Source organism: Melanostigma gelatinosum (assembly GCF_949748355.1).
Source record: "Melanostigma gelatinosum genome assembly, chromosome: 10".
NCBI lineage: Eukaryota > Metazoa > Chordata > Actinopteri > Perciformes > Zoarcidae > Melanostigma > Melanostigma gelatinosum.
Window position 1 is genome coordinate 14,588,680 of NC_136643.1, and position 133,025 is coordinate 14,721,704.

The following is a 133,025-nucleotide window of genomic DNA, read 5'->3' on the forward strand; positions in this document are numbered from 1 at the left end:
ATGTTGCCAGAAATCCTTGATGTGATAACTAAGACAATATCTGACACAAAACAAAGGCTCCGTCAAAAAAGACCCCACAGAATAGACACCTGCACTAGACAGTGTTTGAATCATCCAATTACACTTTTAAACACGTACAATTTCCCTTATTCAGTATGCAGATTCATCACAGTACTGATCACAGTTCTGTATAAAAATGTATCCACACATGGACCAGTCACTTTCCTGATGAATCCCTTGATATATCTCAAGAGTTCTCTCAGCTGTAGAGGTCAGATATCTCGCTCAACTGACCCATCAAATACATCGTTCTTAAGGCAGCTTGTCTGAGCTCTGTATCTCCTATAGGCCTACCGCTGTTTGTTCCCCTCGAGCTAAAACACTCGCTTCCAGTGGTCACGTCACATGATTACTGCCACAGAATTTCTATCTCCTTTAAACACATTCAAATCGGTGTGTGTCATTCTCATTCCTCTCGCTTCCTGTGTCTGTGTCAGACCCGATCACAGTTATCATGCGAGCTTAAACGCCCCACCTTGTTGTTGTAGTGCTAAAATCATCGAATGTAACACCGTGAATTATTCCTGCATGTACTCATATGCTGTGAGTACATGAGGACGTTGCTGCTGAAAGGGGGGCGTTTAGGTTGCCAGACTCACAGCTGGTGAGCTACTGAGCTACTGAGCTAGCCAGGGTGACTCTTGCAGCTGAAAGGTTGCATGCACATGTCACATTGAATCACACTACACTGCATCTCCTCCGCCGGTGCACTCGGGACACATCTGCCGAGCTCGTCAGAATACACAGAATGTAGTCCAGCAAGCCAAAGAGGCATTTGTTCTTGGAATTATAGGATGCCGATGTGTTAATAACCCTGTAACCTTCCTCACGTCCATATATAGTTGCTGAGCTTAATGCCGTGTCATTTTTTTTTTCTTCTTTTTTTTTTTCGCAAGAACTAGCTCTTGAAATGTTCTGAAATAAGAAATTTGTGTTGATAATTTAGACATGATGCGGTGCATTTATTTCAGGAGTTACATGGGTAGAGAAAAGCTTTGAGACAACATTTACAGAGATGAAAGGGAAATATTACAATTTTGATGTTTATGAATATTCAAAAATGTCTTCGGTAGATGGGGATTTGGAGTCATGACCTCTGTCTGTCTAAAAATCCAGGCTTAATGCCTGCCTGTTCCTCTATTTCAGTGCAGTTTGTTTGTGTTTTCAAGACTTTGAAGTCTTTAAGACGCTGACTGCTGATTGTTTGTGTCTGTGATTGTGATGGGGATATCTGTTGAAATGTTTTCCGTGGAGAACTTCAATTATTTTGTCTGCCTTCTCTTTATTTCGTTTTCTATCTGATTCTATCTTTTTCCATCACTTTACTTAAAGAATCTGCTTCATCTGCTTCTGCTTCAGCTAGGGAGTATGTTCATCAGGTTTCACATGATAACCCACAAGGCCTTTTGGCTTCCACCTTTGCTATGTAATTCTTAGGACTGATAAGATGAATGGAATGAACACCAAACCCCTACTTAGTAGAGAATGCACCTGGAATGCACCACTAACTAAAGGTTAGGAGAATACACAACAGATCAGAACTCTTTGTCTCTCCTTGCATGCGCTTTGGTGATCAGGCTTTTTCCTCGAGATTCATATTAAAACCTGCACACAGATACATATTAGTGTGTCCCTGTTAAAGTGATCGGTTTGTTAGCCAGATATATGGATAATCTCCCGTCTGCCGCAGATCTCGATCACGTTTCTGGGAGTTTCTTTGTCACACATAGCAACCATTATGGTGTGTCACTGGATTGGCCAGCGCAGACCCTCAGCTTTTGTGTCTACCTATCACACAATGGCAGCACTGCTTTTTCCCACCGTGGGTATGATAATGAGGACAAAGATGAATTGTCCTTTTCTTGCTTCACTCTGAATCAGGAACATAAAGACGCTGAACCTCCCTTTACAGATGAATGGACATTTTTGTCCCAGCTTCAGGTTAATCGTGAGAATTGAGTAAACCTTTCTCATATAAATCACTCTGCATCTGTAGTATGACTGACAGTATATTTGTGACAGTATTAGTTTACCGTCGATAACATTCCACAATGTTCCTCTTCCTAAATTTTTGATTATTCTGTTGTTATTATTCTGTTCTGTTATTCTATGTCAGTGACAAAACTAGACACAGTCATTTGGTACCGAGGATTTGTTATAAATAGACATTTTACTTATTTATACCGTGTCTTCTCTCTCTATGTACTGAAACGTAACAAAAAACCCCAGCACAAATCTTTGCACAGTGAGAAACCAAACCAGCAGAAAATAGTTTACTGGGGAGTTGAGTTTCACTTGTTTTACTTCACACAGCAGCTATTTGTTACGGGCTAGCCTACAACCCTTTACGCCTTTTAAATGATAGCACGCCGATAAAACCATGCGTGGTGTTGGATTCCGTTTAACTTATGTGTAAAGAAATAGAAGAACAAAATGTTTTTACCAAACGATTTCTTAGTATAATGGAGGAACCTTAATGATCATGTGATGTGACAAAGGTGAACCACATATATACAGTAAAACCACCACACTGTGTCAAGAGAGAATTTTTGAAATCATTACTACTGTACTTGCACCAATCTAGTGATCCTATTCATCTAATTGCCTGCTTCATTGAATTGATCTCGTGCTCTGATGATGTGAACATGTTTGGGAAGCTGAAATCTCCTGTCTGCTACCATGGAAACACCGCGCAAGAAGTATTGCCCGGGTTTTAATCTGAACGTGAGGAAGCAGCAGAGATGAGTTTGACCGCGCTGCTGCTGCAGCAGCTGTGAGATCCTGTCACATCCTCCTGCATGTAAACACCACAACCGGTGGGAACAAGCATTGTCTTTGCCCTCGTAGCATTTCCTATAAACACCCCCCCCCCCCCCCCCCAAAAAAAAAGATGTCAGGGGATTTGCTGCTATCATCAACAGGGGTTGTATTGGTTTAAAAAAATTAGACACTGATTGGTTGTCAATCTATTTGCATCAGTAAAGCAGAATCTCATGTTACATTTCAAAATGGTCTTGTTCATCCCTCCTTCTCACACTGTGACTCATTGCTACACTGTACTTCAACACGGACCACAACATTCATCACATCCAGTGCAAACCGTGTGATCTGAAACATCGCTACAGTCAGTTCATGGTCCATCCTCCATGACACAGCATAGATCAGTTAAGCTACCGTAATCAGGAGACACAAGTCAGATGAATAAAAGACAATTGTTTATTATTGACGGATGATATGTGATGATAAAGTCTTGACAGGCGCTTGGACTCTACAGGGAGATGTGTAATCCCCTGTGGAGTCCAGACACTGGTGGTGGCTGATGAGGCTGATAGAATGATGAGTTGATGAGTTGATGAAGCTGATGAATCTGTGAAGAATTTGCAAAGATGGAGAGGCGTTGCGCGTAACAGCAACATGAACGTACTGAAGGTAGAGAGACAACCATATTTAAAAGCAGACGGCAGCGAGATGATACGCTAACAATGTAATTGTGTCGCTGTGCTATTGGATAGAAGAGACCAGCTGATCAGAACAGCTGATATCATGATTAACAGCCCCAAACAATGACAGCAAGGAAAATGTGAGTGAGCATGCGAGAGAGGACTGAACTAGAGCTTTATTTCTAAGCCACTTAGGCGGAGTAACACTATCGTATGGTTGATGGGATTAAGTATGCAGTGTACTGTAAGCCGTATAGATACCCAGTGTGGTTTCATTCATAAAGCACATTACGTATCGGCAGTCTAAGAGGCAGCTGTGTTGTTCGTAGTGAGCTGCAGTCAGTCCGCGCCACAGCTGGTCCAGAGCGTGCCCGTCACAACACTGGCAGATGGCCTCTTGGTGCCTCCAGCCAAGTTCACCACAATCAGCCCTCAGTGTCATTTGCATCCCTTTTCACAGACAGTTATCAGGTCTCGACTGGGGCTGATCCACACGAGGAGCAGCAGCAGCAGCAGCAAAAACAGGGTAACTCAGTACTATGGTACAGTAAAGATTTTGATCGTTCCAACATGTCGTCTCTCAAAGTGTCCATGAGCATAATGCTGCATCCATGTAGCAAGGTTGTCAGGAGAAAATATGTCTGCTGCTATACACGTACATCACTTATGTTAAACAAAGTGCGGAGAGAGCGTAACAGGAGAAGGCAGTGTCTCGTAATGTGTAATATTGGCGACTGTTTTTCCCAAAACACACATTGTTATAAGACACTGAGGAGCTGTTGTGTGGCAAAACTGCACATAAGGATGGGAGAGGACTTAAGGGGGGGGGGGGGGGGCTGGCATCACAGATGTGGTTATAAATGTGGCCTTTTGGTGCTCCTTAAAAGGGCTCTGGAAAAATAAACCAACATGTCCGTTTTTCTAAAAAGGATCTTCGATTAAATGCAGCCTCATGGAGACGAGGATGAATGTGAACTTGTTCCAATCCCTCAGCAGAGCCCATTGTTATTGTCTATAGACAGTTACGTAATCCCTCTCCCCACATGAAATACGATCATCTCGGTGCTGCAGAACGAGGTAGGATTCTCCTTGTGTATATTGGTCTTTTGTCTTCTTCTTGGGGACAGCTTCGTCAGTGCTGTGGTTTCCACGTTCAATGAGGTCACAAAGGCCATCATTTACTCAAACTATACTGCAGTATAGAATGACCAAAGGCCGGAGTTGGCAAATTTGTTTTATTAAATGTCAACCGTTGTGCAAGGATTCATGTTCCCTCTTTACATCAGTAGTTCCTGTAAATCACTGATTCTTTATCCATACAAGGAATTGGGGAAGATGTCATGACTGTGCATCCAGGGTTAGTGTTCAGAGCATATGGGCGCATTTAGTGTCGGAACAAAATAAAGCTCATTTGGGGAGTAAAAACAGTTTGAGAGTCCACACTAACTCATTGTAGGTGCAGCACCAGACTTATCGAACAGCTCTCATTCAAATATTAAAGAAGTTTCCGAGGGCATTGAAACAATTTGTTGTACAAGCATCCTGGTGTGAGAAGGTTATGATATTTACGCCATTACAAAACCTTTGCTGCGAGAGCATAGTTTGAAAATGGAGCAAAGCATGCTTTTGCAGGTTAGAGTCAGTGCTTTTTAGGTCAGGTGTTAACTTCACGGTGCTAAAGACAGACTCAATGCCGACAAAGTGCTGCCAAAGCAGCTCGTTGAGAGGAAAGCTAAATTCATGGCCAGACGGTTACTCAAAAGTGGTTCTTAGAGCTCAAGGTGGCTGGTATGAAAATCTGTCAGTGTAAAACCACAAGGACACAAAGTCATTATATATTTTTTTATTTGCATATTTAACAAGCTTGTGCATGCCAGATGTTCTTACAAAACACAGCGCTTGCTATGCAAGCAGTCACAAGCAGCCAGAAGTGTTACAAATCATAGGGAAGTGTAGGTCCCCCAGTTGTTTCATGACACAGCCACGCCAAACAGCACACTTAAAAAGAGATGCAGCCACAGGAACAGATGACCAGGAACCCATGGTGACGACAAGCCACACTCCCTTACGGTACAAAGCAACATTAGCCGAATTAGTGGAATGGTGGCTTAACAGCAATGTTTTTTTTTGTTTTTAGGTACCTCAATAGGAATACACATCGTAACAGAAAAGTAGTAAGGCTTGTGGAATGTACAATGCACTGCGCTCCATTATGTAGTCTTCTCCTGCTCGATGGCTGCAAGAAAAGAGAAGTTATTAGAGCAAAGGTTTAACACAACAAATACATGTTCTGGATAAAAAAAAAAAAGTCAGCATGTACGTCACATACTTTCTTTGGTTGGCAGGGTGTTCTTCTCCTCGGTATCAGTCTTCTTTAGCTTGGTCTTGTCGAAGCTTTCGACTCCGGAGACGTCGGGTTTGTCAGACATTTCTGCAGAGGTTCTAAAAACAGACATGGAAACTCAAATTAGTGGTGCGTCAATTGAGTTCAATCAGAAAACACCTGGGCAGCTGATCAGAATTAACAAGAGCTCGAAGGGACATTTACATAATCTGATTTTGGCAAAAAAAAAAAAAAAGCAACTAATTCTGAGAAAGACTGACGTTTTTGTGGAAACACGCCGCGTATGAGTTTATCAGCACCCGATTTAAGAAACTCTTTTGTCAGTTAGTGAACGTGTGCAGCTGAAGGGACACCGCCCTTCAATGCAATCTAGACGTGCAGACTGCCTTCACAAGAGAACCCCCCCCCCCCCTCAGAACAATGAACGCAGAGCATGTACAGTCCTACGGAATTTAACGAGGCGAGCCAAATACATTATCCAACTTACTGACAAAGCGTGCGACATTTGTTTTAGTTTCATAAATTAAACAAAGACACGTTAGGCCCTTCTGTTGTATTTCTTTGAACATCAGGCATTTTCTGATTAATTCCAGCGGCTTCTAACACTACATGAGCTGAGGTAAGACATTGTGGGAGGACCAGGAGAAACAATACGCACTCACTAGTCCCTGAATCAATCATCAGTAAATATGAAATAAAATCAGACTCAATTCAAACTCGCACATGATGTCAGAAACAATGAAACACTCACCTGGGTCTGAATCGTATAAATGACTGGATGCACGTCTGTCGTTGGCGGAGGAGCGGAGTGATGGCTGTAGCGTCAGTCGCAGTATAAATAGTGCGCAGTATGCAAATAGCCAGCTGACGTCACGTCCACTGTCTCCAAAGCCTGCTTTTTTTACGTATGTTTTTGAGTATGTTTTTGCTTTAAGATGACTAAAGTTATACAACGCTGGGTATAGCGCAGCCATATTTTTTTTTATTTTGAATTGTGAATTCATGTGAGGGAAAATAACTGCAACTTATAGCTGAGTGAAATCACGCCATCACTCTCCATTAATAGAATTTACCATCACAGCGGTTTCGTTATTCGTGCCACAACGCGAGGAAAAAATGTAGGCTGCAGGGTGATTTAAGAGTGAGATAAAGAGTTGACTGGTTTGGGTTTAACCTGCACAAAACGAGCCATTACAACGTGTATCAGAGGGCGACACCTTGCGGACAAACAAAGGTATAACCAGGAAGTGTCGGTAGAGAGGCATTTCATTGGAACTGCAGATTGGACAGAGTTTTTTTTAGTTGTGCAAAGCTCGACATGTTTTCGTTTGAGTCTCTCATAGTTGAGTCTTGACAAATTAGAAATAGGCCTGAGGGATAATGCAGCACATTTTATTCTTGCAACAAATTGTGTTGGTTGAATTTGTTACCTTAAATATTTTGTCGAGGCTAGATGGAGACCAGATAACATCCAAAAAAGGGCACCGATTTTAAATGAGTTGATTTATTTGATACTATTTTCCACACAAGACATTCTGTATCATTGTAAAACATAAAACATAATCAATATCTTTATTTGTCTTTAATTAACCCCAGACAGAGTGATACAAGTTGTGAAGGACCACATCAGAGTTGACATAGAACAATCAATTTAAAAAGGCACCAGATATAGCATTTTAAAGTTAGGCCTAAATCATTCCCAGACAGTTGTCATTGGTTCACTTGACGGTGAAGTACTTTTTATAAGTCTTGTTGCATATCACCTGGTTGTCCACTCTGACCACATTCCTCAAGATTTGCCAAAACCAGGGCTCTGCGGCAGCTGTTCTTGGCCACTCCAACACACTTTTCCCACACATCCGCCTCCTCAGGCGCAGGAAGTGAGAATGCTGCAGGACGGGTTCCAGCATCAGCAGCACGATCACGTCCACGTTCTCATCAAGCAGTCTTTGGTGGGCCAGACACATCGCCAGCTTGAAAACCCCGGTCTTAACATAAGCCTCGGTTAAGACGAACAGCGTCTTACGACTGTACCGGATGCTCTGAGCAAGGTTCTCTACCAGTGGGGCTCCGGCGGCCCAATCCCTCTCCTCCAGACACAGAGGAAGATGCTTATCTCCTTCCTCCTCCAGTTTCACTCGCAGGTTCCTCATCACCCACTCGGAGACGTGTGGATCTCTGGTATCGTACGTCACAAAGACATCATAAACACAGTCTGGTGAGTTCAAGGATCTGTATCCTTTCAGCTTAGCTTTCATATAGTGAAACACGTAGGAAGCATCCCAGTAGAACAAGTGAGCAACTGTTGCCACAAACATGAAAACAATAATCAAGGAATTTGTCAGAATGTAGATCAAGAACGCCTGACTGTCATTTACACACTGGTTAATGTGAAAGTAGATCAGAGCTTGACCGTGCTGGTTCGCCGGTGTGTCGCATGTCACCTCGGTGGTCAGCCCAGGGATCTTTACACCACTGTTTTCAATCCACACAATGAAGTCTAATGAATCACAGGTACACTGGAACGGGTTTCTCTGCATGTACAGAGTCTGGATCTGAGATTCAGGTCTGGATTGGAAGGTGGATTGATTGATTATAGTCAGTTTGTTGTTGCTAAGGCTAAGAGTCGTGAGGCTTTTTGCACCCTTTAGAAACCCAGTGTCCAAGTGGATAATGTGATTATGACTCAGGTCAAGGAAAGTCAAAGAGACATTTGCGTTTATAACTGTCACATTAGTTATATAATTGAAGCTCAGGTCTAAAATTTGAAGTTGATGGAAACACGTGAGTTTGTCCCATGTAAAATCAGTAAGATGATTGTGATTTATGCGTAGTGTGGTGAGGTTAGACGGCAAATATTCATAAACATTGTCTGGAATCTTTGCAATGCTGTTGTAGGATATATCTAAAATTCTCAAATTAGTAAGATTAGTAAAAAGCATCTCATATGAGACGTCGCTTTCTTTCCAAAGAGTCCCGAGAAAATTATTTGTGAACTGAAGTTCTGTCAATGATTTGCTGTGCAACATTTTTGTTGTCAACGTGGAAATGGAATTATGACTCATATTCAGCACCCTCAGAGCAGGCAGATTTTTTGTAAAATTTAAATTATGCGTTATCCCAAATGCTTTAAAGTAGTGATCATTGTTACTGAGGTCTAGCACTTGTAGTTTATTTAGTTCTTTGAAGGCGTTGTCATAGGCCAGATCAATCCTGTTGAATGAAAGGTCTAGGTATGTCAGATTAGGCAGCATGGAGAACTCTGTTCCGTTGAGTGCTGCTGAAAATCCATTACTGGAGAGGTTGAGACATGCAATATTCCCATAGCCGTCAAATTGCTTTGGAGAAATGAAGAAGAGATTATTTGAGCTGAGGATTAGCACTCGTCCAGAGTCAAAGCACTCTTCTTTGATAAGGCCGTGGGATAGTTCATAAACATAATCTTTCGGATGGGGTTTTACGAGCAGTGAAATAGAGAGGTCAGACCCCTGATTGTCTCCGTCACTTGGACTTCTCGCTGGGATGGGATACAGCCTGTTTTCTGCGAGGTATATCATTTTCAGGTGGATAAATTTGCTGAATATGGTGGAATCAGAGTGAATAATGAAGTTAGTCCCCAAGTTCAGTGCGGACAGGTTTTGGAGCTCGTACAGAGGTCTGAGCGTGTCCAGGCCAAGATTCTGGAAGACCAAACCCTCCAAATGCAAAGTTCTGAGAGACACGAGATTTGAAAACTCCTTTGAGAGATTTAATGTCGTGGGGTATAATTTGAGGGCAAAGTTGAAAGAGAGATCAATTACTTCTAACTTTGGGAGATATTTTAGAAATGTTGCCTCCTCAGTAATTGCTTTTAATAAGAAGTTGAACGACAGGAACAATTGCTTAAGCTTGTTCAGCTTCTTAAACCAGGAGGGATTCAGGTAGTCCAGGGAGTTTCCTCCCAGGTTCAGTGTTAGGAGCTGTGTTAGATTCTTAAATGCATTAGGATGGATACCAAGAGACACGTTTTTACAAGGAACACAAGGAAATGGAGCATTTTGACATCTTGGACAGTTTCCTTCAATTTTTAGGACTTTTAAATTCGGTAGCCACAAGAAATCATCTTTAGATATGTCCTGGATTCTGTTAGAACCCAGTATTAACGTGCTTAATGATTGGGGTAATCCTTTGGGAACTTCTGTTAAGTTGTTAGAAGACAAGTCCAGAACCTGCAGCTTGTTCATAACTGCAAAACTGCCTTTCATAATTGTAACAGATTTCCCACAAGGGTTCCAGATGTAGCAGTTTCTGGATAACCTTAAATGAGTCACGTTTGGTAAGCCAGCAAGGCTCCTGTTATCCAACAAAAAAATCTTGTTATTGTTCAGGTCGAGGATTTCCACGCTGAGAGGGAGATTGCCGGGAATTTCTTTCAGATAGTTGCCAGTCAGTCTCAGTTCTCGCAGTTTTGTCAGATTTTTGAAAGCATTCGCAGCAATGAGCACTGCTTTCTCCTTGTTTGCCCTGCTGAGATTGAGTTGAGTCAGATTCAGCAGGCTGGAAAACAAATCAGCCGAAATATTCCGAATGTAGTTTTCTGATAAGTTAAGTTCAGTAGCGTTAGTGGTTATCCCATAAGGTACCATTGTCAGATGACGCTCTTTGCAGTCAAATCGGACCGTAGAGGTATTGTACGCTGTGACATCACAAGGGAACTGCGACCTCATCCACGCAGGTTTGCATGCAGCAGGCTGGATCTCATAATGGCAACACAGACCGAACAGCAGCAAGTGCATCCAACGTGTGACGGTCTGTAGGTGAACAATAGAATTGGTGAAATGCAGTATTTCATAAACATGTATATAAACAGACATGTATATCATACAGTATATCATGCATTTTGTGTTATATTAAAGGATGGGTTTCGCAATGTCTCTAAACAATAGTTAGAAGGTATGATTACAGCAAGCACAACCTGTTTCAATGTTCATGTGGGCACCCGACTCATGATGGAGGACAGACCTGACAAATTATGAACCTGTCCTAAAAGTGTTGAAAATGACTTTTCCGAATAGTACCACTTTTAACCAGCAGATGTCAGCTCTAGTTTAAATATCACTCAACTGGAATAACTGCTCTTGGCAGTTTGAATTATGAATTATGTTAAACCATCAGCCAGACGATGTAACTAAGTAAATCATTTCTTCCTCCGAAAGCTACACATTCTCACTTTAACATCTGCTTTTCCTTTTATTCCCCATAAGCTGCTGTAGGTTGTTGAGAGTGTTGCACAGTGAGAGACGGTAGATATATATTCTGTGCATGTGCCTCGATACAGCTCTTTACTGAGGCTGTGGTCTTTACAGTGAGTGAGATATGGATGCACCTTCCATCGAATGGAAATAATCTTGTCAATCATTTTAGCCATTTAGCCATTTCATGGTATCTTTGTAAACGAGAATTTAAAATAAGGTTGTGTGGGTTTGAACAATGTCTGGCTGTGCGGCATGAGTTAGTAATCACAAGTCCACTGACAGACTGCTCCTTAACTGTTACTTTCGGAACAATGGGAAAAGGATACTGATAGAATAAAGATGATAGGATATAGTTTGTTTTCCACACAGATGTGAGTGAAGTTTAATGTGTTATATACTGTAGATCACACCATAATCAGAAATGCCACTAAACAGTTTTCAATGAGTCAAAGTATACACAGTTAAGCCAAGTATTATCTAGGGCCATAAAGTTAATCACAGAAGCACAAAGTCATGACAGATTACATTACACATCCAATTAAAAATTACAAGCAGGTAACCAGGAAATCCCTAACACACCCCGACAAAGAAGAAGTCTGAGTAAAACGTTTGGTATACTTTCAGTAGATATATCTATTCTATGCTATACAACGAGCAAATATTACAAATAAAGTTCAGGGAAACGTATCAATAAAACTCACCATTGTGCATGCACTGTGATTCCTTCAGACAAAACTTGAAAAACCTTGACCCTGGCACGCTTTCATGTACAATTGAAAATGAACTATTTGTTAAAAAACTATGTCTAGACTGGGTTCTTCATTTTTGACATGTAAAGCATTTAAAATATATATATATATATTAAAAAAAACCTTGTTGCTGAAGTCAATCAAAAGCAACGAACTGTCTGGTGCTCACAACAAGGCTGTGGGGAAGAAGTAGCATGTGAATTAAAGAAGTGAATCTGTTCCACTTCCCCTTTTCATTTGTTTGCAGGTTTGTTGCTCCGTCAAAGTGAAAATGATTATTCTCTGTGGAGATGGCAAAGAGACTCTATTGTGTAACGTGACCCCAATACAGTACAGTTGTATTTAAAATGATCATTTTAAAAAGCACAATGTAAAACAGGACCAGAAAGCCGTGATATGAAGTCATTAGAAAGCAATTGATTGACAACATTGAAATGATCCTGTGAGATATGACAAAAAGTGAACCTCTGCGGACTGCAGGGACCCGGTCCCTGGGAGCACGGGGGTTAAAGAGTGACTTGTTGTTCACACATTGTAATTCATATACAGAAGTACATTCAGAGCAATCTTAAATTAAAGCAGGAACTAAGTGTCACAGTATATTGTTTTTTTTTTACAGTGTCTCTTTGAATAGACTGTTGTATTGTTTGTGACTTTCAGTTACTAAAACACTTCTCAGGCTGAACCAGAAGTACAGCTGGGCTTGAGGGTTTGTTGGCCACTCCAGCACAGACCGCCGATACAGTCTCTTCCTTAATCTCAGGTACTTTGAATTGCAAGGTACTTTCTCCAAGAAGATCAGTACAATCACGTCGTTTCTTTCATCCATCAGCCTCTGGTTGGCCATGTAAAAAGCTGTCTTGAAGTTGCCGCTCTTGAGGTATTTGCTGGTGAGGATGAACACTGTCCTCTTGCTGTTGTGGATGCTCTGGGACAGGTTGTCGATCAGGGGGCATCCAGGGATCCAGTCCCGTTCCTCCAGACACAGCGTCAGGCGTCGGTCTCCGCGTTCCTCCAGATGAGCGCACATTTCCTTCATCACCCACTCTGTCACCGCCGAGTCCTCCTTGTCATATATCACAAAGGCATCATAGGCAGAGCTTTGGGAGTACAGGCGGCTGTAACCTTTGAGCTTTGCCCTGCAGAAGTGATAGATGTACCAGACGTCCCACAGGAAGAGGTGGCTGGAGACTGACAGTGTGAGGAAGCCGAGGACGAGGGAAGTCATCAGGGTGTAGAGGACGATTGACAGGTAGCTGTGCTGGCAGGCCAGCAGGTCCACTGAGATCACAGGATGACCCCTCTGTGCCCCTGGGCTAGAGCATGTAACGTCCGTGGCCAGTCGGGGGATGGTCACTGTGGTCCTGTTGAGCCATGTGACAAACCAAGTGGCATTGCACGTGCACAGGAATCTGTTATTGTGCAGAAGCAGCTTGTCCATCTTATCAACGACGTCATCTGGAAAGCTGGATTTCTCAATGTGCTGTATGTGATTATAACTAAGATCCAGGTATTTTAAGTTGTAGGCATCCTTAAGGAAATCTGGCGTAATCTTTACGATTTGGTTTTTATGTAAAAGGAGCTTCTTTAGGGATTTGGTACAGATTGACAGCATGGGTGGAACAGTAGTCAAACTGTTTCCACTGAGATCTAAGACTTGCAAAGATTTTAGAAGCTGTAGTTTCTCCCAATTAAAGGATTCATCTTTTAGCTTGTTGTTTTTGATGTAGAGCTCAGATAGTTTGTCTGGCAAACCGCTGAACACTTCCGGTGGAATGAAATTGAGGTTGTTTTGAGAGATGTCGAGGACAGTCAGATTGAGTAAATTCTTGAAATAATTGAAGTATCTAGTGTACCCGTCTCTCCACAACACGTCTAACCGGTTATCTCTGAACTCTAACCTCTCCAGAGATTCACTCTCCAGCTCTGCGTTGGTGGAAGTAGAGATCTGGTTGTGGTTCATGAGCAATATCTTGAGATTTTTCAAATTCCTCGTAAAATTGAGCATGTGAGTCAAGCCCTCTGACTCAAAGTAATGGTTGTTGTAGCTGATATCTAAGATGACCAGACTTTTCAGCTCTTGAAAGGCAGTGGAGTAGAGCAGATCCAGGCGATTATTGGAGAAGTCTAGATATTGTAAATTACTCAGATATGTGAATTCAGAGCCGTTCAGACTTTGGCTCATTGCATTGCCGGACAGATTGAGGCATCGCAGCTCTCCGAGATTTAAAAATCTTGAATGCAAGAAGAATATGTTGTTTCTGCTCACATCCAGGGTTTTGCCGAACTGACTGCAATTCTTGTTGACAAAGGACGTAACTGTTCCAAGTTCTTTATCTTTGTATTTGCAGCTGCGTGCATACTCATCATATCTGAAGTAATGAATCTCTCTCACTTCCTTACTTTGGTACTGCGCTGCAGCCGACATGGGAGACCAGTTCAAGGGCTCTCCCCCGGAAAAACCGACACCATCCAGGCCGTCGGAGGGGGAAGAGATCTTGTTGTCAGACAGACTGATTATTTTAAAGCTTTTGAGTTCCATCAGAATACTTAGGTTTGTCATTTTAATGAAGTTTGTACCTAGATCTACAACCTCCAAGTTTGTGAGGGGTTTTAAAGGAGCAATGCTCTCTGGCAGTAGCTGCTGAAACACAAAGCCCTTCAGTCTGAGGATTCGAAGGGATTTGAGGGAGGAGAAACTGCAGCTCAGCCTCAGTGTTTGAGGGTACTTCTGAAGCTCATAGTTAAATGAAAGGTCCAATTCTTCCAGTTTGCCCAGGAATCGTGGGAAGTCCGTGACTCCTATCGCTTGTGCTAAAAAGTTTGACGAGAGGTCGAGCTCTCTCAGCTCTGTTGTGTTGGCAAACCACTCGGACTGCACACATGTCAGCGAGTTACTGTGCAGGCGCAGCGTCTTTAGCTTCGTCAACATTTTAAAAGCCGTCTTGCTGATATTGAGTGGGGAATTATTTGGGCACGGGTTGCATGGGAAAGGAGCGTTGTAGCATCGTGGACAGTTTCCGCTGATATCCAGAATCTCAAGGTTCGTTAAGTTTTTGAAATCCTCATCAGTGACTACTTCTATGTTGTTGTTGTAGAGGTACAACTCCTTCAGACTTGTGGGGAGTTGATGTGGAATAAAGGACAAGTTATTTGACTTAAGACACAGCAATGTTAAATTGTCTAGCTGTAAAAATGCACCATCCTCTATGGCGTAGGAAGTATTACACGGGTTACGGTAATAACAGTTTTGACTGAGGTACAGCATCTCAATATTTCTAATCTCAGAGAGGTTTACTTTAGAAATATTATAAATGTGATTCACTTCCAAACTCAGCAGGATCAGGTTTTGAGGGAGGCCTTTGGGTATAGAGTAGAGCTGATTGCCATCTAGATACAGTGCTCGCAGGTTCGTCAAGCTGGTAAAGGTGTTTTCCTCTATTATCACACTCTCAGTGCACATGTGGTCCTTGGGCCCGATTTTGATTGGCACACAGTTGCACCGCATGTCAATTTCCTTCAGGTTGTCCAGACCGCTAAAGGAGGTGGAGTTTAATTTAGGAATATGGTTGATGGTGAGCGTCAGGTTGGTTGTGTCTCTCGGGATGCCTCGGGGGACATCTTTGAGGCTTCTCTCAGTGCAGTCAACCGTCACCACGCTGCCGTTGTTGTCCTCGACAACATCGCATGGCAGAGTTTTTGGGTATGAGACGCGAGCTGTTGACATGGAGAGGCAACACCACAGGCCCAGCAGTGCCACACACATCTGTATAGAAGCACAGGGAGTTCACTGAGAATTACATGCAGGTGGAAAGCTGATAATACGGTTACATAACCAAGAAAACACACACAATGTACATATGAAGCATGCTAAAATCAACATTTTGAGTTAGCAAATATGCTACTAGCACAACTAGTACAAGCTAGCGTCTCATTTTCCACCTCTCCATGAAGTTTACAGCCCTTCTAAACAAAGCCAACCTGCCACTTCACTACTTATAAATGCAACGACAATACAATACAGTATATCAACAAAGATAAGTGGTACTCACTAGATGGAAGAACATTGTTCAGGAGAGATTCACAAGAGGTCCTGCCACGAGTTCTGTTCTCAAGTTTGATGGAGTACTGAAAGAAGTTTAACATTGATGATCAGCTCTAAGGTGATGGGATGAAAGTAACAGGTGGCTGGGTTAGCCCATTGTGTGTATAATTAGCCAGCGCCACTTCCCTATTTCCACAAATCACGCACATCAAAATCTTCCATCTTTTACAATATGTGTTTGATCACAGTTGACTGATCTTGTATGTTACATAAAAGTGCAAACAAGATTCAGGCAAAGATTACGATGAAGAGGTTTCCTTTTAGAGAGGATGATAGTATCTTGCTCTTAGTGCAGTATAACAGCTGGATGAGCTGTGGGTTATTCAGTGGTAGAAAGAGCTGTTTCATTTCTGGTTCTTCGGCAGGAGAAAGTGAAACCCAAGCTCGGGTTTAGGTTTAGCAGCTTGCATGGTAAACATGCTATTCTGGCAGCAGGCAGAATCTTTTTCCTTTACCTTTGGCTACTTTGTGGCTACGGCTGAATAGCATTCACTCTCATGCGTGATCTGTCCAGACAGAATGTGTGTGTGTTTGGCCCTTTATTTGAGAAACCCAATTTTATGAATAGATACCATTTTAGAAAAAGCATCCCCCTGATCAATGTCTTTCAGCAAAAAGGCATGATGACAAGGTGGCTTTTTAGTCTTGCTAGCTGCAATGATATATAATGTCCGTCTGTCTGTCGGTCCACATCTTTGGTCCAGACTAAAATTTCTAAACAGCTGCACTGCAAACGTGTACAGACACTTGTGGTCCCCAGAGAATGAATCATAATAATTTTGATGATCATCTAACTTTTCATCGAGTTCAAAATTTGAATTTGTCCAATACTTTGGTTTATGAACAAATACCTGCTAAACTAAATCATATTTGCATCATCCTCATCTGTGCTTATGTTTTGTGCTCATTAGCAAATGTTAGCACGCTAATAAGATGAACTAAGATGGTGAACATGCATATCTTGCTTCACAACAGCACGTTAGCATTTAGCTCAAAGTACAGCCTCACACAGCTGCTAGCATAGACTCATCAATGCAGTAGCAATATGTGCTACTCTCACACATAACAGTGAAATGGGCCAGCGTCATCATTAATACAAAAAGCATTGCCACCACTCAGGCTTGAGTATGTGGTAAAATCATTAATTATTAAATGTAGTTATAAAACTTAACACGTGTCAAGTAACTTTTCTGTATGAATAATGCAATTTTAGGAGCAAACTTGTATAATCTAGAAAAGTAGGTCTTTTATTGTTTGCTTTGATGCTTCAGAGATAAACTGAAAAAGTGTGTTAATGATCAGAACATCACTGCAAAATTAGATAAAAAAATATGGTACTGTATGAGAGGTTGGTAATTAACACAACCATTATTGTGTTTGTACGCACAAACAGACAAAAAATAATTAGAGAAGACTTTTTAAAAGTTTTAATCTTTTTAATGACGTTGACAAAAAAGAACAGGAAAGGACTCAGTGCTCATGTGTATAGTAATCATTCAATAAATGTGAATCCAGCAAAAAAAGTCGTATGCATTACTTGATTAAACACGTCTTGTCCTGTGCAATGATTTGTCTAGAGCTGTATATAGTTTATGCATTTCTCCAACATATATATTCTTACAATGTATAAACAAGGTATCAATAGGGTTGTAATAATCTACATGTTAAGCCCCTAATATAACCAATGAATCATTAAAAACAATCCCTATTATATAATATACTTGAGAGGAGGGTCATATTCTTCAGAGGCCTTAATATAATCTTTTTAAAACTTTTAATGATTCATATCAATTCATTTGTCTCACTTTCCATAATAAAATATTGTATATACAAGGCAAGTTTTTTTTCCTTTTTCACAGCAGTTCACATTGGTTGTTAAACCCATGTCTCTTATGTATGGCTTTAAAATCAATAATTAGGACAGAACAGTTTATTTGTAGAGCAGTGTTTTCAGTGAGTGAGTCAGTGCGTTTATAATAGCAGACATGGTGGCAGAGTGATGTGTCAATGCATTGACACTTTGGTCACTGGGGGAGCCTCCCGAAGCCGCCTCAGCAGCTTCCAGCAGACACACGTAGTTCATGACGACCGCGTCCACCTTGGCTACCACCTCACGCCGCTCGCTCTCGGTGCTCAGGCCTTCCACGAGTGACATGCAGGCTTGCGTCAGGCAGCAGAGTGTGTGGAAGCTGTGCGTCAGAGTGAGCAGTAACTCCTCTGGACTGCTGTACTCCACGCCCATCTGACTGCAGGCACTGCTCAGCACTTTGGCCTGCATGAACAGCAGCTGGGAGAACGTGTCCCTGTCAGCCTCGTTGACCTCGCGTTTCTCACCTCTGGACGAGCGTCCGAGGCTGGAACGCAACACGCCGACCATCTCTAAGGCATCCTTACGTGCAAGCGCGAACCCTGTCTGAAGGCTGTAGGTTTTTCCCTTCATTGAATTTACACGATCTAGCCTCGCTTTGAGGCTCACGTCAGTCGCGGCTGAGACCGTGTTACTCTGCTCAGCTTTACAGTCAGCTTTCATGACTGTGTCTTCCTCGTGATTGAAAGAAAGCGAGTTGGCAGAGAACAGAGCATGTGATGGCATCTTTCTGTCTTCATCATCACCATCCGTGTTTTTCTTTCTCCGCAGGAAGCAGTGACCGAAGGGCACACGGCGCCTCCACGCAGGCCTACATGCATCCAGCCTGGGAGCTGTTGACTCTGGCAGCGACAGGGAGGCTCTTCTGAGCAGCATTTTACTAGATGAATTAGAGGCGACTGAACCGTGGGACAAGCTCTTAGGCAAGGTTTTGGCAGAGAATATCCTCTGTATATTTGGGGGATCTTGAGACTGATTCTGACCTCCATTTTTCCTTGTAAGTGTGGCTCTGGTCTTTTGTAACAGCGCTTCTAAGCTCTTGGAGCCCGGCATTATGGTACCCCAACTTCTCCTGAGCATCAAATCCCTGCGTGGCTTCCTGAGGCTGCTTGATTTAGGGTCACATGAAGAGCCGCTTGAGGGGGAAGCCAGGGCTTGTGGGTCAGGCTCTGGGCTGGCCTGTGTTAGCTCACTGGGCTCTGTGCTACTTCTTAATGAAGATGGTGACGTGGTTGTGGTGGTGGTACTCGTCTCATTACAGAGAGCTAAAGATGAGTCTTCCCCAACCTTCTTCAGCTGTGTGCAAGCTACACTAGGGGTAGTAGGGAAACAGAGAGAACCGTTAAGCATCTCACACGTGTTAATAATAACAAATATACTTTACGTGTACTGTGAATACAGAGATGACGATTTGAATGTTTTCCAGAATTTGCATACTTGTTAAAAACACATATTGATTCCTAAAGGGGTAAATAGATGGAAAGTGACACTTTAAGAAAACAAATGAGGGCAGGAATATATTTTAAAGTAGTGGTGCCCAAGTTTTTTGTCTTGTGACCCCTTAAAACATCAATGTCTACTTGCAACCCCAGTACAAGTAGTCCCAGTACATCCTGACAGCAATCACTGCTTCAAATGCTTTGGCAAAAAAAAGAAGAAGAAAAAGGCAGTCACAGGACTGGCAACACTGGGCAGGGTTTTGCAGTAAGTCTAGCTTACTCTTGCTAGTTTTCTCAAGATGATCAACCCTAGCTTGCATCAGCATGTTAGCATTTAAAATATACACCTGCCTGTATCTGACTTCAATGACTTTAGTAAATGTCTCTTTTGTTCCAGTCATGCACATACATGTGTGTCTGTGTCACAGACACATACAGTATAAGAGAGAGACCCTCCTGTTTAGTTGTACCTGTGGTTTCTTTAATCTTGGGCATACGGTGACTGCCGTCCCGTGAAATCCCGAACCCAGGCTCAGCACTGGTCGCTGCATGGATCTTCCTCAGCAGGGTGGGGTCCATGGAATGGCCGGCCCTCCCCTGACCTGGGGGCCCAAAAGCTTTCTCCTCAGCCGTTGCATAACTCAACCCCTTGAGTGAGGACTCTGAGAGTACATGCATATTGTCTGTGGCACAAAGAGGAGAATCCATGGGAGTGACGCAGCTGCTGCTGCCGGTGCTGCAACCAGCGTCTATAGAGGAACATTGTGAGCTCTGGAGAGAATGGACTCCTTCACTCTGTATCGATGACATGCGCTTGCTCACGTGGTACTCGTATGACTGTGTGACGTCATGCTCCGACGGTGGAATCTTAATTTGCTGCTGCTCATTGTCCTGTGAAGTGACGCCTCCTTCTGCAAGGACAGGCCCTTTGGACGGAGAGTGGAGATGCTCGTTTAACTGTTGGCTTCTTTCACTTGAGTCCCGTTTCTCTCCCTTTACCGTCAGCCTGTCTGCGTGGGAAGCCTGTGAGTCACTCATACATTCTGGAGAGAGATTTCCTGCCATTTTGTTTCCGGGCGCTCTCTGCTGCCATTTTTCATGCCTGTCTTGAAAGTGAGTTCGCCCAAGATCAAGTTGATTCATGTAGTAGGAATCTCTGACGGTGAAAGCGTTATACTTCCCAACAAGATGAGGGGGCTCTTCTCTTGGTAAGTCGTGAGAAGTCATGTGAGATCTGTCAGAGGCTTCACAGGTGTCTCTGTGGATTCTGCCATCTGCCTCCCTCTGTTTTCCTCTCTGCCTGCTCATTACTGAGCCAAGGTGCATCTTAGTGAAGTATTCACTGACTGACTTTATTTCCATTGTCTCTGGCTCCATTTCACCGCCATCCGAGTGACAAATCTGGGAGGAGGCGACGGCAGAAGATTTTGCCCCGTCATCCTGATGCTCCTGGGGGTTGTACTGCATCGCTGCCGCACCACCATCGCTAGGTGCAGCGGCCTCTGCCTTTTCCTCGTTCGCGGCGTGGTATCCTTCAGTCATGGCTGCATGCATCCTCAGGTGGTTTTCTGAGTGTCTTTGAGCAGTGGCCAGCTCGGAGCTCTCTGTCATCTCAGAGGAGTTTGTCTCGTTGCCAGAATCTGAGGACTCAGGACTAAATGCTCGGGATATTTCTACACCTGTGTACCAAAGAAAGACAAAAAAACGGCATTAACAACTTCATTTAGACACACGAGAAACATCACAGATTAAGAAATGAGTAAAGTAGATGTAATGGTAGCGACATGTAATTCAGCATGTAGGGGAAAAAGGTGTGAATGACAACTTCAATTAATATAAATAAATATAATATGAATAATAAATATCAATCAAAAAATCGCATAAAATTACAATCAAATTACAAAATCCTAAAATGTTGCTAAAGAACATTCCAGATTTAAAAATTTGTATTCCATGGATTGCTATTTAAAATGATTTGTTTACATTTTTTTAATATTAAAAACACATTTTTGACATTGTGCAACATGCAAATCGAGAAAACAAATAAAACGATCAACAAAACAACAACAAATCCTGCCCAAATGAATGATACTGTAGTGAACACAACTGTTTGTATGATGAAATGAATGAAGAAATACTCACACAAATGGAAACATAGAACAAAATGGGCTTTATTGAAAAAACAACAACAAATCAAAAGTGAATGGCTGGATCATGTGTGGTGTTAATGGATGAATGTTACAATGGTGTAAGGAGAACCTGTGCTACTCTCTGACTGTGCCGGACTCTGATCCTCAGATGCAGCGAGGGCCTCGAGTGCCTGTAAGGTCGACACCACAGCATCGTTTAGAGGCTCCCCGTGGACCTCTGCTCCGAGGTTGGGTACTGAATCTATGAGAGACACTGGGATGTCATTGCAGGCCCCCTGTGCCCGAGTCCCGGCCCCCTGCTGCTCCTCCTCGTCAGAGCTGTCCCTGAAGCCGGGAGGAGGAGCAGCGATGGCCAGGTTAAGAGAGTGCAGGAGCACGTCATTGTCCTCCTCGTCGTTCCCCTCCGGTGGGGGAGGCAGGGAAGTCAAGTCTATGATGTCATCGCTGGACCCTGAGAGCGAGAGTAACATAGGCTTGTCAATGTCACTCATCATCATGTCCTCCTCACAGCTGATGTCATCCTCATCCTCTGCTTCATCTGTTGTCTCTGCGTAACAGATGTCGTGCAGCAGCGGCTCCTCGATGCATTCAGTAGGACCAAAGATTTTGGTGGAGTACTGATAACCGTCTTCTATGGCATCCATCATCTTATAGTCCTCCTCAAGATGCCTGTACATGTGGCTGTGATTGTCTAGAATCTCTGGGCTCTCATCCATCAGTCTCTGGTAGCCCAGGTTTTGGGGGTTTACACTGTCTAAGGGAGGATCTCCAAATATGAAGGAGACCTTTGCACTCCTGGAGGGGTCTTGGGGTTTGGGCCTGGGGACATTGAGGTAAGTTTGGGTGCAAGGGATTCTGCAGCACTCTGCTCTCTCTGCCATGTGAATTGAGTGCTGGGCCTGGTGGATCTCAGTTATGTAAACTGGTTGGCCTTCAAATTTCCCGTGGTCAAGGTATTCACACTCCTGGTCAGAATAGCCTTGGCTGCATCTCTGGTTGTTTCTGTCTTCAAATCCTTTATGGGGTGTGCTGTAAGTACACTCAATGGCCTGGTAGGTCTGCTTTACTCTTCCTGCAAGGCCTGCAAAGAGGAACCAAAACATTTAACATGTACATTTAAACGCAGCAAGTTCTGATGAGTCGTCTTGTGATCATTTCAGACATACTTGTTTCTGTGTTTTTGGCCACATTGAAGATGGAGCGCCGAGAGTCCACCAGTAATCTGTAGTAGCCAGCAGTCAAACAGGCCAGATTCATTGCATCGACAGACTCCATTATGAGAGTGATGGGCTGTGAACGAGGAAGATAAGCAGATGACAATGAGCGCAAAATAAATGGGATGGTGGGACTGTAGAATGATGCTATAATTACTGCTAAACAGACTTGGTGCTGTTAGGGGGAAAGAAGAGGGTTTGCTAACCTTTACGTCCAGAACATGTAGCTCCACTCGAACCCTGTTCTCATCTTCTGTGTACATCTCAATGCGGTTGACGTGACTGAAATCAGCCAGGAGAGCCACCAGGTTTGTTTTGGTGTTAATCACATGGCTGATGCCATACTTGGGCCCCACCAGCAACGTCACTTCTGTGTGCTTCTCGCCTTGCTGTGAAAGGAAACGGAGTGTCAGCACACGTATCACTTCCTGCATGCAAATCAAAAGCGTGTGACCTGGTATGTTTTTGTGTCACGCGTCATGTGATTTCACTCACAACTAGCGTGGATCGAAATACCCGTCCTCCATACAGCCTCAAATCGCTGAGATACTTCAGATAATGGACCTTTGCCTGCAAGGCAGTCAGCTGGAATATGGGAGGAAACATAACACACAGGATTAAATACAAGCTGAATTTATTTAAATGAGGTGTTAACGGCATAATGTAATGTTAAAAAAAAAAAAAAAGGTGCAACATTATATGTTCAAGCCACCAACCACTGAAAGACTCCACTAGGTGGTAGTAAAGAGTCTCTTCAGATGTAGTGAAAGAGAACGATGAAGAGACAGGAAGAGATAATGAGGGAAGAGGTAACACTCCACCTTTTTACCAGGCGGCACCAGGTTCTGGTTGGTTTTGAGGATGTGAGTGAGGGCTTTTTTGATGTTCTTCTCTTTCATGCTAGACAGCACTGCTGGAGGCAGGAACAACGCCAGACCCCACTCCTTCCTGCAGACCCGCCATTCATTACAATTAGCCACTATGACAAACAGTCAAGTCAGCACTCTCGACCGCTGATAGAGTCACTTCACCCTGAGGTGGTACATTGATCAACTGACAGGGTGCGATCACAATCATTAACTAAGCAGGGATGTATCTTCTGGCATTGCAGTTGCACAACACTGGTGAGATGATTATTGTTAGCATTCTGGACTAAGTACCCAAACAACAAAATGACTCTCTGGCTATATATGCATGGTGCCGTGTGAAAGACAATCTACTCACTCAATATACTTTAAGGAAACTTTCTGGGAGTGCTTGGTATTGATGGTTAGAATATACATTTGCAGGGCAGCCAGATGGAGGGCCGTGTCGTATTTCAGCTCTGACCCAAATCTCTCCAACACCACATCATTACAGCTCTGGAGGAGCCGGAGAGGGAGAGGACAGAAACAGTTTACAGCAATCATGTCTTTGTTATAAGGCAGTAATTATAGACGAAAGTCTCAATAAGTTTCGAGTTCTGAGGCGTTTTTTTCTAGATTACCATACTTTGATTCTTTTAAAACTTTCACCATGAACCGCACCGTGTGTTTACGTGTTGTCTGAATCTGGTGACATTCACCTGAACATAGAGGTACTCAAATGCTACTGCGTCTCTCCTCAGCAGGTCCACGGGATCCTTCGGGACAAAAGTGATGCGAAAAAAGCACTTCATCTTGTTTGACCCTGGCCTCTGTGTCACCTAGAGCACAAGTCAGAAGATAAGGCATTACATGCAACATTTGACATTAGGCCTATCCTGTCGTCTGTCAGAATTCACAGTGATGCATGAATAGTTTGACACTGTGGGAAATGAGCTCATCGCTTTCTTGCCGAGAAGATCTATGCCACTCCCATATCTGTCCGATTAATATGTAGCTGGAGGCAGGAGACGCTTAAAGACTGGAAAGAGCGGGGAACAGCTATCCTTGCTCTTCCTCTTTTCTTTTTTTGTTTTGTTTTTTGTTCAGAGGAAGTGGTCTTGAAGGGACTACAACAAATATGTGTTAACGCTGCAATAAAGTGAAGTGACCATATTTCCCACAATGTTTAACTGTAACATTTTCATGTAAAAGCAGTCAAACTGACAATGACTCTGCAGTTCTTCCCCTTTTGTCCTACAGCATGAGTACAACAACACTTTATACCGAGCACAAGGGTGGTATCCTCCCTCTGTTTTTGTCAAGTCTATCATTTCACTGCCTCGCTCTTGTTCAGTAGCACAGAGGAGAGCTGACTCACCTGAGTTAGCATCTCCTGCTCATGCAGGAGCATGAGTTTGCTGGCAGACCCCTCAGCTCTTTGCTCCAGCATCAGAGAGAAGTGCTCGATGCTCTTAATGGATAGCTTTTCTTGCAGGGTCAAGATGACATCCTTTCGCAAAGGCAAAACCAGAGTTAATATAATACGAGGACCGTGCAGATGCAGCAGCCTGCCTGTGCTCAGCTCAATGCTAAAACCATGAATCATTTTCACGGCTGGACACGTGCAAAGACATTAACGGACCATATCGGCAGAATTTCTCCTGCAATATTTAAAAAAAGGAAGGAAATGTAAATTGCTGACTCAAGTTCTCCTTGACCCACATTAATTCAGTTCAAAATGCTTTTTGGTTGCATCATGTTTTATGTGCAGGTTCTGAAGGCTGCAGTGAAGGTTGGTGGTCGCACTTCATAATGTGCAGTAACTGTGAATAACATTCAATATTTAAACTGAATACCACTTTAGAGCGCGCAACTAGATTTCATAGTGAAGCAAGGTTCTCCGCGACACCTACCTTAATGGATGTGCTGCTGTCAAATTTAAATGATTTAGTCTGCCCGTTCTCCAGGTACACCTTCAGAACATTTGGCATAAAGAGAAGGGAGTTGTCCTTCATCGTTTCCTGAGGATAAGAATCATTTGATTAGTAAATCTCACTTGTTTTCTAATTGATAGCTGGGGTAAGCAACAATTCCATAACAAGCTTTCAGCATATTGTGATTCAAGTATTACCCCAGGGCAAAAACAACCCGTGAGAATTTGGAAATACAGCCCTCATCCTTTCGCTCTCCCCTCTCGGTCCTAAGCCCCCTTCAACCAGACGGGCACAGGCATATGCCCACGTTTCACACAGTAACCTGTGCGAGTACAAGTCCTTCAAATCAAACGTTATCCTGATCCTAATGATGTTAAATAGCAGCAATTACATGAGAATAACCATCCTGTTTTGTTCCCTTTGAGAAGACATATTGTGATTTTCTTGCTACAATATCTGCCAAGTGTTACAGAAATGGAGAGAAAAAGTTGCAAGTTGATGGTTTGGCCTTCTGCTAACTAGGACTATGCTCATGTAGAAGGCTAAACTATTAGAGAGATGGAGAGAAAATGTTAAATATGTAGCTTTCTGCTAACCATAGCCGTCAGCTGCCATGAGCTGCAGTCGGCTATGGTTAGTAGAAGGCTGAGCTATTGGCAACATTTTCTCTCCATCTCTGAAAAGCCTCGCGCACTATTGGTCTGTCTTCTATTTTTGGGTTGCCAATGCAGGAATAGTAACTTTTTCTGCAGGATTTTCCACCACTGAATGACGCTTTCGCCATTTAAAAAGGGACGTGCATCTGCATTTGTAGAAAAGCCAATAGGAACACCTTCTCTCTGAAATGACCTTTGATTAGCTAAAGCATGCCGTCACAAGCTAGATTGTTTTTATCCTGAAAACAGAGCCAAGAGGAGGTGCAGAGGTTTTGTCTCAGACAACTTGAATTACAATATGCTGAAAGGTGATTATGGAAGTTTTGCCCAATTATGCCAAAAAGAAACTGCCTAGCCCAGCTTTAAAGTGCATTAGAGCAAAAATGCTGCAATTAGAAGACCCTTAGGAGAAAATGATTGCCCATTCAAGAACATATTAAAGTTTGAGGATTAAAGGAAAATGAAAGGAGTTCCACATTTTGCTTTCTTGCTGAAATGAGAGGATTGATACACTCTATATCTGTATGGTATTTATGACGCTACAACCAGGAAATGGTTAGCTTAAGAGTTAGCATAACAACTTTTAGAAGGGGGAAACAGCTACTCTGGCTCTGTAGGCAACAAAATCGGCCTAATTAGCACGTCATATTTCACAGTGACAATAAGCCTCCAGGGAAGTTACTGCGCCCAGTCAAGAAATTAAAAACACAACCTGTCCTTTTTTACAAGTTTTTGTACGGATTGAACCAATATATACAACATAGTTAGTGAGCTTTAAATGGTGCTGGTTGGCAGATTTGTGTATTACCGTTGGACAGATCCAGGGGAACTGTTTCCCCCTTCTTCCAGTTTGTAATGCTAAGCCAAGCTCTCCTGACTGTAGCTTCATATTAGATACTGTATAAGAGTGATATTGATTTTCTCATCCATCTCTCAGCAAGAAAGCAAATTAGAATATGTCAAACAATTTCTTAAAATGTATGTTTCCACATTTTTCATGTGGCTAAAATTGAAATGAAAGTAATACAAAGTAACCCATTGACGCGTCTTCTTTAATAATCACTTCCTGGTATTATGTACGATGCTGTCCTTTTTGCTCGGAGGATATGACTGATATTCTTCTTACTTAGTGGTTGCTCTCTAAAAAACCTCTTCTCTGTGTGACACATCTGATGAATCAGGGAAGCTGTGAGAGAGTCCCTCTTTTTCTGTCAATCATACCCACACGCTCTCTATTTCATTCCAGAGATGCAAGTAAATGAGAAGTGCATTTCTGGCTCATCTGTGTCTTCATTTTACCTTTCGGGATATCTGATATTTTCACTCTGCTCTACGCACACTTTTAGAGTTGAAGTCTGCCGCTGTTCAAACCTTGATGTGTACCGAATGAATCAATGTACAGTGTGACTTACGGGGACCTGGCCATTGATGATAACCTCTTCTGCGAAGCGGACTTTAACAGGATTAGTCTTTAACTTGGCCTTTTTGGCTGCGCTGATGAATGCCGATTTGGGTGACTTTTGGAGGGAAAAAAGAAGAAGAAAAAAACAAAACAGATTTAAATGACAATTAGGTCTTTTATCGATTAGTAATGCATTTTTTTCAGCTCACACAATTCAAGGATTTGTTCCCTTCTTGAAATATGACAACCTCCCATTTCTCCTCTCAGTGCTGATGCAATTAGGGAGGCTCTGTGTAAGGGCATAAGAGGAGGACTTCCTCACTGCCGGTGTGTCATTGAGGCTGCAAAGAAACGCCTGGTAAACGGAAGCAATTACAGGCTGGATTATAAGAGCTGCTTTGGAATATACACCCAGTTTTTTCTGCAAATGAAATCCTTTTTCAGGTTTAGCCATACGCTCATCGTGATGAGCCTCTAAACACTGAACAAAGTGATTCATTTAAATGCACAATGATGTCATGTCATTTCAGTTTAATTTCAGTTCAATGGAAATGTTGCACAGTGTAAAACACCAACATTACTGTCATGGTGTACAGAGAATTATCAGAACCACTTAAGAAACAACATTTCTGTTGTTTTCTATGAGCATGCTCTTCTGATTTGATCTATTTTTGGAGGGAATACAAGCATAATTCACATTTCTACTGACTTATTTTGTGAACTGTAAACAAAGGCCGAATATATGCTGCTGGCGCTGTTTGTTCACAACCATCTGGTGCTCCGTGACTCCAGTAAATATTGTTGTGGCAGGTTCATCTGAGGTCTTGCGAGGATCTGACGCCACAACACGAGAAGACTTGAAATGACTGCAGCAATTGAACCCTTTCAGTGAGCGGGGCTGCAACACTCAGCTAAGGCATTACTGATACAGTGCCAACTAAAGCACATTATGGCATGAGCGATGACCTGCTTTCATGGAGTCAACAAAATGAACAGTTTCAAACACACAAACGGCCTGTTGGAATGCACTCTATTTCACTCATGGATGGAGAAACTTACTGGGTATGGCTGAACAACGCTCAACAATATGGACTCCTTGCAACTCCTGCAAAAACAACCAGAAACAAAAAAAATGATATGGTTAATAAGGGAAATCTGGAAATATTTCAGTTTTCTTCTAGTTATTGTTATGCTTAGGACATCATGGTGGATGGTAGCACCAGGAATATTGTGTCCCAGTGATGCTCCTGGCAGCTCTGCATTGCCTCCGAAGTGCAGCATTTTACTGCAGAGGTCAACCCCATTCAAGGCCAAAGCAGCTGTGAAGGAGCGGCCACACTAATGGCGCACAGGTCACACCAAACCCTCACAATCAGCCACTCAGCTGTATTAGTGTTATATCTTTAATGAGACACCTAAAAAAACATCAACCGTGAGAAAAAAAACATGAAATCTACTTTTTACACTGTTGTAAGACGATAAATTATGAAAACCAGAACAAAGTTTTTTTTAATGGGCACCATACAATTATCAACAACAGGTTCAACAGCAGGCAAGACATCTCACCTGAATGTGTTGTCATACCTGACAAGGTCAATGACCCTCTCCCTGGCTGCTGAACTGACTGGCTCATCATTAATCATCATGATCTCGTCTCCTGGGATCAGCCTGCCTTCTGACGGACCCCCTGTCAACACAAACCAAACAAGAGTTAAGTGGTACAAGCTGTGCACAGTCATGCCATCTTTCTTTATTTTCTAGGTTTCTTGGCTCAGGTCTCGAATGAATGCTTACTCGTTGATCTTTGTTAAAACCAATGAATCATCCACGTAAATTACAGCCAGAGAGGGTTATCCTCTGTCCTTTCTTGCTCATTTTTAGAGGGATCCCATCTGCTTCTGGTAATGTGTTAATAATGGCCATGGATCGGATGAGTCACTGTTGTATTAGAGCTCACTGTGCAGCTGGGGCACTTTACCTGGTGTAACTGAGCGGACCACCACAGGTTTCTCACTGCCTGCCACAAATCCAAAGCCAAGCACTGGGTCTCGTCTCATCTCCACCATCCGGGGCGCTGGTGGCACGAACCTGTCCCCGTCCAGACGAACCTCATCCAGAGAGCTGCTCTGGGAGAGGTGGCTGTGGGAAGAATAAAAAGCATGTTTCCCTTCATCCCTGCTGGTTGTTTTTGTTACATTTTAAAGCAATGCTTTTTAATGGCCAGTGTTGTGTAGCCACTGTTGGTGTATCAAGGAGAACAGAAATGTCAAATTTCACACTTTTGTAAACTTAAGTATCACAATAATTTAAAAATCACCCAAAACTCTGGGAACTTGTGATAGGTATTTATGACAATTGTCTGAAATTGTATAGAACAAATGATTCATCAATTAACTGAGACAATAATGTGCATATTTTCTGATCAGGACAATACTAATAATGTTAGTTGCAGCTCTAAAATAGGAATCCTGAAAGAATATAACAAATAAAAAGAGTTTATATTCAAGAGACAATGACAACTGCAGCTCAGCATGGACACATCTGTTAAAAGATGTAAAGCAATAGATGTAACCACTAACTGCACATGGTTGTTTACCTAAATCCCCAAAATGTTTAAAGACAAGATGCAAGACGTTGTTTTAAAATGAGGAACTAGTGCAATGCTGCAAAAATAGAACATGTGGGCGATGGTAATCAGGAGCCGATGTTTGTATTATCACATTGCAGATGTCTACTGTGTGCTTAGTTGCAATTGTCTGTGGTATTCATACTGGTATGTGTTATAGAATAGGCTTTTGCTTTGCCACACTAATGATGCAGGACAGGTATGGTGTGTGGTGTGCAGTTGAACATCTCCTGCCTGAGTTTGAGATTTGCTATCTCGATCACTGTAAGACTCCTGCCATAGCTGCAAACCAAGACTGCATGGTTTATACCTTATTGAACTGTTTCAGTTAACCTGATCAATGCATTTTCCTCTGTCCTTTCAACACAGTTATTATTCTCTTCTTGACCTCAAGAGACGATGCAGACCCTGTATGTGCTTTCACATCTTCTGTGATCAGCGTTCTTCAGTGTTTCTCCACTTTCTCTGGCTGCAAAGGCAGTAGCAGCTCCATATGGTGCCAACAATGTTGGTTCATTAAAGCCGTGGGCAGACAGTGTGTAATTCACAGTTATTCTTGACACATGTACGCTTCACCACTAAATACTAACAATTCATCTTCTATGGCACAAAGACACAGAGAGATCTGTCAATCGCAATCCCGATATTACAAAAAAAAAATAATAATAAAATGTTCCACAATATGGTCAAAGCTAAGTGATTGTCAACTGAGATTTCGGAGGAGGATTCAATAATTCTCTCCCAGAGCTATAAACCACAAAAAAATGTAATACCGTAATCCCCAACAACCAAATGGATAACGAACGATGACAAGCTTTTTTTGTGCTCGTATCAGTTCTGAACTAGAAGTGAACCTGATCTCTTTGATGGTCTCACTTTCACCTTTTACAGCGAACTAAGACTTACTATATAGATATCGATAGACATTACCACCAGTCTGTCAACATTGACTTTGCCAGCTGATTCTAGTAAAATGGGGCCGTCATTGTTTGGAGTGTGGCTAAGAGGTCTACAGCACATCGCTACAGTGGGGAACAGACTTGAAATGAATCACCTAATTCTTATTCGACAATAAATGTCAAACAAAGATGCTCTAAATTAACCAAATAGTTTCATCTTTTCGTTCCAGACAAAACATAAGCCACTTTGTATTCAAGCTGAACAAAAGCCTGATGTAGACCGATATATGAGGAGCAACAATGATCTATAGAAGGTAATATCATCTCTGAAGATACATGTTGATGATTGGCATTCTCTTGAATTTGAAGAGCTTTTACTGTACCACCTATTGAAGGATTCTCGGAATGAAAACATTTTACATAAATCTGATCGATGTTTTTATCTCCCCCCATTCCGTCATTATAAAAATAAGAAAACGTGTTTGTGACAAATAAGTTCAAATAGGTGTGGTTTCTTTTGGCGGCTTGTTTAACAAATACCCATGTTTAAAAATAAAATGTAGTCCTGAAATTATATTTATCTGACATGAAAGTGGCAGGATATGTGTTATCTTACAGGACTGCAGACAAATGTGAGGGTCGGAAATGCTATACAGACTCATACAGACACAATAAATGCATAAAACCGAACCACAAGTTTACCAACTTCATTATTTCAGACCCTGTACACAGAAATGTACCCATATTACTGTCTTTGAATATAAAATATGATGTTTTTCTCATATCATGTCAGTATAATACTATAGGTATCCAGAGGCTTTAGATAATACTGGAGTAGCCAAATATTCAGAACACACCCACTTCAGTATTTCCACACCCAGTCCGGCGTGGCATTGGCCGTTAGTGCCAGTTGACGCGAGAGGCCCAGAACATTAAATGTGTTTTAATTGGTGCATTTATTAACCATTTTTACAAATGGCTTTTTAATTGTATCACTAAACACAACAGGCATTTGAATGTATCAAAGAGTTTTCTAAATGTATCTGGTAAATATCAAAGTTTATGATAAAGATTCAAGTCCAGAATTTGTTCAGTGGCACACTCAAGCCTCCATACAAAAGAGACAGACAGCCCCCCCCCTTTACTTATAGATATTATATCGTTAATTCGAATGCATCTTACAATTACATTTTGTCCTCACCCTTATCACCCCAACAAGACATCTGTTTCGGCATGTTGAAAACTGTTTAAGCGTCGACTCATTACCACACAGTGAACGCTATCACTTTACATTTCTGACGGTCTTTCTAAGACACATTTAGTTTGGATTTATGTGTCAGTTTTATCCCTCAAATGACAAACTCAGCAGATTGTGCACAAATCAAAACCATATGGGCCTGTGCATTCAGGGAGAGTACTGTCCCCTCCTCTACATGGCCACCTGCTAAACATGGCTGGATTCCCATTGTGCAGACAGCCATGCATCTAATGCTCCCTAATCATGCTCATTAGCTGCTAGTGTAGCTGCACAGCACTCTATACAGCAATCAGAAGCCGCACTGTGAGCTATACAATTAACAAGATGAACAAAAAGGAGTCGCAAGAAATGCTGGCATGACTGTCACTGTACAAACGAAAACGACTATTTTCACTGTTGTTTCCTAAAAGCATATTTTGGACAAAGTGGAGTAAGCTCATGACCAAAAGCAATATCCCGTTCCTCTCGTTCTGAAATGCTCTGACACAGCTCACAACTTGTTGGTGCTGAGGCGGTTATTTGTCCTGTGTGGAACGCAATTAGTTTTTTAAAATAATGCAATCACAGCCAGTTCATGTTGGCATACGCTTTTGCTGTGTCACTTCTCCTTTTAGAGGACTGGCTGCTGTGAATTTTCTAAACCTACCAAACAGATATGTGGTTTTATTCTTGTACATTTGGCTTAATGGAGTCAATTTAATGGAACCACTGTTCATTTCACTTTGACATCTTTGTGTATTTTGTGAAAAGAAATTGCCATCCTGCCTTCTGAACTCAGTCACGACGAAGAGGAAGTCTCTGTTGAATCTGTGATTTTTCCAATAGTGATCTACTCTGTTGAACAATCTCTCTAAATCTCGAAACTAAAACACAGTTAAATGCCTTGTGTCACAGTGTAAATATTAAATAGCTACTGCGTTATTCATGTGCTCCTGAGAAATACAACAATTATCAGCACCCTGGAGCCTCGACAGACTCAGATGAAACACTTGATTAATCATAATCTTCCTCAAATTTAGAAAGCTACGGAGCCAAAACAGCCTCCACGATCTGTCTCATCCAGACACACTCACTGCATCCAGCACTTCCACCGCTCCTTACTTCTTATATAACTCCTCTGACATCACGCTTCTCGTGCTCTAACCCATGTGTGACAAGTACTCACCTCCTATTCCGTATACAATGCAAGTACACAGATTTTTTTTTCACATTAGAGAGCTGCATCTATGACACATAAATACCGTGCACTTTGTTGCATTACAATGAATGTTAAATGAGAATAAGTGACAATCTCGCGAGCAAATGAAAGGCGCAAACCTATAGCAAAACAGTCAGAATCTAGTATGCACAGGGGTTCATGAACGCAACAATATTTTCAGTTCTAGTATGAATGCATATTACACATCTCGATAAAATGAAAGGAAAGCCCAGCTGAATCAACAGGACAGATACAATTAGCAAAAACACTCCATTAGAATATGTGCACACAACCATATAGACAACCAGTGCAGAGTTTCCTTTTACCTGCCTGTACGGTTATCCAGAAGTGCCAATTGCAAAGAATCAATTACGCTGATGACACACTATAACCCAGCATCCTCTGGGGGACGTGCAGACTCTCAGATCAAAACAAGTCCCTGCACTGGTGACTATCTTCCTCGGCGGCAGCGGGCACACACTCTCAAAAGCCCTCTTCTGCATTTGGGAGACTGCATGAGGAGTGTTGTGGGTGTGTGAGAGAGAGAGAGAGAGCGAGAGTAGGCAGGGGCAAAGTGAGCGCAGCAGTGGAGGGAACAGAGAATCAGTATTCTGAACGCACAGATGGAGAAAGTGTGGAGGCAGTGACGTGGCTGGAATAATCACAGGCTGGTAACGCGTCTGAAACATCTGGGACAGAGAAAGCTCCCCTCCTGTTTGTTTTTTTAAACACAGGGCACTTACTTGATGTAGAAGTCACGCCCCTCTCTATTGGTACCCATGTCCCATCCATTGGGGGGTCCCTGTGATGCACTCCAGGTCCCTGAAGGGGGCGGCCAGCCTGAGGATTTGGTCCTGTGGCTGCAGAGGAAGAAAGGGATGAGAAATGAAGCATTGATCAACTTTATATCATAGCGTGCGGTTTCATTCAAAACCATGCGTAACACCTACAATATCAAGGTCAGAGTTTATATGATAAATCCCACTCTAAAATAATACAAAATGAATATTTTTGTCATAGAGTTATTTTAATCATAATAGAAATGAATTAGTCGTGGGCTGATATGAAGCAATTCAAGTGATAAGAGGATGTCTGATTCCAGCGTGATGAACAATGTTCCATAGCCACAGTTCACTCGGTGAATACAAACCAAATTAATTACGTAAGCTCGACACAAAGGCGGAGTTGTCGTGCCTCAATCTTGTGCTTTGAGAGGCATGAAAACGGTTTTATTTCTAGATGTCAGCATATTATTTATAAAAGAAGCCCTGAGGAATTTTCTTATGAAGTGGTCATTTGATTTGCTTAATACCAAGACGATCTGATGAGGTTCATCGGAGAAAAGAACCAGCTATAACAATCGTAACTCTATTGTATGAAAGACCATGGTTTTCTTAATAAAAAAAGATTTTCTGATTCTCACAAAACACAATTCTCCGTAGCCTTTGGTGCTACAAGTTGGCAGAGTGCAGGTATTTAGAAGAACTGTAACTGGCTAAATGTTTTCTGTGTCTTTTTGTCTGCTCCCCCCTTTCTTGTCTTTCTTTTAACTTTGTCTTTCTGTTCGCACACTGGTGGTGCTAGCGGTGGCACTAAGTTATGTCACTTCAAAGGCGTGTCTGCCGTGTAACAGGGCTCTTCGCATTCATTATTCAAAGCTCCTCTTTCTTTCCCTCTAAACATTTCCCCAGTTACTGTACCGATGATAATACATTGTGTGCAGGGCGCTTGTATCTGCATGAGACTGTGTGTTAGTGTGTGTGTGTGTGCCCATTTCACGAGGTATTAATAAAATATTATAATAAATAGAATATATTGCCAACTCGTCAACACAATGTATGAGCTGAGAGAAAGGTTACAAACTATTCTAAAGCTATTCAGTGCAAGAGTGAGGCATTTGGTTACAAAATAATGCAACCTAAGCTGATTTGTATTCTGGGTTCAACAAAACACTACTGGACGCATTAAATCACAACAAATTCATTAAAAAAAGGCATATGCTGTTGCTGAAAATTGTGTTTTTCTTTTGAGAACTACATTTAAAGTCGAAAGGGCTCTGAACACAGGAAGTCATCTTTCTTTCTCTCCCAGCACAATGTTTGGTGGACATTAGTGTGTCCACATGGATATGGATTTATTTGACCTACAGTACATTAGCTGGCAGCAGGCCTCGGTGGTGTATATTTAGAACACATTTCCTGCAGCTCAAAAAGATGTGTGTGGACACAGCTGGATACTGTCTGACATGTTTGGAGCCATGTTCACCTCATTGATGGGTCCTATTGTGTCTCCATTTCAGCTTACAGCCGTGTTAACATGAGCAGTGTTTGATGTCGCAGATTTAGACATTTTAGTAGCGTTTCATGTATGAAAGGTCATAGAATCTTAGCATATTAATATTATTCTATAATGAGAGTGTTTCTGCAGGGTTACATCTTTGGCGATGACGTTTCTCCAAAGGTCTACAATGTAGTCGTGCATATTGTACTTACAGTTTTAGATGCTGTGCCTTCAAAATATCTTTCTGAACTGAAAATTTCCACAAATTCCATTTCCTGTCACACGGCAACAATGTGTCTGTATTAATGGCGCAGTCATCGGTACTGTGATCTTTGATTTCTTTCGTCTGCAGGCGGGAGGTGCATTATGCCATTGAGTCGCAGCACTCCGACTTACAGAGAGGCTGAAAAGGTTCGCAGTGGTGGACAGTGAAACTGATCCTCAGCCAGCATTAATAAATGATGCCTGCACAGTCGCAGCGGACTAAGTAATCGAGCGTCAAGTTGGCAAGCTATGCTACACAATTCATTACCCAAGAGTCAGAGGGAGGACAATTAGAACGCAAAGTTGGAATCAAATGTAATTTCTTTCAGGATACATTGCACTAAAACTACAAAATGAATAGTGACTTCTTTATATTTATAAATATAAATGTTTGAATTTTGCTTACTGTACTATTCCGTAGCAACCTGAAGCTAATACCAACTAAATATAATCTTTAACAGTCAGTAACAACAAAAAGAAAAGTAAAAATGAATCATAGTTGCAAGTGCAAATATGTAAGTATAAGCCTTTGTTACCACAGCAACTAGCATCAAGGTTGCATCATCTATATTTGGAAGACACACGATTTTATTGAAAGACCTTTTGTGCAGCACAGTGGTAGAGTCTGTCATCTAACTTTATCAGTAATGAGGAAGATATAAGTTTAATTGTACTGTCTGCAAGATGGGGAAAAGATCACTTTTCAGTCCTTCATAAAACTTGCATGAACAATGTGATCCTTGGTTTATCACAGGAGTTCACTTTCTGAATGCACGCTAGTTACAGAGAAGCATTCCGGCGTGTTATGAAGGCTGAACTCCCGTTAAAGTAGGGAGTAACTGTCCATTATAGACAAGCGCAGCTATGAAGAGCACATTGCAACACAGACACTAGGTTGAATAATTTACATTGACAATCTCCATGCGGGTTGGCTGTATGAAACCACACTCTGGTGCCACATGCCTGCCGTTACGCATATTGAGAATTAAACAAGTGTCATTTTTCAAGAGGTGTTCAGAAAGTGATCTTCCTTGAGAAGAGACTCAATGACGGTATAGCAACATTTCTACCTACATTTACGTGCTCCTCGACAAAGTACCAGGCTCAGCATTTCCTTCCCAGAATGCACTTGGCGAGAGACAGAGAAACATCCCAGACAGGTTCAGAGAGCCATCATAATTTCAATTGTCCAAACTAAATAAATGGTTGCCTGAGACCTCGTCCACCAGCCAGCTGCCTCCCATTTCTGACCCTGAGCCATTTCTGATCCACTCTTCCCTGAGAGTCTCTGATTTGAACAGCTAAGAATGTCAGATCTGCTGGTCTTTTTGAACTCTGATGAACATTTAGGCTGCAATACCGTTCTTATGAATCAAACATCACATTGTTTCTCGCCCGGTGCAGACAGTTTGTCATGTGTGTGATTGAATATCGAGATTGTGTTAACAGGCTATTTTCACATGTTTAACATTCAGCACTGTTTCTTCTGCATGAATACAAACACAGACAAACACTAAATACAATCACATTGCCACAACACACATATTTAAAGAAAGAACAATTCAAATCTTTGTGAATTTCTTGATTCCACTGCATGTTGTGGATGTGAAATCAGTAATAAATTTTGCGCCCGCCAGCCCACTGTTTATGTTATTACCAATCACTGAACACACACCCGACTCGTCACCAAGTTGAACACAAATAAAGCGTATTTCTCCCACTCTCCTTGTGTGACAGGGAGTGAAGGGTTTCAAGTGTGACTTTAAATACACGCCGCGCGGTGCTCTTGAGTGAAACAGAGACATTCGTGCAGCGATAAACCGCTAATGTGATTCTGTTTGGATATGAAACCTGTGGAGACCAGACACGCCGATGAGATGACCATCTCCAGGGAGGAGGCCGGGGAGTGAGCAGAGCAGAGGAGTGCTCAGACACAGAGGAACCTCTCTGATTAAAGGCTTTATTCATCCACTCCGTTTTACACCGCCTCCATCCTGTTAATGGAAGAAAAAAAAAGCGCACTGCCTTTTGTTTCAGAACACATCTGCCCTCCGCTTGACTTCTTCAACTACCACCTCGGCTCTGATGCTTTGGTCATCAGGCGGCACAGTAGAACACGATCCAATCCGGCAATTATTTTGTGCTCAGTGAGTTCAGAAATATCACTGACCATGTACACTAAATTGCTCAATTTCATGCTACCGTTCTTGCCCATCGTGTGTCAGTTTTTTGTCCACTTTACATTGTGTTTCTTTGACATCAGAGAAGGAAACACTGTGTTTTCCTGATATTTTACTGGTATTTTCCTGATATGCAAGAAAACACTTTCCCTATCGAACCAGCCTGGGTGATTAGAATTAGTACTAACACTCACTTGAGAATATGAGTATGTATTTTCCACATTATTTTGACTAAATATGGTATTTCTGTGTTTGTCTTTAGAAGCACTGATATTGTTGCCATGGGCAACTGCACTATCCTCAGCAGCTCTCCGGTGCCTCTATATAGAACGGGTTTTGGTTAGTTAATCTCCTCGGGGTGGGAAGGAAACAGCATCTGGGAAGCTGGCCACCCGCTATGCTTCTCCTGCTATACTTTACCGCGTGTAAGTTAACCTCACAGTCAACCTAGTTTACCTGTAAAACAGATAGCCTGCTGCAGCACCTATTGCAGAAATGAATGTGTGCGATTGCATGCAAATACACACAATACATTTCCCATTTGACCACATGTAAAAAAAACAAAAAAAAGAACGAATGCAAGACATCAGTGTTTTCATTATTATTTCATCAGTACTCCGCATTTTCCCCAGGCCTCCTTTGCTCCATGTACTGTATGTCAAACATCAACCAAATATAGTGATGAATTTACCCTGCGGGCACTGAACTAGACTTGGATTCTCCTTCACTTCATTGTGTTACCCGCTGCTTTTATGCTAAAAGCTCTGAAGGACAGAACAAAATAAATGGTTGCCTGAGACCTCGTCCACCAGCCAGCTGGCTCCCATTTCTGACCCTGAGCCATTTCTGATCCACTCTTCCCTGAGAGTCTCTGATTTGAACAGCTAAGAATGTCAGATCTGCTGGTCTTTTTGAACTCTGATGAACATTTAGGCTAATGAATTTGTGTTCAGACCAGTGATTTCGTGTGCAAAACGTTTGCATTGAAAACGTGTCGAACAAAGGCATGCATAATAGATTTTTTTTCCCCAAAACACAGCCAGGAAGGAAGTCATGCAGTTCAACTAAATTAGCTTTAACTGTTCTACCATATCCATATTACCACAACCATATCAAGAAAGATGTTTCCACTAAAACATTCAATGAACACAGCTATCTATTACATAATACTGACTTAAAATAGCTGTCATCACACAAAAACAAATAATCCAGACCTGTTTTGAATGCATGCCATGCAAGTAAAACTCATTAAAATCTGCTTTTAACCTGTGATGCTAGTTATGTACTTTTACTGTTATGTCATCTCTTTTGTTTATATTGCTTTTATTGTTTACCATGTAAAGTGCCTTTGAGTACATTTTAAAGTGATATACAAATGAAATGTATTATAATTATCATTAATCACCTACACATACACACAGTTTAGCAACCCTATTGAGTCAGGCAGGTTGAGTAGTAATTGACACTATTTACATTAATGCGTGATATTCATGCACATGTTTTTGTTGACAAACCATCTCTAACACCAGGAAGTATTAAAGTGCAACAGCACTTCCAGCTAAGTTAAGACAAAGTTCTACACTGAAAGATCAAAATAGAGCTGTTTTTACTTTGATCAAATGACTCAAACTTGCTTTTTAGCTACATGAAGACAGAGGGTGAGAGTTTGTTATCTTTCAACAAAAGAACGTCACATGTAACATTTGTTGCTAGATTTAAAAACAACAAGCAATGAAGTAAATGAAAGCAAGAGGGTGCTTTTGTTTCTGACAGCAGACACATCTGGGAGGTAGGAGGAAGAGACAATGAGGGTAAACGTTCCCTTTCTTGTACATCTCTAAATACATAGTGGGTTTCTCTTTAGCTTCAGCAAAACAACATTCTGCTGATTTGAATTCTTGCTGGCAGCTTAGAGGGAGAAAGCAAGATAAAAAAAAAAAACACCAGTGCAGTGGTAATAATCAGGGACAGCATTTTGGGGCATTATTATCAGTGACAGGAGTCAGTGACGTTGGTGGTCCACTGGGAGCCGCATCATCAATGCTGCTGTGAAAGGATACTCACTGGAAAACAACAGTCCTATCATCTGATGGAAAATTCCGACATGCTTGATTTACTGCAGGAATGTTAAAAAAGGAAGCAAGAAAGAAACGTAATACTGATGTGCAATATTATGCATCAAGTATACAGTAAATTGCTGTAATTCGTTGTCTTTGTTTTTTTCTGACGAAAACAATTCCAACGCAGTCTGGTGATGACTCATAATTTAAATGAAATGCACTGAATGTGCATTCTTGTGACACACAGTATCTGATTTATTCATTCCCATTAATGATCAGCTGTTCCCACCACCAGTGGTCTGTGGTGTTTCTGATGGAGCCAAATCCCCGAGGAGGATTACTGTCCACTGGGGCAGATCAACTCAATCTAGCAGACCTATGGGTGCATGAGGTGAGTTGTCTGCCCTGGCAATGAATTAATTCCTCAATGTTAATTTACCGTATACATCACATACCAAATACCTGGCAATGCTTCTCGTAAAGAGAACAAAAAAAACACACAAACCACATTTTCAGTTCTTTCTTACACTCAAAGTTGCCACAAGAATGTAAACTCCAATGTAGTTTTTTTTTCTTTCTATTGTATTGTCAAACTGCAATTTTTCAAAACCTCTACGTCAAAGTGTTCATCCTCCTGTTCTGGCCATAGGAATGTGAACTTGACGGTTTATATTAGATGAGAATGAATACTTAATTGTTCTAATGACCAACGAAAGATCAAGCTCGATTGTAAAGAAGATACGTTGTCATTATACAACCAAAATACGACGTTTGAAAATGACTCGCACCGCTTCTGTGAATTGGTAAGCATCACCCGTGGCCCTTTTGCCTGAAGTGATTTAAAATCTGAAACAACTGCAGTTTATCTCTGTAGTGTGTCAGAACATGTGTGGTTTCATGACACCACATGAAGCAAGAAACCATGACTACTGTCTGCAGTATAATACATTTATGAACTTAGATAGACAGTTTAGATGCATCAACCGCATCCGCTTCTGCATCCAACCCCACTCCCATCTACATCACTTGCTCATTCATTTCACATCATACATGACTGCACAAACTTGCTCTCTTGAGCAATCAATAACTCAGCATTTTTAATCCCCCAGTTCCACATCCAAGTCCTGTGTCACTCTCTAAAAACACCACCTACTAGAGAACAAACAGGCACATACACAGATGGGCAAATACATAGCAGCATCCATAGGACTCACCCTGACAGCTTTGGCATCTTCACAAAGCTGAACACATCCATGTGTGCTGCAGACTGCAGTCAAAGCTACAAATGTACTATCTATATCACGCCGGCTCCATTGTACCACACTGTCTTTGGCAGCGAGGAATAAATATTTCAGGAAAAAAAGTGGCGCTTCCACAAGTCAGGTGGAGAGATTAGTCCTGTTGTCTGGGCTTCTGCATGGCTGAGTGATTGCTGTGTCCTCGCCTCAGCAGCGCAAATCCACAGCCCACGGAAAAGGATCTGGCAGAGCAGCTTCCCCCGGGTTACATCCTTCAAAGCATGCCTCTGTTAGCTGCGTTAAGCCACCTTCATTTAATTTCCACCGCGGTGGAATGATGTGCGGGAGCCGCGCAGTAACAACAGCTTTGGAGAGAGGCAGAGACAGCCAGGAGCAGAGAGAGAGGGAGGGAGGGACAGGGGTGGCGATGGTAGTATAGGAGATGAGACTGGAAGAGAGAGGGAAGAGGAATGCGAGAGGGTTTCGAGTGTGTGTATGGTAGCAAGGGCCACAAGAATTACTACTAAAGGATGCAGCCAGCCTCCAAGAATTCCCCAAAGGCGAGCCTCATCAATCCCCAACCATGTGGTAGCAGGAAAAAGGTTGAACAGGATGAAAGAGATGACATGACCGAGACACGCTGCATGATGTGCTCATAATGTGAGTGCACCAGCGACAGAGGGGCAGTGAGAGCAGCTGGAGAGACAGGAGTACCTCATGTGTCCCCCCTCCCCAGCTGAGGTCTCTGCCTCACAGCGGCACATTAGGGTGCCCATACTGTACACTGCATTTGTTTTGACCTTTCAAAACGGTTCGGCTGCTAAATGCTTTCCCCTCAATGAGGGCATTCATGAGAGGCCTCCAAACATTTTAACAATCCACCCAACACAAACAAACACAGAGCTGACGCAACAAGCGGCAAAAGAAGACCGGGGTTGTTAGATAGCTACGTGCAGAATAGAACTCCATAGTAGATCATACGACTTGTGTGACTAGTCAAAGTCCAGAGGGGAGAGGATGGGGGATTCAATTAGTCAGCTGCATGATAATGGATGCTTTGAGTATCTAATAGTGATATTATTTTTTAGATCGAAATACATCCCCATAAATGTTCTTATCTTTCTCCATCTAGTGCAATTTTAAATTAGTTTGAGAGTTCCTATTTCATGTCAGGGTTGATGGTACACTGATAAATGAGCAAGAGGATCCTGAAAATGTAAAACCAGACATAATTCTGCAAAATGGTAGCTTGGTAACTTCCTATTTCAGCCCCATCTCCAGATGAAGAATTACCACGTGTCTATTATCTCAAAGAGGAGGAATCCCCCGACATAAATCAAACACCAGATGTGAGGCACCTCTGTCGAAAACCACCAACAGCCAATTAGCCTTGTGTCTGATCCAAGGAGGCTTAACGCTTCTGCAGGTGGATCAGACGGCTTTGATGAACAGGAACTTCATACAGACAATTTACTTTGTTATCCTGCTCTGTGATGTGCCTACATAAAACACACAGCCATAGACGAAGCTGGTTGAATACAGCTATATACTGTCATCAATAAATACAGCTCAAAATGGCAATGAACTGTGGAGACAAACAGTACTGTACTTGTTCATTCACACCACGGTAGAGTCAAAATGATACAACTTAAAAAGCGTAAAAGGTGATATCCCCCCCCCCCCCTTATTTATATTCAATCTCCGCTGGGGCCTTGACAGAATAATAAACACTCTAATCAATAGAAATGTCAGGCAGTAATGGATAAATAAATACAAGTACGTAAAGTGCAAATACTAGTTGAGGAATTTTAATCTAAGATTTGTTACTGCTTCCACAGTCGAATAACCACCCCATATTAAAATGCCACAACTTGTAAGGCTCTGCAGGGTGAGTCAATGTGCCTTTGCTGAGAGTGATACATGCAATAAAGAATGTTGTCACTTCCACTCAGGCTCAGATTTGTTTTCTGCCATAGATGCAACTAGATGGGTAAAAAGGTGAAGCTCGCGATTTGCTCTGACAGGTTTCAAGTTTTTTACTTAAAATCTCTGAACCTGCGAAGAGAGATTTGTTCTATTGTTTAACAAAAAAAAGGAAATGGAGAGAATCATTATGTTCATCACATTCTGAAAGAGTTCCGCTGATGATACATCCCTTGAAGGGAACAGGCAACCTTTTTTTTGCGGCGTACACACAAGACATCAATGATGCGCTGATGAGCGAGGAACATGTCTGACAATTAGCTTCAAATGCAATCGTGGTGTCCTGTGGCGGAGGACTGAGAGACTCAGCGTATTTTGGACAGTTATGTTTGTCCATTTGGGCTTGTGGCCCAGAGGCCAACACGACTGGCAGGGGATATTAGGGTCAGAGAGAAGCGTGATCTAAGGAGACTATGGCTGAAGCTTTGACCGATAAAACCCAGCCGCCCTGCTGATCCCTAACTCTCCTCTCTCTCTCCGAGTCCCCTTTAAAACAGCTGATTTCAGTCATTCTGGCACACTTGGCCACTTAAAGCCTGGCAGTGCTCAGATTTTGCAAGGCCATGCCGTTGGATCATGTTGCTTGTCTTTTAAAGCTAAAATTAACAGAGCATAACCACTCTGGGTAAATTGCTAACCATGCTGGATAGCAAGGGCACAAATGCAGTCAGTGCTCTGAATTAAAGCATGAAAACAGTTCACAGAAAAGGACTGTGAGACCATGTTTTCACGTAAAGTGTTACACTGCACATTGGGCAGCATTATGGACTTCAGTGCAGTAGGAGCGTATGTGTCTTAGTAGCGTTCACTGCTCTCTGATCCCAACTTAGCATTAGTGGCCCTTGGACCTCCATCAGAGTTGTGCCAGCGGCCACAAACTGCCCTCACCGACATCACATTTAACTGTGCCATCCGCATTATATTTGTTTGTGTGAGTTTGTCAACATGATGAGCCAGCTCAGTAGCTGAACTTTCCCGATCTGTTAGTGCGACGCTAATTATGCCTCTGCCGCGGTTGATTTATTCTGTGAATTAAACAGCCTTTAGTGGGGAGTTTAAAGATCTGAACACTATTTTCCCATGAATATTCAGTGGTGTGAGTAATTGGGGTAAGAAGTGAAGTGTTACGTGGCTGAGTTATGCTATGCCATGAAAATATTATGGATTTGATTTGCCAGTTTCACGACACCTGCTGATAAAGTTTAAAAAAAATAAAAATCCCCAGCATACTGCCGTGATATTTGACACCTTTAGTTCTGTATGGCTAGCGCACATGTCAAGTATATCAAACAATGGTATGCGAGTCATTGACAGGTCACGTCTGACATTCAACCTGCATGCATCCGCTTATCCTGTTCAGGGTTGCGCCGGGCTCAAGCCTCTACCCAGCATGCACTGGGCAGGAGGCCGGGTACACCATGAACACTAGCCAGTCCATCACAGCACTATAAACTTCATAGGGCTGCAACTAATGATTACTTTCATTATAAATTAATCTGTTGATTAATTCATTCATAAATCACTCACACAAAAATGTCAGAGTACAATGAAAAATGTCCCGCCAAGTTTCACAGACTTTGTCTGACCAACAGTCAAATTTTCTACATTTTTTCCTATTTGAGAGGCTGAAAACAGCTGATGTTGCTATTTTTGATTGAAAATACAAATTGCAAAATACTTTTTTGAAAATGTTCTCTCAATTGATTAACCTAACTAATTGTTGCAGCTCCAGAACACTCTCCTTCTCCTGACTGTGAACTTGCTACACGTCTAATTCATTTATGCTAAATGCAAACTTGGGATTTGTTGCTCTATCAGAATACAGCCATACAGTCTTCACAGCAGCCACTTTTACTTGATAAAGCCAAATAAACACAGGTGCTAATATAGTTATTGATTGCCCTCTTCCATTTAAGAAAGCCAAGCCAGTTTGTGAGCATACAAAATAACAGGATCTGTGACGTATCTAAGTGGAATGCACTCAGCAACAGTTACTCATTACAGCTGTGCTTTTCCTGCCATGACGTGTCAAAACGGAGCTGTGAAAAAGTCAAACATTGGTTTCAGCACGCTATTGTCACTCAGGTATGAAGACATAAAAGTTATTGTGAAAATTGTTCACACAAAATATTTTGAAGAAGGCAGTGGATCTCAAAAAAACAACAACATTGACAATCCCACAGGAACGCACAGTACACCATTACTGCGATGCGGTGGTAAAGAATAAGTTGGGTAACCCACGACCGTCAGTCACAACAACAAACACAAAATCAACTCTTGGTTTTTCAAAAGCCTTCAACTGAGTCAATCATTAATGCTTAAAAATGGCAAACAAAGTGAAACGCTGAAGTGTCTCTGCTACCTTCTAACACATAGAAGTTCTTTACAATCCAAACTTTTTGTGCAATAACTACCATCAGTACGCTCATGCTTGGAGATATAATCAGCTCTGACTGAACTATAAAGTAAGCACAGAACATCGATCCCACAGCACACTACTCACTGAATGACAGTGAAGATGCCGAGTTCATTGTCGTCTGGGTCCATTGCTGATGACAGGTCTTTAATGCAGTATACTTGTTTCTGTTGTTCCTGTCCAGGCCTTTCAAGCCTCTTTCACTGATGTGTATTCCCGTCCTTCCTCCTGACTCGGAAGTTTCTCCCCGCTTGATTTGGACTTTCCATAGGCAACTGAGCTTGTCTGACTAAGTCATTCAGTTCTGATTACATACAGCGGCCCTGTCCAAGTGAGTGGCCGGTGCCCTGGGGGAGGAGACCGAGCTTGTCGCCTCTGCCTCAGTAATGAAATAACATCACATTCCGGGCCAGTGCATCACAAAACACAAAGGGATCAATGCTGAACAGCTGGACTCCAATGGGTTGCTGTGCTGGTTCAGGCTGCCTCAATGAGCAAGGGTGTCGGGGAAAACATTCAAAAAGCAACCAAATTCACCTGTGGTGTTTTCATATTTCATAGTCATAGCAGGGGAGTTGAAACATATTTAAGTGTTTGTTGTTGAGAGTTTTAACTTCATGGTATTATTTACAACATGTCAGTACACAAACAAATTGCAGTATCTGAGATATTAATCCGATCCCTGTACGATGCATTTGGAAAGGCCATGTGCTTTTATCATCCATGAAGAGCTTAAAAATGAAGCTTCAACCGTAATCCAAACTCTATCACTATCTGCCTGCCGACTGTCATCCTTAACGGAGCCAAACCTAAATCCTATATCAACCACAGAATTAGACCTCAACCTAAATGTTATACTCGCATCAGGTATTATTTTATTATTCATAATAGCTCATAATCTATTGTCATGTAATGCAGCTTGTCGTTCTAATTGAATAAATACAGTATATTTGATATTTTGTATCAAGTGTTGTTTTTAGTTATTTTTCGGGCATTCTCCCATCAAGCCATGGCATTTTAACATCATAATAATTCACGCTGGATTATACCATGCAGACTCTCTGATGAATGGCATACACAGCCTTCCATTAGTTATGAAGCGAAGGCACGTGTCTTTGCCTCTGCAAGCAACTAGAACTGCTTGCATAACACATCCCCATGCCTATGACAACTGAAAGTTCAGCTTCGCATAACAACTAAGACAGTGCTTCTCATCACAACATCCCTTGCCATATACAGTAACGTGCTGAACGTGTTTCAGTATTTTGTAAACTGTGCAAATGGGCGTGCATATGCAGTGGCTGTGCATGGCCATATGGCCACAATGGAGCGCTGTGTGAGGTTCGACAAAAGCAGACCTTTCTGTGAGACATATACTGCACATGAATCCATCCAGTCATGTGGTCTAACACTCGCCCCTGGGACACAGCGCGCTGCATCAGTGGCCTGTTTTTCCGTGACACACAGGTCGCACCACTTAGAGCGGAGACGGGGGACGTTCACAGTGAAATAACCCTGCACAGTGTGACACGACCGAGAATCACGTTTAGCATGTTTTTTTATAGGGTCAAAGCGACTTAAGATGGTGATGATAGGCAGTGTGTGTTCTTGGACTCATCTGATTTATTGTGCTGTCCACTGTGTGCGTGGGTGATGGCTAATTTGTTTGCTTCCAACAATGACACTGCATGCTTCTTTTCAAGTTGCTCCGACAGCTTATAAGACGGCTAGCCATTTCAATTTATGATGAATTAGTTAAATACACAAACAAATGTAACAAAAACATCCCAAAGCTCTAAAATAACTAATAAATAATGGCTGAAACAAATAAGCAAAAGTAAAAGATGCAGCTACTTACGCATGCAAAAGATACGAGTTCATTTTCAGTCTATTAAAGCAAATATGTGCCTCACATAATAACTGGCAGGAAGTGACTTTTTCATTACTTTATGGAGCAGAACAAACAGAAGATGCAGTGATTTGCATAAAATGATGAGATTTGCTTCATGCAGAACAGGAAAACTCATATTAATACAGTAAGAGCTACTTCCTGGCCCTCACTAAAGGTTACAGATGTATTTGTAAAAGCCGCCGACTGCATTCATTACAATAATGTGATTTCAACTATTTGGCTGCAAATTTGAATCGGGACAATTATCTTTTTTTTGCCATCACAAAGAATGCCAATAGGTCATTAATCATAATGAATTTAAGCAAGCTGGAAAGTCACTAACAGAGTTGGACAAAGCAAATATTCTCATTAAAGTGTGACAGGTGTTCCTGCTTTTTAAATCAAATTAACATGAAAGTGCAAAACTTAAAGAAACTTTTTCAGAATAGCATTTATAATACATATATATCTATGAATATTATATAATATATGTATTTATATTTATATTATTGGTCACAATTAACTTTCAGGAAAATAGAACACTAAAAACCCCAACTGGCATTATAACAACTCTGTGTAGCTTCTAATGCCATAGACAGGAAGTACAGAAGTCAATCAGTCAATGAGATTGCAGGATATCACATTCTTAAAATCAGATAGCTACTCTCGTGTCAACGCGCTGCAGAAGCTCCTCCCTGCTGGCCTGGGAGGATAGATTTCACAGCATCCAGCAATTATCTGTAATGTGGGAGAAAAATCAATGTGCCCATGGAAAGCTGCTAAGGTCACCAAGCCGACGTAGTCACTTGAATCAGAGGCAGTGCGTTGCTGCAGGCTGCAGGGCTCCGAGCTTATCAGCCAGCATCTGTGAGGACACGCATCATTTGTAATGCCATGGATTACGATAATTATTAGCCTGACGATATGCAAGATAATTGTTTTTTTTTTTCATGTTATCATGGTAGAATGGAAAAGATGTTTTCAATGATTTTGGAGTTCGTGGGAAAATAAAGAAGAGAAACAGCATTAGACTCACCTCTGCTGCTCTGTTTTTTGGTCCAAACTGCTGCTAAAGCCAATTTCATGTTTGCCTAAATTGTCAATTTCCATGTCTTCTCTCTCAGGTAGATACCCCGCAACTGGAGCTAATGGAGGGCAAGCATCACGTGTGCCCTCTTGGTGGGTTAGAAGATCCCGGCAGCACTGTGAGGGGAGGAGAGGCCTCCTTGAAACATTGATAGTCTGGTGTAAATGCTATTAACGGCAAGGGGATATTGTGAGGAATGAAAAATCAATACGTTGTGGCCAGTAATGTTTTGAAGGATCAGCTTGCTTGTGCTTGTCTGACACCCAGATTGCATTTTCCTCTCACCATTACTCCCATTTTTCCAATTCATGTGCTATCAAACGTAAGATGGTAATCACATTAATAATAGCAGTCACCAATCTGATATAGCTGCACTCTACTAAAGGGATTGGAAATGTGTTTTGTCTCAACATCTCACATTTCAAAAGGCCAATGCAGTGTTTTTCACGTCTGCATGGAATGCATCTATAGGGAGGCGTATACACGTGAGCCATTCTCAGTGTCATGCTCAGACTGTACAGTCCCCCGAAAATGATAGGATGTCTGCGATGACTCACTGAGTAAACATGTTGTGTTTTAAAGTGAAGCCTAAAATGTTGTTGAGACCTTAAATAAAGAAGAGAAGACATACAGCACAATGATGCAGTTGATCTACCGCCTACATAACGACCATTTTTACAACTCATGGCTATATAATTGAAGTCAGAACCCAGCATTTTTTTTCTTATTAGGGCTGTTTCTCAATGTCTGCAACCTAATGGAAGATAAATAGGTGTCATAAACAGAATGGCCAATGCAACATTTCCAATGGCGCCGTTTCGCTCTCTTTTGACCGCCCACGAGGACAGATTCGCTCTTTAATGTGCATCATTAAAGGTTCATAGCACTATGCTGCCCTGGGCTGCTATAGCACTAAAGCTGTGTGTGACAGCACACCAGCACAGACAAGTGACAGAAGAGAGCCACTGCATTTGATCAAGGCTAAACTAAGTTAGACTAATGATGCAATGCTCTTTATTACATTCTCTTGCTTAGTTTCAGTATATTATGTGGAGACGTCATTGTAAAAGCACTTTAAGCTGAACTTGCCCACATGTTGTAGTATAGTAGCAACACAGGAGTTTGACCAAGATATTTTAAAATAGCTGCCGACTGTCCAAAACAAAGAGAGATCTTTGTTTTCATGGCATTTTATCATATTTGAACATTCATTTTTAACTTAGAGGGTTACTTATAGTAAAATCGAATCAAATTTCATGTTAAAGACAAAGTACTGTTCAGAAGGGCTGATATATTTCTACAGCATTGTTTCCTTTATTAGATTACTTTATATTGTACTCGTGCTTTGGATTTTTACATGTTATTTTGTACACAAAACACCAAAGGGCCTAAAACGTGCATTGAATAAGTATATCACAGTAATATAAGTTCAGACAATAAAGGTGGAATTTGTTGCTTTTGTTTAGGATGACATTGTATTGTACAGGTATTTCACAGGCACCCAAAAAGCACGAGCCAATATGATTTATTGTAATTTTGTCTGGTAATATGAGAGTATCATACACACCACTAAACTATTCACTTGCATGAGAATGATCATAAGGTGAGTCCTGCTATAGTACCTGATTTTGAGGCCCTGTCAAAGTCTTACATTTTATGGTACATGTACTTACATGATGCATATTTTGAATTACCACACAGCAAGTCTGAGGCTGTATACACTTGCATATAAATACTGTTACAGTGCACAAGGAAGGGGTTGAGCGGGGAGTTGATAGGCACCAATCCACTCATTTTAGCTCAAGGGACCCCAAGCAGCTTAATGGTCACGGAAACAACCAAGGCAACTTCTCCAAATCAGTCATAAGTACGACACATCAGACTGAGTTGATGCTTAAAAAGCAATGCGTGTGTGCTACCGCCATCTAGTGGCCTGTTGTCTAGTGGCGGGTTCATCACCAAAGGAGGAAACTGTCTCTCACTGACTCAAACAATCATTCATCGTCAACTACACACAGTCAGTGCTTCCCTTTTAATGTTCCTCACAAATAACCAATAAGTCCGAAAGTACAACTTCTCATTCATATCAGAGATGTTGTAGCCAGTAGCTGGTGTGTTAAACATTCAGAAATGATTTTGAATTATATAATCATTCACACAGTGTCTCTACTTTTTCACCTGATGACACTGTAGACCACACTGTGGTCATCTTAGCCTCACATAGAGAAGTCTACAAGATCATTTAAATACTTCAACAGAGGCTGGATGTTTTCATTCATCAGAATTCAGAAATTTGAATGACATCAAAAAGAAAAAGCTCATATATCAACTTTTTTTATTTTCCATTGGAAGTATGAATGCAGTACAATAATCTGAAACCAAACACTATTTTGCGAGCTGTTCAAAAAGCCCACATTAACGTTGTTTCTGACATCCTTTAATTGGTAAGTGGAAGTGAGTTCCGCTGCACTTATGACCCTGAGGAATGACACAACGGGAAGTCTGATGAGAATCTGTTTAGAGTCTACTCCAAACCTCGCCACCGCCAAATGGATCAAACGCAAAGCCGCCCTCTTATCACCACTTCCCCTGTCTGTTTGGTAGACCCTGCATCGGATGAATCCTTATCGTGTACAGTGTTGGTTCACATGTCATGTTATCACACAAGTCCCTTCCCAAGGGCTCCCCACAGGAAGAGTCTGTTCCCATGGGCACTACATGCCAAGTATCTCAACTGCCTTAAGGTGAGGGAAAAAACGTGGTGTGATCAAGAGTCGACTGTGGGTCTGCTCAATGTCTATTCATTATAACGGTCTCATTCAACTCAACACAAGTGAGAGACAAATTTGAATAATCAAAAGATTAATTTTAATGGTTTATTTTGAAGCTTGTTGGATGGATTCTGGTTCAGAAAGTGCCCCACTAAAAATGTGATGTGAATCAGAAACTGCCATATTACTAATATTAAAAAAATGTCATAAGCAACACCGACCCAGTTACCCTAACATGTCAAATAACAAGATTACCAAAAGCAGCATCATTATATACACAGTGTTCTCGAACAATGGGCATTTTTGTTAATATTAACTCTTTAGTTTGTGTGACTTTTAAAGTTTGTGTATTAAATCATTTAATAAGGAACTGGGACATTTATTCTAAACTTTGGAAAATGATATATTTCCATTTAAAATCTAGTTTGCGATGTCTTGTCTGAAATACAAAAGGAGTATTGACTTTTGAGTTGATAGATTTAAAGTTAATTCAACAAACATAACTTCTGTAAAGCAAGTTTTTTTTCATAAACTGCATGAGTCATATTTAAAAACGTGTTCATCAATTACATTTCTGTTCACATTGACTGGTGTGCATGATACATCTGTTTCACAGCAGGAGGACTCGCATAAACACGCGCACACTGTGACACACCCACACATAAATAGGCTGAAGGAGTTTTGCCCTAAACTCCCGGTGTACGCCTCATTGTTTATTTTGGTGTTTTGGGGAAATTAGCATTGGTTTTTGCCGTTATTAAAAACCATGAAAGGAGGAAGTACTGAGTCAGAGTACGTGGGAGGTGGAGGGGCCGTCCAGGGACTCCACTCCCCGGTGAGGATTTCATAATCTCCAGCATGGTGACGCGCTGGTGACGTGCCGCTGCTCCCTCGCTCCGTTTGGACTCGTAGCGGAGATATGCATCTCTTTCACATTTCTTTAATCACAAGTTGACCAGTTTAAGGAGACATGTCCGCTCAAGGGTTGTTAAGCAGTGTTTTCTCATGCTCGCTGAGCCCCAAAACTCTTTCCAAACGGAGACTAAGACATACCAGGAGTTTGGACCCGGTGTTGATGGGACATTATGGTACCGACAACGAGGAGACATCGTTTCAGGTCAGTGACCCGGTAGTTCCACAGGAGCGAACAGAACTTGAGCTCAACGTAGAGTGCATCCAGATTCCGGAAGTGGCTGGAATTCCCGGAGGATGATGTAGCCAATGAGTTTACAGGATAGTCGTTTATTCCCTTTGATCTTAAATGAACACATTTTGAAACGTTTTGACTGTATATTTGGTGCATGCAATTGTTATTTTATTTTCTCAAAGGGGAAATAAATCAAAAGGAGCTCGTTTTTTTTCCACACTGTTGCAACATCACTAAGTCCATGACGTCTCTGACAAGATCCGTTTTATGCGTGGACGACACCAACAAATGACTCAACTCATTCCTTTTGGTGAAATGATGTCAGCTGAATCCTTTGCTTGTGCCAACTTGCTGATGTTAAAAGGTGTGACAGCAAAAAGTTGTCACATTTGGCGAGGCCCAACTAAAAAAAAAAAGCTTATTTTCTTATTTTCTAATACAAGCTTTAAGGTGGGGTTCTGGCAACAAAAATCATGATATAAGTATACCAAAGTCTACCCATGTTGATAATTCGAGCCGATCAGTGTTGCTGTGCTTAAGTTGGTCCTCATGGTAACACTGTGTATTTAGTATAACGGAGATGTAATACAGACATGACATTATAATAGGCTTGTAATGAATACCAGGTATCTGGTAGCTCTTACAGTTATCAACAAGAACCCAGATCCTACAGCCAGAGCCCTTAACAATGTAATCACAGTAAATCTGAATGAAGATGATTCATATTGGAGACAGCTCTGTGTCAGAGAGGATATTTAATGTGATGTATGACTTTGGGCAGTGCTTGAGTGCACCATTATGCTCAGAGAGCTGCACTACAGCCTGTTTTTTTTCCCCCAAGGATTTTTCAAATGGTAAATGTCACCTCCACTGCAGATAACAACCCCAGACTAGTGGTAATATTTTACCACTCATATCATACAGGGTATTTGTAGACAGTAGAGCTATACCACGTCTAGAGCTTCAACATGTTAGTGAGAAGAACAGTCAAGAACAGTTGAGCCGAGGTCTGAGGTGTGAGATCCTTCCTGGGGACTCGCGTGACCAAGCTGTCCGCTTACACCGACAGTAAGTGCGTGCGTTGCACTGTATGCAAACCTCACTCCAAGGCCGTAATGAAAGTCACATTGAATGGGTGTGCAAATATCCAACCAGCAGTTCATTCAGGGACAATAGTATCTAAGCTACCGTCACAACATCATGAATGAAGTCAGTCTGACAGTGTTTCTCCCTTTGCACATAACACTGCTGCACCTCCGCCCAATAACAGCCCGGCTCTGCAAGATTCTCCTTTTATGCGATGTACTGTTATATGTCGTGTAACTCAGACTGTCCAGGTCTCTTGCAAAAAAGAAAATGTTGCTGTATTAGTTTCTTGAATGCCATCCAGTGTATAGTTATTGTGCTTAGCAAAGAGTCAAACACATGCACGTGCAAAGACATACCTGGTGCCGCGGCGCGCTAAAGATGAGTCTATAATCAATGGAAATACGTTGTGTTTGGTCATAGTGTATCCTCATCAAGGTCTGTTGTCTAGCCTGTGCTCTGTTATATGATGCATGATTCAAATGATCACCAAGCGATAACTTATTGTTGGCATGAAACACATCCTGTTCCCTGTTTAAAGTGTCAGATTGGTATTTTTGATCTACGGTACAAGGGACCTTGTATTTTCCATGGCTTGAACATCACTGTGGTCTATTACAATGCGTACTCACTCAGGGTCTCGGTAGTCAGAGCTGCGATGGAAAACAGAGACATCTGGTTTACGTGAAGAAAGCTTCAACTCTTATTTCTCACAGTAGAGCAGCATGACCTGATCCTTGGCTACGGACCCTCAGGCACATATTTTGTTCCCACAGGAGACTGTCCGTTTGCAAGGCATGGAACCAAACCTGCTGGCTTTACACAGCAGCAGCACCGCAGCGTCCACCTGGTGTCTGATAAGAGGACAATTATAACAGTGGGTTAGATGTAAACATAGATGACAAATCATTGCTTCACGTCAATTCAATTTAATCAAATGATAACAGGCATTTGTGATCAGCTTCTTGCCAAAGGGTATACCCAGCCTCAGTAGCAAGATACCTGCTCTGAATAATTGAATTCAGTTTACATGAGAATCCAGCGTGTGTCTCCACTCCAGTCGGAAAGTGTTGGTGTATAAAACCCTTAGTTAGGGTATTCAAGGTGCCATTTAAGCTGATAGAAGAAAGGAGTATGAACAGTCTTGGGTTTAGTTATTACATAAACAACGTGTCTGCCTTTATTCTTCCCCAGTTCCCCTCTGTGTATCACATTCAACAATGCAATCGGCCAACAAATAAGATTAATATGTTGACATTGTTTCAAATTAAATGGACATGTTGTTTCATGAGATTAGATCATTATGGATTATTTTGGTTGTGAGACAGCTACAGAAACAGACATACATGTTGAAATTGGCTTTCAAGGCATCCTTACAATCTGCACATTCAAGTTAATTATAGGCATTTCATTAGCAACCTGCAATACCTGTGATCGGCATTGATTTCCTGTGTACATGCCGGTATATTGCACTGTAGAACTGATCTTGAATTGTTTCATTACTATGACAGAAGGCCCCACTGCAAGTCAATTACTGTTTAATATGACTGGTGGAGTCCTTCCCTGATCCACATAAGTGCCTAGCATTGGTTAGGATTCATTTATGCTGATTTTGCATTTCATTTTGGGCTGTTATTGGACTGGATATGAAGACCTTGTGAGATATTGGAAAATATTGTCTTCTGGTTAAATCCCTCTTGTAAAAACCTAACTTATTAACTGTCATTCTTTTTCCTTCCACATGAAATCTTGTCTGTGGAAAATGGTGATTTTAAGAGGACCACAGGCAGTGTGTGATGTAATCTTCATTCGTTTGATATAAAGCACAACCCTTCAGAGAAATGACTTTGTAAGTCATTCTAAATAGCCAGAACAGATATGCAACTATAAAATATGTCTCCATTTCATTTTCATTTTGCACTGTTACACGCAGTTTAGCGTGTTACGTCAGCAATATGTTTTGTTACATGTTAAAGCAGCATGGCTTTTGGCCACATATTTCAAATTCATAAATTCATAAAAAACTCTTAACCATCCAGGTGTTAAGTTGATTCTGAATGATAATTCCACATGCACCATTGATGACATGTATCTCTACGTGTACACTCTGATTTTGAATGCTTGTAAGCAAAGCTGCAAGTTTAAACCTAAAAAAACGAATATTTGCTCGATGTAATTCCATGAAGTGTCGCATCATTGCTTCTTGAAAATATTGGTGAATTCATTTGATGATGCAGAGAAAGAAATCACGTTACCTGAATGTGATGTTTAACTTCAGTTCATTTACAGGTGAGAATACTCCTCTGTGTATCTCATCAGAGGGGTTTCTATTGTTAGGCGCGTGCCCTGACAGCGGCCCGTTCCTTCAGCCCCTCCCATACTACGAATCAGAGGTATTGTTATTCACTGGGACTGCGTCTGTCACCGTGATGCAACTCAGTCGCTGGACTTGCACCACTTTGAACTGCACGTTGTCTGCGTCCTGGATCCAGACTGTGAGCACGTGGGCGGTATTTATGTCGGGGCGTTTAGTCTGGAGTCAAATGGTGTCGGGTGACTTAACGTCCAGTGGTGGTGGTCTACACGTTTGAGGGAGGGGTGACATCGCCACCGTGGCGACCCGACTCTCTGCGATGGGGGATCCAATTCCCAAGCGAAACATCACCTCTCTCGTGAGTAGATATGCTGCTGTCGGTTTGTCTCAGCAGCTTAACCGGGTCGACGATTCATTCACCTAGTTGGCGTCCTGAAGGTTTCCCAGTACCACAAATAGTTTAGAAAAGTGGAGGAAATAGTTACAGAGATAGTAGACACAGGGAAGGACTCAAAGGTATATATAATATAATCATAAAGTGTTGTGATATGAATTGGTATCTTTCTCTTTTTCAGTGATTCATGTAAGAAGGCTACTACACTGACTGAGCTTTTCTGTGTTACTGCTCTCCATCTCCTTTCATTCCCACTCCTCATGTACAGTATGTGTCATACCAATTGGTCGAGTTGTTTTATTGTTTGTTCACTCCTACAAGGACCGTTTGTCAATTATTTGCCGTTGTTAATTCTTTGCGAATTTTTGTTGACATTACCTTGAAAGCAAAGCGAAAAAAAATGATTTATTGAACCGTGAATTACTCATTAAAGCACATTACTCATGGTTTTAAGAACAGCAGGATGTGAGTAATTGAATGAGTTGTTTGCGCTGGTCGTTGCCAAGCTTTCCAGGACATCCCAAATGTTATTTTGGGTTTACCAATGCTGTTACACATATAGTTGTGGAAGAAAAGAGAGGAGTCGTAGCAGTTTTTATACATCTGATACAGAATTTACTGTCGATCTCGGAGTGTAGGGGCACTTGTGGGGAAGTCTTCTCACTGTGACTCCATTGAATGGCTTCCTGAGTACTGAGGAATATTCATGCCCTCACTGGATCCACTTCAAGTGTGATTGAGTGTAATCTGAGTTTTTGATCTTGCTATATTGTATGAACTACCTTGCGCCTTTCCTCCCATTGTATTCCAGTTAGCACGAACAAAAGCATTGTGTTCGAAGCATTGTGTTACAAGGTCTTGAATTAAAGTTAGGATATAGTGCACAGCCAAATAAGTGTGCCTTGGTGTGTATTCACTTGCACTTTGCATAGGAGAGTGTTGAAAACTGACGAGTTGATACATTTTCGTAGGTATGCTTACTTTAATGCTGGCTTTGTTGTTACAGTATAGATGAATGATGAATACAAATCATTTTATAGTTATAAAGCGGCTTCGAAACAATAATTTCATCCAGCTCTGACAATGGCTCTGTAACAACTTGAGCAGCTGTTTGGGTCTGACTTTCTAAATATAAAAAACTTATAAAAGGTTGTGTAAAAAAAACTAAAAACATTATGATTCATGATTATTATGTAGTAGTGCTATGTTCACTGATCCATCTTCTGGCAATTATAATAAGAACAAATAATGGATAAATGAGTTTAAATATTGTACCGACGTGCGCTCAAATGGACATGATGAACTCAAACCTATGATTATGGAATAGCTAAAGAGGTATTGCATCAAAAAGTGATAGGCCACACCATGCAGTGTCTCCCAAACTTTTACTCTGGCGACCAAGAAAAGTGATGAACCCAGTTCACAGGCCTGATCTATAAATTATGAGAAGAGCACATTTGTGTTCAAATGAATGTTCCTGACCCTTTTTACTGCTATTTCCACATCACCGTATGTTATTATTGAATACATACAAGTTTAAACCTGATCTACACTTTGTTTTATGCACGTGATATTGAGAACATACACGTTAAATGCATTTAGTTGGAGTTAACAGAATGTATGCAATCCTTTCGTATTGGATTCATTGTTAAAAGTAGGCTAAAATATTCAGAACAATGCAAACATGCAGGCTCCCTCGTGTGGAGGTGTGCTGCAGATATAAAAGACGATGGCAGAATTTCTGCTAAATTATTTGGCGAACCGAATTAAATCTGCTCATTTTTTGGAATTCACTGACAGAGAGAAACTGTGGGAAGCCAGCGTACCCATCATCAGACAGGGGGGAAGCTTCCACTCCCATATAGTCGCACAAGAGGAATGTCTGTGCAAAATGGGTCGATAACTGCAATATGGCACTTGTCATGGAATTTTACAGAATTGCGACACAAAGAGTGGCACGCAGTAAACACTGTTGCTGTTACTTCTTTATATTCTTGGCTGTAGAAGGTGCCTATACCTTTGCTTTTGTATCCTGATCATCTGTTGCTTAAATTAAACAAAAGAAAGAAAATAGGCCTTCAGAGAGGAATAACGGAATATAGTTGTGACAGATTCATGTGGTGTGCCCTACCATCCAGTGCCCAATCTGCTTGTGTAGATTTCTGTCACTGTTTCATTTTATTAAAAGCCTTAATACGAAGCTGCAGAAACAAAAATCATTTCCAAATATTAAAAGTAAGGCTATACATTAGTGCAGGGACGTCTTTATTATAGAGTGAGTTTTTTTTGCTTTGTTGTCTGATTATAAATAAACCATTATGAATATGTGATGCACATGTAAAGTTGTACTGTTTCTTGGACTGTTTCTGCTCTCAAACCAGAGAGGATTCAAAATGTTGCATTTGTCAGGAATCCAGAATGAAATCATCGATACAGTGTGATGAACTATCCCAACGTTTGTTAGAAACACTGTTTTAAAACCAAACTGGAAATTGAAAGCCTGAAACTGCAAAACCGATCGATAAAATGTTTTTTGCTTTTTATTATTTATTTATTTGCAAATTACAATTTGTCACTCTTTTGGGATTACTCCGTTTTTACAGTGATCTGATTGGTCAATTGGTTTACAGTTTTTGGTGATCTACTTTGTACTTGAAAATAGTATGCTACTGTCATAGTACAAGCCTAATTCTCCTTTAATGTGAGTGAGCCAATAGAGTGTAAGCCGTATCCTGATAACGAGTTACTAAGCCTCTTTGGAACATGGCTCATATGATTGGCTTGACCGTACACAGGATCAAAGGACGGTAATCTCCAGCATGGTTGAGGTTGACAGGTTGAGGATTTAAAATCAGATAATTTGTCCTGTCTTTACCACAGTAGCTACTAAATCTTCAGAATCACTGACCCGTAGCAATGTTTACCAGCAAAATGTTTTTGATTTAGATCGATGATAAATTATCCATAAATCCGTGGATATTAAATGCAGCGTCATGCACTTTATTGAGTGGATTAGAGATAGAATTAGCATGAGGTATTTAACATTAAGGAGCGTATGATATCGAGTTTGCATTATTAATAAGCATGTTCTTGCTACTTGTAAAATAAGATAATCTACATAATCAGTATTCTCGCTCCTTTCTCTGATGAGACGGATGGCCCAATTCTGGGACACAGAAGTTCTGCCAGTGTTACTAATGTCAACAACTTACAGTCCTCGCTTCTACAATCAGAAAATACAAACGTGTTGGTGTTAGATTACATTCTAAAAAAAAGTACAGCACAAATGCTGCATGCTGACACCAAGGAGTTAATATCATTCAAACTGTCTTTACGGTGTTAGCTGTCAGTTTTTGTCATGGGAAACGGATCAATGACGTCATGACTTTCAGCTGGCAAGTGAAGCAAAGGTATTTGTCAGTTCATACAAAGTGAGGATCTGTGTAGAGGATGTACGGTGCCAGCAATGATAGATGTATCTGATGTCTGTGTGTGTGTGTGTGTGTGCCTTCAGGGCGACTTTACCTGGAACAGCGTGTCAGGACGTAACGTTGGCCTGAAGCCCGTCCCTTTGCAAAGCCTCTCAGAGTTGGAGAGGGTTCGTCTCCAAGACGTGGCCTTCAGACGATTGCTTCGGGATCGCGACCCGGGCTGCCACATCACCATCCCGAAATGTATTAAAACACACACTCGCACTAACAGCCCCCTTCCTTATTCATCAAGTTGCTATTCTGCCCCAAGCAAAACAATGTCTTCTGAAACAACATGCAGACTACAGCGACATGACAGAAAGTGTTTTTCTCTGTTTATTTTACATGACAATAATTATGTCCTTGTTGCCTATTGATTTCAACACATTTCTTGCAGCTTACTATGTTTCATGGTGTGAGATTGTCTTCCTTAAACATACTGTAATGACCGTCCTATGCAATCGCAGACTGCTGTTTTTCATAAACTAGTTTATTTAGTGGTCTCTGATTCTGGTTGTGTCGTCGTTTGTTACATTATATACTTTGTTCACATCGAACACGAATTACATTGTTGAAAAAAAGGAATGTTTTGAGATATATGACCTCATTGTCTATGCTAATGCTGTTGTACACTTGTATAGGGGTTGTGAATTGAGATTCAAACTCCACTCCTTTGTTTTGTCAAGGTAACCATTTACGAAATGAGCCGAAGAATGTCAAGTGGAGCAATCAGGAGCCGGGGCTTATTAACCTGGGTTCTTTATTTGTTTAACTGTGACACCTCTGCTTCTTTTCAGATGGCCACAAGCACAAGAAGTTACTTCGGCGGAAGTTGGATTCATTATCTAAAGAGAAGAGTAAAGACAAAGGTATTGTGGGATGTACTGGATTCACTCCATGCTGTAAGGGCACTGTTAGTGCTCTCCATTTGAAATTTGTATTTCGATAAGGATTTCTAACACACTCAGTGATATGATTGTTAGTCTTTCCGGTAAAGAAGTCTCAGAGGGAGCTGCGATCTTCAACAGCTGCACTGCCACGCCCGCTGCAAGAATCTGGCAGCGAAGGGATCAGGGTCAGCCAGGCAGTCGAGGGAAATAACAAAAACAATCTTAAGTGGTGGCTCATTCATTACGGCCTATCCTCCAGCACGGCCAGCCCCCTCTTTCCTCGTCTCCCCTTTTTGTTTACAAAGGCACTTCACAAAGTATGCGCTCTCTGAATACTGAGTGTGCACTGCAGACGACTGTTCTAGGCTTTTTTTTTTCATATTCATATTCAATTTGAGACGCATTTATGTAATTGTTACTCAAATATTTCTGTTGGATTCGTCCCCTTTTTTTTACATGGCTATCAAACAAAACATAATAAATGGCAGCGTGTATTTAAAAGGTCAACTTTGAATATAAAGAATGAACGCAAAGACCAGTTAGTGGTTGCTTTGTACAGGAAGTCTAGGCTCCAAAGGTTAACCTATATAATGTGCTGGCATGACTGACACATCTTTAATCGAATTCAACATCTCCCAGTTGACTTTGGAGCCAACACGATGAACTTTAAATCTCCCTGTCTTGCCCTTTCTCCTCACACAGAGACTGTGCCCCAGGCGTTTGGCATACCACTGTCGCAGGTCATATCCAACGACCGCACTCGCAAGCAGCGGCACGACCCCCCGCGGGAGGAGCGCAGTGAATTGATGCTGTCCTTCCTCAACTACAGCTTGAAAAGGGGCAACAAGGAGCAACTCTCCAGCAGCAACTCGTCCCTGAGCTCCACTTCTGAGACCCCTAATGAATCGCCTCTGCTCAGCACAGCAGACGCAGCCCCGCGGACACGCAGGAGGGTAGGCTCCTCTTGTCGATTGAGCCGACAGGCTGTTGTAGAGCAACAGGAATCCATCAGATTACACTTGCGCACTCGAATTCTCAGGGAATTTCTGACCTTTTTTGGGGATATTCATTCAGTGGGGTAGCTATTAGATGACTGCATGACCACATGCTATTACAAATGTCACTGAATGGTTGTCGGCCATCTGCTCGACAGGGCGGAGTATCGGTGGATTGCATCACTGATCTGGATGATAACCAGTCTCGGCTCTTGGAGGCCCTTCAGCTCTCTCTGCCAGAGGAGGCAGCTGGCAACAGGAAGAAGCGCCGTGACAAAAAACTCAGCCTTAACCCTATTTACAGGCAGGTGCCCAGGGTGGTGGATGTCTGCTGCCAGCACCTGGAAAAACATGGTACACATTATCAAAGTTGAAGAGTAACACTACAGTGTGTAGTATACGACATAGATAATACCTAACATATCTCTGTGGAAGGTTATGATTCAGAAATAGTGTGTTCATAACCTTGTGAATCATACAATTTGAATGTCTTTCAAGCTAAATATATTATCCACACACTATTGGACCTGAGTGATTATCGTCATCTTTGCTTACAGGCCTGCAGACGGTTGGAATTTTCCGTGTTGGAAGTTCCAAGAAGAGAGTCCGACAGGTACAATTCCAGCTGGTTAACTGTAACACACATCTCGACTTAAGATGAATCGTGTCAACCGTGGGCAACATTTCGCTGTAATAAATGTCACAATGTTTCATCCAGCTTCGCAAGGATTTTGACCAGGGATGGGAGGTGCATTTGGATGAGGAGCGCAGTGTCCATGATGTAGCTGCATTGCTTAAAGAGTTCCTCAGAGACATGCCTGACCCACTGCTAACAAGAGAACTCTACACGGCATTCATCAACACAATGTGTGAGGAACACACACAAACAAAAAAATTCTCCCAAAAGTCTCCATGCTTGTGGTAGTTTGATATCATTTACAGTTGTGTGGCATTTTCTTTAATTGACACATCAATGTGGTGGCCCTTTTTTTTTTTTTTTCTGTCTGCAGTGCTGGATTATTCAGACCAAGAGAGCACCATCCAGCTCCTGATATTTCTGCTTCCTCCCTGTAACAGCGACACGCTGCAGCGCCTCCTCTGCTTGTTGTCCACAGTGGCTGCACATGCTGAAGACAGCTCGGACGATGACGGACAAGAGGTAAAGAAACTGTACATGCCCTGTTTCATGGCAGTGGGTTGTATGTTTTGGTCGGACACAAGAGGAGGTGTCAATATTTTTGGCATGGCATCGGGATTGTACGGCCCTTGTTGTTGATCACAAGCAAGTACACAATATATGTTTAGAAAGTGAGCAGCTGTCACTGTAAAACGTAAATAGATTGTTTACAAGTTTATGTAATTGAGAGGAATCCCAGCAGCCATCTGCATTCAGTAAAGCAGACACCTGCAGCCTCCAATTTGGGGAAAATGAAGCGCCGCAGAGCATGATGCATGATGATCCATTGTGGGTGTTTTGATTAAATGATGCACAGCTAACAATAACCACACAACACTGACGCTGTGCTTCTACATACATCATACTGTTCGTTCATAACTTACCTCCCCAGTGTTTTAAACAGCAAGTAGTGTAAGTAATGAGCAACATAGAGGGAAACGGGTCATTTCAAAAGCTATATTTGCACCAACAGACAAAAATGTTTCTTACTCCATGAAGCCAGTGTGGGCCCAAGTCATCTTTTCATATTAATTCAATTTTTTTAATACTAATCGTCACAGTGGAGATGAATTGTTTCCCACGGATCTAAAACCAGCTTATTCTTGGCATCGCTCCCTGGAGCATACATACTGTAACAGTGGACAAGAGGTGTGCTTGGTCTCTTTGAACAAAAGAAGGCAGAGCCGGCCTTATTGATGGTGGCAGGGCTGTGTTATGTGCACATTCCCAACATTTCAAGGATGACAAGGAGGGTCTACAACAAAAGACTTGAAGCCATAATTCCAGTACTCTGTGTGTACAAGTTTTCATTCCTGTGTGTAAGCACATGGGCAGATTGAAAGAAAATCGAGGGTAATTTAGCTCCATTGTTGACTTTCATAACACATTATTTCCGTTTGGAAAACATTTCTTTTTTAGGGGTCAAATATATAATCGAATCGCATTAAAGAACTCGGCTGTGATGCGAGAGGTTTACCAGCAAAGCTGCTGCATGAGATACATTTTGCTTTAACCTGACGACTCTGGTTCAAAAATGAAGAAATTTGAATTAAAGAGATGCTGGAGTTAATTCTTGACTGGAGCTGAAGAATTCGATGTCCACCATATCAGAATATCCTGTGAAAGTGTCTGTGATGCACGTTCTGTAGACTGTCTATACAAATAAATCCTGTCCTCGCCTTTCTTTAGATCACAGGAAACAAGATGACGTCACTCAATCTAGCAACCATCTTTGGACCCAACCTCTTGCACAAGCAAAAAAACTCAGACAAAGAGTTTGCAGTCCAGAGTTTTGCCCGTGCAGAGGAGAGCACAGCCATCATCAGTGTGCTCCAAAAGATGATCAATACAAATGAAACGCTTTTTATGGTAAGCCATCCTCACTGCTAGCCAGAAGGCATGTTAACGGTTAAAGACAGCCCTCGAGGTCTTAGTCAGGTCTTACGTTTGGGAGCGAGGGCAAGATCCTCATCTGCATGATGTTTTCTGCTTTTCACCAGAAACTTAAGTGCAGATGCACTTAATTCGAGAGTCTGAAAATGATCTCTTAAGGAAGCCAGAGGGCAAAAAAAAAAGCCCATCACACATTTGCTCTGCGTCATTAGTTCAGCCTTTCTAAACTGCTGTTAATTGTTTTCACCTCGTACCATAAAAAACATGATGTCTCTGCAGCTTTAAAAAAAAAAGAAAAAAAGAAAATCTGCTCTGGTGATACAGTAATGCTGTCATTTGAATGGAGTACATATGCATTGTACACACTTCTCCATGATAGATATTGAGAAGTGTGTACGGTAATCTATTTTGGGTTCAATGAAAGTGTGGTTAATTATTAGGCACAGTGAAATGAATGTGATAAATAAAACAGTTTTACAACGGTTATTTTGACTCTTAGGTTCCTGCTGACCTTCAGAATGAAGTGCTGATGAGCGTGCAAGAAACTGATCCTGATGTTGTGGATTACTTACTGCGGAGGAAGGCCTCTCAGTACTCGTGACTTTTCACTTTTGTCTCATTGTGTGTGTTTTTTGTGGGCCGTCCCTCTGTCCAAGCCTCCAAATCATCAAGATGAAAAATACGTCACCCCCCCCCCCCCTGGTGATGATGAGCTATAATCTTTATTGCATGTTCCCTGTTTCTGCAGGAAGCCAGGCCTTCTTGAAGCAGGGGATTCCTTCTCTCTGACTGAGAGATGCGTATCCAATGACTCCATCAAGGCATCTAGTGGAGAGGTGTCTCCTTATGACAACAACTCTCCTGTCCTGTCCGATCGACTGCTGTGTAAATACCCAGAGGATAGCAGTCCGCTCTCAGACAGGACGCCCAGGCTGTCTGGGCAGTACAAAGACAGCGGCCATTCTAAAGACGGCTCTGGCAGCACCTCTCCTACACTTTCTACAGATAAAGGTGAACTCAATTTATTGCAAAATATACTTTAGTATTATGAAGAAAAAATTAAAGGAATTGGTTTACATTTTGGAAATACTTACTGACTTTCTTGCTGACATTTAGATGAGAATATTGTTCCTAGGGTTCGGGTTAGAGCTCAAAAGTGTGGACTCACCTCATGTTTTTCTTATTTCCTTCAATCATTAATATTTAAAAAAAGAGTATGATGCAGATGCCGCATGTATTCTTTACATTTGAAATAGTTTGGACCCAAAAAAGAAGAATGAAATGCTTAAATCGTACGTCAGTGTCACCACAGCGTTAAAACTGCTGTTGTGACCATTTTTTGTTCCTTTTAGAGACCTCAACTGATCATTTCTGGGACACCTGGCATGGACTATTCAGCAAGGAGTTTACTGGCCATCATATCACTGGTAATACAATCTTTTGTACGTGTTGCTGCAGATGGTCTTGAGATATGTAATGAATGCTGGATGTTAATGAACGGTTTCTCCCAGGCTCCCTCGGAGACGTGTCGGAATGTGAGTCGTATGGATCTTCAGAGGGGCTGAGCAGTCACCAAGGTAACAACAAGCTGCCCGTCAGACGGTCACAAACCTCATTGGACGTGCTGGGAGTCAGGCCACACCCCCCAGTGACTCGCAGCTGCAGTGGTCCTCATGACCAGAGAGGACAGACACAACCTCAATCATCATTACATCAGGGATTGAGCAGCCAATCAGCAGCCCTCAGCTCTGGCAACTTAGCAGAAAGGACAGGACAGCCAGCATGTCCATCGCTTAAGGTCAGGATGGACGGTTTGCCTCCCCCTCACTACTCTGGACAGCTGAGGGAGACCCATATTTCTTACTCCACGCCCTCCCTCTTCACGTATCAGCCTGACACCCAAATCCCACAGCAGTACCAACAAAGCCCTGCCCCCCAGACTGTAGATACCGCAGATGCCTCTGGGCCTGGACAAGAAAAGGGCCCTGGTACACCAAACTGGCAGACGGAGAGGTGGCATATATGGCATATACTGTCCAAAGACAATGCAGACGCCTTGCCTGAGACGTTGGTGTGACTATGTTGAACAATACTGAAGATAACTTCAAATAACGGGGGCCATTGTCCTGTCACATCATCAGATGCCCAAATGTTCCTGTTTGTCCGTACATGCAGTATTACGTAATGATTCTCATTGACAGACTGATGGGACTTTACATCCACCACCATTTAAAAAGGTGATGATGGTGCTGTTATTTTGAGTTTAACTGTTTATATATGCATATTGTTGTGTGATGTTAACATGATGTAAATTATATTTTTGGAGAATATTTTAATGAGTTGTCGTCATTTACAAAGAGATTATTTGAAATACAATCATCAAAAACTTGTATTTAGACCTGAATGTCAGAAATAGACTTGAATGGTATTCATTTGAATTTGAAACCATGAATGTTTTTTAAGATGAATGTAACAATATAAATTCTGTTCATGTTGTCATATTGCTTTAGATGTGTACCGTATGGTATACATTTAGTTTTGTTACCAGCTCCTAATTATAAACTACTTCTGGAAATGCTGCAGAATGAGAATTTAAGAATTTGTGTCTCTTCTAAACTGTCGACACGTCGTACGTGTAGGAAAATGGCTGCATGAAATGAATTTGAATCATTTCCGTGGTATGCTATGAGACAATCTAAATTCAACATGAATGGAATTAGCAATTGTAAAGTGGTGTAGGTCAGGACATATCTATTTTTCTTCAAGATATACTTTGTTTAACATACTTTTAAATTCAGTAAGACCCTCTCTTCCTTCAGGGTTCGTCGTTGTTGCCAGTTCTGCTCATTTTTTTCCCATTCAATCAAAGTTCAATCAAATGGTTACGGTACTTAATTATGGTGGGCAGGGCAGATTTTGCTCTCTAGTCAGAAAACAATGAAACAATTACCTGAAATGGCCACAAGAGGGAAGTATAAGACCAGGAAATGGTTTTCACTTTCCTTTTATTCCCCAAACTGTAATCCTTGTGCATTGTGGGTATACAGTGGGTTTTTAATGACTCATTACACACTGAGCAGCTATTAGTTCAGTTTAATTCTTATTAGACACCTTTTCCCACCATGACAGGGATGGTGGTGATTTCATGTTGTATGGATGATGGCTTTTTATATGTTCGTAAAGATCTAATCTTTCACGCTTGTCTTCTATTGCTGCTATTGAAGAGTGCATTTTCTTTCATCAACAGTAATCTTGCTTTATGTGACCAAAAAAAAAAGCGCGAGCTGAGACAATAACAGTAACATTTACCACTAAGTAAACTTTTAAAGTACTGGAATTGCAAGAAGTACCCACAGTAAGTATGCAATTATGCAGGAAATGGCTGCCATTGCAGTCTGCCACAGATTACAGATAGCATATAACAATTTAGGAATGCAGTTTTGAGGATACAACGGTATGTTTATTTGCCCTAAAGTGTTGGAAATGATTGCGATTACTGACATTGTGTCATTTAAGAGATTGCGTTATACATTTGTGTTTTAAAGTCATCTCACTATGTTTTGACAATAAGCATCCTCTCCCAGATAATAAACTCTTCCCTTGTTAAGCAAAGCATGGTGGATTTCCTCAACACCAGGACTTGTGGCTCAACTTTCGAGGCCATATCTGTCTCCACCATCCGTGTGAGCCAAGCTGCATTTGGCCACCACACAATCCCATTCCGACCGAAGAGACAGAACAGGATGTCTGCTTGTGTTTTACAGAATCACTGCCGTTTGCCTCGACTCCTGCATCTGCACTGCAAATGTAGCATTTTGCCTTCACTATCCCATCGCATGTTCTCAACACTTAACAGGCCAAGCATTGAAATAAAAAAAACTTGCCTGGAGATGATCATTTGTGACCTGCCTCCCAAAAGCAAACAATCGAGATCAAACGTTTAATTTCACATCTTATATTTCGCAGCATTGGTGGATGTTAGTTGATCCGTTGGCAGCGAGCTGCAACTGTTCCCAACGGGAGGTCCATCCTGTCTGAGTCTGCTCACTGGCATCAGCAGCAGCTGCAGGGAGGACAGAGGAAGGTCACAACCCAAATGAGGCTGAACGTCCAGAAACCAGGGAGCGCTGCCCCTGGTGTTTCAAGGTCGAGATGGATACACAAATCTCTACAAAGGAAGAATAGAGCTGAGTGAGAGCTCATTAAGCTGTTGGTTGTGGCACAAAACACTTTGAAATCCAATGTGACAAAGCCGCAGTCTATTTCTGTCATTTTGGATCCCAACTCTGAGCTCCTTAATGTGCTGATGTGTACTGGCATCTGAAGTGCTGAAGGATTTAGTCCACGACCTTCATTTTCATCAACTTCATAACAGAATCAGGGAATGTATCTCAAACAAGTCAAATACAACCATTGCCATCAATCACTGTTGCATCAATCTTGAGTTATTGTGTTGCATTTCCATTTCCAAAAGTGAAAACAATAAGCTCTTTTGTGCTGATGTATGATTCTACTTTCCTCCATTGTATCTGGGAATGTGCATCCAAAGCCTTTAGCAGTGAGGGACAGTATACGTCAATAATGAGTGAACACAATGCCCATTATTTCACTGATGGAAGAATGTGCAAGACAATGGTCCGCAGACTATTCATGAATGCAAGAGTGACACAGGACCTAAATGTCAGTGACTGCGGTATATAGGAGTCACGGTCATGACTGGGTAATGAAGTTTATTGCAAGAAAGAGAAATGTTGAAGATTAAAGGATTAGCAGTTATTGCATTAAGCCTCTCAGCTTACTCCAGTTCAACACTTTATGAACAAAATGGGAAGTTTTAGATACCAAGTGTTTCACTGATGAGACAAGTTTAAGCAAGTTGGTGCAATTTTCGACTGGATTTGAATTCTGAGGAACTCTTCCCCTCTTTTCTTTGGATGGGGGGGGGGGGGGTTGAAGTCGCGCTTGATTGCCAGATTTCCTCGAATTTTTTTATTTATTTCAAGGCTTTCCAAATCAATTTCATTGTCTATCAGGCCAGTAAACGGAGAAACATTTTTTTTTCTCCACTCGCCTGTTTTCTATCTCAGTGAAGCAACACCAGAGCCCCCCAAATCTTGTTTTATTCACACCATCTGCTCTGTCTGCATGATCCAATTGGGATAAATTAGATCAATACATGTCCTTTTGAAACAAGGCTCATATTGTATACTAAACGAGCTAATTTCAACATGTTTGGGTTTCGCTCGTTTTGATGATGTTCAACAGATCGGCGTACAAGAACAGAGTGCGATAGTGTGCTGTCCCAATTACACCATAGCTTGTAGTGCTCATATTGCCTGTTTTCCCCCTTCTCTCCTTGAGTCCACGTGATGAAGCGATTCAGTTGGGATGCAGGCTGTATGTGTTTGTTGTGTGTGTGTGTGTGTGGGGGGAGGTGGGGGATTGCATCAGCAGCACACTTCAGGCCACCAAAAGACAGTTTTCAACAGGCAGTTTGGATCAGCCAACAAACTTGCGCAACAAACACATTTTGTGGCTGAAGCAATGCCTCCCATGCAACAGAACCAGATGTTTTCCACCAAAGCTGGTTGTTATCGAGCGTATTATATGGGACAGCTATCAACACATACTGATGCTATCTTTTTTTATTCAGCATACACTTTGCATATGTTGTCTGTCAGGGTGTGAAGTTTGAAAATGTCCATTTTCCGACTGATAAGAGACTGCACTGCCATGCGAAATGTGTTCCAAAGATGCCTGTGCGACTCTCTGATCTGTTTACATATTTTGTTTCGAAATATAAGCGATCAGCCCGAAAATATTAAAGTTGTTGATTTCTTGGGGAGAAACTCAGCATGCCGCGGGCTACATTTGTTAAAATTCCCCGATGTACGCTGATTGCAAGAGAAGACACGTAGCATCACATCAAGCATCTAACATATAATCATGTTTTTTTTTTCGCTTCAAAGAACGTGCCAGCAGTTAATACTTAAGCAGAGGATCGACCCAGGTAATTATCACAGAGTGAGTTCAAAAAACAGTTCTAAGACTTAAACACGTTGGCATTATGGCTGTGTTCCCGTGAGAGAAGGAAGGCTTTAATCAGCTCATGGAACATTTCACACCATTGTCCCGAGGAAGACAGTGAGCAGCAGTAGAAGGTGTCTCTGAACATTTTCCTCATCAATGTCCTGCTGGCAGATCTTTCCTTCTAGCTGTCTTGGTTTTGCCTTTATTCACTTATTAATAGAATAGATATGTTTTCAGAAACATGCTGATTTAGCATATTTGTCATTCTCTCTTCTCTTAGTTTGCTGCTTACCCCACAGTTGAGGTGAAATGTTCATTTGTTTGTGATCTGTTGTATATTATAGGTACTCATCTAGCAACAACCAATGATGGGCAAAAGCAACCACACTAAAAACCGTCTAGTTCTAGCTCGATATCACACACTCTCCTTTATGTCAGTCTCAGATAACACACCGAAAAAACCCCCACAAAAAACATGCACAAAAACGCATACAATAGTAAAAAGCATCAGTTATGTGTAATTAAAAAGAAGTGAAGAGCAGGAAGGGTTTAGAAGGGAAAACAAAGACAGTCAGAAAAGTGTTGAAAGCATTCCTGTGTAATAATCAACCATTCAATTTTAAAATCGGTAGTGCAGGCCAGCTTTACACGAGCACAGGGTTCAAAAGCTCTCTTTTCTTTATCGAGTGTGAGCCGTTATTGTGTGGCCGTTAATGAGGATCGACTTTCCGGTGGAACAGACAGTTCAGGTATGAAGGCATGCAGCTTATCAATACAAAAGCAGGTAATTGACTTTACTGAGGTCAAACACGAGAGCAACAGCCAACACTCAAGGGGTTTGCATGAATAACCAAGAAACACCAAGTGCTTCGGTTTGTTGATTTCATCTTGATTTGAATTTGAAAGGCTATCCTCATTACATTTCTGGCACCAAAAAGCATGAAATTACCAAACAGAATTGAAGGCATGCTTCAGAAGTGACTTATGAATGGCGCTGTGGCCTTCTGGGATCTTTCTGAAGCTTTCTCTCTGTCTTTTTGTTCTCAGAAGGCCAACGTGCCAACAATTTTCTCTGCAGTCAGCGGCACATTTGTTGTGTTCTTCAAAGCAAACGATCAAGAAAAATGTACCATTGTTTCATCAATCTCAGCAGCGGAAGCCTCAATGCTGTATGATCTGTATACAACAAAACGTCAAGTGCACAGTACACATGCACCATTCTGTTTGTATATCATTTATCAGTGTTAGTCTGATTTTATATTTATTGGGAAAATAATATTTACACTCATCCTCTTGGACACATACACTGAAGACTATTGGCCGTCGATGGCACATGATTTTGATGCTGCAGATTTACAGTAAACGTGTCAAAACTCGGCACACCCAAACATTTCAGTCCGACCCATCAGACATCTGCTGAGGTCGATGCTGGGGTTTAGCTTTTGCTGGAAATGTGCTGAAGTCATCAAAGTGCATATAGATGAATCATGCTGTAAAGGTGTAATCATCCCACCATAACAGGTGTGTAAAAAGTCCCTCTAATCCCCAACTTTTGAGCCCGGCATCTTGAAAGCTGAGCCAAACTCTTTGTGAACAAAAGAAGCAGTTGCTGCATGCGGATGCCATCTTTTCCCTTGAAAGATTGAAACTGTAATAAGGCTCACAACACAATACAAAGGGGACATTGAAGTTATGTGGAAAAGGTTTTCACCATTTAGCGGTTCCCCAAAGACTGGTGTTGAACAAAAGTGTTGCATTATTAAGGGGTTTGGTTTCTAGATACACTTCTTCAATCTGGCATTTAGCTGCCCTGTACAGGGACATCAGCCAAAATTGCTACCATGGTTCACTGTGATTTGACATCCATTGTAACTTTTAAGGTTTCTGCCACAACACAGGAAAACATTGACCTCATCAATAAGGACTCCTGTGCTGTGACTGGGGCAAATGAGGTGAGAAGAACCAGAATCTGTCTGTGATTTGTTCACTATCTTTGTGATTGTGGCAAAAGTTTCCTTAAGCTCATGATGTTAGACTCCATGCTTACAGGGTTTGGGGTTTTTTCCCGAAGAGCTTTTGCAATTGTTGCACATAATTATTGTGCACCTCCTTCACCATAAAAAAAATGATTTGAAGTGGTTTTATCAATTTCTAGATCTCTCCAATCATTTTTCAGTTGAGCTTTTAGTGTGTGTCCTGCTGCTTGGCCAGGAGCAGAAATGATTGTATCCATGCAATTCTTTCGACATGGTGACTAGTACAGCCTTACAGCACCTTTTGTGACACATACAGCTTCACATCCAGCCGTTTTATTTTATTAGGAGTCGAAAATGGGGGAATTCCTCGCTGAAATTCTCGGTAACCTTGACTTTTTTTTCACTTGAGGAATGAACACCCAATTCCTCAAAAATGATCTCATTATGGCAAGTATGGAATTGTGTTTTCACACTGACTCATCTATCTCACAGGATGAATTCCCATTAGGGTGGAGAAAACCAATTCTCTCTTGCTTAATAGCAAGATGTTTTTTCCTTCTCTGCCTGCTGGCTGCTGTGGATCCTTCAGCTTGATCCCTATTTCTCTCCGCCTGGTAACTCAATGGAGCTGTCGGCGATGACGAAGAAAAGCCTGTCATCCCTATAATCTCATGCTGACTTGCAGTATATCAGTACCAGGCCCAGACACAGTTTCACCCATTTGTCTTTCTCTTACCTGCAAAACAATGTGGAAAGCTACTCATTAACAGTGCTACTGGTGCAATAATTTAAAATTCCAAAGCTTTTTGTATGATTTGTATGGTAATGCGTGGAGATATGAAGGTCTTCCTTTATCATTCCATTATTCCAGCCTGTGGAAGGGTTAAATACTCTTCTCTGGAGCTTTCCATGCTCCTGTGTGAACCTGTAGAGCAGATGAGAAGCAGAGTGTATGTCAGGGAGGTATGTGTGTGCACACACCCCAATGAAGGGGAGTGTACGTGCAGACAGAACACCTTCTACCTCCTGTCTCCTGTCTGTATTACCTCAGGGGAAGTACCAGCTGCCTAAAAGTCACACTCTGTATTATCATAGATTTTATTCTTGAGGAGAGACACATATACCACCGCAGCCATGGGGAAGCAGGTAAGATCTGATAAAGAAACACTTAGTGGCATCGGGTTAAGGGTTGCGAGTTTAGCGAGCGCCTGTGTTTTAAATGTAGCTTCTGTTGCTCAGAGTAGCAATGCTCATTGTCTCAGAGTGAGCAGTGGGACACTTGAGGGAACTACTATCACTTTTACGTTGAGTCAGAAATAGGTGACCGTGATGGTAGGTTTCTGCTAAATTGCCATCTTGAAATCGACAGTATTAAGGATCAATCAACACACGCTATCTATAATACTGGGATACTGACTTCTACTGTGTGAACCAACACACTGCAGGCGAGCACAGTCAGGAATACATTAGAGACACACATGCATGGACGCACAAGAGTGAGCAATCAGGCTTGTAGGAGAAGAAGCACTGCACTTTATGTGTTTGTCAGTGAGAATTTTAATTTAGAGGTGAGCCGGAAATGTTGCCATAAGAAGTTCAGTCTTGTGTGTGCACATGCAGCACATCTGCTGACAGTTGAATGTACTCATATCAGCTTCCTCATTAAACAACTCCTGGCAAATTATTGAACCGGCAACATTTTTTTATATTTTTCTGTGCACAGACAAAAATAAGAGCTAAAGAGCTAAAGCAATGCCATGTTGTTCAAAGAGAGAACAGAATGTGTAATTGTGCCAAATAACTGCGGATAGGGAACTCTGGTGAATTCGTTTTGGTTTTCAGTACTTTCCCTCATCCAAGCATCTGGTTCTGCTATTGCTCCTAACCGCCGTCCTTCCCTCTAAGAGACTCAAAGTAGAGCATTCTTTCTTGGGATCAAGCTTTTGTGCCTCGGTATTGAATTATCATTGTCCAGCCATCCTTTTATAATATTACAAACTGGACGGCGAAGACACTGCATTTGAAATGTGTTATCATTTCCTTCAGTGCTTTGAATGTGTGGAGATCTATTTTACTCTCATTACAAAGCTCTGATTCTTCAATCTTCATGCAAAATGTTATCAGAACTGTCTCCATCAGCAGTGCCAGCTTACCAGCAGCTGTGAGTTCTCTGGACCTGCTTGTTGTGACAGGGAGAGAGCTGGTTCAGTCTCATTGTCAGTGAGTGTGGATGGACATGAGCTGTATTAGTGTGTGTGTGTGTGTGTGTGTGTGTGTGTGTGTGTGTGTGTGTGTGTGTGTGTGTGGACTCACCGCACTGTACAGATGAAGAATAGTCTTTTCATCAGCGATACGCCTGTGGGAAAAGTAAATGTTTAATCCATTTCAAACTCCAGAGAATGTGCATCACAGGCCAAGATTGAGGAATGTGTTCTGGGCTGTCTTGAAGGAATGCTTTGTTGACATGTGAAGTGAGGACAGCCACTCTAAGCCAAGGCTCACAGCAAAAGCAGACAACTGATCAGTTTGACTGCGTCTTAACCTTTGGAGCATGTGAAACACAGCAGAGACAGGCCTCTTGTATCTACGGGCATTAAACACTGCGGTTATCAGTGATCGAGCTAACTGTGACAACTCTGTCAAAAGTGTCTTATCCCGAGCAAGATATAGCGTTTTTGAAAACATCCCTTCGTCCGGATGCAGCAGACCCAGATCCTAACAGCTGGGCTCAGCCTTTGGCTCTGACAGTCTCCTTGGACACATGAACACAGCACACCAAAGCAGATGTTCAGTCCTCCTCCAGCATTTCCTGGTGTAGGAGTGTAGTGTAGTCTCTTACTGAAGGATGGAGGAACAGCACAGGAGTCAAAGGAAAGCTTCATACGTCCTTTACGTGAGATTAGTTGTGTCTTTAACTGCTAGTGCGTCTTGTAAAGAAAATAGGTATTCATATCGAGGCTGGTTTTTAGGTGGAGTCAGCAGTTGGGAGAGTGATTGAATGCTTTACTTACGCCATATCTGATAAGATCGGTTGAGTGTTGTTGAAGGGCGATTCTTGATAAAGACCTGATACTAGTTTTTTTACTGTAGATCCCTCAGAAGCTGGAAGCAATTACAGAATGCAGCAGGCGTTCACCGCGCCCTTTTAGAAGGATTCATTTTTTCAGGAAAAAATAAAATACCAAGACTTTCAGGCAACAAGGCTGTGGTGTGGACTAAACATAACACATGACCATTCTTTCCCAAAAACTCCTCCACTGTTTTATTTCAGTGAGAAAACACCAGACAGAAGAGTGTTTCATTGTATTGCGTTCAGCCAAAAAGTAGAACTGGTTTTTGTGGTGATGATGATGTCAAAATCTTGACAAAACAGCTGATGTTGAACGATTCCTGCAGCTTCAGATGCACAGCAGACTATAATGCTATATCAATGTCTTTGCTCCTGAAGAAGACATCCCTATCGCCATTAGAAAATGTTACGGCGAAATAGTGCTGCTTTATACAGTTAAATCTTTTATTTGTTCACTACACCATATTAGAGAGGAGGACTACACGGACATTTGATTTGGTTGTTGGCAAAATCATGAACACAGCACCAATAAAACCTCAGCACACAAAGGAAAATAATCAATTCCAGGTCAATGCTCACAAGAGCCCTATATGTTCTGCCAGCTAATCATAAACCACATGAAATGCATGCAGACGTTGACCGAAGTGATGAGCACACACAGCAGACATTTTATACACTCATGCACAGCTGTGTGATAAATAGCTTTAATAATTAAAAGGGGGGGGGGACTTTTCTCTTAAATTGCACCAAATAACACTTCTGTTGAAGTTTAAAGATACATTCCAGGATGTCGTAATTGGCTTTGTGGTGACGTGTTCATTTATTTTTGCTTAATGTTTGGATTGATTGTGTGTGTGTGGCTTAGTTATGGCCAGAATGTCTTGGGAATCAAGTAAAAGCAATTCAAATCGTGAACCTTTGCCATGGTGAGGACAGACTACGTTTTCAGCTTATTGTTTAGTAGCAAAAGGTCGGGTGGCTGTTTTGGACTGCCCTAGTTAGTGAAACAACCCTTGATGCTTAGATCGGCGTTCAAAAAGACAATCTTGATGCCAAAGCATGTGCTAACTCAACCAGGCTTTAATAGTTTCCAAAGGCTCAACGGCTAAACACAACATGATCAAGATAATCAGTTTTGTGTTTGTATGTGGTCTGTGATCTGATGAGCGCCGTTTATTGTGAGGATGTATGGAGCTGCGTATTAAATGCAACCATGCAGCAGAGCCCTGGAGACTGATCCCATCTGTTCGGGGGCCTGGTGGTGCAGTCAAAAACTCATCAAAATGGTCTCCCCAAGGTTCACGCACCTCCCTTTGTCTCTCCATTTGCTACATCTTTGTCCTTTTTTTGCTGAGAGGGGGGAGCCAGGGGCAAGAGCTCAACCCTGGAGAGGACGGGGAGGACGGGGGGGGGGGGGGACCAGTGCATTCATGGAGACGATATCCATGAAATGACCCAGTGGAAGTGACGCTTCCTGGGCATGTTTTACGCTCGCATGAGCACACGGCTGGGGCTGGGGCAGGGTGGGGATCTCGAGCAATGAGGGAGGGGTTGTGGAGAGAGGCGAGCCAGGATGCCACTGAATGTTTTGTTTCGTCTTTCACCCATGTGCTACTGAACTAGAATGCTGAGCTGTCAGTGGGAGTTGCATCTTCTTGCTGTGTTTTAGAGGATCACACTGGACAACAGCGCGTAAGTAGGGCTAACTGCCTTCTTGTGTGGCTGCTGAATTGAATGGAAAAGTTGTGATGATTTGCTTCAGTGAGAAATTCTGGTGATGTTGTTTGGACCATATCCTCCTGCTGATTAAATATGACTCTCATCCAGCATAAAACACTGTCCTCGTGTTTTGTTTTCTGTTGAAGGCATTTTAAGATCACGTGAATATTTCAGGATTCCTTTGTTTAGTGCAAAATGAGTTTGCACTTGCTAGTGGATGAGCACCAAGGGAAAGCACAACCTTCTAACACCATGATGTATATACGCATACACAATGGATTACAAATGTCTGCTACCCTCCTCCCCATCAAAGTTCATGTCACATCAAATTTCACAGCCTATTTTGTTTGAACTTCTTATCTGCTCCTTCAGGAAGGGTTTTCTGGCCCTTTCTAGTTCTTTGTCCAATTAATACATCTTGATGTGCCAAGAGACCTGCCTCAGGCAGCAAATGGCCTGATTTAGTGGGATGAATATTCATTTGTTTTGAAGAATTATTTTGACAGTGCTTACTTATTGATGAGGGAATATGATGTACAGTATTATCCAGCATATTTTCTGGAAGTACTTTTTGAAGGATTACACAGGGAACTTTACAATTTTGATTGTTACTTATACAAATACATAAACAATTGTTATTGTCAGTTTCCCAACCTCTGGACTGGATTTGAATTGTGGCTTTGAGTTTTATTGTGTGCTATGGCTATGATGGAAAAACTGTTGAGAAAACAGCCAGTTTCTCTTTTGGCAAAGTTGAGATGTTATGACATAGTAGATGTCAGATATTTAAATTCAAACAAGATCAAATTAGTTTTGATTTGTTGAACTGCCAATGGGGCACATGAATAAACCTGTTTTCCGCACTGGAAGCCACAGAAACTGTGCGTTAGCCTGGATCACGGGTCAGATTGTGTTTCCAGCGGTTGAAGTGGGAACAGTTTCTTAAACCGCCGGCCAGACAAGTTTTCTTTCTCGACATGGTTAAAGCAGAAACAGACCTTTTTCCTCTTTATGTATATTGGAGTTCAGCAAAGGGGAGTGACTTTGAATTGACCCTGCAGAGGTAGAACTGTTTTCGCCTTTAAAATGGCCTCAAATGTCAGTGTGACTCCACAGTCCAAGTAAATGTCATGAGTTTCATGGCATTTTATTGCACTGAAATGAATCTTAGTGCGAGAGAGACGGAAGAGGCAAAGTCATGATTACAAAGCCAATTTCAATGTGTGGCCTAGGGCAGTGGCAATAACGCTCTCTTGTAGATTTTCTTGCTGTTGTAATTCACTGGAGACGGTGGCATACAACTGAGGAGGGATGTGAGAATAGTGTAGAATTGCTTTTACTGTGTTTTACTGAGGAAATGGATGTGTGCTGTGCTGTTTACAAATCCATTAGTGTGTGGGTAATGTGTGCAGAATGAGTGGAAGTCATGCTTAATTTGTCTATTGTCTCTCCTTACTTGTCAGCCTCAAGAGTTTAGTTGTGGTCACTGGGAGCAGAGTGACCCGTCTCAGGTATTGTTAACAGTGTCTTTACACATTTCTTTGCCGTACAAAATGCAGCGGCCTTTTAGACTGGCATGGGATGCTGGACAGGAACTGGAGAGTGACAGACAGCAGTAGGCTTGACTGAGAAACAAACAAGCTGTGAAGAGAGAGCCGAGGGTTTGCCAATGAAAAGATTCGAGTGGCATTTGGCTCGAGCGCCAAGATGCATCGTTGCTCTTGCCACACCGCCATAGCAACTGAAGCATTATGCTTTCCTCCCACCCCCCACCCCCTCACCACTGAGTATCCAGATTGTACCAAAGAGTCATTTATTTAAAGATCTTTTGACTCCTCGTGTCGACCCTAGCATTTAGCTAGCCAGCTGCGCACAACTTAAATTACATTTTTATGAATTCAGCTGTGTTAAATAGACATTTTGCCATGTCAGCTTTGATTACTCACTCATTTACACAGCTTTATTTTCTTTTGAATGACATGTAAATGAGTGACTGCATCAAAGTCTAATATAAATGTGCACGTAACCTCAGCTGAGCATCTCCACAAGGCCCATCCATCCCAGTGCTCCAATTTGTCATGCAGGGCACCTCTGTTCCCCGGTGACCAATCAGGAGTGCCTCCTTGGCTGCTAAAAGCAACCCCCCCCCCCCCCTCACCACCTCATCATCAGCTGTGATTGACAGCCTCCCACAGGAAGGAGGGGGGTTATTTACCTCCTTATGTTCTCATGGGACTAAGTTAATGATCCCGGCCAACAAAATAATACAAAGAGGGGAAAAGCTTGAGAAGTCGGCGCCTGGTTGAACCGTTTGGAGCAGTTTCGGCTTCCTTTGGAGAGGATTACAGGAGAAGAGGTTGTGTGAGGAGAATTTCAGAGATAGCAGTGAGACATACGAAGCAGCAGAGCCCAGACAGAAAGCTAAAGGGAGGCTTCTGAGGAAAGCCGGTGTTTTCAGAAGAATCTCTTCTAAGGCTTTTTTTCTGCATTCATCTGTCACCCGGACTATGGACTATCTGCTTGACTGACGAACAGACTGCGAGGTAAGAGACCATCTGTGTTTTCAATCGGTGACTTTACAAGTCCCCCTCTAGGTCTCTTTTGGACTTTTAAGTTAGACTTTGAGAAAGTTTCTGGTGTGCTAAAATAATTATGCTTTGCAGTATTATGCATGCTTTGCATGCAATGTTTGACATTTTGCAAATTATTCTTGGATTTACAAAAAGTGAAAACAATACATCAGTGGTGATGTTGGAGCTGCGGTCCCTTTTCTAATTAATTTTCTCTGCCACTGAATTTAATTATATTGAAGGCTTCATTGCACATTATGTGGCATAATATTTGCATTGGGTCTCATGCAATTACCAAGATAATTCATAAGTAGGTTTGTTGCTTTAAGTCTTTATCTGGCTTAACAAATCCAAGTTGTTTTCATTGCTCTCGCATTTCTTTCCAGTATTGAACCCTGCAGGCTAACCTGAAAAAAAGTATCCTGGCAGGGTATTTGGGTTACTTCTGTTCCAAATCTGTACATGCCTTATGTTCTGTGGTTTTAAACATAAGATAAACATTTGCTTTACACAAAGATATTGTATAAAAAACTGACTTGGTGTCGCTGACAAGGTTGTTTGAGGTAATAGCCTCAAACTAAATACCTCAAACCTCATAAACAGTGAACGCGGGCTCAAATCCAGAGCTCAGAACCTGATCAAACTTTATGTGATCAGCGACGCTGTTTGAATGCCAATCGTGTCAGCCACCACCACGCTTGTGTTGGCAACATTTTCCACGTAGCCAAAGAGCGGCGAACAGATGCCACACAACTGAGACAACTTTCAACACTATCTAAGTCAACTGTCGCAACCACGATATAGTCCTGTTTCCATTTCAGTCACTGTATTCACATGGAAAAAAACAAAAAGGGGTGTAATCGCCCTGAGAAACAAGGCGATTGTTTGATTAATGTAGATTAGAACTAAATGTGGTGTGCACGATCACCATCTGTGCTAATGAGCAACTGCCAGCAGAGCATGGTTGCTGTGTGGCAAAGTTAAAATGTCTTCATTCATCCATGTTAACATGTGCACTGGGACATTGACTCGGACACAAAGCGTCACTGTCCTTCCTGGAGAGAACAATCATCATTGATTCTTGTGTTTGCTTCTGCACTTTGGCTTCATGGAATCTCGCCTGAAGCATGAATCAAAAGAGGATGTGTTATCAATGTGCTGACTGTTGTGTTTGTGGTGTGCAGCTTCAGCTATATGTTTAGTTGAGGATGATAAAAAAAAAGGCTTTGTTGAGAATTGTGGCAACACTCCACACTCTGATAGCCTCCAGTGATAGACCAAACCAGCAGAAGTCCTGCCCCTTTCATGTGATTGGCCAATGCAACAGTTTGCATCCCACTGTGTGTAGATGGGGTACAGAACTCAGTGAGAGGAGAGAAGAGGGTGGAAAGTTTCAATCCTCCAGCTGGTTCACTGTGAGCTTAGAGAAAAGGGTTGGAGGGTCAGAAACTCACAGACAATCGGAGATACGAGTCAGACTCAAAGTTCAGACCGCTGCACTGGATCAGCTTTGGCAGAGCCCAATATCAACACAGACTGACTTTAAAGGTGGCTCTTTCCTCTCCTGGATGTAATCATGTGGCGGGTAAGTCAGAAGGTTATTCTCAACTCAGTCTGTATTATATGTTACTGCTCCTCTTTGTTTTTGCTCCCAAAACATTGAGTCATCATTTGTTTCCAAGCCCCAAGGCGAAGCTCTGCTGAGGTTGTTTGGCCTTGTTGTGTTCACAGATTCCTTCATGTTTGTGAATAATACTTGAGGGATAAGGTGACTAAGTGAGAAGGCCCAGGGGGATTTTGTGATTAAAAAGCGTCAATGAGAGTGGGAGTAGCTGAAGTTGGTTTCCAGCGTCAAAGCTGCTTTTTTTTATTGTTACATTTCACTCAAACAGAGAGATCCTCTGCAGCACCGAGGGAGATAAACCCTGATCATCCATAATCTGGTAGCCTCATCATGACCTACAGAATATACCATATTCCATATTATGATAAGATAAAAGACACTGACTTTTCTCCTCTGCTGCATCCATATCTATACTCTGGCGATACATCTGGATACAGTTTGTGACAGGCCTACATGCATGGGAGTCATTTCACATGAAGCTAATGAGGAGTAAGACTGAGACGCTGCTGTTTCCCTGATTAATTAGTGACTTATCTTGTTCCCGTGAGGGGGAATGTTGGACATCTTCCCACCAGAGTGGCTGCCTTTGATCGCTAGTGTGACAAATATCAAGCTGTCACCATGGAAACACATGTGGTGGTCTTTATTAATAAAAACTGTGAGATTGAATCTGTGAGGGTGGATCTGTGAATATTAATTGGTATCATTTTTGTTGTTGATGTTCCAATTAGTTTGCTATAATTGGATTCAAATGTTTTTTTTCTTCATTATTCTTGTGAAAAATGTCACGATATAATGTGGGCATGTCTCAAGAAAAGATAGATAAACGTGTTTGCTGTATTATAAAAATCAGCCACATGGTGTCGCTCTTTGAATGTCTTACCCAGCAATAAAACATCAATCTTGTTGTATGCCGTTTACAAATCGCTTACCCACACACGAGGTAACACGGATACTTATGCAAATGACTCATTTGTGCGTTTGGATGCCAACCAACTTCTTCCTCATGATAGTTTTGGGCCCAGTGACACATTTGTTCTTCGCGTGCTAATGAGCTGCAGGCTGCAGCAGCGCGCTTGTGAAAGTCACATTCTGTGGAGTTCCTGTGGTTGTGGAAAGGATGCGGTGTTTCCAAGCCGATGCCACCTGCCAAGCCGCACAGAGGAAATGAGAGCTTGATGCTGACCAGGATGACCTGTCCAGCTCAGACAGCAGCGGCACAAAGAAAAGAAAGAAAGGGAAAAAATAACTTGCTCGGCCGACCTTTAGACCTCTATTCAACTTCTCTGTCTGTGTGAAACTCATTAGCTACAAACATTATGTGCATTATAGATTTGCTTTGTGCCGTTTCCTCATCTGGAGCTTCATTATAAAACATCCTGTTCACTCATGGAGGAAGTTGGAGCCTCTTAGTGGAAAGTTGACTTTACTTTCATCTTTTACCAACAACTTAATGTCTGCCAACATCAGATTGCCAAATGAATGCACACATGACAGCCACACTTCTCTTCGTAATCCTGTTTGACAGATGAGTTCTAAATGTAGTCGCCTAAATGTTTTCGTAATTAGCTTCCCTCCATAGTCCTTTAAATATCAGTAACAAATGGATGCCGGTCAGGGCCAGGCTTCAGCTAATCTCAGTAATGTAGATCAGGTAGATTTGTCAGTTTAATCAGCTGGCTTGTGCTGCCACAGCTGAAAATCACATTAGGCCTGAGTGGGCCGCTGCTGAGCTGGCTGCTTTAGGGAGCAGCAACAGGCCACACATTGGTCACAGCCACGCTGTGAAGACAGGATTACAGATAAATATGTTCGGTGTCTGCCCCAGGAAAGAAGACAAAGAGCAATCGCACTCTCTCAGTCGCTGAGTACATGGTTCAGAGCCATCATTAAAGGTGATAAAAGACCATAACCAAAAGGATTAGAAAGTGCTTGAGCAGGAAATTATCTTCCCAACTGAGACGATGTAATTGTTTCATCTCTAAATGAGCCATTACTTCCTAATCAAATAAAACTCCAAATGTTCGGTCGGTGCTCAAGTTCATCATTCGACAAAGAGCCACGCAGTTAAGAGCATATGTCTCACACCTGTCATATCTTCAAGTAGTGAGCATTTAGCATCTTGAAGCATAATTCTGCTGTGAAAAACACACGCTGAACTACCATGAAATGAAAAAGCAATTTGTACTCCAAAAGGAGGACATTTGCACAGACTATTCATCGAACTATTTGTCCATATAACTGTTAAAGTATAAAGACATAATGTTGGTTTCGATCGTTTTTTAAATTTTTTACAGACTACTCCATACATTCTTGGTATTATACACCATGATATACTGTATCTTTGTGATTCTCATCACAAAGTCACATTCCCATGTGCATCTCCCTATGTAGCGCACACCCATCGCTTTGTCTGAACTCAGGGTGTCTTTGGTATTTACAGTGTGTATCTGTCTCTCAGAGAGGATCGCCGCGCAGGGGACTCCTTTTGAATGACAAGAGAATTCGAATGGAGCACAGCGGGGATGTGCCTGGAAATAGAGGCACATGGTAAGCAGATGGTACATCGGTGATTCCCACATGAGGGCCAACTGGGACCGAGTTGTTCGTGGCAGATGATGTTCCGTCGTGTTTGTCTTCATTTGTAGCTGTCAAGAGAGGAGGCGTAGTGACTTTCAACTGTTGCTGTCAGGAAGTTGAATGGAGGTTTTATAGAATAGACATCGTTTTATATTACAGTCAGTTGAATGTCTATTAAGCATTGTGTGTTTTATTTTTAAATTGTGGCACTCATGAGGCCTCTGAAAACACAAGACAACCGACTGTGATGTAGTTCCACGTCAACGTGGTGACAGAGTCGCAGACCTCTGTTCCACGTCAACGTGGTGACAGAGTCGCAGACCTCTGTTCCACGTCTACAGATGAGTCTCAGGCTGCCTCCCACCTGTGTTTGTGTCTTCAGCTTTGCTCCTTGAGTCCCTGGTGGCACAGCTAAGAACACTTCCAATCAACAGCATTGTACTGCTGGAAGGTATAAAGGGACGGTCACACAGGGAAACCTGAAACTGAACCTGAGAGGACACTAACCTGCCTGTGAGGGCATGGGCTGTGGCTCTACACAACCCTGTGCCTCTGCTTTGCTGATTCTACCCCCCCCCCCCCTCTCTCACACACACACACACACACACACACACACTCTCACTGGTGTCTGCTCTCTCTCTCTCTCTCTCTCTCTCTCTGTCTCTCTCTCTCTCTCTTCGTCTAGTACTGGCCAGCCCTCCAGCTGTAGGTGGAGCTGGCTTTCCTGGAATTGTCGGGCAACTTTTCCTGTTGTGCTTTCTGCCTCTTGCTCAATCTCTTGCTGAATGACAGCCCTGCTGCAGGATTACTGGGGCGGCGAAGACTTGTGTCATCTGGATGCCCATCTCCACAGCATGGGGTTTATGGCCGGTGCACATGTCGTCATAAATTTGTTTTCATGATTTAGGACAGAAGTTTTCCTTCAGCAGAAATGTCTCGGCATTGCAAAGTGGGGCGAACTCCATCGGTGGGTGAAGTAAACTGTGTATGAATGGGAGAGCTTTCAGGAGTGCGTAGTGTACACCGAGCTGAAAAATGCAGCTCGCAGTGGCTCTTTGCCATAACATTGTTTTACAAGCTCTTTGTAACTTATGGTATTTCATACAACAGGCGATGACATCAGAGAGTTCTTTGCATTGTGTTTGTAATACAAAGCTATTTATGCTTTTAAGGACATGCCTGGTGAAAGTAACAACTAAACCTGTTTGGCGAGTACAGTAACCGCTATATTGTAGCTGGCCGCGTTGCTAAAAATGATTCAATGTTGTCTTGTGTGTCCAAAGTAAAAACATGTCAAACAAATGGTTAAAAGGTTCGACATGTTTAGTCGTTTCATGTGCCACAGTTTGGGTACTCTGTAGAGATTAGCTTGGTTTTATAGGCTACTTATAAATACATGCATGTTGAGGATTATTCACTTCAAGCACTGTCTGAAATTTTAAATGGAACATGTAAATGATTGATACACTTTTAAACGATACCAGTGCCAAAATGCGTCATATTTAGCATGTTAGTCAAGAGGTCGTGTTTGATCCTCTGTGATAACTTCTAGATACCTATACGTTCGCCGCTTTGTCAGAACAAAAAGGCAAAGAAACAAAAGCCCCACAGATGCCTCACAGTCACTAGAGACGAGTGCAACAATCGCCTCTTGTCTTGTACAGTGCAGTGGGATAGCTGCATGTCTGTGAAGATTTGAATAGAATGGAAAGAACAAACCCAGGTCTGTAGCTTGCAGTATCCTCACAACTTCAAAAGGCTACTTGTGCCCGGCTGTTCTGATAATGAGCTTTTGCCTTCTTCACACATAATGAGTGGAGGTAGATAGACGCTGTGAGCACAGTGTGTCCACTCGCAGCTGGGGTGTCTGACTGGCCGGGAACAAAGGCTTAGTGTCTGCGATAGTGTGGAGTCCCAGCCATCAGCAAGCAGGCCAATACACTTCTGCTTGGCTGAGCTGTCAGTCCTCACCGGCCTGCTGGCCTACACACTACAGCATAGAGAGGAACACATGGGGATAGGCTAAACTATGCCTGTGCCAAATTGAGAATGAGCCACTGCTGCATTCTCAAAGTTGTAAGTTCAGCCAGATAGATATCGCAGAAGTTTGATGCATGTATAAAATGCAGACAAATGTTTTTTGTCTGAGATTTCTCCTGTTTGCTTGTCAGATATCTCTTACAAATATTTACATAGAGTAATATTTATATTCATGTTTTCGCATTCAATGTGCAATGGAAATCAAATTAAACTCAAGCTGGATGAATCATTTTTTGTCTATTATCATAAGTACTTCATGATAATAAATAGTGACAGAATGTGCATAGTCTATTTTTATTCTTCAAGCCTGTGTCAACCTATAATCGGTGTATAGAATCTCGGAAAATAGCGAAAAATGCTGGTTACAATTTCCTACCAAAGGCGATGTCTAAAATCCAAAGATATTCAATTTACTATCACATAAGATAAACTAAAGCTGAAAATCCTCACAATTGACAATTGTGTATTTTTGCTTGAAAAAAAACTGTGACGATTTTCTCCTATTCAAGGAGGGTTTACGACTTCTCACAGATTATCTCTTTTCACAGCGATCACCATTTTCTAATCAACTTCTGTGTCATCTTTACAGATAGCTGATCAGCTTCCCTGGATTTTGCTGACGACCTCCCTTTGTTTTGCCTGAAGATGGAAACGCTGGAGTCGGAACTGACCTGCCCAATCTGTCTGGAGCTCTTCGAGGACCCGCTGCTCTTGCCCTGTGCTCACAGCCTTTGTTTCAACTGTGCCCATCGCATTCTGGTCTCACACTGCACGCCCAGCGAGCCTATACAATCTATCAGCGCCTTTCAGTGCCCAACCTGCCGCTATGTCATCACCCTCAACCAGAGGGGCCTAGAGGGACTCAAACGCAACGTGACATTGCAGAACATCATTGACCGCTACCAGAAAGCTTCTCTAAGCGGACCTAATTCTCCTAACGAAACTCGGCGCGAGCGAGCCGTCCCCGACAGCAAAGCCATGACTTGTCCCGGCGACCGGGTGCAGTGTCAGTTCTGTGAGCAGGATCCTCCTCAGGACGCCGTGAAGACCTGCGTCACCTGTGAGGTGTCATACTGTGACGAGTGTCTCAAGGCCACCCACCCCAACAAGAAGCCATTCACGGGCCACCGTCTAATCGAGCCCTTGCTCGATTCCCATCTGCGAGGGCTCATGTGCCTCGAGCACGAGGACGAGAAGGTCAACATGTACTGCGTGACAGATGAACAGTTGATCTGTGCATTGTGTAAGCTGGTTGGCCGACACCGGGACCACCACGTTGCGGCCCTCGGCGACCGATTTGACAAACTCAAGGTAAGAAATGATCTGTAGGTGGAGGAATGCTTGAAGAATAATGATGCACTGACGAAAACTTATTTACTACTTATTGCAGTCCCGCAGAATTCAAAGCTGATTTAGATATTTGCTCAAACTCTTGGTTCATCTCATCCAGTAAGTGAAGTAAAGTATGACATTGTAACATTGGTCCTTAGTTGTTTGCACTGCAAACTTAGCTCAACCATTCTTTTTTTAAGGGTACAGTTTCAACTGCTCATTCCATTTTGGATCCGCACCCCATTCAGAGGGAACGTGATCCTGGATTTGGACTCTATTATTTTGTTAAAATAACCCCTAAAATACAATGCAAGTACAAACTCGTTAATACTGCTTAATGTTATGGCAAGTAGCATTTGTGTTTATTATTGTAATTCAAATGTGAAGCAGGCATTATCTTTTAGCAAATCTGAGCTTCATATACAGTTAATTTCATATGATAAACTATACGAAATAACTGATGTTACAAAATAGCCTCGCTCAATTATATATTACAATAATGTGTGCGTCTGGTGATATTCTATATTGTTCTTATTGTCAACAACATAATGGGGAATTCATTGGTTCTTCTCACAAATCTGTGCCTGATATGGCGTATTTGTCTGTGCCTTAGACCTCCATTGTAGTCCAAAAGCACATCAATGAGCCACACCAGTGCACTGGGTGCCATGTCCCCTCATAACGATGAACATGGGCCCTGAGCTTGTTTTGAATCAATCCCACACAAATCGTCCTTCTGCTGTGAATATCCGCTGGCGTAATGAAAATAGTTCCCGACAAAGACACAATTTCATCTGTTTGAGAAACCTTTTTTTAAACACCTACGGTTGTTTAAGGAAAGTATCTTGTTTTTAAAGATTTACATTTTTAATATAGGCTTGGGGCTTTATTTTAGTCTTTTCACAGGATTTGTTTTCGGTACAAAAATATAGAATATTGCCAGCCTTATCCTTGAAGACCAAATGTGTCATAAGCCCTCGAACATTATATAAATGAAGTGAGTTTGAGGTGGTCTCTCTCTCTCTCGACTAGTCTTAAATAGAATGACACCCAACGCAAGAGAATGCTTTCACAGGTTTTAGGTGAAGTGAAAGTGCTCACTTTCAGAAGATGGGCCGATATCAATAAGGCATGAGAAGATGATGTTAGCTGGAGCACATACAAATGTGGATCTACAGTCCTCCCATTATACGTGTATCAGCTTTTATCATAAAACTCAGAATTCGGCTTGGCGGGTCAGTGCTTCGTCGACACAATGTTGTTCTCTATCATCTCTCCAGTAACCTCAGGGAATCATTGTATCGTCCAAAACAAGACAATCATGCAGCAGAGCTGTATTGTGAAGCCTTTGACTTGGCAATAACAACTCTGACCTACCGTATGCAACTTAATTCAAGCAAGGTAAACTCTCGAACCATGAAAATATCGATCATCAAAAATGTCTTTAGCTTAATGGTTTTGAGCTTTCTAGTTGTGTCAAAGTTCACCCTTAAGTGTATCCTGAACATTGCATGGCATCCACAGCATGAAATAAAAATGAGGTTCTGCTTTGTTTTCACAAACCCTCAGTGTCCATGCATGACACAAAAGAAAGGGAGAGGGGGGGGGGGGGGGGTTAGTGTCTCACAGGTAACACTGGAAACCCTTTTGTTTGCCTCTTCCTCTCTTTCACAATGCTTGGTCACAGCGTAACTGTGGTGCAAGCAGTCTTTTGCAACAGTTTTGGAAAGATCCTTAACCTGTCTCCTCTGTTTTGATCATGCTGTCGTTGTGCAGAAATCGCCTGGCCGCGTTCTCTGTGTGGTGGGGCGTGGTCATTCACACCAGGAGGCAGACCAGGTGATCAGCATCATTTCTTTCATTCCACATTCAGGGCCAGTACGTTTTCATGGAGAAAACAACAACAAAACGATGTTGCTTTTTCAAGGGCTTAATCCTTTTGAAAATCAACACAATTGCAAAGTTAGTACGGTATATTGCTTTGTGTTTTTATGATTCGGTGTTGAAGAGTAGAATCCTTTATCGTCCTAAAGACTGACTGTGTTCTGTTTCTTTCTCCTCTGTAACATCCTCAGTTGCTTGATGTCATTTTAGCAACGAGACATATTCTACCAATTAGTTTTTTTCCAAATTATAACTCTTGCTTGTCTTTCCATCCTGTTGACCTTGCATTACGTGCACTTAGCTGCATTGTTTTTTTCTCGTGGCACGCAGGACAGGACCCAGGTGGAGCGCAGCTGAGCTTGTTTATAGTTGCTTTTTTTTCTAAACACATGGTTACAGCCACAGTGCCTCAGATTTCCCAGAGATTCTCACATAATAGGATGTTGTGACATTGGCGAGTGTGTTTGTGTGTGCGAGCATGCACAATGCAGTAATTCCTTCAGTCTGCTTTTGGCACTATGTGACATGATCCTAGTCTGGCATTATATCATCCATCCATCATACATTGTCAATGTTCAATGTATATATTCGTATGTTGGGTCAGATGAGTGGGTCGGGTATATCCCAGCATGCAATGGGGGCAATGGGGAAGAACTTTTTTTCGGTTCAGTTTTTTTCAGTTAAAAAATAAATAAAAATAACATATAAATGTCATAGCGTAATGCTTATTCCACTTTATAAAGAGGTATTAAAAAACAAAGAGGATGAAACACACACGCTCAACTTTTCAAAAGGTGGGGAACCACCACCTAAACAGGTTTGGAACCCGCTTTCATCCACACCTTAACTGAAAGTTCTTTAACAATAGGCCTTTTCACAGCAGACTTTTTTGTCATAGTAGGGAAAGCACAGGTGTTACTAATAATATTCACGATGGCTCCTTTCTATGTATTTATCCAAGTAAGGCATGACATTTGACACAACAGGAGCCTGAAACCGAAGCAGCTACATGGAATTCAGCCGTGGTTCATTTGATTATTTACAAGAGTGATTTTTCTTCCTGTGACAGTTTCAGAATGTGCTACACTAGAGAATATAAACCAATATACTGAGGTTTGTTTGCATTGGCAATGTTTGTAAAACAGAACCGTATTTAAAATTTTATCAGATGAGAATATGCAGCAAACTGTTCAATTATAAATGTGAATATAGAACGTACGTATAAAATACTAACTGGGACTTTAATGAAGCGCATTTGGTGTCGCGTTAGCGGATACTTGATAATAGTGTGTATTTACACTCGATCATATGCGTTTCTGATTGAATGAAAGCCTAAAAAGCCCTCCAACAAAGTAAAAACCACAGACGTGTAACGGGGCCGGCGGTGTTCACAGGATGAAGTGACAAACTCTGACAATGGATAGAGTTTCTAATGTTGACACAGGATAAAACTCTCAGTCCTGTCAGTGACCTGACAGGACTGAGAGAGGAAGGAAGAGAGACTGGCCAAAGCAAAGGTGTGGGACCAGAAGCGTGCACACATAAAAGGAAGCTGCTATTCTTTCCTCTCATCGGCTTTAAACGACTCTAGGAGAGAGACCTCCATTAGAGAGAGTGGTCTAAACACACGAATAAGAGTATTAATGTTGCAAGAGAAGCCGTATTTTAGGCACAGTGAGAAACACAGTACACCAAAATGTCTCTCGCGCTTTCTGCCTTTTTCCATTTGCTCTGCCTCTCATTGGCTTCGTGTGATACTTGTCATATTCAAACAACACCATTGTTGGGGGAGAGTTTTAACTGTGCACATCTGGCTACATTCAACATCAGTTTGATTAATATGTTGTGTTTCATGCGTCCATTTTAAAACTCCTCACCAGTACCTTCAACTCAGCATCTGTAAAGGCTTTCATCACCTTCTCTTCCATGTAAATAAATCATAGTCGTGAGAGTGGTAATAATAAAGCTATTTTCGTCGACAGTGACTCACCCACCTTATGAAATCACAATGTGAGACGTCCAAGCTGAACGAGGTCACTATGTGCCACAAACTTTGGATCTTTAAATGCCTCTCTTAACCGTTTGTTCTCTTCTTTTGACTATTTTCCATATTTTGTTTTTGATCAGATCAGGCACAACGCTCACAATTATATTTTAGTAATCTGTGAAACGTTTTGTGAAGCTCACTACTTCTAGTGCAAAGCTAGCAACACTGGGCTGAGTTTTTGGGTTCGATATCTTTTAAAATCAAACTTACTTTTGCTTCTTTCTCAAGATTACCAGCCCGAGCAATAAATTAAGACAAGCATTTGCTGCTTTTAACTTCATCATTCAAAAATGTGGGCTTCTTACTGTGCCACACATGAGTAATAATTTAGAATCTGTTGATAGGTGTTAGTGTGTGTATTAAAACAGCATTTTCCACCCCTGCTTTTGGTCAGACTACACTTTTGTTTTAATTGTATTCATTGACAGCACAATGCAATGACACATTAATCGTCCATTTTAGAAGAAGAATCTGCCACATCAGAAGATGTTTTGTACTACCACAGTACAGTCATCATTCTGCCCAATTACAGTAAGAGATTAAGTGTGAAACATAAGCCTTTGATCTGAGTCAGTGATTAACACAGCCGGGGTTTAGTTGTCCAAATCGCTGGCAGATGCTCTGCTAAGCTCCGTGGCCTCAGCAGACAGTACGATGGGATCTCTGGCACACAGGGAGGACTGGGGCCTCTACACGATCGCAGCCCGAATGTGGCCAGTCATATCCAGCGGCAGCCTTGTGTGTCCTCTCCCATGCCCATTACACTCCAGCCCGGATACGCTCCTTGTCTTCCCATTCACTTAACTCTCAAGTTGTATTCAGCTATTTACAGTTTGATGAGGGTGGGAAGTGTGTAATGAAATACTCATTTTCTATTTTGTTTCGCAGCATGCTTTGGATTCCAACCTCAGCAGTCTAATCAAGAGGACCAGTGAGTTGGAAAGTCTTATGGGGAAACTTATCCAAACCTGTCAACATGTGGAGGTGAGGGTTGTTCATCTGTTCGCCTTCAGGTGCGGCCTCCTTGCTTCTGTTGCTTCATTGAATTATTAACACAGTGAAGAATTACTGTGTCGTATCGTACTGAGAGTGGCTTTTCGCCACGTCAACAAGATGAAGTGCTCTTTAGTGTATAGATCAATCATTTCTTCAACATGCATACAATTTGCTGCAAATTGAGTATTTTTAGAACATGAACTTGGAAATAAAGATATGAAGCAGTTATTATGTCAATCCTCAAAAAGCATATTGTGTACATGTTCATTGCAATGGCTGTGATTGGGATACAAATACAAACTGTGGACAAGGTGGACTGCTGCTCTGCTTGCCCAACAATAAAAGCCATAATTATCCTCTGGAGTGGTTTTCCTATATCATTGTCCTATATAATGTATTTAAAAATGATTTAATCAAATGGACCTGCAGTAGTGCAGCAAAACATATTGTCAAAGCAAATGAATTACCAAACCGCTTCCACAGTTGACACTGTCTCTTATCTCTGCTTCTGTCCTGTCCAGGTAAATGCCTCGCGACAGGAAAACAAGCTGCTGGAGGAGTGTGACCTGCTGATTACTATCATACAGCAACGAAGACAGATCATAGGAACCAAGATAAAGGAGGGAAAGGTACGTCTTCATCACCTTTTGTGTCTCGATGAACTTTTTTTGTTTGTTCATCACCTTGTGCGTGTTGATAACCTTGCCTGCCCACATTACAACCTAGCATACAACCAGAGACAGTACAGTAAGGAGAGGGAGTCGGATTCCTGTTTGTGTGTCACGTTGATTTCACCCCTATTAACACCAATGGGAGATGTGAACGTGAACACAGATTGTGACCGATTCCTTCGCCTCATAGTCACCAAAGTATACATATTGGACCCATTTTCACAAGCCACAAATATTCGGATCATTTGGACACTGAAATAGCATTTTTCAGAAAATGTTTGTTCGAGAAATTTCCTTGTCTCAGCAGACTCTCGCGAGATCTGGATACGAACATGAACGAATGCCCGAACTTATTTTTGTAATGCTAAAATGGCTGTAGCTGTGTAAATAAACAGATCATGCAAATATAACCCAATCTGCTTTTATCCAACCACACAATCATTTCCAAACGAGGCGGAGGGATGAGGGAAAGGCAAACATGCAATGCAACGCCCACTGAGGAGACAGGAAGTGTGTAACATTTGAAATCATTGGAGGAGCTCGTAATGTGTCAAATATCACTGTTGTTTGGTAACAAACTCATCAAAATGTTACTTTTTAAGGTGAGACTCACTTTTGAAAGAATCAATAACACATTTGTTTCTTACAAATAGCATGTTAATTCCATAAATAATAAAATGTTTTTCATCAAATTCAGTATGTTAAAGGTTTTGCTGCTACAGCCTCACTTGGTCTCATAGGAACAGAACCTTTGTGTGTACTTTCTGTGTACTGAAGTCATTCTGCTGACTTTATATATTTTCTCGACTTGTTATGTCACAGATTAGCTCCAGTTTACAGTTGCGTCACAGAGCTAAACATCCGATTGTCCTTAAATATAAATAACTGGTGATCTTTGAAGAGTCATTTACTGCTGTTTGCCGGTATTTCTGCTTTTTGGTTGTTTTTTGGTAACCTACCGTAGATGGTAAAAACATACAATGCAAAAATGGTTCAGAGAAAGCTTTCTGACATCTCAGCTAATTTAACCCGCTCATCCTCTTTTTCTGACCTTATAGCTCAGACAGGGGGCTGGTGACAACATGTCCCCAGATCTGTTTGTGGTTTTGCACACTTGTCACAAGCTCCGTACACTGAAATATTCACCAGACTGCAGAGCTTATTGCTCTATTTTGTCTTCGGTATCAGCCTTGAGCGCCGGAGTTCTTCTGGCACATTGTCCATATTTAATGAGCTTATTCTGTGCCTCTTGAATCATTCCCCTTCCTTTTCCCATGCGAGATGCCATTAGAGAGGCAGTGGCATGCTGTGCCATGCTCAGTGTCAGAGTAAGATCAGCCCTGCTTTCTGTGATGGCCCTCTGAGGTGGAGGACTCTTTCCTTCCTCACGCCGTGCCTCATGTCAGCTTCTGCTTCTGCGTTCAACCACTAAGCCAATATGGCACAGATGCGGGATAGGAGGGTCCGGTTACTATGGCAGTGTCATAAATACACCTCTCGTGCCAGTGCAGCTTGTAGAACAGGTTGAAGCTCACACTCTTGTGGGTATTACACAACTGAAAAATCAAAGGTGTTAATCAGATTTTCCCCAGTAGGATGTTCTAGTTGGTGAAGTAAAATCCAATCTAGCATCTGGCAGGCTGGCAGGCTGGTGCCTCATTCAGTAAATAGGACATTTGCTGGTTATTTACCAAGCTTTCCATCATCATCAACATTTCCTGATTTGTTTTCTGTCTAGTCGATACGTCTGAGGAAACTAGCACAGCAGATAGCCATCTGCAAGCAGTGCATCGAGAGGTCCTCCTCCCTCATCACTCAGGCCGACCAAACTCTCAAGGAGACGGACCAAGCTCGCTTCCTCCAAACGGCTAAAAGCACCTGTGAGAGGTGAGGTACCAAAGATAGCTAACGCTATCAACGGACAATAGCTATGGTGTATAAAACCGTCACCATCTATTAATATACTTCTTTAATTACAGAGTTTCAATGGCAACGGCCTCCTCTCAAATCCTGTTACCAGATATTAACCTGAATGACAGCTTTGATACTTTTGCTCTGGACTTCACAAGGGAGAAACAAATGCTAGAAAGCTTGGATTACCTCACAGGTGAGTGTGGTCTTATACTGCCAGTCACATTACAGCTTTTGGGTAGTTTTACACTTTGTAATTCTTGAAAATAGATGATTTGTTGGGTAAGTTTTATCTGAATAATGCATTTTAAAAGATCTTCATTTTAGGGATGCACCGATCTGACTTTTTCAGTCCCAATACAAATACCTGGGCTTTGGGGATTGGCCGATACCGAGTACTGATCCCACACCAGTGTTTGATTAATAAGCTGTATGCCTCACTGTGTGGAAGGACTGAGATCTTTCTTTCATTTGTGAGGCATCAATCAGGATTGATTCAAATATTGCTTTCTTATGGTCATGGATATAAATCTATTAGAATCATAGTATCCAGCTATTTTAGTCAGGATCGGACAGATATCCGATATCAGTGTGGGTATTTTTGCATCTCTGCCTTCAATTATATAGATTTATACAATTAAAAGCCTTTGGCAGGGATATTAAGCAGCAACTTTACAATACAACTATGAGCCTCTTAGCAACAGAAAACCAACAAAACTCACAAATGTAAGGCTACAATTTTCTGCTGAATGGAATGGGTTTGATTGTTTGTGCTCAGCGCCCGCTATGCAGCATGGGTTTACCTCTGCACGGGGGCTGTTAGCTGTAATAGCTGGGAGGACTATAACCTAGCTTAATTACACTTGTCAGTATTAATCGACACAATATGGATAGTGCTATCATATTGTGAGATTGTTTTTATGTTGAATAGAATCCACTCAGCTTTCATTCCTGTCTCAGAAACAAACATGTGTCTTTTGTTTTCTGATTGCAGCACCAAATCCGCCAATAATCCGTGGGGAATTATGTACAGCTTCATACGACACAATCACAGTTCACTGGACATCAGATGATGAATTCGCTGTTGTATCATATGAACTTCAGTACGCCATCTTCACCAGCCAATCCAATGTTGTCAGTAAGTCTACGTGCAGCTCTCTGGTGGGAGTGCAGTCAGTGTAATGTTCGTGGTGGGAACCAATGATGGAGGGATTTGAAAAGGATTTCACTCAAGGACCTTAAATTGATTGGGGGGCTATGTTACGATATGCAAACATCATATTGTACTGTAGCAGCAGGAGAGGAGAGCTCTGTCCTGGCTGTCATGGTAATGAGATGTTACCAAAATACACTGCAGGATACAGGGGAAAATAACAGCTCAGTCAGACTGGATTTACATCAAGATGCCCATAAAATCAATATTATCTCGGGGTTGAAATGAGTAGCCGACTGTTTGAATTGATTGCTCTAACAAGGCCACGAATGCTCGATCTATTCTCAACTGCCTCAGTGCTCAAGCACACTTGGATGAGTTGTAATGCGACTATATTTGATGAGTCAAAAACAGCAGCTATAGATTGCAAGACTGCATACAATTACACTGCGTTGTCCCATTGAACGAGGCTCTAACTCAACAGTTGGGGGGGGATTTTCAAATTGGTTTGTCAGTGACTTGTCTTTCTGTCTGGGCTGCAGGTTTGTGTAACTCTGCTGACAGCTGGATGATTGTACCAAACATCAAGCAAAATCACTACACTGTCCACGGGCTCCAGTGTGGCACCAAGTACATTTTCATAGTGAAGGCCATAAACCAGGCTGGAAGCCGCAGCAGTGAACCAGGGAAACTCAGGACCAACAGTATGTCAAGAGTGTATTCCATGATTCATTTCCCATGAGAATTGTAATGCATAGAAACTAACATTTTTTTTCTTCCTTTCTTCAAGGTCAACCATTCAAGTTAGACCCGAAGTCAGCTCACCGGAAGCTGAGGGTGTCCCATGACAACCTGACGGTGGAGAGGGACGAGATGTCGTCCAAGAAGAGCCACAGTCAGGACCGCTTCTCAAGTCACAGCAGCTACGGTGTCACAGGAAATGTCTACATCGACAGCGGCCGCCATTACTGGGAGGCTCTGATTGGAGGAAGCTCGTGGTAAAATCATTTACCCGTTTACAGCCATTCTGCTCCGACATTCATGGTCCTTAGAAGATAAATCCTAATGACTTTGGCAATCCACTTCTGCTCTTGCGCAAACACGTTTGTGGTTTTGAGTGAAATGTCACGAGGACTATCGAACATACTTCCATGGAACTTGGTTCGTAAATTCCGGTTGCCTGCGGAATGAATTGTAATACCGTAGGTCATACTTTAACTTCAGGTCAAAACCTGACATCTGTCCAATGTTTTAGTTTTATGGCCAAATACCCACAAAAATAATGCCATTCTTGTCAGTGTCAGCTTTTCTTTGTGTTTATTGCTAATTAGCAAATGCTACCATGCTAACACGCGAACCTAAGATGGTGAACATGGTAAGCATTGTACATATTATACCTGCTACATAGTAGTATGCTAACATTGCCATTGTCAGCCTGTTTTAACATGCATTTAGCGCAAAGCACCGCTGTGCAAAAGTACAGCCTCACAGAGCCCCTCGCATGCTTTATTGATAATGGGGTGGGTTTTAAAATGCTAGCAATGTACAGGTAATTTATGACTGTTTTTTCTTCTATTGGGCATGCAGGTTTGCAGTGGGCATTGCATACAAGTCAGCACCAAAACATGAGTGGGTCGGCAAAAACTCTGCCTCCTGGGTACTGTCTCGCTGCAACAACTCGTGGGTGGTGCGTCACAACAGTAAGGAGATGCCCATCGAGCCCTCACCCCACCTGCGTCGTCTCGGAGTGCTGTTGGACTATGACGCTGGATCACTGTCTTTCCATGACGCTGTCGGCGCTCAGCACTTGCATGCATTCGACATCGCCTTCGCTCAGCCAGTCTGCCCCGTGTTCAACGTGTGGAACAGGTGTTTAACAGTCCTCACCGGACTGCCCATCCCAGATCACTTGGAGGGGACAGACTACAACAACTGACAAAACCGGTCCTGCTAGATTTTCTTTGTGTACCCAAAAAGAAACCAGACTGCCTGCGCCTCATTGACTGTGATGCCCACTTACATGTTGACAAACTGAACGAGATGCCATTAATAGCCCAGGTGTACATTCCTAATCAAGCCTATGTTGAAATGAATCGGAATTATTTGAGAAATGATCTACAGGCATCTGTAGATGTATTTCTTTGCTTTGCACATGTATGTACATTACACTGCCGGATGGCTTTAAGGATTTCCTTACAGTTTGAAATTAATTTTCAAATAGGCTCCAGATAATTTTTATTTCTTAAGTTCATTATATGCCGTTCCATTCATGTTTGATTATAAACCTTTAGGTGCAAGTGACAAACGGACTCTGGCGTTATTGTTTCTGCAGGATTTGTATTGTTGGCTATTTTAAATGTTACGCTTTTGAAATATTTTTTAAATCATAGCACTTTGAGAAGTTGTCACTATAGAATTTATTTCTAAGCCACTAGTACCGTAATGCAAATGTTTCCTTGTCATTGTCTTGTAAGGAAAAAGCACTAAATAGATCAGATAACAAAGATCATTTTTTTTTATTAAGACTAATGTGAAATCAGTCATTTAAGTCATTCAAATATTTATTACCTGTAAATGTGTGCAGTTCAGCATTATGAGATCTTTCATTACAATTTTCACGTTTAAGTTTCTCTCTGACAAGCTGTAATAAAAGTGACTTAATTTGATTAGCTGTGTAATTTGTCCTGGTTTTAAGATGTACTGCATGCTAAATGTGTCTCAGTAAGATGATAATTGAAGATGCTGTACACTTGTTGTTTACACTTATTTATACTTGATCTATCATCAAAGCTTGAACAGGCTGTCAACACCACAGTGAAGAGAAAACAACATCACTAGAGAAAAGTGTCAGTGTTGCTTTGCAGCACTCACTCTGACCCACACTGAGCACAGGCATCACTTTTGACAAGATTTGCTCTGACATCTCTTTTTGTTCTGGAGTAACATGGCTTGAATTCTGCAGCATCCCCTTTCACCTAAAGTAGACAGGAGGAAAAAAGAAAAATTCTGAACTCTGTGTGACCTCCTTATGAGACACCCTGCAGTCAAAGCTGTAATACGTGAACACTACCTCCTCCACGACATGCCACCAGGATTTTGAGATGTATACACCTTTCTTTGTGAAGAAATACTGAAAGTTGTTTGTGTAATCACAATAGATCACAACATGGGTCTGGTTTTGACTACAATTTTAGGTCTAAGTTAAGCTTTAGGTGGATTTTTTTAATATTCACTATTATTTCAACAACAAACATACAATGTGACACTGACATAAAGAAAATATTTTGTAAAAAAGATTAAAAAAAAAATGTAATATGATAACAGGATCGCTGTAAAAAACGAAATCGCATTTTGTTTTGTATCATTTTATTATATACCGAGCATATTATAAGTTAAATCTAAAACAAATTCTCAAGACAATGGACCGTTGATTGAGGGGTGTTTGCAATGATTTTATCACTGACAGTATTTTAAAACAAACAAAACACAAAATAAATTTACTGTTAACACATTCGTCCATTGCCTGCTTTACATTATGAAATAAAAAAGACCTAGAACACATCTAAACAAAAAACACAATTTTTGTTCTAAACAAAGGCATTGTAGAGTTGACTACAACACTTACAATAGGCAAAGCGTCATTAAGGGCTTTACTCTGAATGTGCATTCAGGGAAAAGAAAGCAGTTTGCAGACATGATGAACAAGAATTGGAAATCTAATTTTGAAATACAAAAAATGTTCCCTGGGGCTCCACCTGCAGGATTTCTATTTTCTTTGACAGATGATTGTGCTGCTAGATGCCATATCTGTCACACCAGAAATTACATCTATCATGTTGGTCTATTTGTCTTGTGATGTTAGCTTTGTAATAACAATATGGGCCTCATATAAAATAAGATAAAATAAGATAAGATAAGATCTAAGATAAGCGAGAACAGAGACTGTATTGTCATCCATCCGTGCAGCACACAGAGGAACATGATTGTGTTTTCCTGGTCCGTGGTGCAAAACAAAAAGAAGGAATGAGGCAACATTCAGTCTCATCCAGGTGAGAGCTGGAAATAAAAAAAATAACTAAACTATAAATAGCATGAATACCAAGCATGATATACATCAAATTGAGGATGGACACAACATAATTATAATAAACACTTAACACACACACATGTAGTTTATGTTGTTAGCATGATCTGTGGCAGGCCAAGATCACTATAAAAAGTATTCAAATCAAATACACACTTTAGTAGATTGAAAATTTTTTGAACTTCACTAACTGCATCAGACAGTCACTCCCCCAAGCCCCGCCCACAATCCCGGAACAGGAAGTACCTGCGCGTTTTTGCTGCTGACGTTGGAGCTGTACAAAGTGACGATGGCGTCCACAGAGCAGTCCCTCCTGGACCTAACAGATAAAGAAACCCGAGAGAAACTGTCGTTTTGGGATCGCCGCACCGATGCCATGGCTCCCCTCACGGAGAAACAAATGGACGCTGTCCTGGAGATCCGAGCCGCAGCTGAGACGCTCTCTGTCCCGTCAGAGGTGAGCTGTGACTCCCGGGGAGCCAGCTAGCATGCTAACAGGGTTGCTAACTTACTTTCCTAACGTCAGCGACACTAGCTAACCTAAACGTGCCTCTGTGTGAACTCAATTAAACCGAATATTGACGTTTACATGTCACGGAATGTTAGCTTGTAGGCTAACTAGCAAGCTTGCACTTGTTCTTCGCGACGTCAAGCCACGTCAGAGTTAAAGAGCCCCGCTTTGTTTTGCAGTTGCCCATCGAGGACTTGTGCAGCCTGTCGTCGCGGTCCTTGCAGTCTCCCTTCATAGCGACGGTGCCCGCGTCCACAGAGGACGTCCTACTCAAGGGTTTCCAGATGCTCGATATGGGCAACGAGCGGATAGAAACCGCACAGCAGGTGACTGTCTTTGCCCACAGTGAACAGTGCTGGAGCCAGATATACGTGCTGTATCACAATAAGCTGCATGTTTTTAATACGGTGCCAACTTGTGTTGCAGTTCTTTGCCTGGTTTGCCAAGTTGCAGGCAAACATGGACCAGGATGAGAGCTCAAAATACAGGTGCATACATGTTTAAGTGCTTTACTCCACACTGTACAGGATTGTTTTGGCCATATGCTTGTTTAGAGGAGGCTTAGAGTAAGCTTTTTGAAAGGGTTAATCAGAAACAAACTACTTTGACAGGGTAAAGCAGTGTTATTACAGTTTATATACATATATCATGACAAGTCAACTTAATGTGCTTTACATTCAAGAGCTATTTCGTCATCACACACCCAAAACCCATCATGAACTAGCCTGGTTCCAGACTCCTGAATCGCTGCCCAAATCTCAGATTCAAATACATTGAATAAGAGGAAATAGCATTTTAGTCTGATTTACCAGGCTAGGTAGTTATTAACCACAGACACAAGCATGCACAGACATACACCAAGTAACTAATCATTGGCAGACAAAGAAGATTCAAGTAGGCTGTGTATTCTACGGAGTATGACTAAAACTACAAAAAGCAAGGCTGAAATCTGCTGCTATGCTGCTCTATATGGGCTAAAACGTTTCTGCTGTACTTCTGGTCACACCCCAATAAGTGGTCAGAAGTACAGCAGGAACAGTGCGTCAAGTTGTCTGCTCAGCGTTAAAACATTGTCACGTTGCTCTGCAAACCTGTAGGTATAGCTTCACTGCATCATCTTCTCTTTAGCACACGGATGATATTTCTGCTTTCCCTTTAGGAAAACCAGAGATGATCTAAACTGCTACCAGGAACAATGCGACGCTATCCTGACCGATGTCAGTACCGCTCTGGCGCACCTGGACTCCCTCCAGAAACAGTATCTGTTTGTGTCCAATAAGACCGGCACCTTACACGAGGCCTGCGAACAGCTCTTAAAAGAGCAGGTAAGCTGCCCTCTGTTCTATCTATCTGTTAACCCCAGGCCACATAAGGATCTGAGGCTGAGACTTAAATCAATAGAATATGTTTGAATTGTAATGTCACTGAATGTATTTTTTCTATAATCCAGGAAAGGCTTAAGTACTAAATATTGGCAAACATGAACCTCACTCCAAAACCCAGGAACTACAGGATTAGCTGTGTAATTGTGTAAAAGTACCTGTGGTAACACCAGAAGGAGTCACCAGAGATGACTGTAAACTCCACTATCTAGTTCAGAACAGTGTGACATAAATACAAGCGTGTCTGAATTGCTAGCAGGCATTCAGCAGGTTAAAAAGAAATCTGTGCGCTGCTCATTCCTTCTGTGATATATTTCATATCTTATTGGCACTGTTGTTTCATTATTGTTTTCACGCTGAAAGATGCTGCTCATGTTCATAAATAGATTGGACCTTTTCGAGGAACTTGAGCTGAATTGAACGTGAACTGAAATTAAACTGTCATGTTGTATTATGTCAGCTGTGTTCTCTCTCTCGCTCTCTCTCTGCAGTCAGAGCTTGTTGACCTGGCAGAGAACATACAGCAGAAACTGTCATATTTTAATGAGTTAGAAAACATAAACACGGTAGGTTTTTTTTCGGTTATCTACACCTTGATATCTAAATCTATGCATTGTAGATGATGTACAAGTTGATTGCTGATTAGATATTAATCTAAACCTTAAGCTCATCAATTGTTAAAAACATTGTTCTGAAGGATATGGACATCAGCTACATTTCCTACGTAATTATTTCTAAAAAGTTTAATAAAATGTACTCGTCAAATATTGTTTCATCTCCTAAAACTTTCAAACATCAAAGTAAAATCCGTTTTTAACGAGTTTACTTTGGCTTCGTTTCACACAAAGGAGACATTTCTGGCAGTGGTAACTGCCAAATGAAAATAGAAATGTTTTGATTATAAATCTGGAAAACTATAATTGTTTATGTTTGGAATTACTCTGAACCGAGCTTCTTCTTTGTCTTTGCAGAAACTGAACTCGCCAACCTTGTCTGTAAATAGTGAAGGCTTTATACCAATGCTGTCAAAATTGGATGACTGCATTGAATACGTTTCTTCAAATGTAAGTTGCCGCAAATCTCATTTTATCACCAGCAATAGCATAATTAAACACTAGCTGGTTTAATGCCTTTTGTGTAATTTATGCATATTTATATACCACTGGGAAGTATAAACGAAGACGACTGCAATATAATGTTGAACTGATGAAGCTGTATTATTTATGCATGCAATATATCATATGTGATCACGATTAACGCTGCCTTAACACTTGGTTAATCTCTGTTAATTGCAGCCCAATTTCAAGGACTATCCAGTTTATTTGGCCAAGTTCAAACGATGTCTTTCTAAAGCGATGCACTTCATGAAGATCCACATCGTTAACACGATGCAGCATCTCACAAGCCAGTTAACCAAAAGGGTAAGGAAGAGCCACATGTCCTCCTCCTCCTCCGAGGCCAACAATGGTGGAAGGGAGGCAATCCCACTGAACAGTATGCGTGTCTGGTCCAATATCAATAATTTATTGAATTGTTTTGTCTCCCCCAGGATCCAATGGGCTTGACCAATGCAGACAATGCCTTTACACTGTACTACGTTAAGTATAGAGCAGCTGCACCTAAAGTTAGAGTGAGTACACTGACTTTATCCATGGATCATTTTCTGTGATGTACGGTGTTTTTTATTGATATTTTCTCTTTTTTTCAGTCACTGATTGAGCAGATAGAACAGCGAGCAGAGAAGATTCCTGAGTGAGTGTTGGCATGTCTCCAGATTAAAGTACAAGCATTCCTGTTGTGTTTTGTCCCCTGTGCTAAATGAACTCATTCCTCCTCATATTAATGTGAGCAGATACCATCAGCTGCTCGATGAAATCCATCAGTGCTACCTCGACCAGAGAGAGCTGCTCCTCAGTCCCAGCATTACATCCACCATTACCGACCTGACCAACCAGAACAGCAAAGACCACTGTGCTCTGGTGAGGCACGACGTGTTTAAAGCACAACTGACCTTTTTAGAAATAAGGTGACATTTCAGCTGATGGAGAACGCACAGTATGGCCCCTCTGGGATATTTTTCGGGAGTGTGGGTGCAGACTCAAAAGCTGTGCACATGATGAACGAGGTTGTGCACAGCATGCATCCAACGCTTGTACTCTTGTTGCGTTCACAAGTGAATTACTGTGCAGTCGACTCATCTATAAAGCAGTGCATTCCTCTGCTGTTTAAACATGTGACTGACCTGAAGGTTGGCCCACTAATTCATGGTAAAATAGTTTTTATTCTAATTTGATACTTCAGAAATCATTTTGCCACCCAGACAGACGACGTATTTTGTCGCTGTGGTATTTAAAAACACTGCTAATTGGCTTGATGGGGACTTAAAGGTCAGAGTTGCGTACAACAAATGTCACACCAGCGGCACCACCTGTCCGAGATTTTTCCTTTTTAATGAAACTTGAAAGGTTATGCATCTTGTTAATGATTGCTGTAATGGGCGCCTGCATCATTTATGTGGGTGACTGTGTTTGCTTGTTTTGAAGTGGAGCCAAAGCAAAGTATCAGTCGGCTCTGCAGCAGGTGATCATTGTGTTGTATTTGTGCAGGTCCGCAGTGGCTGTGCCTTTATGGTTCACGTCTGCCAGGATGAACACCAACTGTACAACGAGTTCTTCTCCAAACCTACACCTACACTAGAGTGAGTAGCGCCCGCCTCTGTAGTATCAATGAGAGTTCACAGAGAGTTGTAGTTTTTAATAAGCGAAACTGTTTTTTAACAGTTTGCGCAATTATTTTTATACTTTACTTTACTCCTTAACTTGAAGGAAAGCCAAAGCTTTAATTGAGCAGAAAGTATAATTTTAGACTGCTCTCAGATGTACAAAGTAACTAAATGGCATTGAATCTTTGACAGCGAGCTGCTGGAGAGGTTGTGTCTGTCCCTGTATGATGTCCTCCGGCCTCTAATCATCCACATCGTCCACCTGGAAACCCTGTCTGAGCTCTGCAGCATCCTCAAGAATGAGATGCTGGAAGACCACGTTCATAACAATGGTAGGTTAGAGCTGTTGTTCTCGTCACTCGTCACATGGAGTTTTAACTGTTGAGTTACTAAGATGCAGCCGTGCTGGAGTTTGGGGACTGATGTAGTACCGTCAAGTTTGCACACCCCTCGACTTTTGGTCGCAATCATAAAATATGTAGAACATGTACGAAATCCAAAGTGCAAATCCAAAACTCCAAATTGCTTTTTTTACAAGGGTTATGTACCGGAGTCCTGGAAGTTACTACTCCCAAGAAATAGCCTGATGCATAACCCCCAGGAAAACAGGAATTTGTAGATTTTACACTTTACAGATTAAACAAGATACAACATGTTCATTAGTGAGCTTTAGAGGTGCTGGTAGGCTGATGTTGTTCCTTTGAAACGTCCAGACTTCCTGGTACAGCACCTTGCTTGTTCCCCTTCTCCTTCACCCCACACACTGTCTTATCATCTTCACACTTAAGACCCAGTGGGACGTGAGACCGCGTTGTGATTTTGATTCAGGTTCAACTGTAAACTGACCTCTGAGCTCTTTCATTTAGCTACTCAGTTGGAGGCCTTTGATACGGTGGTGAAGCAGATGCTGGAGGATGTCCAGGAGAGGCTGGTCTACAGGACTCACATTTACATCCAGACCGATATCACAGGCTACAACCCAGCTCCAGGGGATCTGGCCTATCCTGAGAAGCTAGAGATGATGGAGGTGAGTCTTGTGAGCTCATTTTCTCTTTGTAACATCTTCAGAAAAATTGTGATCAGTTTAGCTTCTACTCCAACCGGCTTTGCAGAAAGTGTAACTACAGCTGCAACTCATTCATATTTTCATTACCTGTTAATGTATTGACCATTTTTAGATTCATTGTTTTGTCTTTGAAATGTCAGAAATAGGGGAATCTGGCCGTCGAAAGCTCCCAGAGCCTCGGCTAATTGTTACAATGCTTGTTAAAATGTCCGACATAACAAACACATTTATCTTAATGCTTTGAGTTGAATTAAAGTCAGTTGAAGCTTTGCGAGGTCTTCTCGCTGTTCAATGTCTGCACATGTGGTTAAATACGACTTTGCGTCTTGACCAATGTTTCACATCTCTTGAATGTGTCTCACGTACCCTATGACCTGTCAAATATCAAGTATTTTTCTTTCTTATAGCAAGTTTAATTGTATTTCATGAAAAACTTTTAAAAACCTGTAGCTGTCTTATTGAAGCAAAGGAAAAATAGTCACTTTCCGACACGTAACACTTTCCATCTACAGGTCCTTGAAAAGCATAATTCATTATGTAAATTCAAGGTCTTGTTCTTCGGGCTTGTGAACATATCGTATCTTCTAACTCTTGCCAATAGAGAATTGCTCAGAGCTTGAAGGAGGAGCAGATGAAGCGGATGTCACAAGAGTCCATGTTCTCTGATGTTCAGCTTGAGGATGCTGATGGTAGAAGAAACAGTAATGCTGGTCCGTGTGTCGCTTTGTTTTACACACGCATACACACAACTTTTGGTGGTGTATTTGTTGCCTGATAGCTCTTTTCCTCCTTTTGTACAATGAATACAGGAAATGTAGAAGCATCCCGCTTACAGGCGTCCATCTCCCCTGCTGATCTGCACGGCATGTGGTACCCTACTGTCAGACGGACGCTGGTTTGTCTGTCCAAGCTCTACAGATGTATAGATGTGAGTGTCCAGTTTTTATTTCACTTATAGTCTCCTATCCTTAAATATGGCAAGATGTGTGACATGTAGTGTATTTTCCTCTTTGCATTTCTTATTCCTGTGTTCCTTCCTGTGACTTGGTCTTTTCCCAGAGAGCAGTCTTCCAGGGTTTATCTCAAGAAGCCTTATCGGCCTGCATCCAGTCCCTGCTCAAAGCTTCAGATATCATCCTTAAAAACAAGGTTGGCACATATGGTTAGGAGTAGAGTATGGTTTTATATTCCTACTGAAATTTTCAGAATTGTATTATTTTAAGAACAGCTGGAGATGAGCCATTCTTTTGACATACAATAAGATCAGTTCCCTCTAAGATTAAAATGTGCTCTGTTACTTAAATTCCTCCCTGCTACCGGCTCCCTAACTAAAGCAGCTGGGATGTCATTTAAAGTTTATTTTAATGGGTGCTTTATTATGCTCTACAGAGTGTTCAGCAGACCATCCTTTATTTATGGTCTTTTCTCACCTTCAAATTTGCTGTCTGTCTGTGCTAACTGGCCCGTTTCAACCTAACACTTCAAATTAAAGCAGCAGCAATCTCAGAGGATGTGTTCCCACCCCATGTTGATGATGTCTTTTTCCAATGTTTTAGTCGCTAGCTGAGCAATAAATGGTTTCAGCTGCCTTTTTCTTCACGGTTATATCCCTTTCCAGCTCTGGTTAATCAGCAGTTATCAATTAGACATATTCCCTTAACGTCTCTAAGCTTGTGCCCTTTATGTTCCCTGTCGCTTGGATAGTCAGCAGATGCCCTTTCGTGTTGGCAGCCTGCAGTGTGGATCTAACCGTGTGCTATGACTTTCCGTAGACGCAAATAGACGGGCAACTTTTCCTGATCAAGCACCTGCTGATAGTGCGTGAACAGATTGCCCCATTTCACACCGATTTCTCCATCAAGGAAATCTCACTGGATCTGAAGAAAACGCGAGGTGAGACAATTAAAGGTGGAGGGAACATTGGTGTTCAGCTCCATAAAGCCAGTCATTACATTCGCATGCTCATTAAGCAACTTCTGCCTATCTCACGCACCGGTGGCAACAATTTATCTGGAAATTACAGTGTAATCCGACACCATAATGTACATTAACCGATGGCTCACAGGGCAGATTTTCCTCATGTTACCCTCATCTCAGTCAGGGTCATATTTAATTCGTAGCACTAGAGGGCACTCTACTTCTACACCAGCCAAGATTTAATCTCTGCTTTGTGTGAAGATGCTGCCTTCAAAATCCTCAACCCTAAGGCTGTTCCCAAATTCTTCCGATTTAACAGTCACAACGCCATACTAGAATTCCTGTTGGAGGTAGTGTTTTTCTTTTTTCTTTTGCCTATTTTATTAAACCTACCGTACACTTTATGTGCTTTGATAAGCACCCTGTCTCAGAGAAACGGCACTTGATCGTACTAAACCCTTCGTCTATGTGGCCCCCAGGGGACACCAGAGATAAAGGAGCACTACATTGACTCTAAGAAGGATGTGGACCGGCACCTGAAGTTCAGTTGTGAGCAGTTCATCCAGCAGCAGACTCAGATCTTCGTGGGGAACCTTGAGGAGTTTCTCACCAAGGTAACCGTGCAGGCAGACTTTGCCTCAGGCAGCGATTGCTCATCCTGACCTTCGTTTTTACAACCTTTTACTTAAAAAAAAAAAAATGATTTGCTCATTCACTGATCGCTGAAGGTCTTGGTACTTAAACGACAACTGAAGATAAAATGGCTGTCTTTCATCTAACCTATCTAATTATATTGCTAGGTAGTGTATATGTGTGTGTGTGTGTTTTGATTTCATTGTGTTGTGAAATCTTTCACTGCAGAAATTGTGCTGAAATAATTTGCTGCTGGTCTTTTATTTCTACCCACCTCACTCAGTTATTTATTCATGAAGTAAACACTACTCTTTGTCTAATTCGAGACCGAGTTGAATTTACCAAATTGTCATCTCAGTCACTTGTGCTTCTCTGCACGGCTTCTAGTAACACCAGTACCAATTAAGTCCTTTCAGATTGTAATGTTTTGTTTTGACTGCACTCAGGTTGCAGCTCTTAAAACGATGGCTATCCAAGGTGGTCCCACGTACAGTCTGTCTCAGCAACCTTGGGCACAGCCGGGTAAGAGCTGTCTCAGGAAGCACCGCGGGCATCGTACTGTAATTCATCAAAACCTGTGTAGCGCATGCTAGAGGGCATGTCAATGTTTTCCCTTTAACTGCGTGTCCTTTTTTCTCTTTTCAGCAAAGATCAACGATATAGTGATGACTACCTACCGTGTGATGAAGAGCAAGCTGCCAAGCACTTTACGGAGCATGTCCTTGTACCTCGCCAATAGAGACACGGAGTTCATCCTTTTCAAGCCCGTCCGGGTGGGTGGTGGAAACGCTAGCTTGTAGCATGTGCTGCACAGCTCAAATACTTCTTTCATGCAGTATTTAAAAAGCAGGAATCTCCTGTGTGTGTGCAGTCAAAGATCAAATCAGTAATTTTCTTAAATAATCAGAGGTTATTGACATGCATCAGTGAGAAGTACATTTGTGTTTTTCTCCCCTCGTAGATATTGAAAGTGTAGGTCTGTTGTGCAGCGGTGTGTGCCGACATAACCATGTAAACAAACCTCTCGCAGCATCACAAACTGTCAGTGACTTGTATTTATTCACTGTAGCAAAAGACCTGTCAATCAGTTTGGGTGGGGGGGCATACAGTCTCGGGCTGAACCCTTTTTGTTTACATTTGGCTTCACGTTTGTTGCTTTAGCTCTAAATAATCTGTGCGGTTGAACTCTTAATAGAGACATCTTTGTGTGTACTGTTCATCAGCGTGCCAGGTGAAGCTGGATGAGAGGGGAAACTAAATTCAGCGGTTGACATGGAAACAAGATAGTGAGGGGGACACAGGCCAAATGGAAATGTGGTATTAATTTCTCTCTGAGCACTCTGCTCTCCAGCACTCAGTAATAGGATGTCTTCTCCCACAGAATAACATCCAGCAGGTATTCCAAAGACTGCACGCCTCGCTTCAGGAGGAATACAGCGGAGAAGACCTTCAAATCGTTGCATGTCCGTCGATGGAGCAGGTACAGTGCTGTCGGATCGTAACAGCCCAAGGGCACCTGACATGGTTGTAATGATAACATCCAAAACTGCTGAGGGCAACTTCGGTGGAGAAACGTTAAGATAACGTGTGCCCGCTAAGTCACGGTGAGCACTCATCATTTTTTTTTTTACTTCTCTCTTTCAGATTAACCTACTGCTGTGTGTGAATAAGTAATGCCCAAGTTCGGTGTTGGCAGTGCTGGTGAAACACCCTCTGGATAGCGATGGGATGTCGCTACTCCAACCAGGAGCTGTGAGGCTGAGTGTGCGAGATGACCAGAGAAGCTCCACCTGAGCTGCAAGCTGGACTGGGAGCGCTGAATTGATGGCGAAGAAAGAAATAAAAAAATAAATCCTGCACGAGACCAAAGACTCTCTGAAAGAAGCTCAAGCAGCTGCTTCAGGTATTCATCTTGAAGTCCATAACTAACTGGGAAGTGGAGGGTATGATTATGGTTACAGAGTTGATGATTTTGTTGAAGGTGGGTGTGTTGGGGTGGATTCGTGATCACAGTTGCACACTATGGTGGGGTGATGTATTAATAGTGTTGAGACGAGGACACCTTTGGTGTGCAAATAGAGCCACTGAAGGGTCTTTCCTCAGCCCGGTAGCTATTGGCCAGTAAGGGGGATTTTTGTTTTTATTCAGATGCCTAGATTCCCTGGATTGTTTGGAAGAATAAGAAAAAAAACGCTGCAAAAATCGTTTATTCCTCTATTTAGAAATGTAACAGCATTGGTTACATTCAGTAGCATCAGTGGCCTGATGTGCTACAGGACTCTCAGGTCCAACAGGTTTTCCCTTCTGATCATAGCAGAATCCACTTGTCGTTCTTTACTTGTCCTATGTGTTCTTAAAGATTCTTCTCGTGAATGTTTTTGTTGTTCTGTTGCAAATATGTAAAAAAAAAAACCACAATGACATGTTTTATACTTTTTCCTTTTGTACATAGGTTGATTGCAACTAATATGCTTTTACTCCATTGACCGTGGCAGTTTTGCACTGTATGATTCATGTTTCCTAATGGTCTTCGAAGAGTTAAAGAAAATGAAGCAGGGCACTGTGGCAATGTGACATTTGCTTTAGTGTGCCCCGTGAATAATGATGTGTACAGGTGTGCTATTTATGAACACACTGATTAAAAAAACAAAAGGTTAATGATGTTCTTTGATTTTATTGCGTGAAAGCACTCTGTCATTGAATTCTAATTCTCTCGACGATAAAGTAAGAGCCACGTACTGCACACAAATGACAAACTGCCATTCAAGGACATCATGGGTCTCCTTGGCAGACTGGTGCTGGTTCACTGGCAGCTTCCGTCCTCCCATCTGTGAGACGGGCATTTGCTGGGGTTTAACCTGCCGGTCTTTTGATAGTTGGTGAGGGACTGGATGTTCTGGAGCAGGACGTCGACCTCTGCACTCTTCTGCTGCAGATACTTCTGAAGCGCGTCGGGCCCCGGCAGCGTTAGACCTATGCCTTGATTCAACTGCAAAGTAAAGAAGAATCAATGATTTTACCTAAAATTGGGTCGACTTTAACTCATCTTTTGTATTTCTGCGGTTATGAATATTGATGCCACAATAACCTACTTTTAATTTCGCCCCTATAGCCGCACACTACGTTTGCCAGAGGTAAAAGCGATGCCGATGGGCTCTTGGGATTGGATGTGGGTTTTGATGTTAGGGCTCAGTGTCAGGCGGAAGGGCTGGTAGGGCGGAGCGTGATGCTGATTGTCCAACCAGCCCCACTGTTTCTTCAAATCTCCTGTGTAAGTGCCTCCCTGTGGAGTCAGATTCACCCTAATAAAGAGAAGCAGCTTGTGAACAAAAAGCCCTTCAGGGGTTTCATTCCTTCTCACGGACAGATTGTCTGCTGCCATTTTCATCAATGAAGAAGTGACACGAGACAAGTTTCTTATTTACAAAATAATCTGATGATTTGATGTTGGTTACATTTATGAAATGAAATGTAGGGAATGATTAAACAATCAATCATACCAAATACAGCCGTTGTTATGATAGCAGGTGCCCTGTCCTCTGCTGGTGAAAAGTGCCTGAATGTGAGGCTGCAGACGTTTGTCCTCCAGGGCCACCACACAACCTGGTGCAGCAGAGAGAAGAATGGCAAGCCTTCCTGATGGTTGACAAGTGGTGTTGTCCTCTGTTGAACCAAATAACGGCATTATTCATCAATGTAGTCTTCTATACTCTCAGCTGTAGTCAAGATAGGACGTTCTACAGTGATTTACCTTCGCTCCAGAATTGTTTCCATTGAAAGAGAAAGTGTTTTTAGAATCCACCATTTCTGTGTCATCGTTGATCGGACTGCCACAGAAATCGTGGATTCTAAAAACTCTTGATTGATCGTGTAGGGCGGCAGATACATGTTGTTTGTGTCCTGTAATGTAGTTAAAGGTGTTCCAGCACGGATGAACAAGAGGGAATGATACGTCAATTGGATCTGCATGATGAATCTGTTTGTGATAGATGGTGCACGGTGTGTAACCTGCTTTAGGGGTCTGACGATCTGAGCTGCTTTCAAATTGCAAACCTTTCAAACTGCGGTTCATCATGTCAAATGTAGCATCAGAGATTCAAAGGCATAGACCTTTAATTTGAAAACCGTTTAATGGTGAAAGCCAATAATTGAACAGAGCGATCCTGACCTGTGATCTTTCTGCCTCGCCGGGTCTCTGTCAGTCACGGGCTTCTTAGTCATAACCACTGCTCCCTCCAGCAGCATCTCTGACGACTTCCATTCCGCCTCACGGCAGAAAAATTGACAGAGAGCGAGAAAAAGAGTAGTGTAAATGTCAAAATGCTACAAAATTCTAAATTTATATTTATTATTACTCTTCTATGGAATCACACGTTAGCCGAATTGTAACATCTAACCAAATAAATTCTTAATGTAAAGTAGGTGATTTCAATTGGTTCTTGGAAAAATGAACTTGACTTAAAGAGTGTCCAAAAATAAATATTCAATTTGCTCAATGAGTCAAATTCTGATCTCATCAAATAATCAGGTTGGCCAAATTGGATTAGTGAAATTCAGCAACATACAAGAGAAAAACTGAGCTACCCAGGATCCTTTTCCCTCTTGTGTTTTAGACAGCTGTTTGAAATGCTGAAAGAAAATTGGATCCATTCAGGCAAGATTGCGTAACTTGTGAATTTGTAAACTCTTAAAAAGAAAAAGAAATAGACATCTACAGACATCTACTTAGGCACAGCTGTGTTTTGAGCTAGATGCTAACATCGACATGCTAAAATGCTCACAATGACGATGCTTTATTTAGCATGTGTGATAACTACCACATTCAACACCTTAGTTCAGCATGTTAGCATGACAACATTTGCTCATAAACATAGCTGAGACTGATGTGAATGTCATAAACCACAATATTTAGACACATTTAAACTTGGATGTGGGGAAATTCAGGAGATCATCAAAGTCAGAAGGATTCGTCTAATCTGCACCAAATTTAAAAACAATCCAGCCAATGCTCATCCAGATATTTCACTCTGAATGACAAATGTCAACCTCATGATGGCACTAAGAAGACAATCAGAGGATCCTTCATCCACGGGTCTGCGAATGTCTGTTCCCAATTGCGCGGCAATCATCCAGTAGTTTTTGAGGCATTTCAATCTGGATGACAGACCTTCATAGCCATGCTGTTCGTATGGCTAAATATGCCACTATAGGGTATACAAACCACATAATCTCAGATGGACTTTGTTGATAGTTAAATGCTATAACGTTATTGCATTTCAATTTCCAGGTTAAGTATTCATAAGTGGATAAATGTCACAGCTTGATTATAAGATTCAAATGATCATGTTCTATTACTTGCGTCCACAATCACCTCAAGTCCCAGCTGCACACATTGTCACTGAATATCTTCATTCAGCAAAATGAGCAAAGTCACTTCTTTTTCAGTTCCGTCAGTTTTTATTTGACATGAGCATGTCACCATATCAACAGTAGTGTTAGCTGCTCTCTCTCTCTCTCGCTCTCGCTCTCTCTCTCGCTCTCTCGCTCTCTCTCTCGCTCTCTCTCACACTCATCTCTTTTGGGCCAACACTGTTGGCTATCTGATCACTGGTCACCGGTGGTTTCTTCAGCTGCTGGCAGCGAATGTTCCTCACAGTGTGAGGCGACTCCTTTGATGACTCTGATCCTCTTGAGAATGGGATCTGAAAATGTTATTGGAGGAGACTCTTATTTCTTTAAACAAAGAAACTCACATGTTCTATCTCAAAAAGACACTGTCACAAATACGTAGTGTCCAAATATTCCAGTTAATGAGGTATTCAAAAAGCATGTTACTGTCTAGGCATGTTTTGAAACAAGCAGCAGTGACAGGCAAGTCGTGATACAAGACATTCGCAGACTAATTGCGTGTCCCATAAATGTATTCATATTTATCGAGAAGAGGAAAAAGAATCAGTTTAAAAGGGGCGTATTCCTCCGTACCTTGTCCAGATTAGTTAAAGACTCCTCCGTTTCTCCTTGGCAGGCTGCGGGAGTTTGGGGAGTTTCCTTGCTGAGCGAATCCAACGCTTCATTATCTGGGGATATCTCCAACTCAGACTTCATGTTTTTAGGAACGCTCTGAGGAGAAAAAACAAAGACGCTTCATAATTTATTCACTTCTTTGAGGTCTTTAACTTGTGCTTCATGTATAAATCAAAACCATGTCTCTGGATACCATCTCATATCTACACATCGTCTAATATCATAGACAAGGAAATGAAAACTTCAGTATTTCTTTGGCAAAAATATTCATCTCTAAAACACACAAAAAGGCCTCATATATGCTAATTGAATATATTCACCATTTGTCTGAGGTCTCTCCCCAAAGTGTGTTTCTAATGTTAGTTGAACACATTTTTCAGAGAAGCCTCTTCTACTCGTATGTGTCCTCGCAAAGCTCTTTTTTTGTCAAGGACATCATCACTACAGTTGACAGAAAGAGGAGGGGTGGAGGGGGGGGGGGCTCATTGTGAGTTTGTCATTGTTAACCATCCTCTGGGTATTGACTGCACCTTAATAAACCCACATATGTGCAGGGGGTGGATGCAATAATATAATACAACCCAGTACAACTACCCTTCAGTAAGCACTGGCTACTGTATTGGAAGCATACAGATGCTGATTCAACTTCATGTTAAAAGAAGGCCTTAAATGGATCCATATTGAACTCTTCTCGATTCATCAACCTTCTAAAAGATGAGACAATATCACTTATGAGCAAGATTTAAGTTTTGTGTGTCTCGGATCTCCATTGGTTGCACTGCCTCGTATCTACTGTTCATGATGCCGTCGCTAAAGTCAATTTGTGGCATTTGTCTTCCAAACCTCTGTTTGTTTACAAGTCCGGGACTTGTTGCGGAATCCATCTCAGTTGATTCGCCCGGCGAGTCAAGTGTTAAAATCTCCATCGCCTTGATTTTCCGTTACTCTTTGTGAAACAGAGCGTTAGCAGAGAAACCACTAATGAATGAATTAAAACATGTTTTTTCAATCAGATAAAGAATATTTTGCTCTGAGTGTAACATAGCAACAGAACAATAAGCGACTGCGTCTAGAAACCGTACTGAGGTTCTTCAAAATACGCCTCTTCATTTATTTGATTTATCTTCTTTCATAGCTCTCTACGCTGCCATTATGTTCAGTTGTTCAAAATAAGCCTTTTATTGATCCTCAGAGGGGACATTCAGATGTTGCAGCAGCACAAGGACATACATAAGTGCAGTTTAATTGTGAAAAGTAAAAAAATAAATAATTAGAAGTATTTCAAATAAAACTTTAATAGATATAAAAATTGAAACCAAGAGCAATTTGACTCAAAGTTACGAGGCAAGCAGTACACATACAATATGAGCAGTGTTGTACTTAAACTAATGGGAAATGGTTGTGTGATTATTCTGTGGTCATGACATTTCATTGCTGATCATATATACAGTATGTGTTTTAATGATGTCAATATTTATTTTTTTCATTATCATTGCAAACCTTACTGTACGTAATCATGCCAATAAAGCGCATGTTGATCTTGACTTTGAGAGAAAAGGAGGGAAAGAGAAAATTATAAATATCTCTGTACGGTGTTTTCACCATCTGCAATTGCTGTAAAAAATCTTAAGTGTAAGTGTTAATCAGCCACACACTCGCGTCAAATTGCTGTATGAGCTCCATAATTTAGAAGTCTGGGAATAACGCAAATTAACAGCCCTCCAATGGGCCATATATAATAACTAGATAATGGATGTATATAATTACAGTAGTCTAATTAATAGACTGGTGAAAGAAAGTTACCATGAACTGAAAATGCATCGGCAAACAAAGATTTTTTTTTCAATTTACACGCACTGTTGGTGCCTTTGACACACATTAATATGGTGACAGAAACACTTTGTGAAGTATGCCACGATGTATTCTGTTTTAATAAGGGATGCCAGTAATGTTTATTTATCACAAGAATCCTGGAGTTATGCCTCTCGGTTTCTCGCAGCCTTTACTTCTTCCTGAATGACTACTAAATAACGACATAAAACCCGCAAACTTTTGGCAGACAACAACTATATCAATTGATTGAAAATGTATTACATTTAAGTAATACAAAGTTATTCCTGACATACGATAAGAAGTTGCAATAGATGGAAATAATACTACCCCTTGAAATCTGTATATTGGTAAGCTTTACGCTGCAAGGCATTGTTCTCAAATGCATTTGCAAATATATTATGTTACTTCCTTAATGAATATAATTTGAATGTCTAATCAGAACACCATCTTGATCTCAGGCAATGTTTGCTCATAGGACCCAACGGAAGCCTTTCCTTAGAAAAAGCTTTATTAATGCAATATGAGGATCACTTTAGGTTTGGTATTGCAACACATTTCTGACTGAAGGGTTATTTATGTGATAATACATTAACAACAATACAACACAACATGCATGTGGGCAGATGATCAGTTGTTTAAACTACTGTTTGGTGTTTGTTAGTGACTGGATTTCATATAAATGCCATGAAACCGCTAGTTAGGTTTGATGGGTGTGTCAACTGGGAAAATGAGCCTGTTGATGATTTCGGATTAGATTGTTGATGGAACGGTGGACGTTAACATCTGTGTGTTTGTTAAGTGTCTGTTGCTGCAGGCCGTTTTTGGGCTCCTCTCAAGTAAAATATATGTACAACTTGCATCTTTCTAAAACCAAGGACAACAAGTTGCTGCAATAACAGTGTAGCATTGAATCCATCACAGCAGATCTTAAGGAAGGAAGAATGATATCTGGAGAAATGAACTTGTTGCGGGTGATATTTTAGATACTATGTTTAAGGTATACAACTTGGGCTTCTTCCCTGAGAGTTTTTATGTTCTCAAAACCAATTCACCAAATCTTCCTTTAATATTGTTTCTATAAATCTCAAGCTTTACAGTCTGAATGGAACCGTGAATGATTAGAAGCACCACCAGATACTCAAGAGGTTTTAAATAATATAAGGCTATAAACTGTAACACAAGCTTTTGGCAATTCTGTATTTCTCTCTTAATTTACATGGGCCTTTATCTTTTCGGGTGACTTCTCCTCTTCCATTTGTCCACTAAGCCGCTGCGTCCGGGCAATGAAACGGTAATGTGGCTTAATGTTGCTCATGCTTGAAGAGGGGACATGCAGGTCTGCATCTGGCCAAGCAGAGAGTAAATCTCTGAGCTCTTCATTTGGATATATCTCTTCAGAACGTCTTGCCCTGGCTGGTCATGGCCCTCTGGATAAATAAACTGCATTAAAAGAAGAACAACAAGAGGTCCCCCTGTCAAAACAATTGTAATAATCTCTGCACATATTGCAAAACATGAATGAATTGAATGTTATTTTCTGCATCGTTTGTCATGGAGGCTCCGATAATTGTCTTGTGTACGACAAAGAGAAACACAGACAGTAAATCACTGCAAAGGCGTTGAAAGTGCATTTATCAATACCCACCTCAAGCTCTGACCCCACATTGAAGCGCACGCTGTTTTGCTGATATGCAAAGGTGATATACATGCGCTTTTGTGAGTGTATGCGCACACTCATGTGTGGGCCCAGGGCTAAGGTCAGAGGCTTGAAGGGAAGGTCATGCACATGCGGGTCACAACGATACAACCAATCCCAGCGCCTGCACAAAGCTCCTGTCTCTCTGAAGCAGAGACCTCCAACAGGGGTCAGATTCAACCTTCAGGACCAGGGTCCAGATGAAACCATGCTCCATGGAAACCTGTGAGGAGAGGAAGCACAAGGACTCCGGGGAAGAGACAAAATCAGTGCTGTGCATTAATGGTATCGGTAATAGGATTAATAATGTTAACAATGAAGATCGTAGTAGGTGTCAGCAGGGCCATGGCTGGTTGAAGAACCAGTGTCCAGATAAAACTGCTGTCATCCTGTGAGGCGAGAAAGCACAAATACTCCGGGGAAGAAGTAAAGTTAGTAATGAGCATTAATGGGACATCAATGCATACAGACGGAGGTGAAGAAGAGGAGGAGAGAGGTGCTCAGTGTAGGAAGTGCCCCTGTAGTTTTTGCCTATACCAGTTTGTCCATGGGCCGGTCCAAGGCAAGCCAGAGCCAGCCCTAACTATAAGCACTATCAAAGAGGAAAGTCTTAAGCCTACTCTTAAATGTGGTGAGTGTGGTGAGAGCTGGTTCCACAGAAGAGGAGCCTGATAACTGAAGGCTCTGGCTCCCATCCTGCTTTTTAAGACTCTAGGAACCACAAGTAACGCTGACTCACTGGATCGCAGCTCTCTAGTAGGGCAGTATGGTACTATAAGCTCTTTAAGGACTAGACTTGATAAAAACTGAAAAAATTCCGATAAAAATTCTGAATACGGACCTGGGGCCCGGTACACTATAACAAATATAACTGGCTGTATTGTTTTCCAGGCTGGGTGTGAAAGACTAAGAACCAAGCTTTCAAATGAGTTATAGTCTAGTTTAGGTTTAGGGTTTAATAATAGGCTGGAGTCAAAGATGGCTGCTACTCCACCTCCTCGGCCGGCGCCTCGAGGAATGTGAGTATTGATATGACTTGGAGGAGTTGATTCATTTAGGCTGACATATTCATCATTACTCAGCCGGGTTTCAGTAAGACAAAATAAATCAATATGATTATCCGATATTAGCTCATTTACTAGTAGAGCTTTAGATGACAAAGATCTGATATTTAAGAGTCCACATTTAATTATCCTATTTTGTTGTACTGTTGAGGTAGTTTTAACTTGGATTAAGTTATTTTGTTTCACTCCTCGATCGTTTATTTTTGATTTAATTAATTTCAGTGGCCGTGGGGCAGACACAGTCTCTATGTGGTTTTGCGTGAGTAACTGCTCTAATGGAAGCTCAGAGGAGTGTGTAAGACTGCAACTCTGCTTCCTGGTCTGAATTGAGGCCTTATTTTAGTAAGTGATCATAATAGCAGTTATTATGGAGTACTACTTACCACATCATTCCATTGGGATGATAGCATGTGGCGTGGCCGTTATTTGTGAACATGCCTTTGATGCTGGGAGCTACGTCCTTGTCCTCCAAGATGATGTAAGTGAAGTTAGCAGCTTCTGCAGAGGATATTATTATGGCTGCTTTCCTTTGTCTATTAAGGCTCATTAATTAACACCGTGCAAATCTTTTAGCAAAAACAACAAATGTGTACCCTCTATTTAAGTACTCTGACCAAGTCCGTGATCTTCAACTTTGTGCACGTCTTAAAAGGATACTCAACATTACCTGTTCCATCTGGACATAAGGTGAGGAAACATTTCCCACTTTTGTAGAACTTCGTAACTACTTCTTTGCACTGTGATGCAAAACAGTCCAGTTGGTCATTACATGTCTGGTAAATACATTGGTAATAAAACACTTAACAGCTATGTGATTTTGAAATCAAATATTCAAACATACCTTTGGCTCACCATCTGTCGTACTGGTATCTAGCTGAGGGATGTGCTGCTCATCATTGATATTGGGAATCTCTTTTGACGGGCTGGAGGACATCGTATGTTTGCTCTCTTTATGGCCTGAGCGATAAAAGGAGAATATATATTTTGTCAATGACAAACATGACATTTCTGCACATTTCATTTCTTCATCATTTGTACTAATTTGACAAGGGCCCCAGGTTGCATGTACTTACTTAAGTCCATCTTCAAGTCGTCTTTTTTTAGTTTTTTTCTGGAGTTGCAAACATCTCAGCCTACATCAGAAATTTTTATTATTTTACGCAGGAGTGGGAAAAATGTGCAATACAATGCCAAAACCGGAAGGGCATAACAATCGAATTCAGATACCACCTCATATTTCATGCTACTGCAAACACAAAGAGAAATACCTCTCTTTCACGGCATACAATCTAATACCAGCAATATAAACAAACAGTACAATTGTATGTCCTCGGCAGTCTTCCACTCAATCTTACCAACATATAAAATGAATGTGGAAGGGAACAGGGCATGCATGTTGCTCACCTTTCCTTTGCCTGTTCTTTAGCAGCTTCCCTCTCTTGAGGGTTCACCTCAATCTTCCTCTCGGACTCCATCTGTGCCAAGTTCTCTCTCTCTCCCGATATGAGCTCTCTCATTTGTTTAGCTTGCTTACAAATGGAAATAATTGTGTCAAGGTTAGCTGAACAGTCATTATTTCTAATGATTTTATTTTCAATTTCTTGTTGGAGGTAAACAAGCTGCACTCACCCCCTCAAAAAAGAGCTGCTGGTAACAGTCAAGGTGAGCAAGGAGCACATCCTGTTTAGATTCAACCTCTGGAACCTACAGCCTCTGATATTATAGGAAAATGAAAAAGGCTATCGCTGTCATTTCCAAGCACTATGGGCAATATCGAGATACAGGACTAAGTCGACGGTACCTTATTAACACGAGGCGTTTGTTTTTGCTCTGGCTTGTATGCAAGAAGACGAGTTGGAGCAACACAAGGATCATGCTCCAACTCTGGCAACATTTCATTCCCTGGCTCCTGATGTGAATACAAGAAACCAAGACTTGCACAAATCGTTGGATGAATAAGCAACATTATAACCTATATGCATAAACGCATCCTTGGGAATTTGTTTTAGAGGGCTTTGCGATCTGTATGTTGCTCATGTTGTAACGTCTTCGTCGAGACAAGTTTGAGATTTTAGCGGTGGTGACAGAAGTACTCCTATCTTAAAAGCAGGGTTGGAAGTAAAACATTATATTTACTATTGTTACTCAAACAAAGTCTTGTTTTTGTGTAGGCCAATGTTTAAAAATCTGTAAAAGTATTGAAATGATGGAGTATGGTTGTCATTTTTTAACCTTGACATATTTACAAAAAAAAATTTGTGACAATAATCCCTGATGTTACTGCAGAGAGATGTTTTAAATCTTTGGGACTCATTTTAAATAAATCAGCTCGTTAATTGTAATTAAATAATTGTATATACCGCTGGTTACATTAAACTGTAATAATACATCATTTATTTCGTGATTATATTTTTTATAAATAATTTGAATCGTGAAAGTAACTAGTGACTAAAGTTATTATACACATAGTTGAATAAAGCGTACAATTATATATAGAAGTATAAAGTAACATAATATTGAATGAGTACTCAAGTAAAGTACAAGAACCTCAAAAAGTACAGTAGTTTTACAGCAAAGTAAATTACTTTCTACCTTCACATTTTGCGTCGTATTAACACAATTGCGATCACTTGACTATATATAAAACACATTCTGCCATGAGCAGGTTGCCACTGAAGAGTCAGCGATAGTCTTTCTCACCACCTCTGCCTGCAACAACTGGGGATCTTCAATTTCCTTTTGAGCTGCACAAAAGAGAAATAATTGGGAATTTGACAGATGTCTAAGTCATGAGAGGCAAGAGCGGGCATGAACAGCTGACCCCTTCGCACCCAAATTGATGACATGGCTTACCTTGACAGCTGAAAGAGATTCTCTGCTCCACCCACTCCCAATCTGTCTGGGTCTCAGCGCTCACCAAAGTAATGAATCTACCATCCAGTGCGAGTACCTCCATGAACTCTGGTGGGACCGGTCTGCACAATAGAACAGGGACAAGAGCAATGCTTTACCAGAAAGACTATACTCATCTTTGAGCTACAGTCATTTATTTGTGTCCTCTTGGGGGAAGAGGAACCCCGAAACAAGCTGGCGAGACACAGCTGACATTATCATCTCATGAAGTCTTGGCAGTCCCTTCTTTAAAAATTCCGCAACTTTAGCAATAATTTGAGTCATTTGAAGTAACGTGTCTGGTCACCTGATGACTGTAAGTCCAGTTCAGCTCTGTTTTGTTCTTTGTCATCTCTTATGGAAATATCTTCTGGTTTTACCAGCTAGTTAGTCACACACTATCAGTCTGCTGTTTGGTGCTGGCTAGGTGGCGTACAGTGGTTTTATGAGGGTTTTGTAGAAAACAGCTGCCTGCTGAGCTATAAGTATGCATAAAAGGTAAGAGACTACATTTGAGCGAGATACATTTAGTGGATGCTGGGATATAAATTACAGATACCAAGTTTTTTTTTGTTCTACTTAATAAGCTGTCATTATGCAATTTAAGACTGTGTAATATTCTCATTTTAGTCCACCTTTGCCAAGTGTAGTAGACTCAACCATCCGTGTATTCGAAATAAACTGCATTTGCTTCAACAATGCCACTGCAGTAATGGTGGTTTTAGGGAGCACTACACATAAATCAGATAGCGGCGGCAGCGGTTCTTTTTTTTTCTTCCTTTTTCCTCCTGCAGACTGAAAAGCTTTTTAACCCGTTAGACCAGCCAGACCAGCAAAATGTGATTACGTGACAATCAAAGAACACTGTAGACCAATTAAGCATCGCAGATTGGTTTCTGATCAATGTTGCTGCATATCAAACCAAAATACTACAGGAGATTAAAGTGTAACCATGCAGGTCAATGATAAGGTCCCTAAAGAAGACACTGACATTTTATTATTGTTGTGATTACAGAACTTTCAGTCATGCAACTATTGTTAATTTCCTTACTTCTCTTTTTCTGTAGGCAATGTACTGAAGCATCTGGGTTCTGTCAAATTGCCTGTACAGGGGGAAGAAACGTAATAATGAAGAGTACATTGACAGCCTGGCTGACAGTTGTCATACTTTAACATCCTAGTCAACCAACTCACTTTTCTGAATCAGTTGTTCTTGTGGAAGCACGCCAGCACAAAGTTTTCCAAGGTCATTTGCCGCTAGCGGTGCAGAGATTTGAATGTTCAAAAGAGAGCTGGGGTAGTTGTCGGTTGTGATGTTAACAAGGGGATCTTTCTGGTCGTCACATGTCTCCTACTCCTCCGGGCTCCTCAGGTTGTCATAAAGCTGTCGAGGGGAGAAGTCACCTTCTTTAGCACTCTCAGGAGATGCAGAGGCAGTAGGATGGAGACTGACTCGTGTTTTAAAAAACGTGATATGTCAACTGAAGCTGAATCTCTGGAGGACACTCTCTGAATATTGCGCAGTTCCATTTGTATCATTTTCTGTTATTGTTCAAATGCAGCTGCCTGGAAGTATAGTTTTGCATCAAACTCATGGACATCCAAAATGTCATATGGTTGCAGAATACTTTCTTCATGTTCCCATTACATTCACAAATGATGACTTCTAAGATTAGTGATGGAGACTCTGTGCCTTCAAGCTAAAGAAAATCATCTCTTCACGAAAATAGACATTTCGATTTTGTTACATTTAGATTTGGAAGTCCAACTCGATACAGACAACTGTTTAGTGGTAAGAGTGGGAAACAACTGTAACATAATATCCCTACTGAAGCCTATAAAATGATCTCACTCTGTGATAACAGACAATACACTTCAACGCCATCCTTTCATTGAGGATGATGCAGCAAGGGATGTAATTACAGTCAGTCGTGACAGATCGATGACTAATGCTGACAACAATACCTTCGTCTATAAAACCATGATTTCACTCTGCTGGCTTCTAACATTTACAGCAGGCGCTGCAACAAAGTAGCAGTAGAATAGTCCTTTGTGTTGGACATACAGCCTACTTTAAAGGTATAGAGACTCATTTCATACAGAGTTTTCATCTAAAGGTAAGCTGGTATAATTCAATGCACCTTATTATGGCAGTGCTGTCTATTTACTGCTGCCTTTTGATCGGTAAATTAAAAGAATCCTTTACCTCACCTGAATACTTTGATGCAAATCTCAAGGCTAAGATGCTGTGCTAATTATTTTCACTCGAATATTTTTACATTTCAGGGCTGGTGAAAACCAATTCGGGGCCTTTTGAGGAAATCATCAACAATGTGGAACGTTGCTCTCGTTTTTTGTTTGGCAAATATTCCCATCGGAGGAGAGGCCAGTGATCAGCATTCAGGACCGTTCCCTGTATCTGAAACCTCTGAGACGGCCTCCGCTGGTCTCTTAATATTGGAACAGAAACCCAACAGCTCAATTCATCCACCTCTTGTAGGACAAAACACACCTAACCCTCCTATGTGCTCGGAGTCAGCTGGAATCAGAGACGCCTTCAAATATGTCCATACTGTGGTCTCTGTTGTTGTTTTCGTCGTTGGAATAGTGGGAAATTCAGCCTTACTGAAGATCATATATGTAAACAAAGGCATGAGAAGTGGACCAAACGTTCTCATTGCGAGTCTTGCTTTGGGGGATCTGATCCACATCGTGATAGACATTCCAATCAACGCATACAGGGTGAGTTAACTGTTAACCTTGTGCTGTAGTACAATTATAATCAGAAAACAATGTTGCACCTTCTCCTGTCCTCTGCTCTCCTCATCCATTTCAAAACTTCAATCTCACCTTGAATTGATTGTGGGTTTGTTTCTTTCTTTCTACAGCTCATGGCTGAAGATTGGCCATTTGGTTTGTTGCTGTGCAAACTTGTCCCCTTCATACAGAAAACCTCTGTTGGAATTACTGTGTTGAGTTTATGTGCTTTGAGTGTTGACAGGTACGGAGATAAGCTGCACTGTCCATGTGCCCTACAAGAAAATAGTGTTGGCTGGCTACTATCTGCATTTCATCAAGCAGACAGATTTGTTTAGCATTAGCCCTTGAAATGTTCTTTATCTAAAAAAAAATCTATTATTGTTCCAGACAAAAGAAATCCCCCAAGCCATAACATTTTCCCATTGATTGTGCAGATACCGAGCTGTAGTATCCTGGAATCGAATCAAAGGCATCGGGGTTCCAGTGTGGACAGCAGTAGAAATATCTCTGATATGGGTTATTTCTATCCTGCTGGCTGTGCCTGAAGTTGTCGGCTTTGATATGATAACAATGAACTATAAAGACGAGCATCTGAGAATATGTCTGCTTCATCCCATGCAAAGCACTCCGTTCATGCAGGTAATGTAACAGTCTCCAGCCAACGCAACAGGATCAAACAAACAGATCAACATGTGTTTGATTTGTCTCTTCACATCCAGCATACAGCAACATTTACAAGTGTTGACAGGAAATGCAACGAACAATGGCTCGAATATTACTTCTCATAACTTTATCCGATAGATGCCCACATATTCTCGTAGGTGTCCTTGTAAACCCATGTCTCTGATATTGTTTTATTCATGCTGTAACATAGCAACAACGGAGCATCGCGCCGTCTGTAGCAGCGACTGACTGTGGGCCTCTGTCATGTTTAATCAACAGTTTTATAAATCAGCAAAGGACTGGTGGCTGTTTGGCTTCTATTTTTGCATGCCGCTGGCTTGGACTGCCGTCTTCTACACACTCATGATCAGGAAAATGCTGAGGAATACTAAGAACACGTTGAGCGACCACACCAAGCAGGTTATTACTTTTCAGCAAATTTTGCAACTTTTTCTTTTTGCACATTTCTCATATTTTGACATCAAACTTGATATTGATAACATTTTCTATTTTTAAGAGACGAGAAGTCGCAAAAACCGTCTTCTGCCTGGTGATTGTCTTTGCACTTTGTTGGTTGCCTCTATACCTAAGCAGAATCTTGAAATCAACCATGTATGATGAGAAAGATCCTGATAGGTGTCAGCTACTGAGGTGAGCATGCAGAATTAAGTACCTTTTCCCATTGTTCTGTACCTGGTCCGTGCTGTTTCGTCTGATTAGTGCCTAATGTTCACCCTCTTTTTTTCAGTGTCTTTCTTGTGCTGGACTACTTCGGCATTAATATGGCATCACTCAACTCGTGCATCAACCCTATTGCATTGTACACAGTCAGCAAGAGATTTAAAAGATGTTTCAAGGTAAGACATGCTGTCATGGACATTTTGTTTTTCCAGATGTTCGGGTACTATTCACTTCTCTGGTGGTGGTAAAAGCATTGTGGATCCACAATGGATGAGCTATTATATGTGTCATCAGGGACATCTGGAGTCATGTCTACAAAGTGCCCAGACTGGAGCAAGCAATGACCCGAGGGGGTAATAAGTGAAAACGGTCTGGAAAAACCTCGTCAGAAGAAAAACAGACACTTGGCAATCTACCAGACAGTTAGTCACTGAATCAGAATGATGTGTTATGAGGAAGACGAAAACATGGCTTCAGGGCAATTTTCAAGAAAGCATTTCTTTAAAGTAGTACTTTATTGTATTACCAGCTCAGAAGCACATGTCTAAAACATACTTTGATTGGCTGTCTTTGGGTTTGTGCACACCATGGCGCATTAAGAACTGCAATAATGTTTTTTATATCACTATTCCTTTTATTTAATTTTTTTTACATTTGATCGTTTTTTCCTTTTAATATATCCCATTTTCTGTCATTAAAAGACAATCCAACCTGAGATTGCCTTCAACGGATAAAAACACCTGCTTCCTATTATGCCCTCTCTGTACCAAAGTAACACGGCTTATTTGTGTGTCATTATTCAAAAACATACAAATAGGCAAAACTGCATTCCACTCTGCATTCCACTGATTATACCGTGAATACACAAAAAAACGTAGTAATGTGCCATTATCTCCACGCAAAGCTGATGGTAAATGTTTGTTGTTGTCTCACCAAATGTCTGTGTCTGTCTGTTCCTTCAGGCATGTCTGTGCAGTTGGTGTCTACCTCTTCAAGCTGTTACACATGATGAGGCGCAGTCTGTTTTGAAGTCCAGAATGCAGGATCAAGCCTCAGAGCACAGCTGCAACATCAAAGCTCAAGAGCCGACTTCCACACCCCTACCTGAGAACACCTTACTGCGTTAACAAAACACAGTATTTCTATATTAAACATATATATATGGCTATCAAAGCAGCTACCAATACATCTCTATCATGTAGCTCAGCAACCATGACATGCCATCACCGATATTGTAAAGTACCATTTGAATAACATGCAGCACTGTCTTTTGTACTGCTGTCGTCAGTTGAACATCTGCTTTGGTATGAGCAACCTGGAGTCAGACCGTTTGCCCCCGGGGCTTGACTCACTCCCAACCATGCCATCAGATTTTACCGACCTAACCCGTATCAGAGATCACAGTTCCTTAAATCACTATTTTGGCCATGACGCTAACCTGGCACACATCAACAGAAGTCTTGTCACGGCTTGTACATAGCGCATATGTATTATTTTGATTCTGTGTCTGGATTCTGTTAAGACACCGTTCAAAATTGTTACGATGGGCGTATAAATGTGTGTTTTCATCTCTGTTAAGTTTCCGCGTACACAAAGAGTTTATAGCATTCCTTTCGTTCTTGAACCTTGAGAAACAAATCAAATTGGTGCCACAAGTAGATTCTGTCTCCGCCACTGAATGACTGATTGATGGTGGCCTATTTTTAATGCATTGTTAAATGTGCAATGCATGGAGACACTTTATAAAAGACCTGAGAGAGGGGAAGAAGGGAAACGAAGATGACAGAATGAGGTCAGGAGAGAAGGATGGGAGGGGTTGGGGGTTGGGGGTTGGGGGTCTAGAGATGAGCACCTGATAGGTCTTCCTGTCACAGGACAAGGCAAGCACAAATAGACCGCCGTTCTTCCAGCTAATGCTGTATCAGTCGGCAAAACTGTCTTGATGTGGTGCACAGCAATGCCTATTCAAAGTTTATCTTGTAAAGAGCACAACACTCAACTGTTTGAAAAGATTCTGTTGTTTGTTGGAATAAAAGTGTGTGAATACTTGTGATGTTTGTGATGCTCATGTAGAAAAGACGTGTGATATATATTGTGATATTTTATAAAGCTACTCTCAAATGCTCAAATGAAACTTTCATTACATACTACTTTTCATTGTTTGTTTATACCTTATTAAACCGTAGATAATTGAAGACCTATACTTTTGTTTTTTATTTTAAATGCATCCACGTTTGTGACGTTGTGACGTTGTACAAAGTGTGTGTTGCTCTGATAGCTCTTGGCACATCAAATATGGAGCACAAGGAAATGCTGGTTCCACATCACATCACTTCAAACCAGCAGGATGCCATCTAATCGATCATCCTTGCTTTCCTCCACATACAAACACAAGATTGAGTGAGAATCAGGTTTATATTTGTATAACATATTTGTTATTATGAGAGATTAGCAAGAATCCACATAATCCTTTCAAATTGACATACTGTACACACCATAGTCCTCAAAATTGTATATTTAGCCATGAGTCTGATAATTCTTTTAAGTTGTAAAGATAAATTTGAGCCATCTGACTCAATATGTGTTTGTGGTTAGAGATGCCAAAAATATGTTTCAAGAGAACAGAGAGAGTAACATGCGTGCGTTTCAGCCCACACAGTCATATTGCCTGCTGCGCTACACACTCGTGCGCTCGTGCACCTGTCTCTGTTCTGACATAAGAGAGACAGTGTCTCTGTCTCTCAGGCTTTGACTGTTGGATACAACAGTGTGTTGGACAGGATATGGGAGTTCAATATGCTCATTTGTAAGGAAGCCAATTTGCACTGTTTTTGATCTAGAACAACATAGCCCATGTATTTTATGTGTTTATGCACATACACGTATGTACACATTCTGGAATCTGTCCTGTTTTGGTTTTCCTCTTTCATTTTTGTAATTTAGACTCATTTCTATTTCGTGTTAAATTTGCATGGCGCTTCAGATGTCTTTGCTTTTTATTTGTGCCGTTAACTAACTCACTAAATCCAAGGTTCATGTGCAGCAGCACACTTCATCCGAAGCTTCTGTCGGATACAAATTTGTGTCAAATGCTGTTGAATGCTCCATTCTCCTCAGTTAATGTAAATGCCGGCAGATAATTAACAAATGGTGCAGTGTTATCATGTCCCCAGCATGTAAAAGCTCACAAATGCCAGATGACACTGACACAATCACGCTCCGGTATCCAGAGAAGGGTGACGTCAGTGTCAACATCAGGGAGAGAGAGCGGGTGTCTGAGACCTTCTTTAGTAATCTCTGTACACACGAGGCTCAGATAGGGCTCCCCACGATGCTGCCCAGACTCCCCAGACTGTGGATTTAATTAAACAGTGTGAAATTAATTAATCAGTGGGGTGGCAGGTAAAAGGACTTCTCACTGGAACTGCTCACACAACCAAGACAAGCATTTCATGTGCGCTGACAGTTATTAATTAGCTGTATGTTTTATTGTATTGTTTTTATATGGAGATGCTGAAATTCTCGGAGATTAAAAAGCGTGGCATGGACAAAAAAAGTCATGCAAATTATCAAAACAGCTCGCGAAAATCAAAGTGTAAACCTGTGTTTGATCTGTTCTATCAATTAATTAAAAATTTCAGTTCTGTACAATAATGTGGTGCAAATTAGATGGAAATGAGATAAAATATTCATTTAGTTATCTGGGGAATCTGCCTGGAGGGCTTTTTAGTCTTCAGTCTGGCTCAAAATGCTGTCCATATGGCAATTATGTACAGTGGTGTTGCAGGAGGATTGGTCTGATGCCTACTGGCAGAGAGGAGCCTGCCTGTGACAAACTGCTGCTAGGATCTGATGTGAGTTGAGGGAGATAATGAGGCTGTTGTAAGCCTTAAGTATAGCGCCTGCCCCCGGGGTGGCATATCGTGATGCTCAGGCTCCCTCATTGTTGCATGTGCTGCTGAAGATTAAAAACACATTTACTTTATTCTCATAAACTTTGTCAGTACTTCCCACAACTCTTTGGACAACTTCTGCTTTCATGTGGCAAGCCTCTTGACATTGCTTTGTGCAGGAGCTTTTTTTTCTCTCTCACAGTTTGTAGATGTGAAGTCTTGATTTGATTCTGCTTTGAGCTATGTATAGCTCTTTTTAAGCACCTCACCAGAGGACGTGTACGTTCCTGGGTACATCCTACGGTGACTTTGACAAATGCCATATTTTGATAGAGAACATTTTTAATAATGATCCCATCAGGCATGGCATGGTTTTTCAAATTAAATTTCACTGTCAGGGTAAAAGAAAATGATATGGGGGAGGGAGTATAATTTACATTGTTGGTCCAATGCCTGCTGTGTTGTAAAGGAACTCTTTACATCCACTGCAGGTTGGATGCCTCCACCACACTTATACAGTGCGTTCCTGAGAACACAATGGCGCAAATTCTAGCACTGTGTCCAAATTAGACCCACACACCACACTACAGGTTTTCTGTTTGAGTGTAACAAGGACACCATGCAACCAAGTGCAATACACAAAAACAACCCCTGCAGTGTGTGCAGAGTAATTGAGCCACCCGGGAGAATTGCTATAATGCTTGATGACATCGAAAGTATTATTCACTGAATGCAGGTATAGCTTTAGACACTATTTACAGTTTTAACTCTGTAGCAAGACAGACTTCCTTACACCACCAGCAGGCTTTTAATTAATGGCCATTAGGGGCTTGCATACAAAATAGCAGGGGGGAGGTGAGGGAGGGAGAGAGAGAGAGAGAGCGAGAGGGAGAGAGGGAGAGAGAGAGAGAGAGAGAGAGAGAGAGAGAGGGGGAGAGAGAGAGCGAGAGAGAGAGAGAGAGAGAGTCTAGCAAACACTCTAGCCAATGGCAATGAAACTTCAGAGAAACCTGCAAATGGCAGGCAGAGTCAGACTACTGGGCAGCGCTGCAAGTGGGCACTCAACCATGGGATTAAAAAGCATTTAAGCCTTGTACCAGCATACCAATCCCCCCCCCTCCCACTCCCACCCTCCACCCCTTTTGTCCAGCCATGTTATTTCTTGCCATTCGGGAGAAAAAAAAAAGAGACAAACGTTTGTTGCCTGGGTTGTTATTGCCGGTGCAAAACTGCGGGTTACAGGTTCTTCACGACGCCAGCATCTATAAACGTATTGCAGTGCTTTCTTGCAGAAAAAAACCCCGTAATGAGCCAGCCTAAAAGGGTTTCTGTGTTCTGGTTTCGGTGCAAAATGGACTGTCACTACTGTTTATTTCATTCATGTCTGGCTGTAATGGAAAACATGCAATGAAATGTAGGACACGTTTACTAGAGTGGTTCACTTCACACTTCTATTCACACTTCTAATGCCTCTTGGGCAACAACAGGCAGATTTATGACAGGCTATTGACATATTTATAGGCCGCTCTAGTGAGTGCATGGGCTTGATTAGCACAAATCCATGCCACGATATAAATCACCAGCTTAGGTATCCCAAATGTTTTGTGCTGAGTGTTGGTGCCAAGAGGATGTTGGTGAAAAAACACTTTTGATTCAGTGGTCACCAGAGTACCACAGACCCCTGCCTGACTTGTGACTGTTTTGATGGGCAATGATGAAAGCACAGGTGGATGTGAGAAAGCTCCCCTCCCTCTGCTGCTGCAAACTCCTCTTCTGTGGTTTCCTATTCGCACAGGAGTGGAGGCTTGCAGTCTGGCTGCTGGACACACTGGGTCAGTGCTCACAAAGCTCTGTTTGTTCCCTGGCCTGCAGGGCTCCCAGGGTAAGCTTGGCTCCAGAGGGGAGACAAACAAAAAAAGGCACAACTGTCTCGAACACTGACGCTGCTCTCCAACACATTCGTCCTTTCTACTCAATGGGGTACATTGCTCTTCTTAGGAGAGCAATGGCAAAAGGAAACACGGTTTTTTTTAGAAACAGGGCCTGGGGATAGCAGAACTGCTGTTGTTCTGAGCTATGTATTTTCTTCTCAGTTTAAATGCCATTTTGAGTTGTTGCTTGTGGTGATATGTTTTTTTCTTCTTTTTGCTTTGTGTTTTTCATCTCCTTTTGTCTAGCTTAGACTCGGAGCTCTTTGTCTTGTGCTGCTGTGTCAACACATTCTGAGTGAAACCCACGGAAACCGCCGACAGCAACAGGCACTTAACAGATCGTATTTGAATGTCAGCTGCAGTTACTAACTATAGAGATTATATATAGTCCCGTTGAACCACAGCTGGAGCAGCTAAGATATAAAAAAATATTTCAATTAAAATTAATAACTTCAAGGTAACTCATATACATCCATATACGTCGTCTGCCTGTGATTTCTAAAGATGAAATAATGTGCAGGAGACTCTTCCAGCTGCTGTCAGGTCAGACATTCACTGTTGTGCCGCAATATGCAGTCCAAGTATAACTCCATTATTGAGGGGACTTTAAAATGGGAGCTGTGTGACACACAGCGGGATGATTTAGTTTAATGACCATGGCAGTGACAGTGCTGTGATGGAAATTGGACTCCCCCTGCAAATTTACATCACTTGAGGGTACTTGGGGCTCTTTTAGCGGCTGCACTCCAGAGCACGAGCCATCAGGAGGTCCTGGATATGTCATGCTTGTCACCTTCCTTTAAGTGCATCTGCAGACGTGGGAGAGGGATTAATATTATATAGCCTACGGAAGCACAGAGGCCGTCTTATCAGCACTGCAGATGTGATAAGCACCTCTACCCTCATAAAACCAGGAACGATCTCCAAGCAAAGAGACAAGCATCTCTTTGTGTTGTTTCCTCACAGCTTCAGAGTTTCAATGCGGCTTTAGTGGCAGATATGGTGCAATTTCACATCTGTTGTAATTTGATGTGCCCGGATCTCCCTCTGTGAAATCGTCTTGATCGCAACATGGCTCCTTTCAATTATTTAGAAAGTTGGCATATGGCTTTAAAGATCGTAATCCGATTTCTTTTGATTTTGAGGTATTCAGAATAGCCTACACCATAAGCCCCAGAAAGGCTCGACTCTGTGATCATGTTAATTGGTATAGCG

General features: G+C 41.7%; 8 protein-coding genes across 12 annotated transcripts; 4 read left to right on the forward strand and 4 right to left on the reverse strand.

Moving 5' to 3' along the window:
* Positions 1–5,328: 5,328 nt before the first annotated feature.
* LOC306782891 (thymosin beta-b-like) lies at positions 5,329–6,664 on the reverse strand. The gene is made up of 3 exons (XM_079276375.1): positions 6,596–6,664; positions 5,830–5,942; positions 5,329–5,736 (listed from the first exon to the last, which is right to left on the reverse strand). The coding sequence occupies exons 2-3, from the start codon at positions 5,927–5,929 to the stop codon at positions 5,711–5,713; spliced, it is 126 nt and encodes a 41-aa protein (XP_079132501.1). The 5' UTR covers positions 5,930–5,942; positions 6,596–6,664; the 3' UTR covers positions 5,329–5,710.
* Positions 6,665–7,562: 898 nt separating this feature from the next.
* tlr8a (toll-like receptor 8a) lies at positions 7,563–10,697 on the reverse strand (the record flags this gene model as incomplete). Its single annotated transcript, XM_079276621.1, has 1 exon — positions 7,563–10,697. One exon carries the CDS (start codon positions 10,695–10,697, stop codon positions 7,563–7,565), a length of 3,135 nt encoding a protein of 1,044 aa, XP_079132747.1.
* Positions 10,698–12,440: 1,743 nt separating this feature from the next.
* On the reverse strand, positions 12,441–16,036 carry LOC306783135 (toll-like receptor 7; the record flags this gene model as incomplete). Its single annotated transcript, XM_079276662.1, has 2 exons — positions 15,880–16,036; positions 12,441–15,593 (listed from the first exon to the last, which is right to left on the reverse strand). Exons 1-2 carry the CDS (start codon positions 15,892–15,894, stop codon positions 12,441–12,443), a joined length of 3,168 nt encoding a protein of 1,055 aa, XP_079132788.1. The 5' UTR covers positions 15,895–16,036.
* A 1,508-nt stretch (positions 16,037–17,544) lies between these two features.
* LOC306782985 (FERM and PDZ domain-containing protein 4-like) lies at positions 17,545–41,459 on the reverse strand (the record flags this gene model as incomplete). Its single annotated transcript, XM_079276507.1, has 17 exons — positions 17,545–19,106; positions 19,709–20,917; positions 21,498–22,469; positions 22,555–22,678; positions 22,809–22,991; positions 23,098–23,187; positions 23,424–23,550; positions 23,827–23,963; positions 24,167–24,286; positions 24,826–24,957; positions 25,361–25,468; positions 27,450–27,554; positions 28,499–28,544; positions 29,006–29,126; positions 29,418–29,578; positions 34,164–34,280; positions 41,419–41,459. 17 exons carry the CDS (start codon positions 41,457–41,459, stop codon positions 17,863–17,865), a joined length of 5,037 nt encoding a protein of 1,678 aa, XP_079132633.1. The 3' UTR covers positions 17,545–17,862.
* An 11,101-nt stretch (positions 41,460–52,560) lies between these two features.
* LOC306782996 (rho GTPase-activating protein 6) lies at positions 52,561–67,024 on the forward strand (the record flags this gene model as incomplete). Its single annotated transcript, XM_079276519.1, has 13 exons — positions 52,561–52,707; positions 60,046–60,205; positions 60,799–60,870; positions 61,594–61,844; positions 62,045–62,240; positions 62,444–62,499; positions 62,605–62,755; positions 62,897–63,045; positions 64,252–64,431; positions 64,955–65,046; positions 65,204–65,466; positions 65,808–65,882; positions 65,967–67,024. The coding sequence occupies 13 exons, from the start codon at positions 52,561–52,563 to the stop codon at positions 66,530–66,532; spliced, it is 2,358 nt and encodes a 785-aa protein (XP_079132645.1). The 3' UTR covers positions 66,533–67,024.
* Positions 67,025–73,523: 6,499 nt separating this feature from the next.
* mid1 (midline 1) lies at positions 73,524–98,724 on the forward strand. 4 transcript variants are annotated; one of them, XM_079277564.1, is made up of 11 exons: positions 73,524–73,607; positions 86,654–87,375; positions 89,173–89,235; positions 92,216–92,311; positions 92,845–92,952; positions 94,733–94,881; positions 94,974–95,101; positions 95,900–96,043; positions 96,601–96,762; positions 96,849–97,056; positions 97,646–98,724. In XM_079277564.1, exons 2-11 carry the CDS (start codon positions 86,710–86,712, stop codon positions 97,992–97,994), a joined length of 2,073 nt encoding a protein of 690 aa, XP_079133690.1. In that variant the 5' UTR covers positions 73,524–73,607; positions 86,654–86,709; the 3' UTR covers positions 97,995–98,724. The 4 variants fall into 4 exon arrangements, with proteins under 4 accessions (XP_079133690.1, XP_079133689.1, XP_079133692.1 ...); XM_079277563.1 differs by lacking the exon at positions 73,524–73,607 and adding an exon at positions 81,196–81,405; XM_079277565.1 differs by lacking the exon at positions 73,524–73,607 and adding an exon at positions 84,929–84,991.
* A 1,683-nt stretch (positions 98,725–100,407) lies between these two features.
* cog3 (component of oligomeric golgi complex 3) lies at positions 100,408–110,987 on the forward strand. Of its 2 annotated transcripts, XM_079277608.1 has the most exons (23): positions 100,408–100,599; positions 100,833–100,979; positions 101,080–101,141; positions 101,813–101,978; positions 102,527–102,601; positions 103,007–103,099; positions 103,331–103,456; positions 103,585–103,665; positions 103,744–103,787; positions 103,888–104,014; positions 104,642–104,733; positions 104,950–105,089; positions 105,624–105,784; positions 106,425–106,533; positions 106,633–106,751; positions 106,883–106,972; positions 107,596–107,716; positions 108,002–108,090; positions 108,220–108,354; positions 108,820–108,895; positions 109,019–109,146; positions 109,755–109,853; positions 110,018–110,987. In XM_079277608.1, the coding sequence occupies exons 1-23, from the start codon at positions 100,432–100,434 to the stop codon at positions 110,045–110,047; spliced, it is 2,478 nt and encodes an 825-aa protein (XP_079133734.1). In that variant the 5' UTR covers positions 100,408–100,431; the 3' UTR covers positions 110,048–110,987. The 2 variants fall into 2 exon arrangements, 1 of the variants encoding a protein (XP_079133734.1); XR_013772321.1 differs by lacking the exons at positions 108,820–108,895; positions 110,018–110,987 and having other exon boundaries at positions 100,432–100,599.
* Positions 110,988–124,213: 13,226 nt separating this feature from the next.
* ednrbb (endothelin receptor type Bb) lies at positions 124,214–127,113 on the forward strand (the record flags this gene model as incomplete). Its single annotated transcript, XM_079276622.1, has 7 exons — positions 124,214–124,624; positions 124,771–124,883; positions 125,077–125,281; positions 125,585–125,725; positions 125,823–125,956; positions 126,054–126,162; positions 126,949–127,113. 7 exons carry the CDS (start codon positions 124,214–124,216, stop codon positions 127,111–127,113), a joined length of 1,278 nt encoding a protein of 425 aa, XP_079132748.1.
* Positions 127,114–133,025: the final 5,912 nt, after the last annotated feature.

Excerpts from the sequence above, each read along its gene's own strand:
- mid1 (XM_079277564.1), top strand. The coding sequence starts at position 86,710 with ATGGAAACGCTGGAGTCGGAACTGACCTGCCCAATCTGTCTGGAGCTC. Across the intron at positions 95,102-95,899 it reads AAGCTTGGATTACCTCACAG|CACCAAATCCGCCAATAATC; the intron begins GTGAGTGTGGTC and ends TTCTGATTGCAG. Across the intron at positions 96,763-96,848 it reads AGGGAAACTCAGGACCAACA|GTCAACCATTCAAGTTAGAC; the intron begins GTATGTCAAGAG and ends CCTTTCTTCAAG.
- LOC306782891 (XM_079276375.1), bottom strand. The coding sequence starts at position 5,929 with ATGTCTGACAAACCCGACGTCTCCGGAGTCGAAAGCTTCGACAAGACC. Across the intron at positions 5,737-5,829 it reads CACCCTGCCAACCAAAGAAA|CCATCGAGCAGGAGAAGACT; the intron begins GTATGTGACGTA and ends CTTTTCTTGCAG.
- cog3 (XM_079277608.1), top strand. The coding sequence starts at position 100,432 with ATGGCGTCCACAGAGCAGTCCCTCCTGGACCTAACAGATAAAGAAACC. Across the intron at positions 100,980-101,079 it reads GGATAGAAACCGCACAGCAG|TTCTTTGCCTGGTTTGCCAA; the intron begins GTGACTGTCTTT and ends CTTGTGTTGCAG. Across the intron at positions 105,785-106,424 it reads AGAAGCTAGAGATGATGGAG|AGAATTGCTCAGAGCTTGAA; the intron begins GTGAGTCTTGTG and ends TCTTGCCAATAG.